Genomic DNA, 104,151 nt, shown 5'->3' with positions numbered 1-104,151 from the left:
GTGAATACATAGATACATAGAGTAGTTATGAGATTCAATCCAAATTTCAACATTAACGAGAAGAAATTTACCTTCTCAACTCAGCAAGAGCACCACTGTGTTTACAACTGAAAAGAAAAGAAAAAACAATAATATATCATCAGTCTCTTTTAAAAACTGTGAAAATAGTGAGTTACGTCAGGAAAATGGGGCCAAACTTGGTAGAATTATTAATTTGGTTTAAAAACATATATATATATATATATATATATATATATATATATATATATATATATATATATATATTTTATATATATATATTTATAGCAACACGTTTAATGTTGGTGTTCTAAGTAGAATTAATAATGTAGTGTAATAGTATAAATATCATTAAATACACATATATGGATAGATAGATGGATAGATAGACACAGATAACATATATATTTTGCTAGTATATATTTTACTATAGTATATATTTTTTAGTATTTAAAGTTATACACATGTTCCACACATACAAATAAGGTCATTAGTGAGTTTCTTCAGCACATAGTCTGGAGAACCAAGTCATTCATGCTGTTGGGGACTTCACCAACCAATCACAGCACAGGGGGCGGAGTTACCTTATAATGGGTGGGAACAGAAGAGCTCCTGCGTTTTTGTACCAACCAACTGAGATCATTACAGAACCGGCTGATCCACAGACTGAACTACAGAACTGAACTACAGGACTGAACTACAGGACTGAACTACAGCAGAAACATGGGATTAATGACCCACTTCCTGCTGATGATCCTCCTCATTCAAGGTAAGAAAAAAGATATATTAATTATTAATAATAATCCACTGTGTTTCTGTGTATTCCAGCTTTGAATTAGAAGTGTAGCACTGGATTATTAATAATTCCACAAGTAGTCCTTAATTTAAAACTGTGGAGGAACTTTATTAACCCTTTTAGACCAGAATTATCATCCCCAGTAATTAAATAAATATATAAATATAAAAATGCTGTTTTCTGTCTGTAATGTACATAAAATAAGACTCAGCCTACTATAATATCTATATAGCAAATAAATCCAATTAAATAACATTTAATCATTCTTTTATGTCCATTACATGGGAAGCCTGTGTGTAATATTTTATATTTTATATTGCCTTTTTAATTTTATAAACCATCTGTAAATAGTACAAAAATGATTTTTAAATATGTTCTAAATCACATTAAATTAGTAAAAATAGCCTCTATTCATTAAGCTTAGGTACTACTGTTTTTCCAGAGTTTTTTTTTTTGCAGTGGGCGGGGCCAAGTCCAGTCAAGTTAATCGTTTTTATGTCTTAATCTACAATTTAGAAAATCTATTAAAAAGTAAATAAAAAAATACATAAAAAAAACCTTTTTTTTCAAACTTTTGACTGGTACTGTATAACTCAAAATTGGTTTTAAATTATTCCCATAATTTAGTCACATAATATTTAATTGCAGAAGTCTACTGTATGTATCTGCTGATGCCAGTGCTTATATACACATTTAAAACATTCAGAGAAACTAAACACTCCTGTATAACTTTAGTAATAAATGTAACATTTATATACCTTGCATTTTAGCTTTTATCTGTAATCAACTGTATTTTAACTGTATTCAAAGAATACATTAAAAAAATTAACTTTTTTAAAATTTAATTTATTTTTATCTAACTGTGTTTTACATGGTGTTATGACTATGCACAGTTTTAAACCTTCTTTGTTTAAAAAAAAACTATAGCTATATCTATTAACACATCTAAACACAAATATATTGCGGCCAGCATCACTTTTATACTTTTATACCTTTTATACTATACAATAAATACGTCAGCAAGTATTGGCCAAGTACCATTCCTGGATCAGCCAGGATAGCTGTGCTGTGTTGCTGTTGCGGTGTTGGAAGTACTGTTTGTTAGCTGTGCTTTATGCTATGTTGCTGTGCTAATAGCTACTCATTGTATGGGCTGAAAGATGCACTCTTGAAAGGGGTATCATGTTAGTGGAGTTAAAGATCTTCATTCTCTTTCCTCCATGTGTCCTTTTCTACTATACAATAAATACGTAAGCAAGTATCGGTATACTGTTCCTAGATCACCCAGGAAAGCATCATTCCTCCTGATCTTGGAAAGATGTTTCTACAGGATGCATGCAAGACTCTACCCGCAGAAACACTTATCTCCAATCAAAACCTAGACTGAACTCTGCATGTTTAAACTGCTCTGAACTAAAAGGGAACTCCAGTTTTACCCAATTTAAATAACAGCATGCTTTAATAGCTTAGATAATAAAAAGCTTCTCATAGAAAGTGATCACACCAAGTAATCACAGAAGGCTTTTATAGCATACAGTTTAAATTTCCAATTAAATATTGATTTGATTGACTTTTTTTAAATCAACCATATTTAAAATCTCCCAATATTTTAAAAATCCTTCAATCTCTCCATGTGCTCTGCATCATTTGTAGTAGTTTTTGATGTGGTTAGTGGTGTTTGTTAGCTCTGCTGTGTTGCTGTGCTAATAGCTACTCATTGTATGGGCTCTAATATATACTCTTGAGAGGGGTATCAGGTTAGGGGTGTTAAAAGTCTTTATTCTCTTTCCTCCATGAGACACAGTCTTACACATTCTAAAAAAAATAGTGTATATGAGTTGTAATCATTGTCTGCAGCCATGCATCAGTTCCATATTTCTGTCTAGCAGTTGTTTTAAAATAGTGCATCACTATACTCTATACACCTTTTCTACTATACAACAAATATGTTAGCAAGTATCAGCCAGGATATCATCATTCCTCCTGATCTTGGAAAGATGTTTCTACAGGATGCATGCAAGACTCTACCCGCAGAAACACTTATCTCCAATCAAAAGCAAGACTGAACTCTGCCTGTTCAAACTGCTCTGAACTTAACAGGAACTCCAGTTTTAGCAAATTAAAGTAACAGCATGCTTTTATGTATTAGATCATAAAAAGTTTGCTCATAGAAAGTTATTACACCAAATAGGGATGAATACTACAAAGCCGCTAAGGTGACATCATGTTATAATGCATTGCCATGACTTATTAAGGCGTGTGAATGAGCTAATAAAGTTATAGCCTTGCTTTCCTGTAAATTAATGCCCATGAAGAAACTGATTATTGCATCAAAGCTCCTTTAATCCAGGGATAATCTTTAGTAAGGAAATGGAAAGTGAACTAATTTCTTTTAATTTTTGTTTTGGAATTAATTTTGGAAATATTTTGGAGTATTTTGCAGTGAAACAGCGTATAGTTCTAAGTAAAAGACCATTGAATTTTGTAGAATGTTAGATAAAGTATTGGTGCAAATCCCCAACAAAGTTCCTGATAAGCTCACAAGAGAAATAATGAGCATTTTAATGCAATAAAGATATCTTATATCTTTATATAGATGTCTAAACATCTATTATATACATCTAACAGTCCTTGATTTGAGATTATTAATTTAATACTATAAGATTAATTCACTTATTTTAGGTGTTAGTGTTCTTTATTTACTTAAAGGATCTTATCCTGTTGGCAGATCATTTTTGTTCAATTCTAAGAATATTATGATATTATGATGCATAAATCAAAATAAAGTACATGCCAATAGTATGCCAACAATTGATTTCGATCGCAGATTGACTTTCAGTTCAACAGACTGATTGATACTAATACCGATTGATGCCACATTACTCTTTCTAGACAAACTTGGCAAAAGTTAAACAGAAAAGTTGCAGAGAATGCGAGTTCTGCAGCGCAAGGTTGTTAATTGCTTATAATACACTGTTAATTTCCTTTTTCTGCCACTGAGGTATAGTTTTAGACACACATTTAGCTGTTCCTGTTTTCTCCAACATGCCAAATAAAGCAAGTAAAAGTTCGGCTTCCTCTCAGCCCCTCAGCGGCCCAGCCTGTGCAAGTCTTCAATTGCTTTAATTTAAAGTTTGCATAGAATGCACTGTTCTAAAATGAAGTTATTAAAATTTTATCCCGACCTTGTCAATGATCTGTGTGATAGGTGTTCAATTTCTCCTTGCAATCTAAGCCACATGTTTTTCTATTGCCCAGTTTTGCCGAGGTTCTGGTCCCGTTACTTTGATATCATGTCCAAAGTTTTTGGAGGTTGAAATACATATGTGAGTAACTCTGTATAATACAGCCCGCGTTTTAGAGGGTAAGTACTGAGTACTTATAGAGTAATAATGGAAAAACACTGTACACTACATAATACAGCCCAGTGCTCCCTGTTGTTTCTGAGTAATTACTAAGTAAGTACTGTGTACTTATAGAGTAAGACCAGGAAAAAATCAGGTGAGGTGTGACTTTATTAACCATTATTATAAAAGCTTGTAGTTTCTGTGTATTAATAAATGCATTTTCTTTAAAATCTCAGAATTCCTGATTGTGTTATTATAGATATATAAATATTATTGTATTTTAGTCTTGACATTAAAAGCTACAATGCAAGAAAATCCATTGGCAAAAGCAAGACAAAATTTATGTAAATTGAGACATACATGTTTAAACTAAGCAAGAAAATCTGCCAATGGCGTAAGCAAATTTTTCTTAGTAAGATTTTTTTTAAAAATAAGCAATCACAAGGTTTCAAAATGAGTGAAATAAGCAAACATTCTTTATTTTGTGGCTTAAATTTGTTCACATTTTGTGCTTATTTTGAATCTTAATTACTTTAAAAAGGTGAACATTCTAAAAGTTCTAAGTGAGACTGAATAAGATCTTATTTTTAAAAATAAGTGAAACAATCTCACACTTACTGTATGATGCTTAGTAAGACCAAAAAAATTATCAGAGAAAAAAAAAACAAGATTTATTGCCTTAAAACTAGTTAATTTCATTTGCTAAGAATAATGTTTTTGCAGTGTATATGTTGTCTTCCTGCTCCACCCTGACTGTTTTAGGTGCTCCACCCTTGACAGTTTTAAAAGTATAAATCAAATTTTCTTCTTCTTTTTCAAACTCTAAAATTATTGGAATACTAATTCCCTGAAGGGTTGTGACAATCTTCTTCCTGGTTGTACTTTATTTATATGTACAGTTAAAGTACCTGTAGGACCTGGTAAGTATTTGGAATGTACTGGATCATCGACACCATAAGTAAAGGGAATTTACCCTCTAAAACACAAGCTGTACTATAAAGCACAGTTCCACAGTTTCTTAAAGTGGAAAAGATGTCATGTATCCTGAAAGGCAACTCTGCCTCATTTTACACCAAATGGAAGTCTTTCCTTCCATTTTTCTTCCTGGATGACTGAACCTGAACTTGGAAAAATATAATAACTTTATAATAATTTAGTTTTTTTGTTTTTTGTGAATTGACTTAATTCGTTATGTCATTCAATTTTGCTCCATTGTGGGTTTATATGGTTAAAAGTGGACAAAAATGCTTGAGGGAGAAAATAGAGAAAATCTTTTTAGCATAGACTGTGTTGTTTCTACTTTCTTGTAATTTATGCTGTGGTATGTTTGCTTTTTTCATGCTTTAAAATATGACAAAACTATATAGAAATATATTGATATTTTTAAAAATAAAATCAACCACATTTAAAATGCTCTCTTTGGTGGTGGTTAAATGTTAAATGCTCGGCACCGGTTGTAGTGTTTTTGATGTGGTTATTGGTGTTTGTTAGCTCTGCTGTGTTGTTGTGTGTCACGTCCTGTCCTGTTCTGTCTCAGTGTTTTTACTGCTCTATAATCACATTTAAAATGCTGTGGAGCTCTTAATCTCTCCAAATGTTACTGCTGCTGTAGTTTTTCATGTGGTTAGTGGTGTTTGTTAGCTCTGCTGTGTTGTTTTGTTGCTGTGCTAATAGCTACTCACTGCATGGGCTGAAAGATGCACTTTTGAGAGGGGTATCAGGTTAGTGGTGTTAAGCGTCTTAATACTCTTTTTCCTCTATGAGACACATTAGTCTTACACATTCCTAAAATAGTGTATATGAGTCATAATCCATGTCTGCAGCCATGCATCAGTTCCATATTTCTGTCTAGCAGTTGCATGAGGAACTATAGCTTCTTAAGGATTCTCTACAATGAGACTCACACAACGGTGATATATGATCTGATTGGCTCTCAGGATTGGACAAATTAGTGAAATTGGAGTTAAAATATCAGCTGATCGATTGTTCTTTATTTTCTTTATTTAAGGCTCTTTGTTTTATCTTCAATACAAGAAGACAAACAGGACTTACATTAAGCATTATTATGCTATAGTGCACTAAAGTGTTATTGTAGCCACATTATTAACACATAATTGTATAGAAACAGTACAAAAGTCTTACTTAAATTCTGCTAAGTGTACTTAACTGTACTAAAATGTAACTATTTTAAATATACTTAAGTAATATTTAAACAGTTAAACTACTTCATGTATGTAACCCCATATTTTAAATATGCTTACAATAAAATTATTACACATTTTATATTGAGTATTACAACTGTATCACTATTTATTATACAACAGGTATATTAGAAATGTACTAAGAAATAAATGTTAAATATATGTAATCTATTTACATTAGAGTACAAATATACATGCTTCTTGTTCCTGTCTTTTTTGTAAGTAGCACACTTACGGTATACAAATATATATATTTTAATATGCTGTACTACAATTTTTAACGTGTTACAAATGTACTTAAATTTTTAAAAATGTATTAATTTAATTGACTTTCTAAAAAGTTGCGTGATACATTGTACTTTTAGTGAACTACTGTAACAGCTGTTTTAACATGCTTTGCTAACAATGTACAAAAGTATATTTGGTAATAAGTGTTTTAGACGTATATTAAATTAAAATTAAACATTAAACCAAAAGTGTACTTCATAGCAGTCTATTTTTATAAATATACTATATATTTTATAGTCTTTTAAAAAAGATAAAATGTTACTTTTAAAAAATTGATGAAAGCATAATATTAATGTACCTTTAATATATTTTAAGTAAGTACATAAATCTGCATACTTAGACATTTCTTAATAAGCTTTAAGTATAATTAGGCGTATATTTTTTTCACCAGGGTTTGGAAATATATACAATCATTACACAGTAAAATTAGCAGTGCTGGATCAACACCTAAAGAGTTCATTTTAAAACTCCTTCAGAGCATATATGGTCCCACTCTACAGAGAGTAAAAATTACACTGATAGCAGTTAAAGTGTTAAAGGTGTTAAAATGACACTGTGCAGTGTACCATTTACTCATGCTAGTGATATTCATTAGTGTTATAGCAACACCTAAAGAGTTAATTTTACACAGTTTGGAGTATGTCCCACACCACAAAAAAAAATTAGTACAGTATTAAAGTGTTATACTTAGTATTAATGACATAAATAGTGAAAATGAAATGAAAACACTAAGGCTAGCTAGCTAGCTAGCTAGATTAGCTAACCTAGCCATTTCTGGCAAGAGGTTCCCCATTTAACCCAAGTTAAGGTTAGCTCATGCTACACTTTATGTTTAACTTATGAGAACTCTTCCGCCTCACACCAGCTAGCTAACCAGCTAGATTAGCTGTTTCTTTTAAGAAGTCCCTATTTCACATCAGCTAGCTGAGCAAGTTTAGTAGTTTAAGAGAACATAGGTTAATTCTTCTCCTCAGCTAGCTTAGCTAACCAGTTTATTGTGAGAAATTTCCAGTTTCACCTCAGCTAGCATTAGTTAGGTTAGCTAGCTAGCTAACTAAAGGAGCCCAAAAAGGATTCCACAGGATTAATGAAAATGCATTTAAACAATATTTAGAATAAAAAACACATTTAATGAACAGTAAAACAATACAAAATATATTTAATGTCACTACACATCAAATTTGAGAGTTTGAGAGAAAAAGACACACCTGATGCTGCTATCGCTGATTCACGAAGAAAATGGCAGCTGACATTACTTGTGAGGAGTTGAAATTCCAACTTTATGTGAATTATAACACTGAGAGTTGTTAGAATAACACCCAGGGAGACAAAAATGTTTACACTGTGATTTTAACACTATAGATTTTACTGTGTACAGTTGTAGATCTAGTCACAGAGTTTATTTTAACCATGTATACAGAAAACCCGGTTCCAAAGTAGAGGCTGGAATGTGTTGTTTGTAAGCAAAAAACAGCTCAGACTGCAGGAAAAGAGCATTTCTACCAGCCTGCTGTATATCCAGTCTGAATGGACTTCAGAACAGAGCTTTAAACTGGGTTATCCGGCTTACTGGCCATAAAGCAGCCAGTGGACTGGAACTGTATTGGAAGAGAATCAGCTGGGTCAGATACTCTCTCTCTTTCTCTTTCTCTCTCTCTTTTTCTCTCTTTCTCTTATTCCCTCGCTCTCGTCTGTCCCTCTGACCTTCTCCCTGACCTTTACTTGTCGTTCCCTCTCTCATATCGCTGCTTTAATCGGTCTTCTGTCCGTGCTCCGACCCCTCGCACACTCCGCCTCTTGTTTCGGGTTCTGTCGCAGTCTGGCTGCTGTTTCCGCCGTCTGGATCTTTAAGGGTTTCTTTGTTTAAGGCCGTTTTCACACCAGAACTATTTGGATCGGTTAAAACGGACTCTGATTCGTTTGTACCCTTTAATGTGGTTCGATTGAACAGGTATGAAAACAAACTCAGGTGTGAAAATAGCTAAAAAATATTAATTCTTAAATTAATAATCTTTGTAGTACTGTACTGCCTCAAGCCACATACTTCTAACACTTCAGATACCACTTCAGGATTTCTCAGCTTGTCCACAAATGCATGTAGACCTGTGAAAATAATTACATTATCGACTTACCGTTCAAAAAATGGACATGACCTTAATCTTTATAATAATCGTGATATCGATAGCCATTGTGTTTGCGCCTACAAAATACACTTACATATATTGTGACTGTGGCCACCATGGCACAGGGAGTAAATGAACTCAAAACGTACCTTTATTAGGAAAAATGCCCTCCATCAACACCCAAAACTAACCTAAAGAAACTTTAAGAGTAACGGCCCAGTGCCGCTATAGTTGCTTAACTTTAGTGTCTTTTATGTTCGTGTTGCTTCAGCCTTCCTCTCACTATCAGTGTATCTCTCCAGTAAAGGCTGAGCCAGGGTCTTTATACCGGTCCAATGCGGACCAGCTGGGACAGACCGAGGCTGTGTGTCATTTTATATATATATTCAAGTTTAAGCTGGCAACCTTTCGGGTTCCAAAATTAGTTGTGTGAAAAGGAATGGAAAGTTTATGGTCCTTAGAAGGGTGTAATTCCTTTGCTATGATATGATGTTATCATTATATTAGTGCCATTTAAGTAAGGTACAATAATGTTAATCATATTTGTATTAACTGAGGTAAAGATAGTGTTCATTAGTGTTCTTAGTTCATTTAACTCTTTCTTATCCCTCTTACCATATTATTTTATAATTTACTTTTACTATTGTTTTTTTTATTTATTTTAAATTGAATAAATTCTTAATTTTTTATGTGTTAATTTTTTTATGGTCATTTTATTTAGTTTTCCTATATACAGTATATATGGTATATTCGGTTAAAACGGACTCTGGTTGTTTTGTACCCTTAGTGCAGTTTGACTGAGCAGGTGTAAAAACTCGGGCGTGCACAAAAGAACTGAATCGAGAACCATGTGATCTGGTCTCGATCCGACCCAGCTATCAAATATACTCCTTTTATTTGAGCTAAACTGCTGATAAAGCACATTTTAATCTGATATATTAGCCAGACAACACTAATTTCCACAGCTATGAACAACTAGTCAACTAGTCTCTGCTGCTCCATGCTGTTTACACACTAGGACCGCAGTGTGTGCAGCGTTCACTGCTCATAGCTGCGCAACTTCATTTACTATGTGTACATCCCTGCGAATCTTCTCACTATATTTACTTGCTTGCTACCGCACCAGACAGCTCTGACCAATCAGAGGAGACTCTGATGTGCTCTTGTTGTTTATTGGTGTTTATTTAGGTTTGTGCCTGTGTAAAAACAAACCAAACAGAGGGAGAAAGTGAAGCTCCAAATAAACAAACTCATCAACTGATCTGGACCATAAAAAGTTGAACAACTACACGTGTGAAAATGCACTAAAGCCTGGGTCTGAGTTGTGGTTTGTGTTTTGACATGTCTCCAGACCTCATAGCCCACAGTAAGATATATGTTAGACTTTCACAAGGTGCCCACATGCTCTTCCTGCAGCGTCATTTCACCCACTTCATTATTTTAGCTCTGTCGCGTTTCCTGAGTCTCTAGTTTGAGAAATTTCTGATCTTCGACGATGTCGGGTCAGTTTACAGCAGTGCATATTTAATTATCCAAAATAAATTTAAAACAAAAAAAAAAATACCATATGAATATTTCTATTACTAACAATATTTAGTGCAATAGTGTTCCTTACCATTATTTACTTTTACTATTATTACTATTATTATTATTATTATTATTATTTTTTTTTTTTACTTAATACTTTTTTAATCTTTTTATGGTAATTTTATTTAGATGTCCTTTATATATATTAAAAGTATATATATATATATATATATATATATATATATATATATATATATATATATATATATATATATATATAATATTTATATACTTTATTTAAAGTGTATATTTCTTTTATTTATTTTTATACTATTTCTAATCACTTAATAAATGTTTTCAGTCCCTTTTATACCCTGCATTGTAAATGAGGGTCACCTTTAATGTAATCCTGAGTTAAAATAAAGGTTGTTAGATTGACTGATTGATTGATTGATTGATTGATTGATATTAATTTAAATAATGTTAATTATCAGCCACTCAATTAGTCAGTTTGCTTTATATTTACATGTTTATTTATTAGATACACTCATTAAAAGGCCAGCAAAATATGTTTCAGGCTCCAAAAAAGTTATAAAAAATTATATGGCCTTAGTTTTTATCTAAATTGTACATTTAAATTTAAGTTGTACATTTAAATTTGACATTTGAAACCACTACTGGGTCAGAAAAAAATAATGTTTAATATAATATAGATTATGCTTATAGATGAGGCTAACTGTAACAAATTGAGGGTTTAAAAGATGTTGACTACACAAATGTAGCTGTTTTAACTACTTTGAACCTATAAATCTATAAATATAAATATTTATATGTAATATTGATATTAAAAAAATCAATAGACTATTTTGTCTACATGTAGTTTTCCACCATGAATGGCTTTAGTGTAGTTCCCACTTTGAGCCATCGAAAAGAACATACTTTACACATGCTTTTGTTGACAAGCTGCTGATTGTGTTAACGTTTTAGTAGTTTTGTGAATTATTATAAGTACATTATGGTCTGTAAGGTATGATAATCATTATCATATTTGTATTAACTGAGGTAAACATAATGATAATTATAAGATTATAAGATAATAATGGATTGTTAAACACAGTTGAAAAAACATTACATTGAAATAATATTACTGTTCCTTACATCTGCACAAAAAACAGGAAGATTATGATTAGAGTTTAAGGGGTTAATGTAGGCTAAAGTAGCGTGGTATGAAACACAGTGTACTGATGTGAACATTAGGACATTAAGACAGGGTGAAACGTGTCTACACTCGAGTTCTCTCAGATCTTCAGAGTGATTCCTGAATGTGTGGAATGTCTATGAATCTTCTCCAAGTAATCGCATTAAACAGGAGAGAAGACTTAGAGTTTAGAGTGAAGATAATAATGCTGTAGATACCCCTGTGAAAATAATATATACTAAATTGTACTTTAAACATATTGAGAAATGCTGTAAATATACTAACAGATGTGTGAACTTCAAATGTATTAAAAGTACATTAATATTATGCTTTTATCAAATGGTTGAAATTAAAATTTGATCATACTTTTTAAAAAGTACAACATAATGTATTAAAAAACAGACTACTATGAAGTACACTTAGTTTAATGTAATTCAATATACTTCTAAAATACTTATTTTCAAATATACTTTTGTACATTTTTTGCAAAGTGTGTTAAAAACAGCTAATATAACCGGTGTATATACCTGATGCATTTCTAATATACCTGGTGGGTAACACTTTATAATACTGTTCCATAGTTAATAGGTAACTAAGCAGGAACTAAGCAGTAACTAATTAATAGTGCTGCATTAACACCTAAATATTTTCTATTAACTACCAGGGAGTACTGAATAATTACTCAGTAGATAGTACTGAACTAATGATTATAGTAGTTCACTATTAACTCCACAATAATTACTGAGACTTACATATCTCCCAGAGAACTACTTACTAATTATGTCTCCTTTACAATAACTATTCATTAATTACTGCTCAAATCAACATTAACTACTGAAAACCCCCTTACATGCCACCTGGGGAACTATAGATCTAAATCAGGCATATTTGAGTTAAATGCATATTAATTGAAGGCATATTTGAATTAAGCAAGGGACACCATTTGTAGTAGTGGTAACCTTAATTACCTTATTATCCTCAGTTCCTTCCAAATATTAGCAACATATAGTAAAATACTTCAGTGTGTATTACTCTGCTTAACCATCAATTTTTGGAAGAAAAAAACAACATTATAACGTAATAGTATTGCATAGAAGACATTGATGAAAGTTCTCCAGAAGGCATCTAAGACTCTAAGAATGACTGTAAGACTGTAATAATGTAACAATTATTGCTTTAATATTAGGTATCAGCCTTATAAAAGTGTATCTTCAGCGTTTGCAGTCTCACAGAGATTTATTTTTACTGCACATTATTAGGGCAATTACGGTAATTTCACAGCGGACGCAGCTCTCCAGGTCCTTCTTGTAAATTCTCTGCTGTGCTGCTGCTGCTGCTGCTGGAGGAGGATTAAGAGAGACTCTGCTGCTTTCATATTTCTGTATTTGATTAAAAATAAACTAGTAATCAAGATATTGAGATCTTTTCCAGCTGATTTTACCCCCGGATCAGAGGAGGACTCTTTGTGGGTTGTTAACCAGCTTTAGGATGTGTGTTAGCTATCTAAGTTAGCTAAGTTGTGTGTGTAGTTAGCGTTAGCCAGCTAAGTTAACTAGGTTATGTGTGTGTTTCTTAACTGGCTAAGTTAACTAGGTTATTTTATATGTGGGTTAGTTAGCTAGGTTATATGTGTGTTAGTTAGCAAGCTAAGTTAGCTAGGGGAAATGTGTGTGTGTTAGCTAGGTTAATTGTGTTAGCTAGTTTGAATGTGTGTGTTAGTTAACTAGATTAAATGTGTGTGTGTTAGTTAGCTAGGTTAAATGTGTGTTATTATTATTATTATTATTATTATTATTATTATTATTATTATTATTATTATTATTATTATTGATGTATATTTCCCTTTATAATACTGTGACATGATTTACAGTAACTCCTAAAGAAGAACACAGTAACTCTTCAGTAATTAGTTACCATGTTTCTCACTTTATAATACTGTGGGATGATTTGCAGTAACTCCTAAAGAAGAACACAGCAACTCCTCAGTAATTAGTAATTAGTTATGTTTCTCACTTTATAATACTGTGACATTATCTACAGTAACTCCTAATAAAGAACACAGTAACTGCTCAGTCATTAGTAATGGGTTACCATGTGCTGCTGTTAACTCCCGAAAAAAGAAGACAGGGACCCCTTATTAATTATCTATGAAGAACACAGGGATGTCTAGTTCGTTATCTAACACAAATATTTATTCATTTAAACATGATTTCCCCCAGAATAAGGATGTAGGACACAGCCTACAGTAAAGCTGTATGTGAGCCATCACTTCTACTGAGCACATCTTCAGGAGGACTGAAGAAGAGCACAGGTTTAGAATAAACACCTGTAACACACTGACAGAACATTACAAAAATGGGAGTTAAGCAGACTACTGCACATTTCAGTGTGTCTAACATTTGGAAGATATTGAGCATACTAAGGTAAGTAAGGTTAATATATGATAAGTGGTGTCACTGACTTTAATATCACCACTGAATAACCTGCAGCAGCAGATAAACACACTGATAGAGGCTAGCGGTCCGGCGCTGTGGAGTTACCGTAATTACCCTAATAATGGGCACTAAAAGTCTGTGAGACTGCAAGGCTAAAGATGAACGTTTATAAGGTTGGTGCTGAAAATTAAAGCAGAGACCATTAAAACAAAATTGAGTACAGTCAGTCTTAGAGTCTTCTGGAGAACATAAATAATGTCTACTATGTAATAATATTACGTTATAAAGTTTTTTTTTTCTTTCAAAAATGGGGTTTAAGCAGATTACGACACACTGTAGTATTTTACTATATGTTGCTAATATTTGGAAGATAATTATGATAATAAGGTAATTAAGGTTACTACTACTACAAATGGTGTCACTCAAATATGCCTTTAATATCACCACTGATAGAATAATTGTTTGTGTAGACTGATTTAGATCTATAGTTCCCCAGGTGGCATGTAAGGGTTAATGTTGATTTGAGCAGTAATTAATGAATAGTTATTATAAAGGAGACATAATTAGTAAGTAGTTCTCTGGGAGATATGTAAGTCTCAGTAATTATTGTGAAGTTAATAGTGAACTACTATAATCATTAGTTCAGTACTATCTACTGAGTAATTATTTAGTACTCCCTGGTAGTTAATAGAAAATATTTAGGTGTTAATGCAGCGCTATTAATTAGTTACTGCTTAGTTACTGCTTAGTTACCTATTAACTATGGAACAGTATTATAAAGTGTTACCTACCTGGTGTATAATAAATAGTGATGCAGTTCAATCAATCAATCAATCAACCTTTATTTTCACTCAGGAAAAACATTGAGGTTGACCCTCATTTACAATGTTGCCGAACCTTTATAACAGCAAAGGGATTGAACACATTTAATAATAATTTTGAAATAAAAAAGAAATAAAATAGTAAAAAATAAATAAATAAATAAAAGAATTACTCATTTTAAATCAACATTTAATAAAAAAATATATATGTAAAACAGAACATTCTAAAATACCATAAAAAAATTGACACATAAAAAGTAAAAAATGTATAAAATATAAAATAAGTAAATAGATAATAGTAAAAGTAAAGTAAAATTTTAATAGTGATAAGGGATTAAATGAATAATAGAACTAAGAACAAGAATGAAAAATGAACATTCAAATAAAATTAAAAAATGAAATAAAAACAATAAATAAATAAAAATCAATAAAAACAAAAAATAAATAAAATAAAATAAATAATAATAATAATAAAAATACAAAAAATAAGAGAAAAAGATAAACTAATAAAAAAGTCATTTAAAACAGTCACAGGCTTTCTGATGGTGATTAGAAACTAAACGTTTAAAATGATTCAGTGATCCCAGTGAGCTGAGCTTTATTGATTCCTGTAGTGAATTCCAGCTCGCTGGTGCTGCTCTGTAGCTTAAAGCAGCTTTTCCCAGTTCACTAAAAACTCTTGGTACCTGACAGGAGATCCAGCCATTGGAGCGAGTCTGATATGCATTATTATTAAGTGATATCAGTGAAGAGATATAAGATGGCAAATGCCCAGAGAGTGATTTATAGATAAAAATTAGCCAATGAGATTCTCTTCATGCTGCTAGTGAGGACCAACCAACTCTATCGTATAGTGTGCAGTGTTGAGTAGTGTAAAGGTCGCCAGTAATAAATCTCAGTTGTAATACTTATTATTAAATGTATTATAATTACTGTATGCATATTTAAAATATGGAGTTACATACATGAAATGTTTAAATGTTAATTAAGTATATTTAAAATAGTTCCATTTTAGTACAGTACTCTTAGCTCAATTTAAGTAAGACTATTGCACTATTTTTATACAATTAAAGTATAATAAGTACAAAAAAGTTGTTCCATTTCAGCACTTTTTAAATGATTAATAATAATGTGGCTACAAGAACACTTTAGTGCACTATAGCATAATAATGTTTATTATACTTTAATCTACTTTTCACAAGGGTTTAAACTGTCTTTAAACGTGCTCAATGGTTCCTGTGGTTAAACAATTTCTTAGATATTGATAAAAAAAATAATAATAATAATAATGAACCAGGTAAGGCTTTCCAAAGTCACACTTCTAAGAGTGTAGCTCTCTCTGCATTTCCATCTGGAGACAATAATAAATCAAGATCAAGAAGAACATTTTCCTGTCTTACATCCCAGCCCTGTGTAATTTATAGCACAATACACAATTCACAAAAAATGTATGGGTAAATGAATGAGTAATTGCACCAAGCATGTGGAAGAATAATTTTAAACTGGGCAGATGTAATGCGGTCTCCTTTCAGAGCGGATGAATCCGATTCCAGGTTATGTTCAGATAGCAGGTTCCAGGTTATGAGAGAGCGCACTCAGACACTTCACTTCAACTACATGCTCTGGGTTTACTATGGGTTGCTCTAACAAGCACCTGTGCATTTGTGCTCAAGAAAACAAGCCAAAGAGTTGATAAGCAGCGAGAAGGTACAGTTATAGTGCAAAAAACAAACCAAAGAATGGATAAGTGGCAAGAGTGCACAGTTGGAGCGCAGAAATCAAGCCAAAGAATCCATAAGCAGTGTTCAGTTGTAGCTCAGAAAACGAGCCAAAGAATCGCTAAACGGCGAGAGTGTACAGTTGTAGCGCAGAAAACAAGCCAAAGAATCACTATGCTGCAAAAGTGTACAGTTGTAGCGCAGAAAACGAGCCAAAGAATCGCGAAATGGCGAGAGTGTACAGTTGTGGAAAACGGGCCAAAGAGAAGCTATGAGAGTGTGAAGTTGTAGAGCAGAAAACGAGCCAAAGAGCTGATAAGCATGAGTAAAACTGAGCTGGATCCTCTTTTAGAGGCTGTACGTGTCACGTAAGTACGTAAAGACGCGTGACGTGGCCAGAAGGCTTAGCAGGGATGGTGGTTCCAGCTCACTGATACTATGATACCACTAATACAATATTTTATCCACTGTTCTCCATTTAGAAATGCTTCTGCTTTCAGTTTAGAAATTAAATAATACAGACTTCCGCTTTAAAAGGGTGTAATTGCATTATTATACCATTGTATTATAGTTATATTAAATGCCATGAAATGGTCTTATAATAACAGTAATATCGTTTATCACATTTATTTCTGGGACAATACTGTATTGTTGCAATAACAATATTGAGAGTAATAACAATATTATTGTGACAGGCATAAATAAATGTGCACAAAAGTACCATTACAATGCAATGCTGTGAGACCATGATACAAAATACATGTTTATGATCTCTAAAATAGTGCTTCATTAGAAGCGTATGCAGCGTTCCGTGTGTTAAAGGATGGAATGATGATACAGCAGGCCTGAGCCTGTCCCTGTGCTACAGTAGATATAATCTGTGAGTGTGGAGTCAGTGGTGGGCATGGCTCTGCAGGTAGAGTGTGTGGAGGTGTCGAATAATGTGGGCGTGGCTCTGCAGGTAGTGTGTGGAGGTGTTGTATAATGCTATGTGGGCGTGTCTCTGCAGGTTGGAGAGTGCAGCGGACTGTGGGATTCAATGTAGGAATATCAGGAGCCAAAGTGTTCTCCGGAGCCGCAGCCGAGGAGTTCGGATACACGGTGCAGCAGTTCTCCAATCACCAGGGAAAATGGTAAACCCTGCATTACCCTGCAATACAACCAGTGCTCTTTTAAATTAAGGTCCTAAGTGGTGTTTAAACTCAGAACATCTGCTTCTTCACTGGTTCTACAAATTAGTCTTGGAGGAATTCCATAAAAGAACCACTTCTGGGTGACAAAAGGTGTATATATAAAGGTGTATATATATATATATATATATATATATATATATATATATATATATATATATATATATATATATATACATATATATATGTCACCGGGGAAAGGACGCAGAACACAGTACAGTATTTGGTAGTGGCACTAATTACAGAAAATAGATAAATAACATTAATACCACATTAATACCATTAACAGAGCTCTTTTTATATTTGTTTTTAAGCTCACCTCGATTTACTCAGCTTTACTCAACAAGATTTGAGCATTTCTTTAAGAGAACTTGGACAAACAGCTTCTGTAACCCAGAAAAATACAAGGCTTGACCACGAGGAGCACACTACCCCACAGAAACAATGCCATCTGCCATCTGCACAGAAAAAATGCTTGAGCCTCCTTCTCTACCATGCTCTTAGCTCCTCCCTTTCCTCTCTCAGGGTGACAACACTTCTGATTGTGTTTCTTAAAGTTACAGACACACATTTTAAAGGTGTATTCTCAATTCACCACCTGGCTACATATATATATATATATATATATATATATATATATATATATATATATATATATATATATATATATATATATATATATATATACACAGTATGTGTACATTAAAGCACTATCAGAATATCATTGAACAGTTACTTTATTTCAGTGATTCAGTTGAAAATGAGAAACTCATATATTATATAGATGTATAGATGTTTATTTCTTTTATTGTTGATGATTATGGCTTACAACCAATGAAAACCCAAAAATCAGTGTCTCAGAAAAATTTAATATTATATATTGTAAGACCAACTGGTACTTTTGGCAGTGTGGGCAATGTCCCAAGTCCTGCTGAAAAATGAAATCCTTAATAAATCACAATGGATCAACACCAGCAGATGTTTCTCCAATCAATCACTGATTGGTGGAAACTTCACACTACACCTCGAGCAGTTTGGACTGTGTCTCTCTCCACTCTTCCTCCAGACTCTGCTCCCTTGATTTCCTTTAAATGAAATGTAAAATTTATTGATGATCAGTGATGGTTTGGAGAGACATGTCATCTGCTGGTGTTGATCCACTGTGTTTTATTATCAAGTCTAAAGTCAGTGCAGTTTTGTCTTTCCACAAAATCTTACAGCACTTCATATCTTACAGCTTCCCTCTGCTGACTATAACTTTTATGGAGATGTGGATTTCATTTTCCAGCAGGACTTGGCACACTGCCCACACTGCAAAAAGTACCAATTGGTCTTATATAGAGTCTTATTTTCTGAGACACTAATTTTTTTTATTGGTTTTATACCATAATAATCATCAACAATAAAATAAATGAACACATAAAATAGATCACTTTGTGTGTTTAATACATCGATTTAATATATGAGTTTCACATTTTGAACGGAATTACTGAAATAAAGTAACTTTTCAATGATATTACAAGTTTAGTGGCAATAGCTGGATGATGGGCAGCTAGTCTGTAAAAAAAAAAAAAAGTTAACAGATTACCAGATTATGGCCAGAAGGTAACGTAGACATGAAGGCACACTGAAACATTGTCTTCCATCCAGTCTACTGTCCAAAATGTATTGATTACATGTACATGTTGAGACAACAGCACCAGCATCTCAGCTTACTACAATTCCTTATGTCCACAATTAAGAGAAAATGTTAATTTAGGTGATTTAAATGATTGTAAATGGCTTGCAATAGGAAATAAGTTATACATGCATCTTAATACAAACTTAGTTGCGTAAGAAACACAGTGTGGTTCTTTTGCGGCATTTGGTGCACTATTACTAGTATTTTTCATGAGTGTATTTTTCTTTTATTTTATCCTTTTTTACACTCTATGTCTCTTTTTCTCTCTCTGATGCACACTTCATTTTAACACACTTTAGTATAAAAAGGAAATAACAGAACAGTGTGTTCTGTTAATGTGGATCCTGATGATTACCTTCTGTCTTCTTACACCACCAAACCCAGGAACACACACACACACTTTCTACATGTGCAGACAACCACTTTATATCTTTCCACGCTTCACGTTATGTTACAGAACACACACACATACACACACCCACACACACACACACTTCCTGTGGTTGTCTGTACTGCTGTCTGCACCGAGCCGATCTCCCCCAACACTCGGTTCCTTTACCATTTATCTCAGCAGAACCCGGTTCCTTCCTTTCATTTGCTGAGAAAACAAATGTACAGAGTCTTTTCCCCACTGTGCCACAGTTTCTCCACCTTCTAGCGGATGCAGCGGCCATAGTGTGGACAATATACAGGATACTGGCCTAATACAGTGAAAATATACGGCTTTATTTAGTGTTTCCTCATGAATACTTCATAACGGCAGTATATTCACATTGCATGGAGTTAACATTTATTTAAAAAAAAAGAAAATTTGAATACTATACAACACCAATTGGTACTTTGGAGATCTGGTACAGTGTGGTTAATGTACCAAGTCCTGCTGGAAAATGAAATCTGCATCTCCAAAAAAAAAAGATTTTGTGGGAAAACACTGCACTAACTTTGGATTTGATATAACACATTGGACCAACACCAGCTCTTCAATGCAGATTTCTTTTTCCAGCAGGACTTGGCACACTGCCCACACTGCCAAACGTATCAATTGGTCTTATATATAATCTTTTAATGTTCTTAAACACTTTCTTAAACACTCATTTTCTTTGGCTGCAAGCCATATTCATCAACAAAAAATAAATTCATAAAATATAATCATTTAAAATAGATCACTCTGTGTGTAATACATAATATATAATATACCCATCATTCAATATCCTAACCTCACACTGCAGAGCGCCACTACATACAGAGTGAGAAAAAAAGCCTAAAATGGCAGGTTTAAGTTCATTTTTGCTTTAAATACATTAAATAAAGCATTGTCCCTCATTTACACTTTCGGTATAAAAAAGAAAAATGCAAGCTGTACAGGACTAGGATAGTGATAAAAGACTGTCTGAGGTTCATTTGTAATTGAAAACCTGCAAATAAAACCTGAAATGTCATACTATAAAAGATGTCATATTACCCAGCCCTAGACTAGAGCCCTAGAATGTTACATATGGTATAAATTAAATTAAAAATGGGAAAACATAAATAGAGCTATTAGCAATATATATATGATAGATTTATGGAGAGTATGTACAGATCCCTCCCTCAGATGAAGTCTGCTGGCTAAACATGCTATGTACTGTCTCAACCAACTGACTGAAGTTTGGCCATCATTTCTTCAACTGATCTAGTGGGATGGGACTAGTTTCTCAGAGGATTCTGGAATTTTCTCTTTTTTGGGGGGGTGTTTATCCACTGTGATTTCATTCCCGTCCGGAATGATCATGTACGTGTTTTTCTCAGACGTCCTCTGAGAAAATTAGAGGCTAAGTTTTTCTCTCAAGTTTTTCTCTCAGTGGACCTCCGGTAATTTTAGTCCCGTCCAGACGCACATCTCTGAATTTCGTCTCCTCGCATTTAATGAAATACAAAAGCTATTCGTCCACTGCTGCGCACCATAATTACACTATGCGCACAGAGATCCCAAGGAGATACATGTAAAAACACAACAGCGAGTGGAAATGGAGGAGCTACTGAACGTGATGGTGTCATGTGACCAAGAAAGCCTAGAAAAAACTCACTGGTTCTGCTGTTTTTTCAATTGCAGTCCGAATGCAGGAGTTTATCACTGAGTAGAAGTGTGAAATATTTTACACATAAATTAATCTTGTCCGGATAGGGCTAAAAAAAAAGTGAGTTTTGCATAATATGTCCCCTTTAAAAGATAAAGAGATGTGTTTTAGGGCTTGAAACCACATAAACTAGTGGCTTTAAAGGAGCAAGAGTGTGATTCAGCTTTTCTTAACAGTGGTAGAGCTGAATTTTTGTTTCTGTGTACACATGGTCATGACTTCACCACCTTTTCCAGTCCCAGTTTATCTAAATGGGAACGGCTTGTTATTCACAGTTATCTCGAGCTGTCTAGACGTTTATAAACTGCACGCAAGCATCAACAAAAATCCCCTCCGTGCCTCACTCTGATGATGCAACTGAGCCGAGGTGCTTTGTGTCTGAATGATGACCCATTTCCTGTCCAGGCGTGGGCTGTGATTGGTCAGAATTGGTTGTTACATCACCTCGTCCTCACTGTGACTCATTGGACGACTCGACCTGAGTCAGACGGCCCAACCTGACGATGTCCAAAACACTGCAGGTCTTCCTGGTACAAAACTCACACTCATACACATACACACACACAGTCAAGAGTCATGAGTAGAAGATAATTATAGCATATCCTAATCCTTGTGTCACACACCGTAGCTATAATATGTGTCCAAACCTGTGTGGATACCCCTTTTAATGATATTCAGCTACTGACATACAGAACAGGCCAAAAGTTTGGACACACCTTCTCTTTTTCAGTGCGTTTTCTTTATTTGCATGACTATTTACATTGTAGATTCTCACTAAAGGCATCAAAACTATGAATGAAAACATGTGGAGTTTTATGTACTTAACAAAAATAACTGAAAACATGTTTTATATTCTAGTTTCTTCAAAATAGCCACCCTTTGCTCTGATTACTGCTTTGCACACTCTTGGCATCAATCTCTCAATGAGCTTCAAAAGGTGGCCACCTGAAATGAAAAGTTGCCTTTTGCCTTTTTCACTCTGTGCTCCAGCTCACCCCAAACCATCTGGATTGGGTTCAGGTCCGGTGACTGTGGAGGCCAGCTAATTTTTTGTTAAGTACATAAAACTCCACATGTGTTCATTCATAGTTTTGATGCCTTCAGTGAGAATCTACAATGTAAATAGTCATGAAAATAAAGAAAACGCATTGAATGAGAAGCTGTGTCCAAACTTTTGGTCTGTACAGTAGATAATACTAACAAAGGAGATCTGCGCAGGCACAGTAGCTCTAACAAGCTGAAAAATCGAGTTTTGTGCATTACTGAGCCAAACTCTATTAACGGTTCATGATGTTTTTATCAGAATTTAACGGTGATTTAACATACATTGTTGAAATTGTAATATGCCATTTGGTTTCTAGTATTTTTTTAGTCTTTCGCCTTTCAAACGAATGGAGGTCTGGTCTTGTATGACTGTAATAAGCAGCTATTTGGGTCATAAAGATGTCCCAACAAAGGTGTGAAAAGAAGTATTACTTAAAAAAAAACATTTATTACTCTGTAGGTAAAAGTATATTTACTAAGGTTTAATAAAATACTTTATCTAGAAGATGAAGAAGTATTAACTCAAGCTTTTGACTCTTTAATTAAAAGTGTTTAAAAAGTACTGTTTTCAAAACTACTTAAAGTATAAAAGTAAAAGTAATGTAAGGGAAAAAACTTAGGCCTGAAATTTAAATATTTTTAGTTAAAACACACATATTACACTGTCTCAACACATGGATGGCATGTAATACATTCTTTTTAGTGGGTAATATTGTATGCAGAAATTAATTAAAGTTTACTAAAAGAAAGGATTGACTGAAGTTCAGTTCACTTATTTACTCTATGTAACATTTAGTTCTTGAAACCGAGTTGAAGTTACATAAATTTATATAAAAATTAAATTTACTTAAAAAAGCCAAATGCAGAAAGTTGCGCAACTTGTTTAAAGTTAATTTTACTCATCATTTTTTTCAGTGTAGTGTTAATGTGCTGAAGGTGTTAATTCCAGGTTGAGTTATTGCTAATGCTAATTATTGCTAACCCTGATTACCCTATAAGGACATGCTGCTGCAGCAGGTTTAGCCTCTACATGTTCCTCTCAGGCTGGTTTAACTTATTGCCTCCAGGGTTCGTGTATTCTTGTGGGTGTGACTCCACAGCACACTGTGTAATCAAATGAAGCTTTGGCATATACATGCACACACACACACACATGCAGCACTGACAAAAATTAAGAGTGCCCTTCAGTTGCTGAATCAGTTTCTCTGATTTTGCTATTTATAGGTTTATATTTGAGTAAAATGAACAATGTTGTTTTATTCTATAAACTACAAACAACATTTCTCCCAAATTCCAAATAAAAATATTGTTATTTAGAACATTTATTTGCAGAAAATGAGAAATGACTGAAATAAAACAACAACAAAAAAGATTCAGAGCTTTCAGACTCAAATAATGCAAAGAAAACAAATTTATATTCATAAAGTTTTAAGAGTTCAGAAATCAATATTTGGTGGAATAATCCTGGTTTTTAATCACAGTTTTTTTCATGCATCTTGGCATCATGTTCTCCTCCACCAGTCTTACACACTGCTTTTGGATAACTTTATGCTGCTTTACTCCTGGTGCAGAAATTCAAGCAGTTCTGTTTGGTTTGATGGCTTGTGATCATCAATCTTCCTCTTGATTAAATTCCAGAGGTTTTCGATTTGGTAAAATCAAAGAAACTCATCATTTTTAAAGCGGAGTTGTGCATGTTTTACCATTTCAATAGGAGATTTTACATCTGAGCATATAATATACTGAAGCTTTTTTTGTCATACTTATATTTGTAATTATTATTATTAAACATGTAACTTTAATATCAGACAAATATAACCTAATTAAATATAACAAACAACATGTTTTTAAATTATGATTTTATTTGTAAAAGGAAATGAGCTATCGAAACAAATCTAGCACAATGTGAACTAGTAGTTCCCCCATAAATGACGTAAATGTGATTAATCTCTACAGGAGTGATACGTCCTTACAGGAGTGTAATTGTATGTATACATGATTTCACGCCTGCCCCCCCCCACACACACACACACTCTCAGACCAGCACTGATCATCTCAAACACTGTTTATACACATTCCTATCCAGTGAAATCCCTTTAACTGCAAGTTCCATGCCCGAGCAGGTATAATCACCAGCTTACAGCAAGCAGCGTCTATCAATTACTGTACACACACTCAGAGACACGCTCCAAACACACAGTTCACTTCAGGATTTTACACAACTACACATCAGAAAATATCAGGACTAAATCAATAACGACTATGAAGGAAAACATAAGGAATCATGTAATAACTTAAGAAAAGTGTTAAACACACCAAAATACTCTGAAAAGCATTTTTGAGGCTGGTAACTGTGATAAACTTATCCTGTACAACAGAGGAAACTCTCGTTCTTCCTTTCCCGAGGCGGTTCTGATGAGTGCCCGTTCCATCATAACAATGTTTTTGATGGTCTTTGCAGTGACTGCACTAAAGGTTCATGAAATGTTTCAGTTTTAGTCGAGCAGTATGGAGTCACATCAATGTTTTTGGAAGGTGTGTGTCCTGTTACATCTGGCATAAAACGAACACATAATTTCATAAAAAAGGGCATCATACTGAACGTAAAACATGGTGGTGGTGGTAGTGTGATGATCTCGGGCTGCTTTGCTGTTTTACGACCTGGAAAACATACAAATTTTGGGAAAATCACTAGAATGTGGTCAGTGTCCTTACGCTATTAGCAGAGCCGCCATTTAGCTATTTTTAATGTTTTTGCTAATTCTACGCTAAAAACTATTCCTGTTATTTTGAGTTCTGTTTCTCAAAACGTAAAAAGTATCAGGAGTGAGGTTCAGTAACAGGAATAAGTGCCATTAACAGGAGTGATTTTTTTTGTTATAAGTATCAAATATTTGAACATGCAGTCAAACATTTCTTTAAAATAAAAGGAAAGATATCTTTAAAATGAAAGGAATTAGTGGACTTGCTTTTAAACATGCTTTTAAATGTCACATTTTTTAAGTTTTAAAGTCATCTTCAGATTACCAACCGTGTAAAAAATTAAGTAAAGCTGCCCGAGTTTGACCAATATATGTTTTAAATTGTAAAATATATGTGTTATCAGATTTTATTAGAGTTGAAAAAAGTTTTTAAAAAAAATGTTTAATTTGGAAAAGTTACAACAAGCAAATGGCGCCCATTGACATCAGTGGTATCGGTATCGATACTTTGTATCGGTAGATACTTGACAATCTGGCATTTAGCACTAGAATCATGAACATAGAAAAAGTGGTATTGTTACATCCTTAGATGATAATGATGAATAAGGCTCATTATTATTGACTTTTTCTATGTTTTATCGAAATATTTACTGTATTGTTTGTGTAGCGGGCTCAGTGGTTTAATACCTGGTGCTAATTGAGATGTTGAAATATTTTTTTAATTGGGCGCCAGTTATTAAATTAATTTAATTAGATTAATTAATTAATTAATTAATTAATTAATCAAATTAATTAATAACACAAGACATCTCAGGGTGTGGTTTCTACAGGTGACAGAAATTTTCATAACCAAGTTATCCAGAAAAACACACTGAAATGACAGGTTTTGTAAAATAAAAGTATTTATTAAATCACACAGATATGAGTAAATAATTCATTAAAAAGTCATAAATGTAGCCATTAGCTATCAAATCATAGTGTAGAATGATAAATGAGAAATAAAAGAACAAACACGTTATAATGCTGATATGAAAGGAATAAAGATTAATAGAACTATTAAGTGAATATTTCTAAATAAGGGTCTAAGGTATTTTAAGTCTACGAAACCAGTTCTTATTTCCAACCAAGCAACTCAAAATGAGTCATCTATACTAAAGACGCTCTATTAAAGACCTGACCCAGACCATGACCAACAGAACACCATCTGCCGAAAGATTAAACCCAGCTCTGCCTTACTCTGAGTTGTTGAAGTGGGCCTTGGTGACGTCCGCCTGGGTTGGTCGTCTGATGCTTCACCCCGAAAAAGGATCACGTGAGCCTGCCTGCAGGGTGGGTTGACTTCCTGTGTCAGCACGGAGCCCCATGAGAACCCACAGGGAAATCCCTTCGCTCTCAGCTGGCTTGCTGGTGGCCTCCGGACCGCAGGTTTCTGGGTTGGATCTGGCGGATCTCTTTTTCAGCTGTACTTTAGCTAAACTTAGATGGAATAATGCTTGGCTTCGTAGATTGTAAAATAACCTTAGATATTTTAACTAGGATAGCTAAGATTAATATACTTGAAGATTAAATGCGCTAGTCTAAGAAAACTCACTTAAGATGACTAAACTAACAGTCTATCCTTTCTCCATCTCTGGGCTCCCTAACCTCTCTCCTCTAACTGTTTTCCTCAACTCATCTTCTCCAACTCCTTCTCTAACTGCTCTGACCTGAACTCCCAAAACTCAACTGGCAACTCTACTGGACTCCGGAAAAAACTGGAAACTCTGAACTGTGTCTGCCCAGTTTACTATTAGACTCTGTGGCCTGTTTGGCCCCTGAGCTATGATTGGCCCTGTGGCCCAAATGTCTGTGTTTTGATTGGTCTAGGAGCAATTTCAAACTTTGGTGGGGATTCACAAAGGGCCATAAAACCCCCCCTCGCTCACATGGTCAGCATGCTTCAGAATTTTTCTAATAGATCAAACCAAAAGAAAACTCAATTAAACAGTGGATCAAAATACATTTTTCAGCATATCAGTTTGTGATGATAAATTCAGGAAACACAATCTAACAATTGAATCACAATAAATGTAATATATATATATTGCCCACAAACAGTTTTGTAATACTCAAGATAATCTTAGAAATACAATGATGGATGGTACTCTGTCAGAAAGAGATCAAGAGTCATGTTATTATTTAAACCCAATTAAATCACTTAAAAGATAATACATGGTTAAACCACTGATAACCAAATAAAGCTAAATTATCAAATGCTAATTAAACCTTGTTGATTCAGACTTGAATGTGTAGGAGAATTCAATCAGGACACATCCAAACACATATACCATATACCAGACACATATACCATTATCTAGTAAACATTCTATAAAACACCTTTTTTATATAGTCAATATATATGTATTTTAAGCAAAATCTTCTCAGTGAGAAATTCCTCCCCTTTGCTGAGTGTTTAGATAAGCGGTTGGCGTCGGAATTTACGATGGTGGGGGAGTAAAGATCTTTCTGCACCCCACAGAATTTGAGCCTGCAATGTTGAAAATGGAATCCCAAGCTTAGACCATTTCTGTCAACTTATTTCTTAGTGCTTTGCAGAAATAACTAGGCACAAACCCCTAAATTGGTACAACATTTGGTGAATTAACAATTTCCAAGGCATTAATTAAGTTTTGACACTCTCTTAAGTCCGCAGTCCCGTCCTAGTGATGCAAATGTTGCAAATGTGTTGCAAATGTTCCAAATGTTTACATTAACTCCGAGGTTTATGACTTGGAGGAATGTAAACAGAATTTTACCCTAAACTCGCATTTAGGGCTCTCGGGCGAGGCTGAGTGAAGAAATAGTCAGTAAATGTCATTTTGAAATTTAAGGTTGTTTGAAAAAAAGATTACTCCAAGGTTTTTTTAGAGTGTTCTGGGTTCGAAGTTTCCTTATAGGCCGTAAAGTGGGGGTAGTGTGTGTTTGTGTGTATGTGTGTGTGTGTGTGTGTGTCCAAGCGATGCAGGAATCCTCTGTTTAATCCACTACCTTCCCCCCCCATCGATCGATGGGCCACTGGACGTTGGGTCATCGGTCGATGTCAACGTGGATTTCTGTAGACAGAGCATGTTAGGGTACATCTTTCATGCAATTGGTGTCTTGTTGGTCATGCTTTCTTAAGACAATCTACTACAAGGTCGCTGACAGAGTTTTTGGTCTAATGGATATACAATTTCTCTGATGATCAGTTTTTTTTTTGTTGTAGCTATTGGCTTTTGGTTCTGAATAGAATAGTTAATTTAATGTGATAGTGTGGCAACAAGCATATGAAAGGGTCACAAATAGTTTGCTAGCTATTTGTTCCTTTATAACTTTATCAAGACAACCTACCCATAAGGTATGCTTCAATAATTAGCCACTACTTAGTCAACAATTGAGAACAATATAGCGGAGCAAACGTAGTCAGAAGGGAAACAAAATATGTTTTGGGCACCTGAAGAGAGGAGAAAAAAAAAATATTGGCACCCCCCCTTCTCCACGTATTTATTATACTGCTATGCTAATGGTTTGAAATGGTGATTCAAACTCTAGGTTTAACAAAATATCCAATTTGTTGTGGGTTATGCTACTCGGATAGGTGAGTTCCAGACAATGAATGTGTGGTACGTTCTCAATTTAACAATTGCGTCAGGCCAGAAAATGGTGGACAATGAACACTCAGTGTGTCTAAGTATTTGGCCCAGTATTATGATTTAACCTAGGGCATTATTGGTCCCGACTTGTCCCATGGGGCTTTTGCATAGTTTAATTGGGTTACAGTGAACTTGTTTGAGAATCAGTTTAATAAAACACTGACGATGCGGGATCTGGTTCCAGATGCGAGGCAGTTTGTCTGCCTCTGCATGAGGACCAACCCAATGAGACCTGAGCTCGCGAATTGTTTTGCCAGTGCTGTGCTGGGACCTCACCAGTAGCTTGTCAGCAGTGTAGCACAATGGTTGGTATCCAAGCGTGCTTTTTCCCAGTTTTGGGTGTTTCCGCAGTTCACCGCTAGAACGGTGAGATATACCAACACCTGAGAAAGTGTGGTTCAGCGAAAAAGTTGTGGCCTGAGCCATTTCAATAGGGTCTGGGGGACGTCCCCTCCATCTGGCAAATGCACCTGCCACAGTGATGAGATGTTTGTTCCTTCGAACAAATTTCATGAGTCTTTCGACCCAATCCATTTGTGGAATTGGCCATACACCACACAGATCTTCTGAAGATTGGGGATGAAAACACACTAGCCTTTTTCCAACAAGTGGCAGATATGTCAATTGTGGGAATGCTTGGTGTGTTTCCCCCATCATTTTGTGGTCCACCCATGGGTGATCGAGGGCCTGGGCCAGGCTCTCCCCCCCATGGCGCTGAGGCACCACGAATGAAGATGAAGCGTGTGTATCTGGGGCATAAACAAACAGGCCCTTGAGCATCCTGAAAGACGCACAGTAAGTGGCAAGTGGATCAAGGTGAAATGCCAGTGTTCTGAAAGAAGTGTTGTCACATGCACCAATTGTCATGTCAACTTTCCATTTGATTTGAGCATTCCGAAAAGCACATCCATCTGTGTAGATGGCGGGAATGTTTTTACCTTCATAAGAATCCAAGGGACTGTGTTTGTCTGGAACCACTGGTGCAGGAACAAGAAGAGAACAATCCTTTTGGTGCACGAACAGAGGATCACAGTTAGTCCGTGGCAAGGAACCTGCAGGTGTTCTGTGAACAGCTGACTTGTCAGCCCATGGAACAAAGATTTCACCGTTGACCGTTGTGTTAAGAGTGAATGACTTTCCAGCTTTTGGGTTGTACTCATCTACAGCCGTAGAGGGAGTCAATGCCCATGAACAGGTGTTTTGTTTTAGAATCATGGTAGGGGATTCTGAGGATGGTGGTTTCAGAACCCTGACAGTGAGCTTCTCATTGATTCCCGTGGAATTTGAAGGTTCAATGAGCTTGTGTGGCTCAATGTTGCTAGCAACATGATAGCATTGAACTCTATCCTGTGCCTTAGGACAGGGCAGGGGTTCGCAAACCTGTGCCCAGATTCTACGATGCTGAAAGTCAATCAATGGTTTGAACCGGTCAAGGAGGTCTTTGCCAAAGAGCAATTGGACGTTCTCCAATGGAGAAATGTGAATTGGATGGGTGAGGCTCATTGGACCGATGGCAACGTGCACCAGGGCTGCAGAATGCAGAGTGATACCAGTGTATGAATATGGTTGAAGGTGAAGAGCACACTTTTTCAGAGGTATCTCTTTGTTGTTTCGGCGGGCTGTCGCCCTCACCTGGTCAAAAAGTGAATTTGACATTAAAGAAATGTCTGACCCCGTGTCCAAAAGAGCTTCATACCCGAACACATCTTCCAGCCAGGTGGCTAGGTAGAATTTTGGTGTTGAACCTTTCTCGGTTAAGAAACCCAAGAATTGTTTAGGTGGTGGATCCTCCAGGCTGAGGGAAGAAGCTTCCTCAGTGTGGTTGTTTTCAGCGTCTGGCTGTACAACCAAGGCTGCATTGGGGTGGATGGATTTCGCACCCCCCCAAGCAGGTTGATCTGGAGCTTGGACAATTGGCAAGAATTCAGATTCAGCATTGTCCTGCTTGCGTATTTCGTTACGAAATTGTCTGAGCAGACTGCCGTCTTTAGTGCTCAGGTTAGTTGGATATGTCTCATGCTTGTGCCCTTTAGGTGGACACCAACGTTTGTGGTGCTTTGGGCTCTTTCTCCTGAGCGGAGATTGAAGTTTGCTGGAGCTCTGTGCTCGAGCATGGTGCTGTGAGTGTTTGCCATTCCAACTGCGTTTTATCCTACCTTTCCTTCGATAGGAGGGCTTTTGGTCACTTTGCTGGGCCCAATGTAGGGACGAGCGACGCCAAGAGTGGAACACTCTCTGGTTTTTGTGGTTTAACTGGGTCTTAGGTGGCATTGGAGCCTTGTGTGCCCCTTTTTGCTTGACGTGGGAGGACTGCTCATTAATTATCAGGATGTCATTTGACTCTGATTTTTTATTAATGTTTTGTTGGAACTTAGCAAATCCTCTGAGAGCCAAATCACGCAGCTGCCGGCTTGTTAGCGTACGAGGGCAGGCTGCGACTCCAAAAGAGCGACTGGTGGAGGGATGGAGGTTTCTCACGAACAATGTTTTGAAAACTTCCTCTTCCTCCATTCCAGGCTCATTTCTATAGCCGAAATAAGCTAGCCTGAGGCGGTGATAGTACTGTAGGGGTGTTTCCTGGCGTCTCTGCTTAATTGCAAGAGCTGCAGCAAGGCCGGTTTGAACAAGGTGGTTGGAGAACTCATTCTCCAAAGCCTTGCAAAGAGCAGGATAGTCTCTCTTAACCTGGGGTGGTTGGCGCTCAATGAAACGTCCAACTTCCCGACTAGAGGACACCTTAATGAGGTAGATTTTATCATCTACCGTGGCCTTGGGGAAACGGCGTAAGAAGAAGTCAATGTCGCGAAGATACTGGTGGACATCATTAGAACCGTCCGGTTCTGGTTCAAAGCGTGGGATGTTACGCGCAATTTTGTCCAAATCTCTATCAGAGGGTGCTTGAGGTAGCACAGAGGTCCCATATGGCTGGGAACGCTGAGTGAACCTTGGTTCTACTGGCGCTTCAGCACCTTTAAGGGAGACTAGAGGGAATGTATTTGTGGATGGTTGTTGCTTAAGATCAGGAACCCCATGGGTTCCTGATTTACCAGCTGGATTGATGGGGGAGTCTCCCTCCATCATCAGCTCAAATGTTAACTCTGTTTGGTCTCGAGTTAATTTGACTGCATTGTTAGCATGTGCTAATTCAGTTTGTAGCTCAACCTGTTTTGCAATAGCATGTTTTAGTTTTTCCTGTGACTGAGCTGCAAGTTGGGTAGCTATGTTGGCTTCCTTTTGAAGCAGCTGCACTTCGGTTTTGAGGTCTCTTTGGTTCATTTCAGACTGTACAGTTTTGTTCTCTAGGTCTGCAACTCTATCATTTAAAGTCACAATCTCTGCTTGGAGATTTTGAATGGTTTTGGAGGAAGCAGCAAGTTGATCCTGTGACAACAGCAGTTGTTTCCACAGTATTAGGGAAATCGGATCCACTTGTTGCTTGCCCTCAAGGATTTTAGATACACACTCATTGAGGCTTTTGGCAATTAGTGCATGGAGACCCCCACTGTCCATTTGTTGGACTGGGACGGTAAGTCCTGGGGGTAAACCAGCTGTAAGCTCTAAAAGAGCTTTTTCAGTGACACACATTTTGATTTACGTAAAGCACGTGGAATCAAACAATTTTGGTGACAAACAAGTTTATTTTATGTACGAGTTAATTAGCATTGTGCTTTTTCTAAGAAGAAAATCTGTAAAAGTGGGTGACCTAAGGTTACAATTAGTAGATTAATTTTGAAAGAATAGTTAGATTTGTTGTCAGTGATGCTAGTGAACAGTTTAATAACTGTAGGGCACTATACACAATGTCTAAATCTAAATATGGGTATAGTTATTAACTATGTACAGGATGGGAGAATTTAACTATGTATTAAGCACAGGTGTGCTGGGTATATGGTTGAGTAACTGATAACTGGATAGTTTTTTTTTTTTTTTTTTTTAATGGTTAATTAATTAATTAATTTCAATCAGTTATTAATAATTGATCTTAATCGATCAATAATTAAGCTTAATTTATTTGAAGATGGTTGAATTAAATTGAAAATAATTAATTAACAAAATTTTAATTAACTTTACTTAATCAAATTGATTAAAATGACCAGTTAATTATTTTATGTTGTGATTAGTTACTCAATGGAGATAGCTATTTAGCTTGGTTCAATGTAACATAAAGAGTGATGTTTGAGAGAGCAGACCTGAAACTTAAATTTAACTATTTAATATAAACCGGTTAAATGAATGCAGTTCATTTATTTGATATTTGTTTACTTATTTAGAAACCATTTAACCAAACCACAATGCAAATTCCCTTTATTAACTTAACGAAAAGTTTGTTTGAAATTGGCACCCTCTGGCGACAGAAACTCTAAATGCACTCTACAGGATGATAGCAATTACACAAGTACAACACCAGGTGGCGACACAGCTATATGGCTAAGTGGCTCCCTCTGGTGGTCAAACAAATGAAATGCACCTTTCTGCACTGTATGCAGTTAACCAAATCAAACACCAGATGGCGATGTGGCAGGGTACCCCCCCCTAGTGGTGAGGGGTAGTAAAACACCCTTTGAGTTTGAGTGTAAATAGTCAGGCTGTCCACCAGATGGTGGCAGAGGCCGACTGGTGGGAGTGGTCACGCCCACTGATGATGCCACGTTAAGGACCGCCCCTTGGGTCTGGGACCTGGTCAGCAGATTTGACTGACTCAGTCGACTGTGAATAGCAGAGGAGAAGGACACGGCTGTCCGAAAGTTTAACACAGCAGCAACACACTTCACAAGATGAGCAAAGAGGATTTACATCCTGGCGTGGTTAGTTTAATCACGCACACAATAAACTTCCTGCCACTCAGGGTGGTGTTACGTAAAAGTTAGCTACTCTTTTACGCACGTGGAAGTGTCCAGTACTGCAGGATTTTACGGATTTCGCGCAAAAACCGTCAGTTTTAACTGGAGCGCGGAGTCAATGAGCCGGAGATCCGCGACTCAAAGCTGCGCGAAGGCCTTATCAGATCAACACTGGCAAAATATGTCTATTTTACCGGAAACAGTTCGAACTTTATGTAAGTACACACGTATATACACGTATATACACCCGGGTTTAAGGTTGCCCACACACGGCGGTGTGTCAACCAAGCTTATTTTACAAATAAGAGTAATGTTTTCAAGAGCGCTCACATACCACACACACAACTGTACACGTTATACAGACACACAGGGGACTGTGCGCGCGACGCGCACACACAGCGGGGGACTGGCCAGTCCTGAATTGTAAACAAAAACACGTGTAGCACATGTGCGTGTGTTTCTAACACGCTGGGTTTATGCAGTTAACTCCAGCTAGGCCAGCTAGCCAGCAGCTAACGCATTTAATACTAACAACAAAATACACTTTATTCTGCAACTTACAGCGCTATTTTCTGGAACTGGTTATGAAATGTGTATATATTCTGGTCTCGCGGCGGAGAACCAATAAGAATATAATCCTGCCCCACGTTGGCGAGCCAATTATGTAGCGGGCTCAGTGGTTTAATACCTGGTGCTAATTGAGATGTTGAAATATTTTTTTAATTGGGCGCCAGTTATTAAATTAATTTAATTAGATTAATTAATTAATTAATTAATTAATTAATTAATCAAATTAATTAATAACACAAGACATCTCAGGGTGTGGTTTCTACAGGTGACAGAAATTTTCATAACCAAGTTATCCAGAAAAACACACTGAAATGACAGGTTTTGTAAAATAAAAGTATTTATTAAATCACACAGATATGAGTAAATAATTCATTAAAAAGTCATAAATGTAGCCATTAGCTATCAAATCATAGTGTAGAATGATAAATGAGAAATAAAAGAACAAACACGTTATAATGCTGATATGAAAGGAATAAAGATTAATAGAACTATTAAGTGAATATTTCTAAATAAGGGTCTAAGGTATTTTAAGTCTACGAAACCAGTTCTTATTTCCAACCAAGCAACTCAAAATGAGTCATCTATACTAAAGACGCTCTATTAAAGACCTGACCCAGACCATGACCAACAGAACACCATCTGCCGAAAGATTAAACCCAGCTCTGCCTTACTCTGAGTTGTTGAAGTGGGCCTTGGTGACGTCCGCCTGGGTTGGTCGTCTGATGCTTCACCCCGAAAAAGGATCACGTGAGCCTGCCTGCAGGGTGGGTTGACTTCCTGTGTCAGCACGGAGCCCCATGAGAACCCACAGGGAAATCCCTTCGCTCTCAGCTGGCTTGCTGGTGGCCTCCGGACCGCAGGTTTCTGGGTTGGATCTGGCGGATCTCTTTTTCAGCTGTACTTTAGCTAAACTTAGATGGAATAATGCTTGGCTTCGTAGATTGTAAAATAACCTTAGATATTTTAACTAGGATAGCTAAGATTAATATACTTGAAGATTAAATGCGCTAGTCTAAGAAAACTCACTTAAGATGACTAAACTAACAGTCTATCCTTTCTCCATCTCTGGGCTCCCTAACCTCTCTCCTCAACTCATCTTCTCCAACTCCTTCTCTAACTGCTCTGACCTGAACTCCCAAAACTCAACTGGCAACTCTACTGGACTCCGGAAAAAACTGGAAACTCTGAACTGTGTCTGCCCAGTTTACTATTAGACTCTGTGGCCTGTTTGGCCCCTGAGCTATGATTGGCCCTGTGGCCCAAATGTCTGTGTTTTGATTGGTCTAGGAGCAATTTCAAACTTTGGTGGGGATTCACAAAGGGCCATAAAACCCCCCCTCGCTCACATGGTCAGCATGCTTCAGAATTTTTCTAATAGATCAAACCAAAAGAAAACTCAATTAAACAGTGGATCAAAATACATTTTTCAGCATATCAGTTTGTGATGATAAATTCAGGAAACACAATCTAACAATTGAATCACAATAAATGTAATATATATATATTGCCCACAAACAGTTTTGTAATACTCAAGATAATCTTAGAAATACAATGATGGATGGTACTCTGTCAGAAAGAGATCAAGAGTCATGTTATTATTTAAACCCAATTAAATCACTTAAAAGATAATACATGGTTAAACCACTGATAACCAAATAAAGCTAAATTATCAAATGCTAATTAAACCTTGTTGATTCAGACTTGAATGTGTAGGAGAATTCAATCAGGACACATCCAAACACATATACCATATACCAGACACATATACCATTATCTAGTAAACATTCTATAAAACACCTTTTTTATATAGTCAATATATATGTATTTTAAGCAAAATCTTCTCAGTGAGAAATTCCTCCCCTTTGCTGAGTGTTTAGATAAGCGGTTGGCGTCGGAATTTACGATGGTGGGGGAGTAAAGATCTTTCTGCACCCCACAGAATTTGAGCCTGCAATGTTGAAAATGGAATCCCAAGCTTAGACCATTTCTGTCAACTTATTTCTTAGTGCTTTGCAGAAATAACTAGGCACAAACCCCTAAATTGGTACAACATTTGGTGAATTAACAATTTCCAAGGCATTAATTAAGTTTTGACACTCTCTTAAGTCCGCAGTCCCGTCCTAGTGATGCAAATGTTGCAAATGTGTTGCAAATGTTCCAAATGTTTACATTAACTCCGAGGTTTATGACTTGGAGGAATGTAAACAGAATTTTACCCTAAACTCGCATTTAGGGCTCTCGGGCGAGGCTGAGTGAAGAAATAGTCAGTAAATGTCATTTTGAAATTTAAGGTTGTTTGAAAAAAAGATTACTCCAAGGTTTTTTTAGAGTGTTCTGGGTTCGAAGTTTCCTTATAGGCCGTAAAGTGGGGGTAGTGTGTGTTTGTGTGTATGTGTGTGTGTGTGTGTGTGTCCAAGCGATGCAGGAATCCTCTGTTTAATCCACTACATTTGTCTTTTATAAGGAAGGATTTTGTAAATCTGTCCACAGGTGATAACATAAGGTAATTCTGTATTGATTTTTGTTGTTGTGCAGGTTACTGGTGGGATCTCCGTGGGCTGGATATCCTCAGAACAGGAAAGGAGATGTTTATAAATGTCTCCTCACGAGTCCGGCGTCCACCTGCGAGAGACTCAACCTACAGAGTAAGATACCCTGCCTGTTATTCCCTTTACTGCACTACCTGTAGTACTGAATAACTGTATTCCAGGACTTTAAATCAGTAAAATCTCTCTGGACTTTGAGATGTCAGGATGTCTCTCATGTGTTTAGGGAGTGTGTTTCCGTAATTTAGTGTTTCCTGTTGTAATAAATCCAGTCGAAAATGGCCTTCATCTTATCTGTGCTCTAAAAAAGGAAATGCATATAACCTACAGATTGTATGAATGAAGAGAGCACTTATTTCTGAATTAGTTTCTCCGATTTTGCTATTTATAGGTTTACATTTGAGTAAAATGAACATTGTTTTTTTATTCTATAAACTACAGACAACATTTCTCCCAAATTCCAAATAAAAATATTGTCATTTAGAGCGTTTATTTGCAGAAAATTAGAAATGGCTGAAATAACAAAAAAAGATGCAGAGCTTTCAGACCTCAAATAATGCAAAGAAAACAAGTTCATATTCATAAAGTTTTAAGAGTTCAGAAATCAATATTTGGTGGAATAACCCTGGTTTTTAATCACTTGGCATCATGTTCTCCTCCACCAGTCTTACACATTGCTTTTAGGTAACTTTATGTCTTTACTCCTGGTGCAAAACTTCAAACAGTTTAGCTTGGTTTGATGGCTTGTGATCATCCATCTTCCTCTAGATTTAGGGTCTTAAATTGTCTTAAATTTACTGTACATTTTCAGTGGGTATAAAATTATCAGCCAGTGCATTTAATGCAGATGTGAACACATCTAATCGGTGAGAGAACTAAGGATAATGGAGAGCTAGCCAACATTAGCAGCAAGCTAGCTAACATACTAATGTTAGCAGAATGCTAGGTAACATACAAACGTCAGCGGTAAGCTAACTAACATTAGCGGTAAGCTATCTAACATTACTGGGGAGAGAACTAAGGTTAATGTAGAGCTAGCCATTATTAGCAGTGAGCTAGCTAACTTTTTAACTTTAACGGTAGCTAACGGTATCGGGGAGAGAACTAAGGTTAATGGAGAGCTAGCCAACATTAGCAGCAAGCTAGCTAACATACTAATGTTATCGGAGAGCTAGCTAACATACTAACATTAGCGGAGAGCTAGGTAACATACAAGCATTAGCGGTAATCTAACTTACATACTAACATTAGCGGTATGCTAGCTAATGTTACTGGGGAGAGAACTAAGTTTAATGGAGAGCTAGCCAACATTAGCAGCAAGCTAGCTAACATGCTAACTTTAGCAGCGAGTTAGCTAACGATATTAGGGAGAGAACGAAGGTTAGCAGAGGTTGTTATTTCCAATACAATAAATGATTTTCTATCAAAGAATTTATGACTTATTTTTGGATCTTAAATCAAATTTATTGAGGTCTTAAAAAGGTCTTAAAAAAACATTAAATTTGACTTTTAAAATGACGCAAGAAGCCTGTGATTATATTCCAGTGGTTTTCAATTTGGTAAAATCAAAGAAACTCATAATTTTTAAGTGGTCTATTATTTTTTCTAGAGCTGTATATATATTTTAGTGTTACAGTTTAATCCTGATACAGAGGTTTAATTTTTATTTCAGATTCTGTGAACATCCCATCTGTGCAGAACATCAACACCAACATGAGTCTGGGTCAGACACTTATTACACGAGTAACCAAGAACAACAACCTGATGGTAAATCTGCTTCAGTAACGGGTGTATATATGTTATATGTTTGGTACACAGTTCTGATAGTGGTGTAGTAATCAGTGTGTTTGTGTTTTAGACGTGTGGTCCTCTCTGGACTCAGAGTTGTGGTTCTCAGTATTTTGTTCCCGGTGTTTGTGCTGAAGTCAGTCCTCTGTTCGCCCCCCAGCCTGCGATCTCCCCGGCTCTACAGAGTAAGAGTCCTCTCTTATCTACACTCTTCAAAATAAAAGTCTTATAAATGCTGCCATAGAAATAAAATATGTTTTAGTGTAGAGTGAGTGTGTAGCTGTCTCTGCTGATACTGATGTTTAGACCAGAACTACATTATAAATAATAGCTATTAACTGATTACTGATTTATTAATTGATTGATTGATTGATTTACTGTTTGGCTTACTGATTATTTTACTGTTTTACTTCAATTGTTGGTTGAGTAATTGATTGATTGATGTAATTGATTGATTTACTAATTTATTGGCTGTTTGCTTATTGATTTTTTTGTTTGTTTGATTTACTGATTTACTAATTTGTTGGTTGAGTAAATGACTGATTAATTAATTGATTACTTAACAAATGTATTGGTAGATTTTTTATTGTTTGACTGTTTGATTTAGTAATTGATTGATTTACTGATTGATTTACTAATTTATTTACTGATTGTTTAATTGATTGTTTTGATTTACTACTTGTTTGGTTGATTGCTTATTGTTTGATTAGTTTGTTTAATAATTGATAGGTTGATTGATTGATTGTTAGATTAATTGTTTGATTGTCACATCTTGGCCTCGTCTCGTGTCTCTGTGTGTCTTCCCCACGTGACCTGTGCTCCCCTGTGTCTCCTGTCTCAGTACTTTTCCATGTGTGTCTCATTTGTAGCTCCGCCCCTTCCCCAGGTGTTTCCAATTCTAGTGTGTTTGTGTTACTATAAATAGCCCTCCTCTGCCACCTTGTCCTCCGTCGGTCTTTGCACTAACCCCTGTTGTTTGTCGTACCTCTGTTTCTTGTGTTCATTCCTGCGCTCCTTGGTTTCCTGCTCTGTGTTTATCCCGTCTTGTTTTAGTTCCTTGTTTATCTTGTTTATTCCTGGTTATTGTCTCTGCTTTGTTTAGTTCATAGTCTTGTTTCATTCATTTGTTCTGTGTTTATCCGTCTATTTGTTTACTTGTTATTTATTTATTAAATTATTGTTTATTGATTTCACCCTACCTGCACTTGCTTCCGCCTCCTCGTCTCCCTGCCTGGGTCACCCCCTTCGTGACATTGATTTACTGATTTACTAAGTGTTTGGTTGATTTATTAGTTGCTTATTGTTTGTTTGGTTTATTTACTAATTGATTGATTTCAAATTTGTTGATTGATTTTATTGATTTACTAATTTATTTGATGATTGTTTATTTTTTGATTGGTTGATTTTCTATTTGACTGATTTACTGATTGATTTACTGATTAATTTATTGATTGTTTGATTTACTGATTCACTCATTGTTTGGTTGATTGCTTATTTACTAATTGTTTGATTTACTACTTGTTTGATTGATTGATTGATTTAAAATCTGCTTTGTTTAATTACCTCCAGCTTGCGGCGGCCCGATGGACATTGCGTTTGTACTGGATGGGTCCAACAGTATTTATCCATGGGAACCTGTTGTGGCCTTCCTAAAGAAGGTCCTGGAGAATCTTGATATTGGGCCACAGCAAGCTCAGGCAAGTAATGACTTAATTGACATTAATGACCCTTCAGATCAATTAATAGTCTACCTTATTACAGTACCCTCGCTCCGGTGCCTATCATAATGTGCTTTATTAGAATATAGTGATTAAAATGGGATTCATGGATTATTGCAAAATGAACCGTTCATGCACCCTTACACATAGCAAAGGGAGCGGATAGTTTCCAAATCGAAATCGCCCTTAAACAGTGGATCTCTGACAATGATTTTCTTCTGTTTTTGTGCTGGAGCAGGTCAGCGTGGTCCAGTATGGTTCTGATCCCAGGTTTGAGTTCAATTTGAATACCTATAAAAACAAACAGGACATGGTTGCAGCAGCTTCAAAGATCACCCAGAAAGGTGGACTGGAGACAAATACGTTCGGAGCGATCAGCTACGCCAGGTAAGAAGTTCTGCAGTGCATCAGTTCATTATCAGTCTTGTAGAATAATGTATTAAAATCTGATAAATCAACACTTAAATGTGCTTTATCAAATTAGTTTTTGCTAAAAAAAAAAAATTAAGTCTGATTTATGTAAAACATTTCTCAACTATTATAAATAAGATAGGCACGTAAACATTCGAACAGAGATCTTTGAGTTTAAGCAACTTATAATGACTGAGTTTAGTCTGTTGGGAAAAACTATTTGCATTTTAAATGTGTGTCCTCCCATTTTTCACGTTTCTCACACTCACCATCAGTGTGTAGTCATTCCTCTCGGGGCTAACTTTGGTAAACCTGTAGATCATATATTATGATTAACTGTTTGGCATCTAAATTCACCTTTTCCAAGATTACAGTGTGAGTATTTATAAAATAAATATTTAAATAAAATGGAATTCTAAAGAAAAATAAGAAGAAATCATCATATTACAGTGTGAATATTTATAAAATAAATATTTAAATAAAATGGAATTCTAAAGAAAAATAAGAAGAAATCATCATATTACAGTGTGAATATTTATAAAATAAATATTTAAATAAAATGGAAGTCAAAAGAAAAGTAAGAAGAAATCCACAAATTTATGTATATGGAAGCATAATTTTTGGGCAAATTAATTAGTATAGCAAAAATAAACAGTGTGAGTATTTATAAATTACATAAAAAATGGAAATTAAAAGAAAAGTAAGAAGAAATTCACATATTTATGTATTTGGAAGTAGAATTTTCGGGCAAATTAATCGGTGTAACAAAAAATAAAGAAGTTAAATCAACTTCCCTTTTAGTTGCAATAACTTGATATTTTCATTTATGATCATTTGTTTTCGGTCTTACAGTATAACACAAATAAACTAGAAAAGTGCATTTCCTAAAGGAAACACAGGATGGCGTTACACGGGCGTTTATAATCCTCCCTATTCGTTTTCAATGGGGAAAAAAAGCTAACACGTTTTACGAAAAACGTACGTCTGAATAAAAAGCTGTACACAAGACCATCAGACCGCACATTCTGGAGTTGGAACTGTGTTGATATCTCGAAAACTGAAAAAATATATATAATTAATTGTACTTAAAACATATTGAGAAATGTCTAAGTATGCTGTAAATATACTGATTATATAACAGATTTATGTACTTACTTAAAATATATTAAAAGTACATTAATATTATGCTTTCATCAAATGTTTGAAAGTATAAACTTTGATCATACTTTTTAAAAAGTACAATACAGTGTATTTAAATAAATAGACTTTTAGTTTAATGTAATTTAATATACTTATAAAATACTTATTTCCAAATATATTTTTGTAAATTTTTAGCAAAATAGGTTAAAAACTGATGTAGTTCACTTAAAGTACAGCGTATTATGTAACTAGACGTATACTAAAAGTGTGCTACTTACAAAAGACAGGAACAAGAAGCATATTTGCATATTGTAAATAGATTACATATATTTAACATCAATTCTTAGTACATTTCTAATATATCCGGTGTATAATAAATAGTGATACAGTTGTAATGCTTATTATCAAATGTATTATAAATTTACTGTAAGCACATTTAAAATATGGGGTTACATACATGAAGTAGTGTTGTTTGTATGTTGCTTAAGTATATTTAAAATAGTTCCATTTAGTACAGTTAAGTACACTTAGCACAATTTAAGTTAGACTTTATACTATTTTTATACAATTAAAGTATAATAATAAGTTCAAAAATGTTATTCCGTTTTAGCACTCTTTAAATATACTGATTAATAATGTGGCTACAAGAACACTTTTGTGCACTATAGCATAATAATGCTTAGTATACTTTAATTAACTTTTTTTCACTAGTGTATTAACGCAGAATAACATATAATAACAATAATTGCTTTGCAATATGCAACTGTAAAAAGTTCAATCAACTACCTCTTTAGTTATAAAGTAATAATTTGATGGTTTAGGTTATGCTAACTTAAGTTTTCATTACACATTACTGAACTTTTTTAAGGCAAGGGTTTGCTTTAGTTTTTTAAAGTAAATTCAACGTATCTGGGCTTACAGTGTGTGTGTGTGTGTGTTACAGGAAAAATGCTTTTTTAACTTCGAATGGAGGGCGTCTCGGTGCCAGTAAAGTGATGGTGGTGGTTACCGACGGAGAGTCACATGATAACTCCCTGACAGATACAGTCATCGGCGAATGCAACAAAGACGGGATCACTCGTTTCAGTATAGCTGTGAGTACGACACAACCCTGTCTATTGATATGTTGACGACGGAAAACACAGGTGCTCCACTGACTGAATACAACCCTGACAAAAGTCAGTAGTCAGACGTTCATTGCTATCTTGGCAAAGACCCATTACACACACATAATGACCACAGTACACAAATCCAACTTTTACATCAAAAATAAACAGAATACTAAATAAAATAACATTGCTGTTCCCGTACATGAGCTGCTGGAGCTCCTTCACAGCATCAACCAGCAGCTCAGTTTCCTCTGCTAAGACGCTCAAAAGTGCAGCACTGTTAAGATATGAACACGCCAAAGTCAGAGCTCACCCGACTCTTAAAGAGAATGATGAACAAGAGACACGCTGATTGGTTTATAGCATGTTACATCCAAAATGAACCACACCCTTGATTAATTAAGAGAATTAGTACATGCCTTTTGCTTTGCGTTTTGAGATGCGCAAGGTGTACTTTTCCCGTTGTTTCAATAGCAAAAACACACCAACACGCCGCCCTAATTTAAGCTGCACAGTTGATGTCAAGAAACCAATCCCTTCCTTCATTGAAGTCATTTTGCTAAAACACAGTTTAATAAAGTAATACTAAGTATATATTCATATTAAATACATTACCAGTACAAAATTAGTACAGCCAAATAAGGTATACTCTTTAAATACTGATTAAACAGCTAAAAAAGAGAGAATTTAGAGAATAAAGAGAAAAAGTATACATTAATTATTGTGCATATAGTACACTAGTACACTTTTATTATATTTAAATATACAACTTTTTCACAAGGGGTTTAGGGCACGTTTGAGTATATATATATAAATATATTGAATATTCGCTAACCATCCGAATCATAAACTGGAATTTAAATGGGATTTTTAGAGCACTATAAACATCCTTCTTTGCCTCTTGATTTATAGTAAATATCACTGCTTACTACATGAGTCTCCCAAAATGATTGATGGCTGAAATAGGTTTAGGTACACTAAAATAGGGCTCCACATGTTTTTTTTTTTTTAAAACTGAATTAAATTATCTACATTATTTCTTAAAAAAATTCAATAATATCTTTTATTTATTAAAATAAGCAAAATTATCTGTTATTTTTTTAAACAGGCAGAATTTTAGAGACTGGCTTAAGTTTTTCTTTTTTCATTTTATAATTTTAGGTGCTTGGTTATTACACAAGGAATAATATCGACACCACAAAACTCATCGCTGAGATCAAGTCGATAGCCAGCATTCCAACAGAGAAGTACTATTTTAACGTGTCAGATGAGGTCGCTCTCTCAGGAATTGCTGGAACCCTTGGAGATCGGATCTTCAATATTGAAGGTATTTACTATATTTTTCTTGAGACTAATGCTAAAAAACACAGTTTTAACTCTTGATTTATCACATATTAAGTCAGACAATTTAAATAAATTACTTACCTTTGTTTACCTTGTTAGTCTGTCATGTCTGTCTGGTCTTTTTTGTCACATTAAAATTTTTGTTTGTCTCTTAAAAATGAACATCTTTGTTTTCCTATAGTCCTAATCTTTATTGAAAATTTATAGTATAAATAAAAATGACCCCAAAAAGGGAACAAAGTAAAGGCTCTGAGTGGGTCTGTGAACTAAGGAACGGCCACTATGATTAGAGGATCGATGGTTTGAATCTCAGTTTATGCTGCTTTTGCATCAGCAGCCGGAGTCAGAGAGAGCACAGTTGATCATTCGGTTTTCTCTGGGTGGGTACAGTAAACTGTGAAAAGGAAAAAAGTATACTTGAGTGCACTAAACGTACAGTATGCTCAAATAAGGTAAATAATACTAAAAGTACATTTTCTTATTCAGTGTACTTTATGAAAATACACTTATTTTTAAAAATAAAAATATATTTTTTAGTAAATGTATTTTTAAGCAATACGCTTTAAAATAAACATTGTACTGCTTAAAGTGCACTTTCGTGTAGTTTTTTCCAGTAGCATTAAGGTGTACACAAAATGTGCATCAATTCGCGAAGTAGTACGTTTACAATGTACTTCAAATGTATTAAAAAAATATGTTAAACACAAATTTAAATCTACTGCAAAGTATGAAAATTGGTACCAATTGGTCACCTTTTTGGTATGGAATTTTGATACCCAGCCTAATATAGTGTATATTTGCGTCATTTTGTTCACTTTTTGACATTTTTCTTTCTACAGGAACTGGTAAAGGGGGTGAATTCCAGATGGAGATGTCCCAAGTTGGGTTCAGTGCACACCAGACCAAAAATGAGGTGCACAGTCTGTTGTTTTGTCACCTATATTTATATTTTTACATTTATTTTTATTATATTTTTAAATTTAAATGTTATATTATTATCTCTAACACTTATGTTGTTCTTCTTCTTCATTGCTCGGTCTGTGCAGGATGTGATGATGCTGGGAGCTGTTGGAGCTTATGGATGGATCGGAACGGTGGTTCATAAAACTGCTCAGAAATCAGAAATCTTCCCCAAACAAGCTTTCGAGGAAATTCTGCAGGACAAAAACCACAGCTCTCTACTGGGTGAGTTTGATCACGCTCTTTGGTAACAGTATTGAAATCATTGGAATCACAGTACATGAGTGTGACCTGAGAGTGCATTGCATGGTGATCCATACATGTACAGAACAGAGCAAAACTTTTTATATGTGGTATTTACACTTTAACACATTCATGCATGAATTATTGAGCATTTTAAGGAATTTACAAATAAATAAAGTGTAAAAAATATCATGTGTATATCATGTTCAGTTCCATCAGCAGCTCACCTGATTTACCACATTTACCAGTAATTTACCAAACCAGGTGTTGATTAATATGATGAGAACTAGAAATTAAACTCTATTAAACTCAGATGAGGAGGAGAGATTAGGAGATGTTTTAAGGTAAACAGGGCTGTAAAAGCTCTGCTTTTTGTAAAATTGCTATTTATATTCAGCTTTTTCTTTTATGTGCACAATACAGTATATTTTTACAATGTTTTTACAATTTTTACAATCATTTTTTGCGCTGTGGTTGCGTGTGGACACAACTTCTCTTTTTCAGTGCGTTTTCTTTATTTTCATGACTATTTGCATTGTAGATTCTCACTGAAGGCATCAGAACTATGAATGAACACGTGGAGTTTTATGTACTTAACAAAAAAAGGTAAAATAACTGAAAACATGTTTTATATTCTAGTTTCTTCAAAATAGCCCCCCTTTGCTCTGATTACTGCTTTGCACACTCTTGGCAGCATTCTCTCAATGAGCTTCAAGAGGTGGTCACCTGAAATGGTTTTCCATCAGTCTTGAAGGAAGGAGTTTTTGCCTTCTTCACTCTGTGCTCCAGCTCACCCCAAACCATCTGGATTGGGTTCAGGTCCGGTGACTGTGGAGGCCGGGTCATTTTTTGTTAAGTACATAAAACTCCACATGTGTTCATTCATAGTTTTGATGCCTTCAGTGAGAATCTACAATGTAAATAATCATGAAAATGTAGAAAACGCATTGAAAAAGAGAAGGTGTGTCCAAACTTTTGGCCTGTACATCAAATTAGTTAGTATCATTAGCTCTTACTTTAAAAATATAACTATCAACATGCCCACCCATTATATTCTACTGCCCCTACAAGCGAAACAGTCTAGAACTGGGGCTGGATAGATCACATGGTCCTAAAAGGTTTTTAATGCTCTGTTTGTCTTAATGGAATTTTTTTAAATAAAATACTAAGCAGTTTATAAACCTGCGTAACTTCCTGTGATCAGGATACTCAGTGAGCACACTCGTGGACAGTTCTGCTGAGTACTTCGTAGCTGGTGCTCCTCGATCCAATCACACCGGCCAGGTAGTCGTGTACATCCTGAACAGCCAGAGACAGCCCAGGATCATCGACTCGCAGAGGGGAGATCAGGTAATACAGATACTGCTCACTTCCTTTATGTTTTGTATAATTTCCCATTATTTCTGCACTTCAGCCCCACCCATTTACACTTATAATGTCACGCAGCAAAGAGGAGAGGATGGACGTAAATGCAGGTTATAACTTTAACAATATAAAACAGTTAACTACAGCAAATAAAACAAAAAACTAAACTGGGATAACTAAAATAACAAAGACGAGATCAAAAAGTAAACAAAAGTAAGAAAACAAGAAACTGATTATCTGAAAACATTAGCTGGGAACGAAAACAAACCTGACACACACACACACACACACAGTATAGTAAAACACAAAGGACACCACACTGAACACTGAAACAGAGGGGCTTAAATGCAGAAGCACATAGAACCAAAACAAGAAAAAAACACAAGGCAGACATGGGCTAAGGTGTAACATATAAGTTATAAGCACTGTTTCATCAAGGTCTACTTTGGCATGGAGGTTGTGTTTGAGGTGGTGATGTTCAATTCAAATCAGTTTATTTCGGTTAATCAAAGTTACACACTTTATGCAAAGTGACAGTAATACAGGATTTAAAAATATTAAGTGCATACAAGCTTTCACACACAAAAAAGAAGAAAAAAGAATAAATAAATAATAATAATAATAAAAAAAAATATATATATAATAATCAGTATTCCAAACTTCTCAGGTAATAACCGAAAATGTGTAGTCTGAAGCTATTGCTTATTTTGAATACCCTTTTTAATCTTACATAAGAGTGTATAGCATTGCCTAGTAGCATCACTGTGCTGACGCATGGAGGAAAGAGCAGCGACTCGGTTCTGATACATCAGCTCACAGACGCAGCCTTATGCTGATCCACATCACCCTAGGAGTGATGAGGGAAAAGAGAGAGCGCCATCTACTGTACCCACCCAGAGAGAGCAAGGCCAACTGTGCTGTCTCAGGGCTCTGGTAGCTGATGGCAAGCTGCATGAGAGGGATTCAAACAATTGCCTGGGTTCTCTCAATCATAGTGGCAGTGCTTTAGCCCACTGGACCACTTTTAAGTATAAAATTACATGAGAGTTTCACCTGGATCATATTTCTGTCTGGTCTGGCTGTAGAAACGTTTGACTGGGATTCCCACCATCTTGGTTTTAGCTCAGTTGAGTGTAATGCACTGCTGCTGCATCTGATCCACTCAGTGCTGAAAATAATGACCCACTAAAAGGAGGATAGTAATAAAAAAGTCCACAGAGAATCAGATATAAAACCAAAGTCTGTAATTTTTATACAACTACAAAGTATATATGAATATTGAGTATGGAAACAGTGGTTTTATCATATATGATGGCTTTTAAAATAGTTGTTTGACTCTTTTTAGATCGGTTCGTACTTCGGCAGTGTTCTCTGTCCTCTGGATGTGGATCGTGATGGTGTTACTGATCTTCTGCTGGTTGGAGCCCCGATGTACATGAGCGATCAGAAGAAAGAAACTGGCAAAGTCTACGTCTTCTCCATTACGAAGGTAAAAAATATATAACATTTACTCATTGCCAAGTAGCATCACAGTGTTAATGATCAGAGGAAAGCTCAGTGACTCGGTTCTTATACATCAGCTCACAGACGCAGCCTTGTGCTGATCCACATCACCCTAGGAGTGATGAGGGGAAAGAAAGAGCGCCATCTACTGTACCCATCCAGAGAGAGCAAGAACAACTGTGCTCACTTAGGACTCCAGCAGCTGATGGCAAATCCCACTGGCCTTTTTCAGCAGAATAATGCTCGCCTACACATGTCATTGGCCGGTCTTTTGTCAATTAAGCATTAATGGGAGCAACTGTGATGGCAGCTTTATCAGCCTAAAATTGTCAATTAATCAATCAATCAATCAATCTATCAATCAATCGATCAACATTTACATTTACTCAGAAATACTTTTGGAGTAACCATCATTTTATATGCAGCCGAGCATTTACAACTTAAAATCAAAATCAAGTATTTAATCAGGTGATCTAAAATAAGGAACTTTATAAACAAAACAGTCAAAATTAAATGGTAAAAGCTTTAGAAAAATAAATCAAGCAAACAATGAAAGATTTAGTTAGGAATAAATAAAAACATCATTCAGAATAAAAAATTAGTGGACAGGCTAAAATGTAAAGCAATAAAATAAAGATATAAATAGTTAGAAAAATAAAATATATAAAATAAAATGATAAAATAAATCAAATAAAAGGTAAAAGGCCAAAAGTAAAACAGGAAAAATAATAAACAAATAAAAGGACAAAATGAATGAAATAAATCAAATAAATAAAAGGGGTAAAATGTAAAACAGACAATTAGATGAATAAAAAGACAAAATGAACAAAACAAAAAACTCCTTTAATAAATAACCATTAATAAACTTTAATAAACTCTTTTAATAAATAACCATTAATAAACTTCTTTATAATCTATTTATAAATGCTTTATAATGGAGCCTTATTTTAAAGTGGTGCCAAAAACTCAACTTAAACAGGCTGTCTGATGGTGGTTAGAAAATAAAGGTAAAAATAATATAGATTTTTCTATAGATTAGAAGTTTCCTAATCTTCCTGATCTACAGGATCTACAGGCCCAGCTGCAACATGAGTGGACGAATACACTTCATCAATATCTGTTTTTATTTGTGTTTTTTAGGGTATTTTGATCAGCCAGGATTCTCTGGAAGGTTCCTCTCCGTTGGAGAACTCCCGCTTTGGGATGGCCATTGCTGCGGTTCCTGATCTTAATCTGGACGGTTTTGCTGATGTGGTCATTGGAGCTCCACTGGAGGACAACAACCGGGGAGCCATTTACATCTATAATGGAGATAAAAAAAGCATCAGGAAACAGAGCTCACAGGTAGAACTTAAACACAGCAATAAATCTAGACCCATATAAATCCTGCACACTGAAAAAAATGGATTTACTTAAAAAAAACATAGGAAAGTTTTTCCATGTAAAATCAGCAAGTAAATTTAACAGAGTATATATATTCACATAAAATGTACTCTTAATTGTCAGTGTATTTCACTACACTTTTTTCAGTAAATGTTACTTCGCAACACGTTTTTTAAATTAGATTTTAATCTAATTTAGTGTATCTTAGTAGATTTTACTAAAACAATGTAGCGCCACATTTCTTACATGGCTTTTATTATTTATTTAATAGTAGTAGTAGTAAGTTTTAATTTTTTAGTAATGCTTACCTGCCAAATATTTTATTTATTGTAGTATTCATTTCTGTAGGTGTTAATACATTGCATATCATTAAAAAAAAACGCACAGATTTAAAGTAACATACTTTACAACACATTTGTAAACCAACTTGTTTTATTGTTTTGCCCCAATAAAGTAATGCATCTTCGTTTACCAGTCAAAAAAATGACATAGTACAATTAACAAGATACGGGATCAAGAACAAAACAAGAGAGATCTTTTAACCAAATATTCCAGCTTCATACTAAGTCTTACTTGCTGCACCCAAAAAAACAGAGATCGCTGGACAAAGTTTGCTTGTATATTACGATGGAAAGTAAAATAACAAATGCTTTGCAATTTTGTACAGGACTTTGTAAAACACTTTAAAAATCATGTCAAATAGGGAAGTAAAAATATATATATAAATTTAGAGTAATTTCAATCGCTGAACATGCGGTGACGTTTTACTTGCAGTTTGCAGTTTGCAGTTTTGCTTCTTACAAAAAGTAAAAATGACAAAAACGTTGTAAATTTAACTTTGGCATTTAGACTAAAATTTACAAATGTATTTGGCGACAAAAAATACAAAGAAACACCAAGTAGTGCATATAAATATATGTGAAATTCTTAAGGAACTAGGCTGTACTATTATTCTTGTATATATTTTTACAAAATCAAAAAATATTTTTTTACAGTGCAGAATATCTGTAAAATATCAAGTTATGTTTTTCAGAAAATTCTGGGATCAAAACTGGACGCAACCTTGAAGTTCTTTGGCCGTTCTTTAGACGGCAGTGGAGATCTGAACGGTGACTCACTCCCAGATGTCTCGGTGGGGGGTTATGGGAATGTGCTGCAGCTTTGGTGAGTGTCTCTGGAGCAGTAAATCCATACGCTTCTTTATTGGCGCCACATGTTTATAAGTGTAAAAGTGGTCCAACCGTGGTACACAGAAAAGTGCATTTCAGAAGTGCAAGCTAAAGAAATGCACAGCAAGAATCACTGACACACCTACTCATCCAGAACTTCTTACAACATCAAGGACTTCAACAGGAACAGCTCGTCCTCTTTCCTGCAGGAACTGTCAGGCTCTTCTGGGAAGGATTTGCAGTAAAAAGTAAAACATACTGTATGGGAATTTTATTGCATCCAGCCACAACAGTACAATGTGGTCAGCAGAGAGGTTTCATCAAGGAACAAAAACAGCCTCCTGCTTTATCCTGAGTAAATGTTTTATTTAACTGTGCCACTCCGACCCATTTCAGAGGTGTTCAGTGAAATTTCATGACTACAACCTATCCAAATGTTTCATTATGCAAATCTATCCCAAATTAGTCCTGAACTATCTATGGTATGCATTGTGATTGCAATGGGTAAAAAAATATTAGTGTAGTTTTGTCAAAATCAAAAAAAAAAAAAAAAAAAAAAAAAATATATATATTGATTTTGACAAAACTACACTAATATTTTTTAAAATATTCATGTTTATATTATTTGAATTACATATTTTTGTAGATGCATTTAGAAATCTTATACATGGCAAATATAATTCGTAATTTAAATTGTTTTCTGTACAATTGTAATATACATATTTTACCCTACATACTTTATTTTTACACTTATTTAATTCCTTAAGTGATTCCTCAAGTGATTCCAAATGTTTTAGAATTTCTCTACAATATATGAATAAAGTGATGTGGATCATTAGATTAATCATTCTAATACTTCCTAAATATGGTTTAAATGCTGTAAAGCAACGCCTCAGAAATGCACATGCTCAAGTACACAAGATATAAGGGGTTAAATGAGTTAAGAACAGCTGTGTGGATTAGTTGAACTGAAAATGCTCCTCTGGATGTTCCAACATGTTTTTATTTTAAGTGTAAACTTCCCTCAAGGCCAAGACTGTGTATAAAGTGTTTTTTTTTTTTTTTTTTACGTGCAGCACTGATATACATTTAGTAAACAAAGTCACGCATCTGCAAACAGTGAACGCAGCACATACCGCGCTCAGTGTGTAAACAGCATGGAGCAGCAGAGACAGTGTTTTCTCATAGCCAGTGTTTGTACGAGCATGAAAAACTTGGTAAAAAGTCATGGAATTTAAAAAAATAACAATTTCCAGGCCTGGATAAGTTTTGGAAAACTAAAAATACCCAGAAAGTTTTTTTAAAAGTCATGGAAATTTGGTCTACAATCTATTTTGAGCTAACAAAATAGATTTAACATGTTTTTAATTCAAGTGTAAACTTCCCTCAAGCCGAGACTGTGTATGAAAACTCATTAGTGTAGTAAGCATTCAGTCAGTGTTAATACTGTTTATTATCTATACAGATGTTTATACAGTATATACAGTATTTATAGAGGACTAGAGTTACAGATGGGCTGTAATGATGTAGTTGTTTATATTTTCTGTGTTTTCAGGTCTAGAGGAGTAGCAGTCGTGTCGGCCTCGGTAACGTTCACCCCAGACAGGATCAACATCCTGAGCAAGTCCTGTAACTTCGGGGGAAGGATGGTGTCCTGTTTCAGTGCTAAAGTCTGCTTCAGCGCAGCCTTCAGACCAGTAAAACCAGTGGGACCTGCAGGTAAAATCCATTATACATCTTTTAACTTCCTTTTTTAACTGTAAATTAGCTTTGTTTCTATTCAAACTCCAAGTGATCTCTAAATTGGGTGAAAATTTTGTGATGAAATGACCTGTGGAAATGGTCCAAGACTACTTAGGGCGTTTTTTTTCTCCCTCTGTTTGGTTTGTTTTCACACAGGCATAAAAACCTAAACACACCTAAATGCTCACCAATAAACCATGTGAGCACATTTCTGCACTGATTATTAATAAAGTCATACAAACTATTACACTGGTAAACAGAAAAATGTGTTAATCAAATCAGAATATGTTTTTTAATATTTTATATTCTTTAAAGTAGCTTCTATTGTTTAGATGATCAGTTTTACACATCTCTGCTGGATTTTCTCAGTCAGTTTTATGAGGTAGAGTCACCTGAAATTCAGCCTTTCAGTTAACAGCTGTGCTGAACTCATCAAGAGTTAATTACTTAAATTTCTTGTCTCTTAATAAAGTGATTGAGAGCATCAATTAAAGTAAAGTTGTGAAAAGGTAGAGTTACAGGTATACAGTGAATAGTGAATATTTGAGTAATGTTCTAATCCAGATTATGAGAAGCAAGAACTACTCAACTCAAAGTAAATGTTTTATAGGTTAGAAGTAGTTAGTTAGTTTGTTAGTTAGAGGTGTTAGGAGAGTTAGTGCTCTTTGAGGAGCTCAGTCTTTAGGAATTCCTTAAAGCACCTCAAACGAAGGACGCTATCTTTAATAAACTCCTAAAGACCGAGCTCTTCAAAGAGCACTTACTCTCCTAACAGCTCTAACTAACTAACTAATTACTTCTAACTTCATTTCCTTCTTCCCCTCCTCTTTTCCTCCTCTATCCCACACTTCCCCTAATATTCTCTCCATTTTGTTCTGTTTTGTTAGCGATTAAATATAACCTGACGCTGGACGCTGACCTGCAGTCGTTTCGAGTGAGTTCTCGAGGTCAGTTCAGCACCTCGGATCGAGCCATTCAGAAGGATGTGAGTGTTTCCACAGCGGAGACGTGTGAGGTGTATCAGGTCTACGTTCAGGAAGCTCCTGACCTCGTCAGCCCCATCGCTCTCCGCGTGGACATCAAACAGAGCAACCCAGACGCCAGTCCTGTTCTAGACGCCTTTAGCACCGCGGCCTGGCAGTTCTTCGTGAGTATTCTTTATTATAGACAGATATCTGAGTTAGTATGAGTTAGGTCCAATTCAGATTTACCCCTTGGTCCTACCACTTACCCCTACTAGAGGTGGGCGATACCGAGAATTTTGGTATCGATCCAATACCAAGTAAATACAGGGTCAGTATTGCCGATATGAATATCGATACAGATACCGATACTTTTTAATATTTAAGCTTCATAGATCCAAAGGATCCAAAAGACCAAGGATAACATTTCTCCAAAATACATTATTATCACAAGCAACATTTTTGTTCTGAAACAATGGAACAGTAACAAAAAGTTTGAATTAAGTCAAGTCAAGTCAAGTCAAGTCGTTTTATTGTCAATACTGCATATGTACACTACATAAAGAGAATTGAAATTACGTTACTCTCCTTCCCAATTTTACAGCAAGTACAGATAATAGATATAATAAAGGAGAATGGGAGACACTATGTGTACAATACAGCAGGGACACAAATAGACATACATGAGACAAAAACAAGGTGCAGTGGTGTGGGGGAGAAATAGATATATAAATATAAGTAAATAAGTAAAAATAGATATATAATTATAATATAAAAGAGTGGGAGACACTATATGTTCAATACAGCAAGACACAATAAACATACGTAAGACAATAGTGCAATATTGATGGTGATTGAGATGGAATGACAGTAAAAATAGTAAATAACAGTAGTGCAAATACGGTATATGGTATATAGCTTAAGGCTGGTAAAGTGAATGGGTGCGTAAGTCCTTAAAGTTCACAGTTTAATTAAGTGGAATTAAAGTGCGTATTGACAGTGCAAGTATATCAGTAGTGCAGGTGTTTAACATTAGGAAAATAAAACTTTTTGACATAAAAAAGGAGAAACGGTAATACAAAAATAAAAATAATAATTCACCCCTCACTATACATCTTTTCTAATTCTTTGTTTCTTTTTTTAAATAGAATCATACTTAGGAAAAATTATAAAAAAATAAGGAATTTTCTTCCTTTCAGTGCAATTTAGTTTTTTCTTTTAATTAACAGAATGTAATATATATATATATATATATATATATATATATATATATATATATATATATATATATATTGTGGCGTGAGGAGGCGGGGAAGTTGTGGGTCCGCCCCACGCCAGAGCGCAAAGCCATGCCTGTCTCAGCTGGCCCGCATGAGGGCTGATTGAGCCGCCAGTTGAGACAGGCATATATACTCAGCCTCCGCCATCATTTGGGAGGACTTTGACTGGGGAGCTGAGGGCTGAGGCTGCACGGACTCGTATTTAGCCTTTAAAGTAAAACTAAGTAATTCTACAGACTCTAGAGCCCCATTGGGCTGAGTTATGTTTTGAGTTGTTTTTGGGTGTGGTGGAGGGCATTTAAAATAAAAGGTATGGTTTGAGTTCATTTACTCCCCGTGTCTGTGTATCTCTGTGAGCTTCCTCCTTCCGGGTCACAGTGGTCACGCCCCTAACCCCAGGGGCCTATATATACCAACGATAGCGTTGGTATCGATATTATCAATATTTGGATCTATCCACCCACCTCTAACCCCAACCCTTTGTTTTCGAGTGTAACAGAGTCAGAAGGGCAAAGGGGTATAATCTTCCTTTAAGAACCAAAGAATTGGGAAACCTTCATACATCACCATTGATATGTCATCAGAGGAGGTAAAGTTTAGTAACGTATAGCTGCAGCTGCTGTTTAACTGCTGTCTTCAGAAAGGAGGGAGATGTTGCATAAATTAATTAATATTGTCTTTTCCTTAATTCTTATCTCTATAAAAGGGAGCTAAAATTAGCTTTGATTAGCTTTTATTTTATTTAATTTTACCGTTCCGCCTTAAATGCTGCAGCCCCTGCCATCTGTTGCACCATTTAAGGTGGAACGTTCTGTTTGGTTATAAACACTCCGTCAGTTCCAATAGTTCCATTGCTGCTCTGTTTGTAGCTGCGCTGTTTGGTTTGTAAGCGCTGCATCATTGCTAGGTTACCTGTATGTGGGTGGAGTAATACTTGGAGCGCTTCGTTACAGTGCATTACCCGCTGATAACGGCACTCATAGAATGCCTCTCAGCCAATCACATTACAGGGTCGGAACTAACTGTAGTATAATGTAAAGTAATATGCTGTAGTCTTATTCTCCCTAGTGAATTACGGTAAATATACAATCCTTTTTTGGCAACTTTTTGACCAATTATTTTTTAAAAAATTTTTGGTTTGCAAGCATTTTGTAGCTTCTCCACCTTAAACACTGCAGCCCCTGCCATCTGTTGCACCATTTAAGGTGGAACGGAAAAGTTAGCTAGCTAGCTATTGAGGCAAACAACTAGTAATCTTTTTTGTATGCTTGTTATGAAGAATCCAGCCATAAAACATGGACACTACACATTAAACTATGGTAATACAGAGCTAATTGTTACTTTTAACAAGGAAAATCATTTTTTTACGTTTGTGTTTTTCTTTAGTCGCTTGTTTCGCCATCTTACCAGTGATTTTCATACCCCTCGGTTTGAAGTGTGCTAAATCTAAAAAAAAAAAATCTGTATATCCCTTCCCATAACTCCTCCATCCTAACAAGAATTGGGACAAGTAAGGTAAGGGGTAGGGCCAAGGGGGAAATGGGATTGGGCCTTACACTATAATAATAATTGCAATAATTGTGTTTTTTGGTTTTAGATCCCGTTTTCGAAGGAATGTGGTCCAGATGAGCAGTGTTACAGTGACTTAATGCTAAACGTAGAGAGAGAGCAGCACACCAGGTAAGACTTATACATTGTTGTTTTATTCTATAAACTACAGACAACATTTCCCCCATATTGCAAATATGTTTTTTTTTTAATTGAGAGCATTTATTTGCAGAAAATAAGAAATGTCTAAAATAACAACAAAAAAAAATGCAGAGCTTTCACACCTCAAATAAGGCAAAGAAAACAAGATCATATTCATAAAGTTTTCAGGGAGTTTTCAAAGAGTTCAGAAATCAATATTTGGTGGAATAACCCTGTTTTTTAATCACAGTTTTTATGCATCTTGGCATCATGTAATCCTTCACCAGTCTTACACACTGCTTTTGGATAACTTTATGCCTTTACTCCTGGTGCAAAAATTCAAAAATCAAAGAAACTCATCATTTGTAAGTCTCTTATTTTTCCAGTGCTGTATATAAAGCAGAATACCGGTATTTCACTCTTTTTTTAAGCGAACAGATGGAATAAATCCCAATCTGTACCCTTCATAAACTTAATAACACTCAAGCCGAGTGACTCTATAAGATTTAATTGAAGAGTTTATTGATTCAGTGTTGGTGCCGCACCCACAGCTGCTGAGATCATCTAAAAAGAGTAAAAATAGTCTTTAAAGCTTGTGAACACTTTTATTACAGCTGTGCTTTAATGTCATTAAAGTGTAAATTGTGTTGTTTTGTAGCTCCTCCCCTTTACTGGTGACCAACGACAACAGAAAGATCTCCTTCATAGTGACGGTGATGAACCGAAGGGAGAACGCCTACAACACCAGGATCACCGCTCGTTACTCCAGCAACCTGTTCTACTCCTCTGTAACTCCACCTGTACGTATGACCTGATTCACATTCATTAATACATTAATTAACCTGTTCTACTCCTCCGTAACTCCACCTGTACGTATGACCTGATTCACATTCATTAATACATTAATTAACCTGTTCTACTCCTCCGTAACTCCACTTGTACGTATGACCTGATTCACATTCATTAATACATTAATTAACCTGTTCTACTCCTCCGTAACTCCACCTGTACGTATAGTCTGATTAATATTCAATAAAATATTAATTAACCAGTTATACTCATCTGTTTTACATTAATTAATACATTTATTAACCTGTTCTACTCCTCCGTAACTCCACCTGTACGTATGATCTGATTAATATTCATTAATACATTACTTAACCTATTCTACTCATACGTAACTCTACCTGTACGAATGATCTAATTTACATTAATTAATACATTAATTAACCTGTTCTATTAGTCTGATTTACATTAATTAATACATTAATTAACCTGTTCTATTAATCTGATTTACATTAATTAATACATTAATTAACCTGTTCTATTCATCTGATTTACATTAATTAATACATTAATTAACCTGTTCTATTAGTCTGATTTACATTAATTAATACATTAATTAACCTGTTCTATTCATCTGATTTACATTAATTAATACATTAATTAACCTGTTCTATTCATCTGATTTACATTAATTAATACATTAATTAACCTGTTCTATTAGTCTGATTTACATTAATTAATACATTAATTAACCTGTTCTACTCATGCGTAACTCTACCTGTACATATGATCTAATTTACATTAATTAATACATTAATTAACCTGTTCTACTCCTCCGTAACTCCACCTGTGCATATGATCTAATTTACATTAATGCCTGGAAATTTAAAGATATTATTCAGTTTTTTAAGGCAGAAAGTACTGTAAATGATATGTTTTTAAAAGTTATTTAATTAAAAAAACTTTGGTTTAACATATCTTTTTGGAGTCCCTTAGGGTTCTATTGTAGGGTCTATTAAACAAATTCAATATATTTTCTCATGGCCTCAATATATTATCTTGTGGCCTTATTATATTAACAAGTGGGCAATATATTATCTCATGAATCACTATATTATCTAATGGTGACAATATATACTATCTAATGTTCTCCATATAATTAATGGCCTCATTATATTATGTATTGATCTTATTATATTATCAAATAACCTGAATATATTATCTAGTACCCTTAATATATTATCTTGTGACCTTAACTTTAACATTTGTCTGAAGCGTGTGTTTACTGTGTGTAATTATGGCTGTGTTTCAGAGTGACGGCACAGAGGTTAAATGCACTTCTGCCAAAGACACAGAGATAGTCACATGTCAAGTGGGCTATCCTTTCATTAAAACTGACCAATCGGTAAGTAAAAAAAAATATTATATCATTAAAATTACACAATTAAATAAATTACATAAATTATTGCCATGATTATACTTTACAAAGTACATTCACATACACATTATAACATATTATGAATTTAAAATGATAATGACATAGAATACATGTTATAAAATATTAAATCATATTATTATATATTTTTGTGTGTTTTTTATAGTATTCTTTATTTACTGACAGTGTCACTTTTTATTGCAGGTTACTTTTTTGATCCATTTTGATTTTAATCTGGGTCAGCTCCAGAAGGAGGTGAAGGTGGATTTTGAGGCTCAGAGGTAGACCATACAGACTGATGCTGATATGATTATTGATGATATGAATATTACTGATATGAATATTTTTTATTAAATTTTTAAAGCTGAAAATATTGATCAGTAACACTTTCTCTCTCTTTCTGAACCCTTTTCTCTGCAGTGACAGTACAGAGGAAACTCTGGAAGATAATAAAGAGACAGTGAGCGTCCCGGTGAAATACAGCTCAGAGATCATCCTCAGCAGGTGGGATCTCTATTACTTTTCATTTCATAGCTTCTAAATAACTAATAATTATAATACACTCATACATTATTGATTACGTTGATAAAACATCAGTAATACAGTGCATTTATACAAGGGTTACATTTTCTTATACATCTCTTAAACAATTCTGCTAAAACATGATACAGTATAATTATTGCGTGAATATATTTTTTATATCATAAACGTATATTAACTTTTAACTTATATATACTTTATAACATTGTCTGTTGTCCCAGTTTAGAAAGAATGTTTAAAAAAAGTGGACAGTTTGATAAAACTACAGTTATTTCCAGGGATTAATTTAGCTTTTAATGGATTTTTTAGGTTATTTAAAGTGTAGAGTATTCCATATATTTAATACTTGGTGGCGGTTGCATCTCTATTGCATGGTCGAGGGTGGCTTTAGCTGTTTAATATTTTAACCTGGTAACATAAAAAATATAATAAACTTGATATTAAATATTATTCATATACCGTATTTTTCGGACTATAAGGCGCACAGTATTATAAGGCGCACGATGAGTGAACGGTCTATTTTTAGTGTTAGTCCATACACAAGGCGCACTGGATTATAAGGCGCACTAAATGAAACTTTATTTATATCAGTAACAATAACTCTGAGCAATAAATCCTTCACAATATCTGTGAAAAATAACAACATCTCTGAGCAATAAATCAACAAGCACAGCAAGTACGTATTACTCCGCGACGCTCCTGACAACGGTAGCCGCAACGCTCCGACAGACCATAATATTATGTTGAAGCACAGCAAGTACGTATTACTCCGCGAGGCTCCTGACAACGGTAGCCGCAACGCTCCGACAGACCATAATACTATGTTGAAGCACAGCAAGTACCGCATTACTCCGCGAGGCTTCTGACTATAATAGCGTGTTGTGCCGAATTCGGTGAATAAAACGGTTTTAAAACAGAGATAAAGATTGGATAAGTTTCATTTCTGGATGAAGTGATTTCCAGCGCTGTTTGGATATAACTGTGGATTACAGGAGACTGGATTGATGGATTCTCTTTAGTCTGGACGCGTTTTGAAGGTAGGACCTGTGGCTGAGCGCGGGTGTGTGTTCGGGGGGTGGCGGCAGTGACCGGAGGTTACCCCAGGACAAAAGGAGAGCCTTTTATTACTGGAAACATGCGCTCTGACGCAGCTCTAATTCATGAAACATACATCCTACAGTAAAAGCACAGTTCTGGAATCCGGAGAGCCAGACGGTTCAAATGGTGTATGACATGACCGCATTCGATGAAATATGGACGAACGATAAACGCAAATATGAGAGTTATGAATTATTAAAATCATAACCAAGGCATATTTCGCCCTAAATGTTTATTTTCTGAAAGGATATTCCGCTAAATAGGCTAAATAGCTCAAAAGCAGAGATTCTAAGCTTTAAAATGGTATATTGGATGTCTATATTGAACCTGTAACTGTTCATAACTATTCAGAAACACAGCCAGTTATGAAATATTAAATATTTCTGGCCCGCCGGTGGGCCAGCGCGTGTTAACAGGTTAACTTTACTTAGATGTGGGCGCTAAAAAGAAACAGTTTGTGCTATTACCCCAGAACGGGTGGAAAGGAAAGTTTACCGGCACCTTGTTCTGGCCACGGAGCTACAGTGGAAACTAGCTACCCTGAACCACAGCCGAGAGGCAGTACGGCAGTCAAAGGTAACCGCGCGCTAGCCCAAGAGGGGGATCTTTTTCTGGCGTGGGTGAGGAATTCTGCACAACAGAGCGCCGTGTACCACATAAAAATCGAGGTCAGTAAACACAAGCAAAATCCATACACAAGGCGCACTGCATTATAAGGCGCAATGACGATTTTTGGGAAAAAATAAGTATTTTAAGTGCGCCTTATAGCCCGAAAAATACGGTATATGAATTAAACTCTTTGGGGTATTTTTGATTGGTCAATTAATCTAACAACTATTTTTTTATTTTTACCAAGATCTTTTCTTTGTGTGCTTAGACAAAAAATAAATTAATAAAAAAGTAATAATGTAATTATATTTCTCTACATTTAGATTTTAATATTGAATATTAATATTGAATATTAAATACATAGTATTTCTAAAAACACATTGATGCATATTATGTACTGAAAATCAACACATTTACATAATTGATGACGCTGATTATGTTGAAAAAACTTGTATCTGCAAAATTAAATATATAATTAATATAACATTCAGTGAAAGTCAGTGTAATTCTTTTTTTTTATTTACTTCAAGTCATTTTGATGCATTTCTATTATTTTACTCAACATGCCATATTGTCTTTTAAAGAAGATCTGACAGATTTAATTTTAAATCATGTTAAAAACACACCTTTTTACTTTTTAAGATTTTAGGAGCTTGGGTGTCCCTGTTATATCAATAAAAAATTGAGAACCACTGCTTGATTCATTAGGTTTTCCTTGTGATCTGAGTGCGCAATGTTGCCCTGAGGCAACAAAAAAAAACCTGTATTAGGAGGTGAATAAAAAAACAAAACGGACAAAATAGGTTTTAAAATAGGCCTTTAAAATCTATTTTATGTATTAAAACATTTTATGGGACAGTTAAATTATCAAAAAAGTAGTCTGTTGCCAAAAGGCAACACGATGCCACATGGGGTTAAAATAATTCTTAATCAGAATCCATTCATAAGTAGGTATTTTATAATATGTATTTTGTTCCTATTACAATCTCCTATTTTCATACATTTTGATAAATTGATTATGCAATATTTTGTATTGTATCATGTTTAATTATAAAAACCTGAGACCCATCATTTATCATTATATTGTTCTGCAGAGAGGCTAATATGAATGTGTATTTGCTGGAGAAAGAGGAGGGTATCACCACCAGCATGAAGAAATACAGCGACATCGGCCCAGAATTCAGGTTCAGTCTGAAGGTCAGTCATTATTCCTTTAGGGGAGATATTATATATATATATATATATATATATTTTTTTTTTTTTTAAATAAAGTAGGTCTCTGAGTTGTTTATGATGCTGCACATGATGAAACTCTTCCTCAAACTCTTCCTCATTGTCTGCAGCAGCTAGTAAAAGAAAATATTCAGAAAAACGAATCGATCTGGAAAAGCACCGTGTCTACATCAACCCATGAATTAGTATTCATGGCCCTGCCCACCTCATCTCAGGACCGCCCACAGGCAGCGCGAAAGCCGGGCGACAATGTCCTCTCATTAGATAGGAGCTAACTGCGCTAGGCTAACAGCATGCATTTCATTCCTGTGTTATTTGTGCAAATAGCACATCAGTGTGTATATGATTTACACAGTAATTCAGCAAAGAGCTAAGAAACAAATGGTTAGAATTAGTCTATGGAGGAACACCACCAGCCAAGAACAATTGAGATAGGTAGGTGGATGTTTAGAACAGTTATGTTTACACTAGTTAGAAGTAACTGGACTACCCACCTCTGTGTGTAAGTAACTACAGGTTTAATAGGATCTCCGGTGGATTTGGTGTTTTACAGAGACTAGGTCAGTGGCTGAACTGCTCTTAGCATTATTACACATGTTGTAAAGTAACATATGACAACTAGACATTTTAAAATGAATGAAAAACGATAGATGTGTATACTGTACTGTAGTTTTCTGTGGTGTCGCCCCCTGCAGGTGTCTGGAGGTGTTTTTCCAGTCAGTCTGGTCCACCTGAATGTTCAACTGCCCATCAGCACAAAAGCTGGGAACCCTCTGATCTACATTACCTCAGTCTCCACTGCACCTGTAAGAATGCATAATGTTTTTTTTATGCAAATTAATCGCATTACTATTTCGAACACATGTGAACTTCACCCCACCCCTAAATTCAGATTTTTATTTTAATTTTTTGCTATTACTGAACATTAAATATTTACATGTTAAATATTTCACTGTATATCATAGAACAAGTACATGTCTATTGTTGCTAAGCTATATATAGTATATATTTAATAGGTATACTGGGATATATGTATATATTTATTTATTTTTATTATTTACATTTCCTAACCTTTAAAATACGCTTTCATTGTGGCAATTTCTGCCTCTTCAGTGCCCTTCGGCCAATCTCCCTTCGGCCCCGCCCCTAAACCCATACATCACCCAGTGCCCCTCCCTTTTTTTTAGCATTTTTTTAATTTAAATTGAGGGTGGAGTCAGATAAAATTAAGGGGTTTAAGGCATGGTTACTCCCTGTTTTGAAAACCAACTCATAGTATATATTAGGGTTAAAGTATGAAAAAAATTGAGATAAATAAGGAAAGTCCTGAAGCCGTTTTGAGGTTTATTACGTGATGAAATGATGTAATGTTGTTTTGTATTTTCCAGTCTGCTAATGTTCAGTGTGAGAGCAGCACTCTGACTGACCCTTTAAAGATTAAAGAGAAAGAACATACTGCCAAGTTCACTGCAGAGAGCTTCAGAGGAACTAATGAGCTGGTCAGTGTGTGTGTGTGTGTGTGTTTGTACTCTGTAAAGTCTGAAATATCATTACTTTTTTATTGGACCATTTTTTTTTCCTAATTCTGTGTTTTTTATTTTGGATGACATAATGTTTCTGTATAGTTAAATGTCCAAGGGTATCTATAATGAGGAGTTTACCCATGTGTTTTCATCCTTAATTCCATATATATATATATATAGAGAGAGAGAGAGAGAGAGAGAGAGAGAGAGTATAAAGTTACTTTTCAGTAATTCAGTTGAAAATGTGACACTCATATATTATATAGATGTATAAAACACAGAGTGGTCTATTTTAAGCGTTTATTTATTTTATTGTTGATAATTATGGCTTACAGCGATACAACAATGAAAACCCAAAAAGTCCTCCCAAATCCTGCTGGAAAATGAAATCCACATCTCCATAAAAGTTATAGTCAGCAGAGGGAAGCTGTAAGATATGAAGTGCTGTAAGATTTTGTGGAAAAACAAAACTGCACTAAATTTAGACTTGATAATAAAACACAGTGGATCAACACCAGCAGATGACAGACATGTCTCTCCAAACAAACCATCACTGATCATGAGTAAATTTTACATTTCATTTGTAATTCAAGTCTGGAGTCTGGAGGAAGAGTGGAGAGACACACAGTCAAAGCTGCTTGAGGTCTAGGTTGAAGTTTCCATCAATCAGTGATGGTTTGGAGAAAATCTTTATGGAGATGCGGATTTAATTTTCCAGCAGAATGTGGCACACTGCCAATAGTACCAATTGGTCTTATATAATATTCTCATTTTCTGAGACACTAATTTATGGGATTTCATTGGCTGTAAGCCATAATAATCAACAATAAAAGAAATAAATGCTTAAAATAGATCACTCTGTGACTTTTCCACATTCACAAACTCCAACTCCCAGAATGCACCTCAGTCATGTGTCTCAGCCAATCATCACCTGATTGTTAGATCAGCTTCACCTGAGTTCTGAGTAATTACTCCTGTTTTTCTGTGTATAAATACAAGTCTGTTTGTTTTTTGGCTTTTGTCTCTGACCTTGTCTTGCCCTTTTTGGTTAGTTCTCTTGGCTACTTTGTTCTGGTTTAGACCCTTATTTCTCATTTGTTGTTTATCCATTTTGGACTGTGATTTGGCTTTGATGTTTTAGTCAGTCTTGTTTGTGGTTTGTACTATTAATAGTACTCAGTTCAAGCTCGTTGGTTTAACTCTGATTATTAAAGCTACTGCTAATTCACTGTTAGCGTCACATCTATATAATATATTAGTTTCACATTTTTATCTGAATTAATGAAATAAAGTTACTTTTCACTGTATGGATGAATGCAAAAAAAGGATTAAAGGTAGCATTTTTGCCCAAAAAATAAAATTGCTAAAAGAAAATACAGGTCAGCTATTAATTTCTTTTTCTATATTACCTACAGAACTGTAAGACTGCCAGCTGTAAGAAGATGACCTGTGTGCTGAAGGACGTGAGCCCCAAGACTGACTACTACGTGAACGTGACCGCGTGGATCTGGAACGGCACGTTTGCGATGGTTAGCTACAACTAGCTACTCCAACTTTAATGGAATAAATGAGGATTTCTAGGAAAACAATTGTGAAGCTGCTAACTGTACATCACTCACCTTAATTCTAATACTATATATATTCTCTCTGTGTCTCTTTCTCTCTCTCTCTTTTCTTTCTTTCTTTCTTTCTTTGTGTTTTCAGGCTGATTTCCTGTCAGTTGCACTGGAAGTAAATGCTCAGATTGACACATCTCAGGCTGATCTACTCGTTATCACACACAAACAAGTACAGGTACTAAAAAATAATTTATTTAGCTCTGATATATCCGCTAGCAGACGCCTGTGCTGCAGAGTGCGCCACCTACTGTACCCACACAGAGAGGGTGAAGGAGGGTGAAGGATTCTTCAGTCTTCAGAGTCACCTGGAATTCAGGCTTTCAGTTAACAGCTGTGCTGAATTCATTAAGAGTTAATTATTCAAATTTCCTGACTGTAATGTGTTTGAAAGCATCAATTAAAGTAAAGTTGTGAAGAGGTAGAGTTACAGGTGTACAGTGAATAGCTCTATTTGAGTAACGTTTAAATTTAGATTATGAAAAGCAACAACTACTCAAGTAAAGAAAAAATGGCACACTTCTATTAAGTAATGAAGCTCCTGCATTCGGACTGCAATTGAAAAAAACAGGAGGATCAGTGAGGTTTTTTTTAGGCTTTCTCGGTCACATGACATCGCAGCGTTCAGTAGCTCCTCCATTTCCACTCGCTGTTGTGTTTTTTTTTCGTGGATCTCCGTGGAAACCAAGGTGTGCCTAAAGTGTAATTACGGTACGCGGTAGTGGACAAATAGCTATTTTATCATTTTATTAAACGCAAGGAGACGAAATTTAGAGATGTGCGTCTGGACGGAACTAAAATTACCGGAGGACCACGGAGTTCAGAGAAAAACAGTAGATAATTCAGCCTGTAATTTTCTCAGAGGACGTCTGAAAAAACACGTACATGATCGTTCTGGACAGAGGATAAAAACACCCCGTAAAAGAGAAAATTACATCAGAACCCCCTGAGAAACTAATCTTATTCGGATAGGGCTTAAGTCAATTCATGACATTTTGAGAACTTATCAAAGTATCGCCAAGTGCAATAACTGAAAAGACCATCAAAAACGTTATAATGATGAAACTAGCTCTCACCGGGACTGTTACAGGAAAGGAAGAGCAAGACCTACCTTTGTTGCACAGGATAAGTTCATCAGAGTTACCAGCTTTATTGAACTGCATCCTTTACATCCCTTCATCTTTTTTTACCTGTCGCAGGTTGCTGTTACTGTAAGCAAGCCCGGAGCCAAAGCAGACGTTCCCATTGGTGTGATTGTGGGCAGCGTCATTGGAGGCCTTCTCTTATTGGCTCTTGCAGTTGTAGCTCTCTGGAAGGTGAGATCTCTCTCTTTGTTCTTCAAACTAAATTACTTTTTAAGGTAATAAGTGTTTGTTACAAACAGATTAATAACTAAAACATTATTATTGTTTATTAATATTGTCTATTCCTTAATTTTTCTCTGCATTATTTGAGGTCTGAAAGCTATGCATTTTTTTTTTTTGTTATTTCAGCCATTTCTCATTTTTTCCAATTAAATGCTCTAAATGACAATATTTTTATTTGGAATTTGGAAAAAAATTTGTCTGTAGTTTATATAATAAAACAACAATGTTCAATTTACTCAAACATAAACCTACAAATACCAAAACCAGAGAAACTGATTCAGAAACTGAAGAGCTCTCTTCATTTTTTCCAGAGATGTATATTAGTTAGGTAATCAGTTTTAATACTATATATCCTTATATTTAAGATCCCTTGATTTAAGCATACCATATTATCAGTACAACCGACTGAAATGTCTTTTTTTCTTTAATTTCACCAGCTGGGCTTCTTTAAGAGGAAATATCAGCAGCTGCAGAAGACTGATGCAGATGCTACAGAAACGGAAGGTCTGCATGACCCCGCAGAACAACCCTGAGATCAACTCTGATACTGGAGCCATTAATAGAGACTGCAGAACCGCAACGCCTGAGATAAAGATCCAAAACCCTGAGATACACATCAAACCCAGCAGCAACGATCAGACCAACCCTCACCAAATTACCAGCGATACAGTCCTGAAGAGCTTCATCAGCAGCAAAAAAACAAGACTTAAGAACTTGAACAGGTCTAGCAAGACAGTCCTGAAGATCCAACCAAAAGTCGACCTTCCTAAACAGCTCCACAATTAGCAGTACATTTCTAAAAAACATTGCATATAGTAGGATAACCCTAACAAGCTTCTTAGGACAGCAGGTCAGCCCTAAAGAGCTTCTCCAATAGCAGGACAGTCCTGAAAATCTTTACCAGCAGCAGGACAGTCCTGAAGAGCTTCTCCAAACATAGAACAGTCCTAAAGAGCTTCATAGTTAGCAGGGCAGTCTATAACAGTCAGTAGAACAGTCTTAAATAGCCTGAGCAGCAGCAGGACAGTCCCGAAGAGCTTCATAAACAGCAGGGAAAGTCCTAAAGAGCAATAATAGAGCAAGAGCAGGAGGGCCCTAGAGAGCTTCAGGAGCATTAGGACAGTTCTTAATAGTTTTGCATATAGTAGGACAGGCCTAACAAGCTTCTTAGGACAGCAGGACAGTCCTTAAGAATCTTTTCATGCAGCAGGACAGTCCTGAAGATCAATAACAGCTACAAGTGGACCTATCCTTAAGGACTGTCCTTAAAGGGCTTTACTAGCAGGAGCAGGACAGCCCTAAAGAGCTCCACCAGCAGCAGGACAGTCCTAAAGAGCTTCACCAGCAGCAGGACAGTCCTAAAGAGCTTCACCAGCAGCAGGACAGTCCTAAGGAGCTTCACAAGCAGCAAGACAGTCCTTAAGAGTTTCACCAGCAGCAGGACAGTCCTAAAGAGCTTCACAAGCAGCAAGACAGTCCTAAAGAGCTTCACCAGCAGCAGGACAGTCCTAAAGAGCTTCACTAGAAGCAGGACAGTCCTAAAGATCAACACCAGCTACATGTGGAGCATCCTAAAGAGCCTCCCACAGTGCAATAATGTCCTAAATAGCTTCACAGGACAGTCCTGAAAAGATTTGCATATAGTAGGAAAGCCCTAGATGGCTTTACTAGCAGCAGGACAGTCCTAATTAGCGCCACCGGCAGCAGGACTGTCCTAAAGAGCTTTACCAGCAGCAGGACAATCCTAAAGATCAACACCAGCTACAAGTCGACCATCCTAAAGAGCTTCCTACAGTATAGTACAGTCCTAAAAAGCTTCACCAGCAACAGGACAGTATATAAGAGCTTCACCAGCAGCAGGACAGTCTATAAAAGCTTCACTAGCAACAGGACAGTCCTGTAAAGCTTCAGGAACATGGTGTGAGGTTGCAAGTGTTCTGTAAATTGGTTCCAGTGGAGATAAACCACATTCTTCATGTCACAAGGAGCAAACAAAGGAACTGTTGTTGTATCTGCTGTGGAAAATCTGCTGTAATTCACTGTTCATTCACACCAGCTTCACTCAGTCTCAACACTGGAGGATCTTTCAATGGATTTCAATGGGAATTTAATTTACTGAATATATATGAAATGTAGCAGAACAGCCTGAGAAATGGAGAGCTGAACATTCCTGCTCCCATTTCTTATTTTAAAAAATATTGTAAATATTGTTTAAATGAACACAGATATGAAACGAACTATCTAGTAATTAGGGATGCACCAAAAATAGCAAAAAAGGCATTTATAGCATTTAAGAGTGAAAAGGGTGAATAACTACTATAGTAAACAGTGACATTTTATCTGAAAAAAATACGTTTAGGCTATTTATTTTATGCAATGGTAAAAAAAAAAAAACACTTGCAAAATGTGCCATTTTTTAGTTCACATTATGAAATTTCAAAACATTTTAAAAAAATCTACAAAATTACACAAAATCAATTTTTTATTAATGTAAATAAATATTATTATGTAAATGTAGATGTAGATATAAGTTATCACTGTAGGCCAGTTGGGCAAACATACAGTTAAATACAGTAAAATAGGAACATAGTAAAATAATAAATAATTCATTCATTGATTCTATTTTTTTAATGTGGGACTAAACCAGGGCTGGACTCAACACACCTGATTCAGCTCATCTGTGCAGTAGCTCTATTTGAGCAGGTGTGTATTGGACTGAGCTGCCCTCCTATCTCAGGAAAACTGCATATTATCTTGGACTTTTTAAAAAATACTACTGATCAAATGGAACTGGTTCAATATGCAACAAACAAACGCAATACTCAGAACATCCAGACTAAGGGCCCTATTTCAGCTTTATCTATATAGCTTGATTTAGGGAGTGTCAGTGTGTCTTTGCTATCGTAACAACGGGAAAAGTACACCTTGCGAAAGGCATGTACTCATTCTCTTAATTAATGATGGGTGTGTTTAATTTGGGGCATAACGTGAAATAAACCAATCAGAGTGTCTCTTGCTCATCATTCCCTTTAAGAACCAGGTGAGCTCTGACTTTGGCAGATAGCTATTTTAACAGTTCAGTGCTTCTGTGCTTCTCAGCAGAGGAAACTGAGCTGCTGGATGACGCTGTGAAGGAGCTCCAGCAGCTCATTTACGGGAACAGCAATTTATTTTATTTAGTATTCTGTTTATTGTAGATGTAAAAGTTGGGTTTGTGTAAGATGGCAATGAACGTCAGCATATAGCAAATAACAATACTCCAGAAATGTAGCTGAACACACCTCATTTCCAGATCTCCACGCCCATCAGTGTGGATATATTCAGAAGCTCTGTTTCTATTTAAACCAGTCAGGTGGTGGAATGGATGAAAATAGACTGTTAGCAGGGTGTAAGATAGCAATGAGCATCACTACGTATCTTGCGCAGGGTGTGAAATAGGGCCCTAGGACTGCATTTTGCCTTTTGTTAAATTTGCTTGATATTTAACATGCTTAGAATTTGCAATTTTTGCCTATTTGTTAAAGCAAAATTTATGTTTTATGTACATTTTGTTATTTTTTAAAGGGTACAGTCCTGTTATACAGTTATGAGCACATATTAGTCCATGTTGTTTATTATCTACATACACATTTATTATGTAGTAACAGACAATGGACACTTCTCATAGTATTTTTTAATATGTTGTGCATTGCAGGTTAAGATTAAAGAATCAAGACTTTTTTTGGGTCCTACTTTAAAATAAAGCTCATTTATAAATGAGTTTATTAATGGCTATTAATTAGGTTGTAAATACTTAAAATAATAATAATAATAATAATAATAATAATAATAATAAGCAGTAACAGCACTGTCCAAATAGTGATCCTACATTTATTTATACTGTTATACCTCTCCTTTATCAGACAGCTTTATCATACCTATTTAAAAGATGTAAAAAAAAAAAGTAAGTTTTAGGAATTGAATATGTTAATATACACCATATTATAATTACTGGATGAGTAATTAGAATGTTATTCATACAGGGTTCATGCATTTTTAACCAATTCATTTCCATGCCTTTGCAATCTTTAAAAAATGAACAATAAACAGACATGAACAATAAAACCAAAAATCAACTAAAACTATAATCAAAGCTGATCATAGTGGGCCTAAAATTTATATGATAAAAAAATAAACATTTCTTTAAGCTATATGTCAACATACAATCGTTTTAATAATAAAATGTGTGTTAAATTCTGGGAGCTCAATTGTTTATGGCTAAATTACTGAATAAACTCTAAGCTGATGTTTTTTTCAAAATAGTGTTTTTCTTATCGATAAATGAAAAACTTTTAACTTTTTTACTTTTCCAAAACTTATCCAGGTCTTGAAATTGCTTTTTTTCAAATTCCATGGCTTTTCCAGGTTTTCCATGACCATACAAACCCTGTTAATATATATTTAAATGCTGATTAATTGAAATATGAGGTTTGATAGTATAAATATATGTGGAATCACTATTTGGCAATTGGCAAGTGTAAACGTGTTATAAAAATATTTACAACTCAATTGCTGACCATTAATAAACTCCTTTATAAATTTATATTTATAACACATTTATAAAAGAGTTTTATTTTAAAGTGGTATCGTTTATTGTCATAACATCTGTAGAAAATAAAAATAAAAACTAAAACTAAAAAAGGAATATTCATTAACTGGTACTGCATGTTCCTAAATCTTCCTCTTTCTTTAAATGTTTGTTATTCAGCACTTTACCACTTTACTTTTTTTGTGAAAAAAAAAAAAACATTTTTGTGTGTATATATATTTTTGATATGTCATGTTTGGTACAGCACACTGATGTGCATTTAAACTGTATAACTAAGATTTATAAAATAAATGTAAAAATGTAATAAAAAAGGATTTGATTAGTGTTTTAGTGCATTAAAAGACATTAAAAATGTGAAACTCATATATTATATACGTATTACACACAGAGTGATCTATTTTAAGCTTTAATTTATTTTATTGTTGATGATTACGGCTTACAAGCCAATGAAAACCCAAAAATCAGTGTCAAACTAGAATATTATATTAGACCAATTGGTACTTTTGGCAGTTTGCCAAGTCCTGTTGGAAAATGAAATCTGCATCTTCAAACCATCACTATACTCCCTTAATTTCCAAACTAAATGTAAAATTTACTGATGATCAGTCATGGTTTGAGCACTTCATGCTTCCTTTTCTCTGCTGACAACTTTTAGGGGGATACGGATTTCATTTTCCAGCAGGACTTGACACACTGCCCACACTGCCAAAAGTACCAATTGGTCTTATATAATATTCAAATTTTCTGAGACACTGATGTTTGGGTTTTCATTGGCTGTAAACCATAATCATCAGCAATAAAAGAAATAAAAGCTTAAAATAGACCACTCTGTGTTTATTACATCTATATAATATATGAGTTTTACATTTTAAAAAGAATTACTGAAACAATAAAGTAACATTTCAATGATATTCTATTTTTTGAGATGCACCTGTATATATTTCAGTTAGTTGGTTAAATTAGATTTTTGATGAACTGTTCCTTTGAGGGAATTCACTAAAGAGGGCGGGGGAGGGGCAGAACGCTACATGTTTTCACCATGAAATTTTGCACTGGTATTTTTTATTTCTTTTTATGGGTTGTTTGTCAGAGAAATAAAGCAGATAAAAGAGATTTTATTGCTGTTATTAAATATTTTATTGTAATTCTTTCATTGATGATATCTTTACATTTCTGTGTTTGATGGTTTTTTTTCTCAATAAAAACTTGGATGAGACAAAAGATAAGATAAAAGCGCTGCAGCTGATTGGACAGTCTAAAGGTCAGCTTGGTGTGGCCCCGCCTCCATTTCCTCCCCACAAACACTCCTTGTTCTCTTTCCAGCAGGGCTCCTCTGACTCATAGACTTCCTTAGAGGAGAAAAAACAGAGCACAGTTAAAACAGGATGACCTTACTGGACTCTAATACATCATTTTGAACACCTTCTCATATAAATGACTATAAAGAAACACATAGGGAATCATGTAGAAACTTAAAAGTGTTAAACAAACCAAAATACTCTGTGAAGAAGCATTTAGGTGCTCTTATCTGGGGAGCTGTTAAAAGAGAACTCTGGAGTAAAATGGACCTTTGGTGCAGTAAACTGTGATAAAAAGTACTTACCTTTAAACAGTTTTAAATTTTAACAGCTTGTCCAAACACCCTTCAGACTGGGAGATACGGGGCATAATTTACACTGATAAATCACTGTTTACACCGTTATCCAGCTCAAAGTAGCTCCACACCTCCTTGCTAGAATCCGGAGAGCCCTGACATTTAAAACAAGCCATTAATAACTTAAAAAGTGCACAAGAATTTTATTAAAAACCACTGTTTACATCCAAGAACACTAGCATCAGCTCTGAGCGCCGCCATCACTGTACTGATAATGACAGTCATATATATATATATATATATATATATATACATAGATCCGCATAGTCTGCCTCCTGACGCCAACTGCTACACTATGTGGAGTCTATGTATATATGTCTATTAATGGCTTGTTTTAAATGTCAGGGCTCTCCGCATTCTAGCAAGGAGGTGTGGAGCTACTTTGAGCTGAATAACGGTGTAAAAAGCGATTTATCGGGGAAAATTTTGCCCCGTATCTCCCAGTCTGAAGGGTGTTTGTTGGAAAAACTGTTAATATTTCTGGATCTCTGAATGCTGTGGGAGGTGTGCTATTCATCAAAGGTGAGAACTTTTTATCATGTTTTACTACAGCATCCTGGTTTTACTACAGCATCATGTTTTACTCTTCCATCCTGGGGCAGTCCTGATGAGTTTAGCACAGCTGTTAACTGAAAGCCTGAATTCCAGATGTGCATATTTATATATATATATATACATATATATATATATATATATATATATATATATATATATATATATATATATATATATATATATATATATATATATATATATATGAACTCACCTTCTTCCAGATAGGAACGGTAGCTTTTAGAGTGTCTATGCAGAACTTCACAGCCTCCAGTGAATCGCTGCGGTGTGGTGATGAGATCCCGATTATAACACTGGCTTCTGTAATGGGAACCAAACTGTGCACAAAAAAATGATGATTAATATATCGACAATATCATGCAAAAACCTTGCATCTTCATTTCTGCCATTTTTCACTTTTCAGCATAATGTGAAACTGTCAGCTACTCTTTACTTTACTGTAGAAACAAAAGTTTTGGGACCCTTAAACTTTACACATACAGGATATAATACTTTTATAACATTTAAATTACTCTATAATTAATTATGCAATAAAAAAACATGACATGCAGTGACATAACAAAAAACACAGATGCGTAAAAACACCGATGTGGCATGTTCTCCTCCACCAGTCTTACACACTGCTTTTGGATAACTTTATGCTGCTTTACTCCTGGTGCAAATATTCAAGCAGTTCAGTTTGGTGGTTTGAAGGCTTGTGATCATCCATCTTCCTCTTGATTATATTCCAGGGGGTTTCAATTTGGTAAAATCAAAGAAACTCATCATTTTTAAGTGATCTGTTATTTGTTTTTCCAGTGCTGTTTTATGATGAGCGAACCAAAAAAAGAAAGAAATCTCACCCCAGTCTGTGGTGTATGCAGATGTGTCGGACATTCGGCCATTTCACTCTAATTTCAGAGCAGATCTTCTTCAGTTCAGATTCGGCCATGGGCACATAGGCCTCATACTCCAGCCGGACCACCCTCTTCCCCTCAAAACTGTCCCTGGTGGTCCCTGAAATAAACACAGCGATCACGCCGGCTTTAATAAAGACACTGCTACAGCAGCTGGAGATTTTACACACACAGTAAACAGCTGTTAAATTATATCTCCTACCTATAAATAATGATACGGCTCCACAGGAGGAACATCTCACTGCATCAGATACAGCTTCCACACACAGCTTATCAGAGCTGAGCTTAATCACATCTCCTCCTCCTCCTCCGTCCTCAGCCATCACTGCTGTTTAATACAGACACTACACATTATTTTACTACACAACATTCTACTTGTCTGTCTGTCTGTGTAAGTGTTCATTTGTCTACCTATCTGTCTGGTTGTGTACCTGTCCATCTATATACATCTCTCTGTGTATGATTGTCTATTCTTTCAACCTGTTTATCTGTCTGTCTGTCTATCCATCATTTGTGTATGTGTTTGTCTACCCATCTTTCTGTTCATCTCTCTCTCTGTCTATCTGTCTGTCTGTTGGTTTATCTGCAAGTCTATCCAACTATTTGCCTGTCTGTATTTTGGTCTTATCTATTGGTTTATCTGTCTGTCTGTCAGTTTAAGTGTTTACTTGTCAACCTGTTTATCTGTCTGTCTATTTAACTATTTGTCTTTTTCTATCTCAGACAATCTATATATTTGTCTGTCTATCTGAGGATTAACATGTCTGTTTGTTGGTCTGTCTATGTTTCTGTTGATCTGTCTGTCTGCCTGTCAGTCTATCTAATATCTGTGTATGTGTTTGTCTACCTATCTATCTGTTCATCTGTCTGTCTAACGGTTTATCTGCATGTCTGTCTATCTACCTATCTGTATCTCAGTATAACCTGTATATATAATCTGTTCATCTGTCTGTATGTCTCTCTAACTATTTGCCTGTCTGTATCTAAGTCTAATCTATCTGTTCATCTGTCTCTCTGCCTGTCTGTCTGCTTATCTAGCTATTTGCCTGCCTGTATCTTGGTCTAATCTATCTGTTCGTCTGTCTATCTGTCTGTATCTTGTCTGTTTATATATGTCTCCTTCTCTATGTATTTGTCTGTTTGTCTATCTGCAACATGTTCTGTCTGTCTATCTATTTGCTTGTCTGCATCTCAGTCTAATCTATCTGTCTTTTTGGTCTATCTGTGTATCTTTTAACTATTTGTCTGTCTGTTTCTCAACATAATCTATCTGTCTGTCTCTATGTCTGTCTATATGTCTAATATATTTGTTCATCTGTCTATCTAACTATTTGTATCTTGGTCCAATATATCTGTCTGTATCTATCTGTCTGTTCATCTATCTAACTATTTGTCTGTCTGTATCTCAGTCTAATATATCTGTCTGTCTCTCTATCTGTCTGTCTAATATATCTGTTCATCTGTCTGTCTTTATGTCTATGTTATTACCTGCCTGTCTGTATCTCAGTATAATAGATCTGTATGTCTTTCTGTCTTGTCTGTCTGTTTATCTGCATGTCTGTCTATCTAGCTATTTTTCTGTCTGTATATCGGTCTAATCTATCTGTCTGTCTGTCTATCTCTGTACGTATCCATCTGTGTCTATCTGCCTGCTTGTCTGGCTGCTAGCTTTACTATCTGTCTGTTTGTCTCTTGTATGCATGTATGTATGCATGTCTGTCTATCTGCCAGATTCTCTGTGTATCTTTCTATGTGTTTATCTGTCTGTCTGCCTATCTGTCTATCTGTCTGTCTGTATGACAGCATGACAGTGAAGGTCTGAAACTAGAAATACTGTATATATTCTTTATTTTAAACGACACAGTGTATGAGCTCTGATTGCTGTACCGGTGTTAAAGCTCAGTTATCCTCCGCTGAGAGGGGGGATGATGGCGACCTCGTCCCCGTCCCTCAGGATCACACGCTGATCACCCAGAGACACGTACTCCTGACGCACTGCTAACACCACCTGATCACGCACAGCGCTCAGTCTGAGACACGAGACACAGAGACGTCCATACACATCACTACAATTACCAGCAGAACATGCTGTACACGTGCACATACTGAGAAGTGGTGACAAGAGTAATATTACAGGATTTTACACTTATACTCAATCCAGCGTGAAAAAAAAGTTTGCAAGATGTTTTACTGAGATACTCACTTTGGGTGGAGCTTCTCCAGCTCCTGCCACAGCTGAAGGGTGCTTAGCTCTGACTGGACACTGATGGTCTCAGATTTAATCCCTGTTAATTCTGCGCTTTTCGCAAAATATAACACCAACACCTGTTAAATACACACACACACACACCCCAAGAGATTTAGTTGTTTATGAATTAATTTAAAAGTTCATTCAAAAAAAGTTATAATATAATTATACAGTACCAGACAAAAGTTTGGAAACACCTCTAATTAAAAGCTGTTCACTTTAAGAAGAAAGTCATAATATTACGACATTTAAATAGTTATATTACGAGATTACAGTTGTAATTTGCAAGATTAAAGTTACAATATAACAAGTACAAGATTAAAGACGCAAAATTACAAGATTACAGTCGAAACATTACAAGAATAAAGGTCGTGATATTCCAAGATTAAAGTCATAATATTCTGAGATTAAAGTTGCAATATTATGAGAAGTTTTTTGGGGTCTTGAAGGAGTTCCTGGTGGTGCTAAACAACTTTTTTACGGTTTACTACGTAATTCTATATGTGTCCCTTAATAATTTTAATGTCTTAATATTAATCTACAATGTAGAAATTAATAAATTAAGGAGAAGAAAAGAAACAGAGAAAAACCCTGAATTAGAAGCTGTGTCCAAACTTTTGGTACTGTATAATAATATTATTAACAGTAACTGTTTTCAAATGAACTTTTGATTGTAACTGTAAACTGCAGTTTAACTAGAATCAGAAAAAGAGTTTGGGTAAAATAAATTTGGTAAAATCAAAGAAACTATTTTCTCCAGAGCTGTATATTACAGATAACGTCTGCACCTACTGTATGTTTCAGTTTAAAACACTGCAGCTCCGCCCACTTTTATTCTGTAACGGCACTTTTATATTATGTTTTTTTCTTATTTTAATTTTATTTCCAATTCCTTGTTGTTCTTTTACATGTTTTTAATTTTACTTCTCTTTGTTTTAATCATGTATGTTTTATTCATGCTTTATTCTTATTTTATTTTTATTTCAAATTCCTTGTTGTTCTTTTACATATTTTTAATTTGACTTATCTTTGTTTTAATCATGTTTGAATCAATCATGCTTTACTCTTATTTTAGTTTTTATTTTCCATTTTTACTGTTATTCTTTTACATGTTTTTTTATTATTATTTTTATATGACTTCTCTGTGTATTTTCTCATTTGTAAAGCACTTTGAATGACCGCTGTGTATGAAAGGTGCTATATAAATAAACTTGCCTTGCCTTGCCTATGAATAAGCTGAACGTTCCTCCATATAATAAACAGTGCTGCAAAGTAATTTTATCCTTTGGTTAAGGATAATTTAATGGTATAAATCTGATATAAAGGGTAAATCTGTACCTCGCTCTTCATGAATGCAGCTCTGCTGTAAACACACTCCTCTCTGTCACATGTTCTCACTGTGTTACCCTTTACTTCCGAACTCCTGCAACCTGATTGGCCCTGCGCTCAGTCAGCTGACTGCTGTAGGCGCGCCGTATCCAATCACAATTAATTTTCATTTTAAACTCTTAAACTGTTATCGGTCTAAAATATTTAGAATAATTTATCTTATAAAAAATAAAAATATTACTAATTAAAATTATTAAATATTATTTTGTATTACTAATAATAAAGGAGGAAAAATAAATAAAATGTACAGAAATAAAAAATGATCATATCCAAATTTCGCCAGCAGGTGGCTCCCTCCCCACACTGAACTGAAAGCTGAAACATAATAATAATAATAATAATAATAATAATAATAATAATAATCTTCATCATCATCATTATAATAATAATAATAATAAAACAAAGGAAAAACAGTACTAACAAGGATATTATGACAACAAAAATTAAAAAGATTAGAGATCAGTAACAGAGCCAATAAAATTGAGTTAGTATCTTACCAGAAGAATTCATTATTAATTTACAGTGTAGAAACATTTTTGTGTCTACATTGTAAATAATACTGAAGTTATCCAGACTAGGGAGTCTACCTATTGACCTATAACACAGAGACCAGGCAGTTAATGATGCTATATGATCTTCAACTTTACCTAATGTAGCCTTGGGGGGGGGGGGGGGGGGGGGGTGTGGATGACTGCACACTAATAGTGAGTGTCAGAAACTGAGGGACACATGCAGTATGCAAATAAATTGTGCCAGAAGCCAATTAAAAAAAGCTGAAAAAGGCAAAACAGACTAAACTCAGTATTTTTTAAATTGGTTCAAGTCAAAGATCTCTGGTTGAATGTACAGTATGTGGTCACAATTGTTCACTTAACTCAAAATAGGTGAGTAACGTTTGCAAATATCTGATTTTAATGTAAAAGAGGCTTAATTTATTTGAGTTCAGACAAATATTGTGTTTAACAGTGAAGTTAAGATCAAGGTCTTCTTTAATAAAAAATACCCACAAACTCATACATGCTCTATCAAACAGTTGAGTAGAAGTTAAAAGGTTATTAACTGGTTCCTCATCAGTTTAATCCCTTAAATTCCATAATGATCTTATACTCTAGCCTAATAGGAGATGCTTATGAGTTACCACTTACAACCAATAGAGGGCAGTGAAGCTACATTTTCTCTCCCAGTGTCTTATCTGTCCTGGTGGAGCATCTGTCTACCTGTCCACCCATCAGCAGATCCCCCAACACCTGTCCTTTGATCTATAACCAAAAATGGTATAAAATCCAGTGTACAGAATTTTGCAGTAAACTACCAGGATCTTTAAGGAAAACAAATAAAAAATGTGAAGCATTTTTTAATATTGTATAACTACATAATTTAAAAAAAATGTAAAATCAGATATTGTTTAAAAAGAAAGTAATTTAATATTGTATAAGTGATTGTTAAAAAAAAGAAAAAATCATATATTGTTTCAAAAAAAGAGGTGGTAATACAAAAATGAAAAAAAGTCAATATGCATAAGTACATTCTTTTTTTTGTAAAATCATGTATTGTTTAAAAAAACGGGTGTAATTTTTAAAATTCTGTAAGTACATTCTTTAGAAACAAATACAAAAATCATGTTTTGTTTAAAAAAACAGGTGTGACAGATTAAAAAAAAAAGTAAAAAAAAAGTACATTGTTAAGAATAAAAATATATATATTGTTTTAAAAGGGGGGTGCGGGTGGTGTTTTAAAAAAGAAATTGAAATAATTAATTTTAATATTGTATAAGTACATTGTTAATTATTTTTTAAACTCATATTTTGTTTTAAAAAGGGGAGTGGTGATTTTTTTTATTTTAATATTGTATCCTTGATGAATAGCACATCTCCGTTCTCCCACAGCGTTCAGAGATGCAGAAATTTTAACAGTTTGTCCAACAAACACTCTTCAGACTGGGTGACACGGGGCATAATTTACCCTGATAAATCACTTTTTACACCGTTATCCAGCTCAAAGTAGCTGCACACCTCCTTGCTAGAATCTGGAGAGCCCTAACATTTAAAACGAGCCATTAATAACTTAAAAAGTGCACAAGAAGCTTATTAAACACCACTGTTTACATCCCATAATGCTACTAGCCTCAGCTCCCAGCGCTGCCATCACTGCACTGATAATAACATAGACATATATATACATAGACTTTGCATAGCATAGCAGCTGGTGCCAGGAGGCAGGGTATGTGGAGTCTATATATGTGCTGTATATGTCTGTCATTTTATATGTGTGGAGCTACTTTTAGCTGGATAACGGTGTAAAAAGTGATTTTTCAGGGTAAATTTTGCCCTGTGTCACACAGTCTGAAGGGTGTTTGGACAAACTATTAAAATTTCTGGATCTCTGAATGCTGTGGGAGAACAGAGGTGTGCTATTCATCAAAGGTAAGAACTTTTTTAACGTGTTTTACTACAACAAAAGTCCATTTTACACTGGAGATCTCCTTTAAGCTTCATTTGATGTCACAAACTCTTATAATAAACTCAATAATCCGAACTAAACTCCATGCGTAATTACGCACAGCTTTATTATCCACACTCTTTTCCTCCAATAGGAGAGAAAGTTCCAAATCCTCGAGTTTCTGTCTGCGTTTCTCTCTCTGGAGCAGTAGGAGCGAGCTGTTCCTCAAAGTCCCCGCCCCCCTGAACTTTTTAGCCCCGCCTACCAAAAGGCTCTGCGTTCGAGACTCTCATACAGCGATTTAAAACGCCAGACTGGCTCTCTATGACAGACACAGAGCGCCAAACCCGCCACGCAGCCCGTCCTACTGCTCCACCTCGCGCTCCTCCACCTCACTCTTCATCCAGCCAGCCCTCCTCCTCTTCCTCTCTCTCTCTCTTTCTCTCCGAGCCAAGAATGCTCCAGCTTCGCCAGGGCGCGCTCGCGCTGCTCATGTGGCTCGCGCACTTCGTGGAGGAGCACCGAGTTCAGGGTAAGAAGCGAACTGGGTTGTGTGTTGGTGGTGGTGCTCTTGGTGCGCGTGCTTGGGTTAGCTTTGGCCATTGCGCGCGTGTATAACGCTCGTGCGTAAAAATGTTGGATGAGGAATGTTGGAGAGACGGTTACGCGCGAAAGAAGTAAAGTAAAGTTTCCAACATTTCTTTTCAGGACGAAGCTGTTTGACTGACTGTTGCTTGTTGGTGTTGGACTTAGTTGTGTAAGTGCTGCTGTAGCTACGTGTGCATGGTTGTATCCGTGCGTAAAAAACGCAAGAAGTTTTGGGTAAAAGTTGTGCGTTTTCTATTGCTTTCTCGTGCTGATGCTCTATTTCACGTATAAACCTGCTGTTGTAGCAAACTCTGCATGATTTTATCCGTGCGTAAAAATACAGCGATAATGCTGCTCTCTATATTTTGCACGGTATTTTATAAATGAACAAAATGACCGCTTACAAATTATGGGTTTCTTTGATTTTACCAAATTGAAAACCTCTGGAATATAATCAAGATAAAGATGGATGACCACAAGCCATCAAACCAAACTGAACTGCTTGAATTTATGCCCCAGGAGTAAAAGCATAAAGTTATCCAAAAGCAGTGTGTAAGACTGGTGGAGGAGAACATGCAAAGATGCATGAAAACTGTGATTAAAAACCAAGGTTATTCCACAAAACATATAGATTTCTTGTATTGTGCTTGTATTGCAAAACTAAGTGGTCTGGTATGTTTGATGAATGTAAGTAATGTAATTGCTTTCTATATATCTATATATTTTGGATGGTATTTTATAAAGGAACAAAATGACCACTTGGACAATCACAAGCCATCAAACCAAACTGAACTGCTTGATTTTTTGCACCAGGAGTAAAGCAGCATACAGCTATCCAAAATCAGTGTGTAAGACTGGTGGAGGAGAACATGAAGCCAAGATGCATGAAAAACCAGGGTTATTGCACCAAATATAGATTTTTTTTGTATTGCAAAACAGAGTAGGGTAGGGTTTCTGGATGCAAGTTATGTAATTGCTCTCTATATATTAAACAGTATTTTATGAGTGAACAAAATTAACACTTAAAAATGATGAGTTTCTTTAATTTGACTAATTAAAAACCTCTGGAATATAATCAAGAGGAAGATGGATGATTACAAGCCATCAAACCACCAAGCTGAACTGCTTGAATTTTTGCACCAGGAGTAAAGCCATAACGTTATCCAAAAGCAGTGTGTAAGACTGGTGGAGGAGAACATGATGGCAAGATGCAAAAAACTGTGATTAAAAACCAGGGTTATTCCACCAACACATTTCCTTTGTAAGGAATATGAAGCAGTTTAGCTGTTGCTTGTCATTGCTATATTTTAGTTGTACTGTTTTAAGTGTGAATGTGTTGTTTTATTTAAATAGATAGAAAGATACTTTATTGATCCCAGAGGGAAATTCTGCAAGAATTTATCTAGCTATCCGTTTATCTGTATAAATGTGCACAAAAGAATGTGTAAAATAAAGCAAAGGAAAGTTAGGAATGTTAAAGAAACACAGTTATGCACGTGAAAAAGAAGTCTCCAATATTTCTTTCTAGGAAAAAGCTGATTGCTGTTGCTTTCTGGTGTTATTAGGCATTGGCTAATATCTGTGCATATCTGTGCTGTTGTAGATATGTTTGCATTTAATATAGTCTCCAACACATTTCTTTCTTTAGGAATAAGAAGCTGTTTAGCTGTTGCTTGTTGGTTTTGTATTTTAGGTCTTATAGAGCTGCTGTATCTAAATTGTCCTCATTGTTTCTGTGCTTAAATTAGCGTGGAATGTTGGTGAAACTGTTGCGCACATGAGAAGGAGGACGTATATTTGGAATTAGCTGATTAGTTGATGTTTATTAGTGTGTTTTAGGTGTGAACATGCTGCTTTTTTTTAGCCGTCTGTGCTGTTTGGCCATACACTGTGTGGATTATAAAATGCAGATTGTTATTTGTTGGCTTTTTTCTATTAAAAGCAGAATTAGTTTACTTCTATTTCAGGCACGTGCATAATTTACTCAACAGTGCCTCCTTTCCTTGTGGCTCTACAGCACCGGTACTGTACAGCCAATTATACCAAGACATATTTTTAATTTATGTTTTAATTTATTTGTTTAAAATGTAATGTTTTTTATTCAGACCAATTATTTGTCAGAATGAAAATGGAAATCAAATATTATTAATTAACATTTTGCTTTTATTGGATTTTATCAATCACACAGGAACTTTATTGTATATAACACATTTGATACACCATGGTTTATTGTTTATAAAACCTTTGTTTTTAAAGTGTTACATTACATAACACTTCACTCCTATTGGATTTGGATTTATGCATTGCAGATTATGCATGCAGGACTTTATGCTGTAGAATTAGTGAACAAAAATTTACAATGCAGTGCAAACATAATTATCTGGGGGGGGCAAAAAACATTATTAATATATTTAATTCTTATTTATTTAATGGCAGCACAGTATTGGAGAATATTTTATTGCAGTATTGTATTGCTTTGTCACTGTCTGTATTTTGCAATATTGATAAATATTTTATAGTAATTTTCACCGGAATACTCTAGAAGTCACTAATTCTTTAAACCTGTGTACTAAAAGTTAGAGTAAAACAATTCTATTACATTCTGCGATGTAACTATCATACTGTACACGTGCACATTGTGTTTATAGAGCAGAGATTTGCTGTCATTTCCAGTCTCTTCCACTGTGTTATAATATCACTGACAGTTGGCTGTGGAATATTTAGTAGTGAGTAGAGAAATTTCACAATTGGACTTGTTGTTGCACAGGTGCTGCATTCTATCACACTGTAGTACCACAGTGGTGAAGTTCACTGAGCTCCTCAGAGCCTGAGACCCGTTCTTTCACTAATGTTTGTAGAAGAAGTCCCAGCATGCTTTACAATTTTTACTTGTGCATCATCATTGCAATGTGCACAAGCGCAATAGTCACATCGTAGGACCTGCAGTGTAGGACCTTCTGATTTTTGTGATGCACAGAACATGGACAGAATCAATTTAGAAGCATTTAGGTGCTCTTATCTGAGGCTGGCAACTCTGATACACTCATCCTGTACAACAGAAGAAAACTCTAGCTCTTCCTTTCCTGGGGCGGTCCTGATGAGTGCCAGTTCCATCATCATAACATTTTTAATGGTCTTTGCAGTGACTGCACCTGAGGATACTTTCTTCTTTTCAGATTGACTGACCTTCAAAGTATTTATTTTCTTTATTTAGTTAAGTAGTTCTTGCTTCTCATATCCTGGATTAGAACATTACTCAAATATTCTCTATTCACTATATATATATATATATTTTTATATATATACACTCTTAATGCCCTTAAGAGTAGTGGAAAAACCTGGTTTCCTTCACCTGATGGTGCACAGCTTTTTTTAAGGAGACATTAAAATTATAATTGTTCCAGGTTTCTACAATAAATAGTTAATTGAACAAAAAACTTTTGTTGTAATTTCTTTAAGGGTCAGTTTAATAATATATGTAACAAACTGTGATACCGTGATAACCGTGATACCGCGGTATTTTCTGAGACGGTTATCATACCGTGAAAATCTAATACCGTTGCAACCCTAATTAAGAGACAAGAAATTCAAGTATTTAACTCTTGATGAGTTCAGCACAGCTGTTAACTGAAAGCCTGAACGTTTAAAAAAAAAAAAAAAAAAACTGGATTTAAGGCGTGATCAAACTTTTGACTGGAACTGAATGTCACAGTATGCTTTTCTGAGTTTATCAGGTATATCTTTAGTCCTAACCAACAATGACCAGCTTTAAGAGCGCATAATAAAGCCTGGTAAACTGAATTTGTTGCAGTATAGTGTGTAGAATTGTGGTACATTAGATAAAAAATAGTCCAGAATTATATTTCGGTTGTATTTATGTGCCTGTATGGAATATCTTATCACTTTCCAATGAAAATGAAAAAGAGATATAAAAGAGAGATTTTTAATTTTTAATGAAAGTCAAAGTTTATTTCAGGTGATTTAGGAGAATTTCTATTGGTCTATTTATCATTAACTACTTTAGTAAGTACTAAAAATTAACAAATATACTTGTTACTATTGGAAAGTGATGATACTGTACATGTAATTTCTGTGTAAATCCCGAATTGCCGAATTTCTCTTTTGCATACTTGAAAAGCTTAATCCACACTCATATTTGGTTTGTTTGATGATATCAGAAAAACAATATTTGTTTACAAATTGGTACTGGAGTCAATATAATATATTGGTATTAGTATTGATGCTTTTTAGACAGTACCCACTCTTAGAAGTGTTAGGGTACAGATGCATCAAAATAAGATTAGGCTGAAAAAGACAGGGATTAACTCTAGTTCTAGACTATATATTTTACTTTTAATGGAAAATCTTCATTCAAAATTCTATGCTTAACTACTGTCTGGAAAACTGCCCCTAATAAATAAATAAATGTACACTGACCACAGATTACGGTTGCATGAAATATCATTTTAGCATTGTCATTGCCATGTACATAGGCACAATATTCACACCACAGGACATGCAATGTTTTATTCAATGTCAAATTTAGTTTTTAAAGCTTTTTGCAGGTTGATACACACAAAAATCACACATTGGTCATGATTTATAACTATATATACCAGATTACTGATGGCATTATCCCAGTTTCATTTATGCTACACCAATCATTATTGCACATATTGCATTATTATTATCAAGACATGTTGGATCATTGATTTCTGGAAAAATATGGTGTTCATTCCTGTATTTTTTTTATATTGCAAAACATAGTATACTGCCAAAAGTATCCACACACTTGCATTGCTGTGTTTAGTGATGTGAGGTTTGGATGAAGCTGCTCAGCCATGGAAACCCATTTATTAATATATTTTTTTGTAATTTTATTTCTAATTTTGTCCCATTTCTCCCAAATTAAAAATAGGCCAACATTCCCATCCATTCAGCTGCTACTCAGCTGTTTATCCCCCATCACTAGAGATGCTACAACACCAGTAGGGTGAAGACTAGCACATGAGTAGCATCACAGCGCTAACGCTGGGAGGAAAGCGCAGCAACTCTGTTCTGATACATCAGCTCACAGACGCAGCCTTGTGCTGATATACATCACCCTAGGAGTGATGAGGGGAAAGAGAGAGCGCCATCTACTGTACTCATCCAGAGAGAGCAAGACCAGCTCTCTGGCTGATGGCAACCAGCTATCTCCCGATCATAGTGGCAGGGCTTTCGACCGCTGGACCACTCGGAGACCCTACATGGAAACCCATTTTAAGGAGGTTTGTGGTGACAGACTCTGCAGAAAGTCGGTTGCTCCGTGCACTATGCTCATCACCATATAAGTATGATGGATGCTGAGAATGTTCTGAAGGACTATTGGGTTGTTGTATTTAATTCTGACAGGTCTGTTTTTTATCAGGTGGGAACTGCTGGTTGGAGCAGGGGAAGAACGGGAGGTGCCAGGTGCTCTACATGTCGGGGATGAGTCGCGAGGAGTGCTGCCGGAGCGAGAGGCTGGGGACGGCGTGGACCGAGGAGGACGTGGGCAGCAATACTCTGTTCCGCTGGCTTCTTCTGAACGGAGGAGCTCCAAACTGTATACCCTGTAAAGGTACGACACTAAAACACCATCATTTCTTTCTTTCCTTCGGCTCTTATTCAATAAACTGCTGTGTGAAAACAAAACTAACTGAATTAAATGTGCAGTATACAATATAAACACACACACACAGCGCAGTTCAGACTCTGGTCCAGACATTCAGGTGTGAAAACAGCTTTTACGATTATAAATGTATCATATTTATCTTAGATTTAGGCATAATCTGAATCTGGAGACCAGCTATGAATGAGGAAAGAGCAGTAATATTTGTCACTCTGCCTGCTCTAAACTCCTTTGAACACAACAAAGACTACAATTCCCAGCATGTACTCACACCGGACTTCCCTGACTCTGCTGATAATCAATCAATCAATCAATCAATCTTCATTGAATCATTGAATCTAGTTATCTAGCTCTTCTGGAACACGTTTCCTTTGTTTATTGTCTTTTGTTACAGATTAATTTTTGTTTCCGACCTTCTGGCTGGTTTCCAGACCCAGATTATGCCTAAATCTATGCTAAATAGGATACATTTATACTTGTAAAAACTGGGTCTGGAAACCAACAATGACTCCAATTCCCAGCATGCACTCACACCGGACTTCCCTGACTCTGCTGATCACGTGACGCTACGCGTTCCCACTTCCCCAGTTACTGATTGTTTCCACCTGGTCTGTCTAGTATAAATACCCCTCAGTTTGCTCTGTTCTCTGCCGAGTATTGAATCTAATCTAGCTCTTCTACAACGCGTTTCCTTTGTTTTTGCCTTTTGTTATCGACTTGTTTTTGTTTCTGAAATTTCGGGTGGTTTCCAGACCCAGATTGTACCTATAACTAGGCTAAATAGAATACATTTATAATTGTATAATATATAAAAACTGGGTATGGAAACAAACCATGAATGGTGGAAAACAGCCGGTTATATTTGTCAGTCCTGATGCTATCAGTCTGTCTGCTCTGAACTCTGAAATACACAGCCAGGACTCCCGTGAACACATGACACCACAACGTTCCCCGTTCCCCGCCCGATTGTTTTCACCTGGTCTGTCTTGTAAAAATACCGTTCAGTATGCTCTGTTCTCTGCCGTGTTTTGAATCTAGTTATCTAGCTCTTCTACAATGCCTTTTGGTACCGACTTGTTTTTGTTTACGTTAGAGACGTGTGATAACGTGGACTGTGGTCCGGGGAAGCGGTGTAAGATGAATAAGAGGAACAGGCCGAGGTGTGTTTGCGCTCCAGACTGCTCCAGCTCCACCTTTAAAGGCCCGGTCTGCGGTTCCGACGGGAAAACGTACCGGAACGAATGTGCTCTGCTCAGAGCCAAGTGCAAGAGATACCCCAACCTGGTGGCCCAGTACCAGGGCAAGTGCAGGAGTGAGTATACAACCATATTTCATCATAAGTTTAGTGTCATTTATGAGTTTTTGGATTTAATTTAACTCAATTAAGTTAAAATAAGTTTAAGTTAATTGTTTTGTTTCCATTTTCAGTCGAATTTTCTGTTATAGACTAAGCCTGGTCCTAGACTGAAGTACTTTGCTTAGATATTCTCCATAAGAGAGCCGAGTTCAAAGAATTGACTCCAATTTTTTATTCCAAACTTTTATCTGTTTTCATGAAACACATTTTTAAATGCAAACCCAGTCTGAACCACAAATTAGTTAGGATTAAGTGGGATATATTAAAATAATGTTAAATAAGTGAAGTAAGATCTGAATGTTCATTTTATAAGTGTTCATTAAAGCAGCTAAAAAGAGGCTGGATTCTATAAAAGTGTCTTAAACAGGATTTTCATTAAAGAAAAAAGATAAATCGTTGTCTTGTAGTTTAGTTTCTAAATTTTCTGATGTAATTTTTTCTTCACTTCTACATCTACAGGAGCTCTTATATACTAAAATGTTTAATTTAATAATACAAAAAAATCTGAATATCATTGAAAAGTTACTTTATTTTAGTAGTTCAGTTTAAAGAACTTTTGTCGCATTTCAAAGCACTTTTAGCCGATGCTCAGAACAGGCTTACAATACTAGTGATAGGGGCATCACATAGGACCATTAACAAACCATTACCAAAGTGAAGGGTTCAAAAAATACAAATGTAAACCAGAAAGTGATTTAAAAATTTAAAACAAATTTGATTGCATTTTTAAAAGGAGTAAATTATCACAAATACATTATGTTATATTAATTAATACACTAAATATTGATCAAATTATATTAATTTTTGGATGGTTACACAAACACTGATCCAATTTGACTCTTATGAACCATTATGGCTGTTTCTTACTGTTGACAACAACAGTTTGAGAACCAGTTTAAGCAAGTTCTTTAGAAGATATTGGTATTTGAGTTTAAATCGTATTTTCTTGATTCCTCATCTGTTTTGTTAAAAGAAGAAAAACCCATGTGATAATGTCATGATAGTACAGGATGCACAGATACACAATAAGATATTTTAAGTATCAATACAAAAGAGTAGTTAGAATGAGCAGGGTCAATCACCAGTGCACAGCAGCAAGAAGGAGAAAACATACCATAAACGAGAAACAGTCCGAGGGTTATACACAGGCAAGGATAAATCAAAGGGCAGGCAGGAATCAGGGTAAAAAAAACTAAACAAGGACGATAACGTGTAGTGAAGGTGTATTTATATGGGTGTGGACAGGTGAATTCAATATTCCGGTGATTGGCTTCTTGGAGGTGCTGTGTGTGCAATGACATGTAATCATGAGGGGGAGTGACATTAATGTGTGGTGCCTTCTGGGTATCTTAGTCCATAGACAAGAGATGAGAGGAGGAGAGACAGATAAGGATGAGCTACAGTGAAAAGCTTTATTTATCATCACTTTTCCCATTTTTGATTCTCCTCAGAAACCTGCGAGGACGTCCGCTGCCCGGGCAGCTCCACCTGCGTAGTGGATCAGATCAACAACGCGTACTGTGTGACCTGCAACCGCCTGTGCCCTGAACTGACCTCACCTGAGCAGTACCTGTGCGGGAACGACGGCGTGGTGTACGCCAGCGCCTGCCACCTCAGAAGAGCCACCTGTATTCTGGGGAGGTCCATCGGGGTCGCATATGAGGGGAAGTGCATAGGTGAGAATATGGCCTGTTTTTATTATTTATATATATATACATATATATATACAGGGGTTGGACAATGAAACTGAAACACCTGTCATTTTAGTGTGGGAGGTTTCATGGCTAAATTGGAGCAGCCTGATGGCCAATATTCAATAATTGCACATTAAGAGCACCAGTAAGAGCAGAGTGTGAAGGTTCAATTAGCAGGGTAAGAGCACAGTTCTGCTCAAAATATTGAAATGCACACAACATTATAGGTGACCAACCAGAGTTCAAAAGAGGACAAATTGTTGGTGCACGTCTTGCTGGTGCATCTGTGACCAAGACAGCAAGTCTTTGTGATGTATCAAGAGCCACGGTATCCAGGGTAATGTCAGCATACCACCAAAAAGAACCAACCACATCAAACAAGATTAACTGTGGACACTGTAAGAGGAAGCTGTCTGAAAGGGATGTTTGGGTGCAAACCCGGATTGTATCCAAAAAACATAAAACCACGGCTGAACCCAAATCACAGCAGAATTCAATGTGCAAAATGGGGCTGTATCCTGGATTAATAATTTACAATATACAATGCTGTGTATATTGCAAAGAATTTCCAGTATTTTAGGGAAATAGTTAAAAGTTCATAGGGGGCTATTAATTTTGACCTGTACTGTACATATCACATATAGCACAGCAAGGCAACACTTCCTTCTGGGTAAAACTACAGTAAATTCCACCAATTTTATTTTAAGGTAAGGTAAGGTAAGATAAGATAAGATAATCCTTTATTAATCCCACAATAGGGAAATGTGCAATGTTACAGCAGCACAGAGGAAAGGACAGAGAAACAGGTCAGGAAAAAATATAAACAAATAATAATATTAAAACTATGTATACAAAAAAATACAGGAAATATATAAAGATACATAAATTATACATAGTAAAGGAAAAAATATATACATCTAGTTCCGCTAAGATAAGGTCAGAGGAGATGATTATTGTAACATTGAGGAGGAGGCCGGATGCAAACGCAAGTCACTTTTATTAGACATTAAGAAACTAACAAAGAACAAAACTCTACGGAATGATATAACAAAAAGTTAACTAGAACAAAACACTATGAACCAGAAGATACACTAAAATACTGAAACAAACAAGCCAAAATAACAAATAAAGAAATAAACTACATAAAGCAAACCTTGAAAACTGAAGACAAAAAACACAGCAGGTCTGAGGCTAAACAAAACATATAAACACAATCTAAACAGAGTAACAGCATAAGGTCAAACAAAAAGCGCGACAGATAACAAAGGAGCACATGTGGAATTTATACACAGGCAAAAATAAGGTTACAACACTAATGGCTAGGGCGGGGCTGGGGCGAAGGATAACCAAAACAAATGCCATGTGCTCAAAAAAAAGCACATGGCTAAGGACACAAGACAGGAAAACAGAGACAGACACAGGCTAAGGTGTGACAATTATAGTAGGGTGTGACCAGTATTATTGCACAAAGAGTAACAGTAAATAAATATCAAATAAATAGTAGATAAAAAGGTGAGAAAAATATTGCATGTTAAACATATTGCACAAATGGTGATAAGGAGATCACGGTACACGTAGTGAGATGGATATTAGAATGTATGTTTTTCATGAAGTACTAAGATAGTTAAGAAGTGTTTACTGAGAGCATGGTGTGTTGTACAGTCTGATGGAAGGAAGGACCTTTTTTGCTGTGTGATGAGTTTACTGTATGTTTAATTCCTTACTCATCACCCCACTCAGTTTATACACACCTAAAACCTGCCTAACTGATCCCTGATCAGGTTCAAACCAAGCCAACACGCTTAGCTTATATAATACACTCTAAACATGTGGTCCTCATTAGTTTGCAGTGGTGCACAAACACACCATTCCATTATCTGAATACTGAGCCTGACTATGACTTGCTAGATTTTTGTTCAGAATTCAGAATCTGTATTAAAGCATTTACCTGTAACACTGATGCAGGAATTCTGAGCAGATGCCTTTATCTGATAGTAAACATGTACAGTACATGAACATCAAATGTTTTTCTTATTTTTTCTCTACTGTAAATGATTAGTGAAACACATAAGGAATCATGTAGTAACTTAAACGTGTAAAATAAACCAAATTATTGAAATATTAAAGAATTTAGGTGCTTTTTTGAGACACATAGGCAGAGCTCTTTCTGCGTACGAGTACTCGGTTCAGCAGAACATGTTGCCCTGCAAAATGTAGAATAAGTGAATAGCTTTGCTAACTTGTGCCCTCCTGTTGCCCTCTCTCTCTCTCTCTCTCTCTCTCTCTCTCGCCCTCGCGCTCACGTCGTTGGTCTCTCTCTCTCTCTCGCCCTCGCGCTCCGCGCTCTCGTCATTGGTCTCTCTCTCTCTCTTTGTCTCTCTCTTTCTCGCCCTCGCTCTCCGCACTCTCCTTGTTGGTCTCTCTCTCTCTCTCTCTCTCGCCCTCGCGCTCCGTGCTCGCGTCGTTGGTCTCTCTCTCTCTCTCTCTCTCTCTCGCCCTCGCGCTCCGTGCTCGCGTCGTTGGTCTCTCTCTCTCTCTCTCTCTCGCCCTCGCGCTCCGTGCTCGCGTCGTTGGTCTCTCTCTCTCTCTCTCTCTCTCTCGCCCTCGCGCTCCGCGCTCTTGTCGTTGGTCTCTCTCTCTCTTTCTTTGTCTCTCTCTTTCTCGCCCTCGCGCTCCGCACTCTCCTTGTTGGTCTCTCTCTCTCTCTCTCTCTCTCGCCCTCGCGCTCCGCACTCTCCTTGTTGGTCTCTCTCTCTCTCTTTGTCTCTCTCTTTCTCGCCCTCGCGCTCCGCACTCTCCTTGTTGGTCTCTCTCTCTCTCTCTCGCCCTCGCGCTCCGCACTCTCCTTGTTGGTCTCTCTCTCTCTCTCTCTCTCTCTCTCTCGCCCTTGCGCTCCGTGCTCTCATCGTTGGTCTCTCTCTCTCTCTCTCTCTCTCTCCCTTGCGCTCCGTACTCCGTTCTTGGTCTTTCTCTCTCTCGCGCTCACGTCGTTGGTCTCTCTCTCTCTCTCTCTCTCTCGCCCTCGCGCTCCGTGCTCGTTGGTCGTCATTGGTCTCTCTCTCTCTCTCTCTCTCTCCTGCCCTCGCCCTCAGCGCTCTCGTCGTTGGTCTCTCTCTCTTCTCTCTTTGTCTCTCTCTTTCTCGCGCTCCGCACTCTCCTTGTTGGTCTCTCTCTCTCTCTCTCTCTCTCGCCCTCGCGCTCCGCAATCTCCAGCCAACGTTCATTAACAGGGATGTCTGCCGTTCATGACACTTAATGTGAAGTAATTCACGTTCAAGTTCTTTATTAAAAAACGTGTTGCGTTCAGTTCAACGTTCTCGAAAAAATAAGCATGTTCAATGAACGCGTTCTTTTGAACTCGTTCACGCACAACACTGATTTAGATGGATGATATGAAAAGTGTGAGGACTATCTCCTCGAAAAGTTTCTCCATATATCCAGAAGCTAGATACCCATAGGAGAAAGTCCATCGTCAGTCCAAAAGAAAGTTTTTTTTAATGGGTTTATTTGCAGTGATTTTTGGGAAAACAGGTCAGAAATCAGCTCGTAAGACTCTGCTCACACTGTGAGACAAGCGACCAAAATGTCCGGCACATCAGAAATCCCTCCTCACGTCCGACTGCTCATTCGCAGCTAATCGCACATCGCTTTCACTCAATCATGAAATTCTGTTGCATCCGACCAGATTGGGCTTAAAATCAGGTTAAATCTCAGAGTGTCTACCTGAATTTAAGCAAATAACAAATGTGACCAGTAATACATACTAACAATACACCTAGACCCCCACTGCTACCCAGCAAATTCGTTTTTTTAGAATAAACTCTCTAAAAGAGTTAATATCAACTCATTTTAAGTGTATATGCGTGACCATTAATACACTCTATGACAGAGTTAAAGTAACTCTTTTGTGGGAGTTGGCCTTATAGACAGACAGACAGACAGACAGATAGATACAGTCATATGAAAAAGTTTGGGCACCCCTGTTAATCTTAATCATTTTTAGTTCTAAATATTTGGGTGTTTGAAACAGCCATTTCAGTTTGATATATCTAATAACTGATGAACACAGTAATATTTCAGGATTGAAATGAGGTTTATTGTACTAACAGAAAATGTGCAATATGCATTAAACCAAAAATTGACCGGTGCAAAAGTATGGGCACCCTTATCATTTTATTGATTTGAATACTCCTAACTACTTTTTACTGACTTACTGAAGCACAAAATTGGTTTGGTAACCTCATTGAGCTTTGAACTTCATAGCCAGGTCTATCCAATCATGAGAAAAGGTATTTAAGGTGGCCAATTGCAAGTTGTTCTCCTATTTGAATCTCCTCTGAAGAGGGGCATCCTGGGCTCATCAAAACAACTCTCAAATGATCTAAAAACAAAGATTGTTCAACATAGTTGTGCAGGGGAAGGATACAAAAAGTTGTCTCAGAGATTTAACCTGTCAGTTTCTCTCAACTGTAAGATTCCAAAACTGAGATTTGAAAAATATATATATACGTAAATATATAAATACAAAAACTATACAAAGTGTGTCGTAGATATGAGGTAGCACAGTAATACAAAATAAATGATGTTTAGTACATAGCAGGTATCAGCAGATACGACAAATACTAAACATAAACCTGTACAAGAGTGTTGTTTTTAAGTTAAGTGTGAATAGTGTAGTGTCCAGGAGTGTGAATATATAGGACGTACCATAAAGTGTCCATATTGCCCAGGAGTGCAAATGAACACGTAAAAATGTACAGTAAAGTGTCAAATAGTGAAAATCAACTCTCAGCTTTTTAACTCTGAAATTTTAACTCTTCAGTTTTTGCTGTGTAGATATGAGGCACTTTTTAACCCCCCACATCATATTATTTCCCTCAGATGCACAGTCTTGTAATGATATCCGCTGTCCCGAGGGGAAGACGTGTCTGTGGGACGCTCGGACGGGACGAGGACGCTGCTCCGCCTGTGAAGAGGACTGTCCAGAGAGCCGTCCCGGAGACAGCGTCTGCGCCAGCGACAACACCACCTACCCCAGCGAGTGCACCATGCGGCGGGCGGCCTGCTCGCTCGGACGCGTCCTGGAGGTCAAACACTCCGGATCCTGCAACTGTAAGTAGAGGATCCTGATGTGCTTTCTTATTTTATTATTTTTTACAGAGCTGTATGTTATGTGGCTTTGTGCTGACTTCAGTTCAGATCCTTTATAGTCAAAAATCCATGGTAATTACATGAAAAGTAATGCAAACAAAATTAAAGAAGCCATATGTGAAATGCCAAAAGTCAGGGACAACTTGGGAATACCAACATAACATCTGTATAAGTTGTGAGATAAGGGGTGTTATCTTGTTAGTGAGGTTAAAGATTGGTCTGCGTGCTCATGGCAAGTCAGCATTATGTGAATTATGGGAGTTTATTGAAGTTTGCTAGTTCTTATAAAATATAATTATCTAAGCTCTACTCTACATCCAGTCTGGCTTGCTATGTCTCTCTTACTCGTCTGATGGAGGTACGGCAACAGCAAAAAGACAGCCTGTAGGGACTTAAAGCAAAAAATAAAAAAGCTCCCAAAATTACTTTTATTTTATTTTTTACAAAAATATATACTTTTACAAAAATAAACTTTTTACACTTTTTTAACCGTTTATTTATAATAATAGAGCATAATCTGTTCATTCCAACTCTGTTACATATATCATATCAGATCTCATATTTCATGTATTTTGGGACAGTCAGGCTTAACCTTTTTCCACTTCTGAGGACAATAAGCAAATACCAACCTAATTCAATCCAATAACATTTGATTTCTGCCACTTATAGACCTGCGTAATACTGTATATCTGCTTTGAGCCAATTTTACTTCAAAACAAAGACCCGTTATGAATTATTATAATCCAGAAACAAAAGGTCACATTGTTGTTCTCTTCAAACAGTGCCGTTTACTGGTGTAAACATGTCATGTGGAGATCACACAGGGGCCATACCTTCCCTGGTGCTGATGGTGCTCATGCCCGTAGCCCTGGCGTGGACTCACGGCGAGGGTCATGTGATAAACAGATTATATTTAATTAAGACGTATTTAAATCAGATGTCGGTTTTGGATTGATCAGGATTGTTTAGAGCAGCGGTTCTCAGTCTGTTCCTCCGAGATGCCAAGATGTTCCAGATTTGTTGTTCTTCTCTGGTTACTTTGGAACAAACATCTGCACTATCGGGAATCCCTGAGAACAGAGCAAATTAGGAAATTACAATCTGATACTGAAGTCAGTTCAGGTGATCAGTTTCATTAAATACACTCTTAATAAGAGCCAATAAAACCCTAAACCATATTTTTCTCATTAATAGCTGAAAAAAAGCTGTGTTCTTTTGCAGTAATAAAACGCACCAGTCCTGATTAAAATGTATATAAACATTTCCTAACACTTTTTATTTTTTTTATTTATTTTTATTTCTGCCTCTGCAGCACCTTTAAAGGTTCAACTGTACTATAGGCGTGGATGATGCTTTCTGTGTAGATCAGACAATCAATAACCATGACCCCCTGCTGACGTCCAATCATCTGCGTGATATCGTCTCTTCGCAGTCAAGAGTCACACTGCTGCTGCTGCAGTTCAGCCAATCAGCTCTCCCTCCTGCCCCGTGCCTAAACCCATACATCACCCAGTGCCCCTCCCAAACAAAACAAACTGAGGGGCAGGAACTCACCAGATAAAAATATTTGGTTATTAGAACAGTCTCTAAATATTACTGTTAATGTTCTTAGAACGTTTTTATTTAATGTTTTTTAAAGGTTCTGGTGATGTCGCTACAACATCACTGTCAATGTTTTCAGTTTTAGTTTAGGGAATGTTTTAACTTTTAATGTAAATATTCGTCTAGCTGGGAACAATATGTAAGAAACGTTCTGATAACGTTGTAATTCAAACCATTATTATGTCACACATTTTTAGAACGTTCCTGTAACTTTATGTCTGACGTGGAACATTTTCAAAACATTGCTAATTGTTCTTAAAATGTTCTTGAAACATTACTTTTGTAAGGTTACAGGCTAACCTTCCTGTAACATTTTGAAAACATTGCTAAACATTCTTATAACACTCTTGAAACATTATTTTTTTAAAGTTACAGGCTAACCTTTGTGGAACATAATTAAAACATTGTTAAACATTCTTATAACTTTCTTGGAACATTATTTTTGCAATGTTACAGGCTAACTTTCCTAGAACATTTTCTAAACATTGCTAAATGTTCTTATAACATTCTTGGAACTTTATTTTTGTAAGGTTACAGGCTAATTTCCTGGAACATTTTCTAAACATTGCTAAACGTTTTTATAGCATTCTTGGAACATTATAATTTTTAATATTACAGGCTAACTTTCCTGGAACATTTTCTAAACATTGCTAAACATTCTTATAACATTCTTGGAACATTATTTTTGTAAGATTACTGGCTGACCTTCCTGGAATATTTTTAAAATGTTGTTAAACTTTCTTATAACATTCTTGTAACATTACTAAAACACTGCTAAACATCCTTATAATATTCTTGAAATATTATTCTTATAATATTTTTGTAAGGTGAAAGGCTAAACTCCAAAACATTGTTAATAATAACAATAATAATAATACACTTTATTTATATAGCACCTTTCATACATAAAAATGCAGCTCAAAGTGCTTCATAATAAAATTAAATAAAACAGCAAAATGTAAAAGTAAAACAAAACTAATAAAACAATTAAAAAGTGACAATTTAATAAAATAGTATTAAATAAGACATTCATATTCAAAAACAATCTAGAATAAAATAGATTAAAAAATTATACAAACAACAAAATTAATCAAATAAAAAAAATTATAAGCAGAACAGAAGCTTGTAGAAAGCGAAGCTAAACAGGAAGGATTTTAGCTGCCTTTTAAAGCTAGTAACACTCGATGACTGATGAATATTAATTGGCAAAAAACAGAAAGCTGCTTTTGTGGTTTATTCTGGGAACGTTCTTATAACTTTCCTGTAACATTTTTAAAACATTGCTAAACGTTATTATCATTTTCCTTGCCATGAGCACGTTGGCCAGTTTTAAACCTCACTCACAAGATAGCACCTCACAGCTTAAAGAGGAGTGGGCCATTACCTGAGATAACATTTAATGCCCAGTTTACAGACATTTGGCATGTGAGTGTACAGGAGAACAGCTGTAAGGTAACGTTGAAATTTTGAAGTATTTTTGAGGTCATTTGGATCGTTTCTTTTGGCTTCTTCAGTAATAAAGTATGACGTGATGTTAGAACATGATGAAAGGCTGTGATGGGAATTGGATTTATGCACGAATGTAATCCAGTCCACCCTGTTTCCTCTGCTGTCTGATCTTGGAAACACTTAAAAGGACATTTCACAGTTGTCCACATCTTGTCGTGTCTCACTAGTGTCATCACTGATGTCATACGTGGGTGTGAAAGTGACTGACCTGTAGTGAGGTCACTGGAGGAGACACGCTGCAGTGAAAATCCTGTTTATAGCAAATGGAGTGGAGTGATGGAGTGATGATTGATCTTCCTGATGGTTCCTTTCCATCAGTGCCAAACATGATGTATTAAAATATCCTCCTTTCATAGACTTGTTTAGTGTGTGTATGGAGTCTTTTGCTGCTGAATACAGCTCTGGAAAAATATGAAAAGAGTACTCCAGTTTCTGAATCAGTTTCTCTGATTTTGCTATTTATAGGTTTATGTTTGAGTAAAATGAACATTGTTGTTTCATTCTATAAACTACAGACATTTCTCCCAAATTCCAAATAAAAATATTGTCATTTAGAGCATTTATTTGCAGAAAATGAGAAATGAGAGAAATGACTGAAATAACAAAAAAGATGCAGAGCTTTTAGACCTAAAAAAATGCAAAGAAAACAAGTTCATATTCATTTTTAAGTTTTAAGAGTTTAAGATTTTCTTCATGCATCTTGGCATCATGTTCTCCTCCACCAGTCTTACACACTGCTTTTGGATAACTTTATGCTGCTTTACTCCTGCTGCAAAAAATTTAAGCAGTTCAGTTTGGTTTGATGGCTTGTGATCATCCATCTTCCTCTTGATTATATTCCAGAGGTTTTCAATTTGGTAAAATCAAAGAAACTCATTCTTATTAAGTGCTCTCTTATTTTTTTGTTTTTTTCCAGAGCTGTATATGATGTGATAATGTGAAACGGGACTGTTACTAACGATGCTCTGCTGGATTTATGTGCTGTAAAGTATCTGTTAGCTTTTATAACTGAACTCTGCTCGTTGTTTTAAGTTTCTGTGTGCACTAGAATTAAACCCAGGCCTTAACCTGTTTTAATTTCACTGTTTTTAACACCTTAAATTCCCTTTAAACAAAATCCCCTTTCTATTTTTTTAGAGCTATGAAACTTACAGTACATACACTGACATACAATAGTCTTCATCATGGACTAGGAACTAGTATCTTGTCCCATGACTTTTGCCACATCCTGTGTGGGGTCTCCTGCATTGATGTGGGTGTATTCACCACAGGCGACTCTAGCCAGACACCGCCGGTCACCATCATTAGCAAAAAGATAAATGCATGCACAACAGATATGTCCCATTAATCTGATTATTTCACAACCACCATTATCCACCATTATTCATTAGTCTCTCTCATATAGATATCTAGATATCACCTCACCATGTATACTGGTGTTATTGTTCCAAAGCTTGATCTTTAACACACGATCAATTACATACATATTGCAGTCCCATGACTTTTGGCATGTCAGTGTATGCTGTATGTACCACATAACACTTGCTGAATTGTTCATACTAATTATGTAATATAATAATAAGACAAATAAATAAGGAATACGCTTGGAGTTTATGGGGTTAATGATTAGAAATTGAAATAATAAATTAGAAACACTTTTTTTAGTAAGATTTCTTAAAAAATGCGTGAAGTAAGACATAAATCAAGCGAAAATCATTGCTTTTTGTCTTCAATTTGGACTAAAGAATCTGCACAACTTGACTTGTGACTTTTTGTGCATGTATTTTAAGTCAAATTAAGATGGATTAAGATCAACATTCTTATATAAGAAAAAATATAATATACAGCACTGCAAAAAATAAGAGAGCACTTAAAAAAACGATGAGTTTCTTTGATTTTACCAAATTGAAAACCTCTGTAATATAATCAAGAGGAAGATGGATGATCACAAGCCATCAAATATTATCAAATATTGATTTCTGAACGCTTAAAACTTTATAAAAAAAATTACTTTTTTGCTTTTCTTTGCATCTTTTTTGTTATTTCAGCCATTTATCATTTTCTGCAATACTATACAATAAATACTCTAAATTATACTATTTTTATTTGGAATTTGGGACAAATGTTGTCTGTAGTTTATAGAATAAAACAACCAAGTTAATTTTACTTAACCTACATAAACCTTTAAATAGCAAAATCAGAGAAACTGATTCAGAAACTGAAGTGCTCTCTTCTTTATTTTTTCCTTAAATAAAAAGTACTTTTCTTTTTGCTTCCAGGCGTAGACCACTGACCCGTCTGAACCCCTGCCCCCCCTCAGTCCCGCCACACGAGGCTACCCACCTGCTTTCTTGTGCCAATCAGAAAAAAGCATTATCATTTCAGATGCTTTGTCGGACCGCTAACCATTCATGGTTCTTTTTTTGTAAAAAAAAAAAAAAAGATGAGAAAGACTTTTTCTTGTTGATTAAAAGCCATGCGGTGAGTGTGCGTGTGAGTGTGTGTGAGTGTGTGTGCTGTTGTGTTTGGTACTGATGCAACAGCTGCTGTGTTCCTCCGTGTAGCCATCACGGAGCTGACGGAGGAAGAGGAGGATGAGGAGGAAGAAGAGGAGGATGAAGAAGAAGAAGAAGAGGAGGATGAAGATTAGGACTGCACGGATTATGCTCACGGTTCTGCGCCGGACTCTCGACAGAGTGCAGAGTCAGTATTCAGACTGTAAATAAGACATACGCCTATTTATTTTCCAGGGAAAGAAAGAAAAGTGGAAGATTTCATATAGCTCTGTCTTCTGGATGTTTATTTATACATATTTTTGTTCTTTTTTATTTATATTTCATTTATAGTGTCTGACTGACTATCTTTTGTCTTCTGTATATTATCCTCAAAAACCACACTATTTATTATAAGGTGCAATGTGTTACGTAAAAAAAATAAGAAGTATATTAATTTCTATATATATAGCGGTTGGACAATGAAACTGAAACACCTGTCATTTTAGTGTGGGAGGTTTCATGGCTAAATTGGAGCAGCCTGGTGACCAATCTTCATTAATTGCGCATTGCACCAGTAAGAGCAGAGTGTGAAGGTTCAATTAGCAGGGTAAGAGCACAGTTTTACTCAAAATATTGCAATGCACACAAAATTATGGGAGACATAGCAGAGTTCAAAAGAGGACAAATTGTTGGTGCACGTCTTGCTGGCGCATCTGTGACCAAGACAGCAAGTCTTTGTGATGCATCAAGAGCCACGGTATCCAGGGTAATGTCAGCATACGACCAAGAAGAACCAACCACATCCAACAGGATTAACTGTGGATGCTGTAAGAGGAAGCTGTCTGAAAGGGGTGTTCGGGTGCTAACCCGGATTGTATTCAAAAAAACATAAAACCACGGCTGAACCCAAATCACGGCAGACTTCATTGTGCACCTCAACTGTCCATAACCACAATAAATTATTGTGGTCTAAAACCAGGTGTTAATTCAGTTAAATTGTCCAACCTCTGTATATATAAATAGGTGTCATTTTTACAGTATATACAGCCATGTGAATTATTGTATGTAAAATTAGAACAGTCCATGAACATCAACGACTTATATAGACATGCATTAAAAATAAAATTTTTTGGAGTAAATTTTACTTTTACTTTCTTTATAAAACAGAAATACATACATATCCTCACAGTTCTAGGGTTACTTCCACATTAAATCCACATGGTCATTAATACTTTACACCCTGCGCAAGGGGCATTGCGTTGCTCATTGCTATCTTACACCCCACCATCCATCTCCCTCTGTTTGGTTTGGTTTGGTTTCACACAGACATAAACCGAAACACACCAAAATATGCACCAATAAACCACACAAGCTCACTTGTCACCTCTGATTGGCCAGAGCAAGTGTTTGGTATGGGAGCAAGACAGTAAATATATATTCCAGCATGTATATATCTGTACAGTGTAAAGCTCCGCCGAAAATTTTGAGTTTTCAGTGGGATGTGCAGCGCAGATGTGCACGTAGTAAACAGAGTCAAGCGGCTGCAAGCAGTGAACGCAGCGCATACTGCGCTCCTAGTGTGTAAACAGCATGGAGTGATAGTGTTTGTTCAAAGCTGTAGTAATTAGTGTTATATGGCTAATTACTGTTTTTACACCTGCTCAATCAAATCAAACTAAACCCTATCTGGACAGGATTAGTTTCTCAGGGGGTCCTGGGTTAATTTTTTAAATCTCTTTTATGGGTATTTGTCCACTGCAGCGCACTGTAATTACACTTTGCGCAAAGAGATTCCACAGAGATCCATGTAAAAACACAACAGCGAATGGAAATGGAGGAGCTACTGAACGTCGCAATGTCATGTGACCGAAAAAAGTAAAAAAAAACCTCACTGGTCCTCCTGTTTTTTCAATTGCAGTCCAGATGCAGGAGTTTTATCACTATATAGAAAAAGTGAGAAATATTTTTCACAGACGTCCCCCTGAGAAACTAACCAAAAAGCGCTGGTGTGAAAACGCTCTAAATGAAGCTCAGATGTCTGTATGTCTATAAGCTTTTCACAGGGTGTTCTAACTTTCTCACATGGCTGTATATATCTGTATCTGCCTGGCTGTGTGTGTGAGTGTGTGTGCACCAGTGTGTATGTATGAGTGTGTGTGTTTTTGTGTTTGTTGGAAAGTTAATGCTCACTAATAAATGGACGTTTTAAGTGGATCTGGTTCTGTTTACAATCAATTCTGTCCTAAACAGCTCAGCCATTAAACTCTTTATACGCTTTTTAATTCACTCTTCTACAAACACAGCGTCATTAGAAGTGAAAGAATAAAGTGAGGGAGAGAAGAAAAACACATGGACCTTAAAATGCCATAATAATGCTTGAATGCAGTGTTTTTAATTTTTGTTGACTTTTTTTGTTTGTATTTTTGCCAACACTTTTAATGCAGTCGATGCTCTTAAATGTAAATGGCGCTACTTTGTTTGTATCGCAAACTGTATAGGATTAACTATATCAGTAATCTTATAATAATTTGTTTATTTTTAATGTTCTGTTGTTCCTTTTTGTCCTTTTTTATTTTTTCTGATGATTTTTTTTTTTTTTACAATTTTTGAGATTCATTTATAAATGTATAGTTCTGTTTTTTATTGTTACGTGTACATAAAAGTAATGATGCCATTTGTAAACATGCATTACGAGTAAAAACTGAGGAAAAAATACATTGTTTCTGTTTTATTGTGTTTTCCATGACTCAGAGTGACTCCGCAAAAAAAAACAAAGAAATAAAAAATGTTGTGGGAAACCTGAGATTTATTTGGTGAGCTCATACAGAAACTTATAGGCACCTGTAAAAGAATATAAAATGAAAAAAGCTCATTATCTGGGCAGTAATGGTGCATTGGGTTGTTTTATATCAAATCGAGCCAATATATTTTTTTACTTCCTTTGAAGGTTAGAATTGTTAGGGAAAGCAGATGATAACAAGAACATTAAACAGTATTTTCTTATATATTTAAACAGCATGAAATAAAATTAATATCTCAAGTTATCAAGACAAATCCTGTCTTTTTCAGAGATGTCCATGCATTTCTAAACAAGACAATGCAAAACCACATGCTGCACACATTACAGCCAGAATATGTCCCACAAAGTAAATTTGCACATTTAAACAGCATTATACCACAGTTAGTTCCAACCCTGCAATGTGATTGGCTGAGAGGTGTTCTATAAGTACCGTTATCAGCCGGTAATGCACTGTAACCAAAGCTCTCCATGAATTACTCCGCCACAAACAGGTAACCTAGCAACGATGCAGCGCTTACAAGCCAAACAGCACAGAAGCTACAAACAGAGCAGCAATGGAACTATTTGAGCTATTTGAACAGATCCTATTTTCTCCTCCTCTTTGACTCTAAATCTTTTAATAAACAGTGATAATGAAACTGTGGTATAATCACAGTAATACACTGGG

At 35.7% G+C, this 104,151-nt stretch overlaps 4 protein-coding genes across 4 annotated transcripts; 2 read left to right on the top strand and 2 right to left on the bottom strand.

Moving 5' to 3' along the window:
• Positions 1 to 673: 673 nt before the first annotated feature.
• itga2.2 (integrin, alpha 2 (CD49B, alpha 2 subunit of VLA-2 receptor), tandem duplicate 2) lies at positions 674 to 71,605 on the top strand. Its single transcript, XM_022685305.2, has 29 exons — positions 674 to 787; positions 17,482 to 17,605; positions 36,824 to 36,933; positions 38,507 to 38,601; positions 38,693 to 38,807; positions 40,192 to 40,319; positions 40,579 to 40,727; positions 42,835 to 42,985; positions 44,162 to 44,327; positions 45,184 to 45,257; positions 45,391 to 45,529; positions 46,752 to 46,897; positions 48,258 to 48,401; positions 49,556 to 49,759; positions 50,832 to 50,962; positions 52,523 to 52,686; positions 53,598 to 53,857; positions 56,550 to 56,632; positions 57,300 to 57,441; positions 58,740 to 58,832; positions 59,067 to 59,143; positions 59,283 to 59,366; positions 62,204 to 62,306; positions 63,038 to 63,148; positions 63,731 to 63,841; positions 65,281 to 65,394; positions 65,570 to 65,659; positions 66,681 to 66,797; positions 67,286 to 71,605. The coding sequence occupies exons 1-29, from the start codon at positions 742 to 744 to the stop codon at positions 67,379 to 67,381; spliced, it is 3,567 nt and encodes a 1,188-aa protein (XP_022541026.2). The 5' UTR covers positions 674 to 741; the 3' UTR covers positions 67,382 to 71,605.
• Positions 71,606 to 72,558: 953 nt separating this feature from the next.
• LOC103036472 (molybdopterin synthase catalytic subunit) lies at positions 72,559 to 76,535 on the bottom strand. Its single transcript, XM_007229916.3, has 5 exons — positions 76,447 to 76,535; positions 74,762 to 74,884; positions 74,506 to 74,659; positions 73,857 to 73,980; positions 72,559 to 72,785 (listed from the first exon to the last, which is right to left on the bottom strand). The coding sequence occupies exons 2-5, from the start codon at positions 74,880 to 74,882 to the stop codon at positions 72,699 to 72,701; spliced, it is 486 nt and encodes a 161-aa protein (XP_007229978.3). The 5' UTR covers positions 74,883 to 74,884; positions 76,447 to 76,535; the 3' UTR covers positions 72,559 to 72,698.
• LOC103036069 (molybdopterin synthase sulfur carrier subunit) lies at positions 76,451 to 78,222 on the bottom strand. The gene is made up of 3 exons (XM_007229914.4): positions 78,146 to 78,222; positions 76,763 to 76,884; positions 76,451 to 76,589 (listed from the first exon to the last, which is right to left on the bottom strand). The coding sequence occupies exons 1-3, from the start codon at positions 78,155 to 78,157 to the stop codon at positions 76,463 to 76,465; spliced, it is 261 nt and encodes an 86-aa protein (XP_007229976.1). The 5' UTR covers positions 78,158 to 78,222; the 3' UTR covers positions 76,451 to 76,462.
• Positions 78,223 to 80,944: 2,722 nt separating this feature from the next.
• Positions 80,945 to 103,399, top strand: fstb (follistatin b). The gene is made up of 6 exons (XM_022685308.2): positions 80,945 to 81,167; positions 86,634 to 86,825; positions 87,970 to 88,188; positions 89,685 to 89,909; positions 94,809 to 95,039; positions 100,469 to 103,399. Exons 1-6 carry the CDS (start codon positions 80,960 to 80,962, stop codon positions 100,480 to 100,482), a joined length of 1,089 nt encoding a protein of 362 aa, XP_022541029.1. The 5' UTR covers positions 80,945 to 80,959; the 3' UTR covers positions 100,483 to 103,399.
• The last annotated feature ends 752 nt before the right edge of the window (positions 103,400 to 104,151 follow it).

The sequence above is a fragment of the Astyanax mexicanus genome, chromosome 20 (genome assembly GCF_023375975.1).
Source record: "Astyanax mexicanus isolate ESR-SI-001 chromosome 20, AstMex3_surface, whole genome shotgun sequence".
Taxonomy (NCBI): domain Eukaryota; kingdom Metazoa; phylum Chordata; class Actinopteri; order Characiformes; family Acestrorhamphidae; genus Astyanax; species Astyanax mexicanus.
Note: the sequence above shows the minus strand (reverse complement) of the source record. Positions and strands in the feature narration are given on the sequence as shown.

What these genes read in the sequence shown, in the direction of transcription:
- itga2.2 (XM_022685305.2), top strand. Translation starts at nt 742, where the DNA reads ATGGGATTAATGACCCACTTCCTGCTGATGATCCTCCTCATTCAAG. An exon ending in GAGAGAGAGCAGCACACCAG is followed by an intron (nt 56,633 to 57,299) that starts GTAAGACTTATA and finishes GTTGTTTTGTAG; the next exon opens with CTCCTCCCCTTTACTGGTGA. An exon ending in ACTCCTCTGTAACTCCACCT is followed by an intron (nt 57,442 to 58,739) that starts GTACGTATGACC and finishes GCTGTGTTTCAG; the next exon opens with AGTGACGGCACAGAGGTTAA.
- LOC103036472 (XM_007229916.3), bottom strand. Translation starts at nt 74,882, where the DNA reads ATGGCTGAGGACGGAGGAGGAGGAGGAGATGTGATTAAGCTCAGCTCT. An exon ending in AGCCGTATCATTATTTATAG is followed by an intron (nt 74,660 to 74,761) that starts GTAGGAGATATA and finishes TGTTTATTTCAG; the next exon opens with GGACCACCAGGGACAGTTTT. An exon ending in TGCATACACCACAGACTGGG is followed by an intron (nt 73,981 to 74,505) that starts GTGAGATTTCTT and finishes TTTTGTGCACAG; the next exon opens with TTTGGTTCCCATTACAGAAG.
- LOC103036069 (XM_007229914.4), bottom strand. An exon ending in CTGGAGAAGCTCCACCCAAA is followed by an intron (nt 76,590 to 76,762) that starts GTGAGTATCTCA and finishes CTCGTGTCTCAG; the next exon opens with ACTGAGCGCTGTGCGTGATC.
- fstb (XM_022685308.2), top strand. Translation starts at nt 80,960, where the DNA reads ATGACAGACACAGAGCGCCAAACCCGCCACGCAGCCCGTCCTACTGCT. An exon ending in AAACTGTATACCCTGTAAAG is followed by an intron (nt 86,826 to 87,969) that starts GTACGACACTAA and finishes TGTTTACGTTAG; the next exon opens with AGACGTGTGATAACGTGGAC. An exon ending in ATATGAGGGGAAGTGCATAG is followed by an intron (nt 89,910 to 94,808) that starts GTGAGAATATGG and finishes TATTTCCCTCAG; the next exon opens with ATGCACAGTCTTGTAATGAT.